This window comes from Scyliorhinus canicula, chromosome 11 (assembly GCF_902713615.1).
Source record: "Scyliorhinus canicula chromosome 11, sScyCan1.1, whole genome shotgun sequence".
Taxonomy (NCBI): Eukaryota; Metazoa; Chordata; class Chondrichthyes; order Carcharhiniformes; family Scyliorhinidae; genus Scyliorhinus; species Scyliorhinus canicula.
In genome coordinates this window covers 165995583-166139761 of record NC_052156.1, presented here as the reverse complement: position 1 = coordinate 166139761, position 144179 = coordinate 165995583, and the positions used below count along the sequence as shown (strand labels likewise).

Sequence of the window (144179 nt, the reverse complement as noted above, 5' to 3'; positions counted from 1 at the left end):
GATATTAAACAGCAGCGAGAGGCTGCTGCATTACTGAGACATTATACAGCAGCGAGAGGCTGCTGCATTACTGAGACATTAAACAGCAGCGAGAGGCTACTGCATTACTGAGATATTAAACAGCAGCGAGAGGCTACTGCATTACTGAGACATTATACAGCAGCGAGAGGCTGCTGCATTACTGAGATATTAAACAGCAGCGAGAGGCTGCTGCATTACTGAGACATTATACAGCAGCGAGAGGCTGCTGCATTACTGAGACATTAAACAGCAGCGAGAGGCTGCTGCATTACTGAGACATTAAACAGCAGCGAGAGGCTGCTGCATTACTGAGATATTAAACAGCAGCGAGAGGCTGCTGCATTACTGAGACATTAAACAGCAGCGAGAGGCTGCTGCATTACTGAGACATTATACAGCAGCGAGAGGCTGCTGCATTACTGAGACATTAAACAGCAGCGAGAGGCTGCTGCATTACTGAGATATTAAACAGCAGCGAGAGGCTGCTGCATTACTGAGACATTAAACAGCAGCGAGAGGCTGCTGCATTACTGAGACATTAAACAGGCAGAGTTGCTGTTTGACAGGGTAATGTGGAAGTGACATCTTCCAGAATGTATCCACCAGATTTGTGCCTCTGTAACTCCTGCCGCTGAACAGGAACTTACTCCCACTCTACCCACCAGCTCACACACTTTCTCCGTCCACTGACATCACCGCTGCCAGGGCACAAGGAAATGGGAGACCGAGGGCAGTAAATGAGAGGGACGGAGGCAGACAGCAGAGGACGTGTTCAATGAAGATGGGAGGCAACGACGAAGAGGGTGGAGGGGAACTAGGCCATGAGTGTGGCAGCTGTGTTCTCCTCGTTTAGCCTTTGCTTAGATGCTGCCTGGGAATCACTGAGTGGGAAATGCAACATGGGCAAAGACAACTTTCTCCACAGGGACTGAAGCAGCTCAGCACCACCTCCTCCAGGAGTGAGAGTGAGGGAGTGAGAGTGAGGAAGTGAGAGGGAGTGAGAGTGAGTGAGGGACAGTGACTGTGAGGGAGTGAGAGTGAGGGAGTGACAGTGACTGTGAGGGAGAGACAGGGAGTGACAGTAAGGGAGTGAGATTGAGGGAGTGAGAGTGAGGGAGTGAGAGTGACAGTGTGGGAGTGAGGGAGAGAGTGACAGTGAGGGAGTGAGAGTGAGGGAGTGACAGGGAGTGAGGGAGAGTGACAGTGAGGGAGTGGCAGTGAGAGTGACAGGGAGTGAGTGAGGGAGAGAGTGAGTGAGTGAGGGAGTGGCAGTGAGAGTGACAGGGAGTGAGAGGGAGGGAGTGAGAGGGAGGGAGTGAGAGTGACAGTGAGGGAGTGAGGGAGAGAGTGACAGTGAGAGTGACAGTGAGGGAGTGGCAGTGAGATTGACAGGGAGTGAGTGAGGGAGAGAGTGAGTGAGTGAGGGAGTGGCAGTGAGAGTGACAGGGAGTGAGAGGGAGGGAGTGAGAGGGAGGGAGTGAGAGTGACAGTGAGGGAGTGAGGGAGAGAGTGACAGTGAGAGTGACAGGGAGTGAGAGTGAGGGAGTGAGAGTGAGTGGCAGAGTGTGATGGAGGGAGTGAGAGTGAGGGAGTGAGAGTGAGTGAGTGGCAGTGAGTGTGAGGGAGGGAGTGAGAGAGAGGGAGTGAGAGTGAGTGAGTGGCAGAGTGTGAGGGAGAGTGAGAGTGACAGGGAGTGAGAGTGAGGGAGTGGCAGTGAGTGTGAGGGAGAGTGAGAGTGACAGGGAGTGAGAGTGAGGGAGTGGCAGTGAGTGTGAGTGAGAGTAGCTGCCCTCCTGCTCTGTAACAGCAATGCTCCTGTGCAGGCCGGCAGTTTGAAGGTTGAGTAGGTTTGGACCTGCCTCAAAGCCGCAGAGCAGGAGAGGGGACAGCACAGAGACAATGGGCCGACTGGTCTGTAAATCCCTCCCCTTTCCCAGGCCGGGTGCGCAGAGAGAGACAACACTGCCCCCGGGCCCGCTGCTCTGATTGGCCCTCCGGGGCAGGGCCCCGCCCCCGCACTGCTCTGATTGGCGGTACGGTCGGGCGGGCTCTGTTATTGGCCCGCTGAGGCAGGGCGGGCAGATTCTGATTGGTCAAACGGGGTGTCAGCCAGAGCCAGACCCGATCTTGGGGCGGGGCCGGCGCTGTGGGGGGGGGGAACAAAGCTGGGGGCGGGGCTCGGGTTTTCAATCAGTGCTGGGGGCGGGACCGGGACGGGGGGGGGGGAGCGACCGGGGAGCTTGGGGCGGGGTCATGACGCAAGGGGGCGTGGCTGGTGCGGAGCCGGGGGCGGAGTCGTGACGCATGGGGCGGGGCCGCGACGCAGGGGCGGAACTGGGGGCGGGGTCGTGACGCAGAGAGGCGGGGCCGCAACGCAGGGGGCGGGGCTGGGGGAGGAGCTGGGGTGGGGTCGTGACGCAGGGGGCGGGGCTGGGGGAGGAGCTGGGGTGGGGTCGTGACGCTGGGGGCGGGGCGTGACGCAGGTGGGCGGTGCTGGGGGCGGAGCGTGACGCGGGGGGCGGGGCGGGGCGGGGCTGGGGGGGGCGGAGCGTGACGCAGGGGGGCGGGCCCGTGGTTCTGGGCCGGGTGCCCACTCCAGCCCGGGCTGTGTCGGTGGCGGGCGGGCCGCGAGATGAGCTCATTCCAGGGGCAGATGCGGGAATATCCTGGCGCTTCCATCGACCGGTTTGACCGGGAGAACCTGCGGGCCCAGGCGCTCTTCCTGTCTCACTGCCACAAAGGTGGGAACCGGACACCCGATCCCCTCCGCCCCCCCCCCCCAAACCCGGGAGCCCCTGAGCCCCCGAACCCCCCCCCCCCCCCCGAACCCCCCCCCCCCCCCCGAGCCCCCCCCCCCCGAGCCCCCCCCCCCCCCCCCCCCCCCCCCCCCCGAGCACCCCCCCCAGCCCTCCCCCCACCCCCCCCAGCCCTCCCCCCACCCCCCCCAGCCCTCCCCCCCACCCCTCCCCCCAACCCTCCCCCCACCCCCCCAACCCTCCCCCCACCCCCCCCAGCCCTCCCCCCACCCCTCCCCCCACCCCCCCCAGCCCTCCCCCCACCCCCACCCCACCCCCACCCCCCAGCCCTCCCCCCACCCCCTTCGTGTTGGGTGGAGTTACTGGGTTATGGGGATAAGGGGCTGGTTTAGCTCACTGGGCTAAATCGCTGGCTTTGAAAGCAGACCAAGCAGGCCAGCAGCACGGTTTCAATTCCCGTACCAGCCTCCCCGAACAGGTGCCGGAATGTGGCGACTAGGGGCTTTTCACAGTAACTTCATTGAAGCCTAGTCGTGACAATAAGCGATTTTCATTTCATTTCATTTCAGGTGTGGGCTTGGGTAGGGTGCTCTTTCCAGGAGCTGGTGCAGAATGGGCAGAATGGCCTTCTGCACTGTAAATTCTATGATTCTATGACATGGTCTGATCATAACAAACGCCCTTTTTATCACAGACAAATTCACCCTTAATCCAAACATTGGCACCACCGTGATTATGTCATAGTCCGAACAAGACAGCACAGGGCAGCATTGCTGCCTCACAGCATCAGGGACCCGGCTTCAATTCCGACCTGGGGTCACTGTCTGTGCGGAGTCTGCACGTTCTCCCTGTGTCTCCGTGGGTTTTCTCTGGGTGCTCCGGTTTCCTCCCACATCCAAAAGATGTGCGGGGTCAGTCGACTGGCCCTGCTATATTGCCTCTGATGTCCCTCGCTTAGGCACGGCTGCGGGGAGAGAGCGGAGGAGTGGGCCTAGGGAGGGTGCTCTTTCAGAGAAGGACGGTGCAGATTCGATGGGCCCAACGGCCTCCTTCTGCACTTTAAAGATTCAATGTTCGCACCACCCGTGATACGACAGGAGCTGTCAACTGCTGGACCGATCTAATTGGGGCTAAAAACAGCAGCTACAGCAGGAACAGCAATGTCGCTGGACAGGAGGACTTTGTGAGGAAAGACCTACTCAGACAGTGTCTCACGAGCAACCTGGTGATGTTCAGCGAACAGGGACCACAGAATGTCCACGGTGTCTGGATTGCTCTTCAACCTAGCATAATCAGCACCTACAAGGATATACCATTTCTCCACCAGGAAATATCTTAGACTGGTTTGACAAGAATGAATAGGAGGTCCAGGGGTTACTGAATCACAAACACAAGGCCTTCCAGAACTGGTAGCACCACCGAAGTTCGAGGGACTGAAAAGCAGGTCTACAGACAAATGAAGGCCGAGGTCCACAACAAATCTGTGACCTAAAGAATAGATGGTGGGTGGAAAGAGCGCAGCAAATACAGCTACTCACCAGCAGCCACGACATGTGGATTCTTCAGCTCAATCAGGGCCATTAAACCCCCAAGGACCTACCCCACTGAGTGTGCAGCATAGAATGGGGCTTCTCAATGTCAGAGAGGCTGTCAGTGTTCATTGGAAGGAGCGTTTTGAGGATCTTATCGCAATGAGTGCCCTCAACCATGTTCCCCAACATGCTGCCTAATTCCACCTCGGCACAATCCTAGTCGACATGAGGTTGAAAAGGCTATTAGCGCTGAGGACCCAGGTTCGATACCGGCCCCAGGTCACTGTTAGCAATTCACCAGCCAGGGAAAATAATCTTTCACTATCAATCCACTGAAAATTCCATCTCCCTAACTAACACTCCGTCAACTGGAGCAATAAGACAACTGACAGTAAACACCTAAATCAGGGAGCCGGCACGGTGGCGCAGTGGTTAGCACTGCTGCCTCAGGTGCCGAGGACCCGGGTTTGATCCCATCCCTGGGTCACTGTCCGTGTGGAGTTTGCACATTCTCCCTGTGTCTGCATGGGTCTCACCTTCACAACCCAAAGATGTGCAGGGTAGGTAGATTGCCGGGCTAACTTGCCTATTGTGAAAGAATGAATTGGGTACTCTAAATTTATTTTAAAAAAACAAATGTTTATAGTTTTGTGTGTGTTCCAAAATACATTTCCAGCCTTTCTAACAAATCTATTAATGTGTTTCTTATTCTTTCATCACCTCACAATTAAAACTTAACAAATCTGTCTCATTTTGCCAGGGGCCTCACGGTAGCATGGTGGTTAGCATCAATGCTTCACAGCTCCAGGGTCCCAGGTTCGATTCCCGGCTGGGTCACTGTCTGTGTGGAGTCTGCACGTCCTCCCCCTGTGTGCGTGGGTTTCCTCCGGGTGCTCCGGTTTCCTCCCACAGTCCAAAAATGTGCGGGTTAGGTGGATTGGCCATGCTAAATTGCCCGTAGTGTAAGGTTAATGGGGGGATTGTTGGGTTACGGGTATACGGGTTACGTGGGTTTAGGTAGGGTGATCATTGCTCGGCACAACATCGAGGGCCGAAGGGCCTGTTCTGTGCTGTACTGTTTTATGTTATGTTTATGTTTGTTTAGTTTTTATAAAAATAGCTTCCATCAATTTTAGCAGAAAATGCTTAAGAACATATTAATCATAATGTAACATTTAAATGAGTGATTTTGAAACTACTAACACCAGCTTTGGGTAGTCTGGAGGTGAATGGCTCACCTGTATGAAATCCTACTGCGACTCACTCTTTAACACATCCGCAAATCACATGCAGAAACATTCATTCTGTGCAACACCAATGAATTGCAACCTGGAGGAAACATTTTAGAGGTCATCATTTTCAAAATATCTGATGGGTGGAACAGGGGAAACAATAAAGATAATTTACAAATTTATTTCACCACAAGGACTCCATTTTTACAGTAACTTCAGTGGGGTGTTAATATAAACCTACTTGGACAATAATAAAGATGATTATTATTATGTTATAATGCTTTCAGTTTGTCGAAGGGATTGCTGAATGGTTGGATTTGCAACTATTTTTCAGATCACATGAAAGGATTAAGAGGTCCCGCCTTGAAAAGACGACTGGAATGCAGGTACCGCTCCCACTTTGATTTTCCGTCATGGATCTTTTCAGTAATTCCCCTCTTATGTTTTGATCGATATATAATATATGTCTTGTGTATTTCAGTTACGTTCTGCTTGTACCTCCCTCTGAAGAATTGTATTATTTGTATTTAATTGTATTTACAGAGTTGAACAATCCACATGTTCCACCGCTGGGTCCCGTAGTAACATCACACACCTTGCCTCGAATTTGATGCAATGCGTCACTCACTCATCTCCCACACACTCGCGTAAAGAGAAGATAAAAATAATATACTGTTGTAGCTTAGAAATATCTTGCCTGCTTTTGGCCTGTAGTTTCTTGGATGAAGTTGATGCTTTAGTTGAAGTTGAAGGGTTGGTAAAGCAAAGGTTAGCACTGTTAGTTCACAGCGCCAGAGTCCCAGTGTGGTAGCGAGCAGGAATTACATAGAACGATACAGCGCAGTACAGGCCCTTCGGCCCTCAATGTTGCACCGACATGGAAAAAAACTAAAGGCCATCTAACCTACACTATGCCCTTATCATCCATATGCTTATCCAATAAACTTTTAAATGCCCTCAATGTTGGCGAGTTCACTACTGTTGCAGGTAGGGCATTCCACGGCCTCACCACTCTTTGCGTAAAAAACCCACCTCTGACCTCTGTCCTATATCTATTACCCCTCAATTTAAGGCTATGTCCCCTCGTGATAGCCACCTCCATCCGCGGCAGAAGGATCTTGCTGTCCACCATATCTAACCCTCTGATCATTTTGTATGCCTCTATTCGGTCACCTCTTAACCTTCTTCTCTGTAACGAAAACAACCTCAAGTCCATCAGCCTTTCATCATAAGATTTTCCCTCCATACCAGGCAACATCCTGGTAAATCTCCTCTGCACCCGTTCCAAAGCTTCCACGTCCTTCCTATAATGAGGCGACCAGAACTGTACGCAATACTCCAAATGCGGCCGTACTAGAGTTTTGTACAACTGCAACATGACCTCATGGCTCCGGAACTCAATCCCTCTACCAATAAAGGCCATCACACCATAGGCCTTCTTCACAACCCTATCAACCTGGGTGGCAACTTTCAGGGATCTATGTACATGGACACCGAGATCCCTCTGCTCATCCACACTACCAAGAATTTTACCATTAGCCAAATATTCCGCATTCCTGTTATTCTTTCCAAAGTGAATCACCTCACACTTCTCCACATTAAACTCCATTTGCCACCTCTCAGCCCAGCTCTGCAGCTTATCTATGTCCCTCTGTAACCTGCAACATCCTTCCGCACTGTCTACAACACCACCGACTTTAGTGTCGTCTGCAAATTTATTTACCCATCCTTCTGCTCCCTCCTCTAGGTCATTTATAAAAATGACAAACAGCAACGGCCCCAGAACAGATCCTTGTGGTACGCCACTCGTAACTGAACTCCATTCTGAACATTTCCCATCAACGACCACTCTCTGTCTTCTTTCAACTAGCCAATTTCTGATCCACATCTCTAAATCACCATCAATCCCCAGCCTCCGTATTTTCTGCAATAGCCGACCGTGGGGAACCTTATCAAACGCTTTACTGAAATCCATATACACCACATCAACTGCTTTACCCTCGTCCACCTGTTCAGTCACCTTCTCAAAGAACTCAATAAGGTTTGTGAGGCATGACCTACCCTTCACAAAACCATGCTGACTATCCCTAATCATATTATTCCTATCTAGATGATTATAAATCGTATCTTTTATAATCCTCTCCAAGACTTTTTTTTTTTTTATAAATGTTTTTATTCAGTTTTCATATTTTGTATTGAACAAATTACAAATTGTTAGGAGAGAAAAAAAAAACAAACACGCAAAAATTAACATACATATTTACAGGTAAGCATCTTCGTAGTAGTAACTGCGCCCCCCCCCCCCTCAACATGTTTATTTAGTTTGGTTTTGGGCCTTAGCTAGCCATCGAACCCCCGTAACGAACCTGTAGCCCCCCCCCCCCCCCCCCCCCCCCCCCCCCCCCCTCCCGCTACCTTCCCCCGACTATTCTTCCTCTTGTACATTGGCCACAAATAGGTCCCGGAACAGTTGCATGAATGGCTCCCACGTTCTGTGGAAGCCGTCGTCCGACCCTCGGATGGCAAATTTGATTTTCTCCATTTGGAGAGATTCCGAGAGGTCGGACAGCCAGTCCGCAGCTCTGGGCGGTGCTGCTGACCGCCAGCCAAACAGGATTCTACGGCGGGCGATCAGGGAGGCAAAGGCAAGGGCGTCCGCCCTCCTCCCCAGGAATAGATCTGGCTGTTCTGAAACCCCGAAGACCGCCACTATTGGGCATGGCTCCACCCTCACTCCCACCACTTTGGACATAACCTCGAAGAAGGCTGTCCAGTACTCCACGAGTCTGGGGCAAGACCAGAACATGTGGGCGTGGTTGGCCGGGCCTCTTTGGCACCGTTCACATCTGTCTTCCACCTCCGGGAAGAACCTACTCATACGGGTTCTTGTTAAGTGGGCTCTCTCCTCTCCAAGACTTTCCCCACCACAGATGTTAGGCTCACCGGCCTCTAGTTACCGGGGTTATCTCTACTCCCTTTCTTGAACAAAGGGACCACATTTGCTATCCTCCAGTCCTCTGGCACTATTCCTGTAGCCAATGATGACCTAAAAATCAAAGCCAAAGGCTCAGCAATCTCTTCCCTGGCTTCCCAGAGAATCCTAGGATAAATCCCATCAGGCCCCGGGGACTTATCTATTTTCACCTTGTCCAGAATTGCCAACACTTCTTCCCTACTCACCTCAATGCCATCTATTCTAATAGCCTGGGTCTCAGCATTCTCCTCCACAATATTATCTTTTTCCTGAGTGAATACTGACAAAAAGTATTCATTTAGTATCTCGCTTATCTCCTAAGCCTCCACACACAACTTCCCACCACTGTCCTTGACTGGCCCTACTCTTACCCTAGTCAATCTTTTATTCCTGACATACCTATAGAAAGCTTTTGGGTTTTCCTTGATTCTACCTGCCAAAGACTTCTCATGTCCCCTCCTTGCTCGTCTTAGCTCTCTCTTTAGATCCTTCCTCGCTTCCTTGTAACTATCAAGCGCTCCAACTGAAACTTCACGCCTCATCTTCACATAGGCCTCCTTTTTCCTCTTAACAATTGCTGCGGGTTTCCCAGTTTTCGGCCCAGCGAGGTTGGCAATGCTATTCAATGCTAATTGGTCCAGTTAACGAGGCCTCCCGGGCTCCTCGCCCCAAATGAAGGCTCGTCAGCTGATTTGCGGGGATCACGCTCGCCAGCTCCCCGCTAACGGGGTCGAGCAGCACTTAAGCTGCACTTGCTCAGCCAACCCCAGCCAGCTCACAGCAATGGTGCCAAGGAGACCGGCCCCTAGATTCTGGAGGCTGACCTGGGGAGGCTCCTGGATGTGGTAGAGGCCGGGGGGGGGGGTGTCCTGTTCCTCTGAGGGTCCCAGAGGGTGAGCCACAAGGCAGCCCTGCTGCCTGGAATGGGGTGTTGGCAGCAGTCAGTTCGAGGCGTGTGACCAGGCCTCCAGTGCTGAAAGAAGCTCAAAGACCTAGACCGGCAGCCCTAGTAAGTTGACAGCAACCCCCCAACCCCCCCCAGGCGACCCCCAACCCTCCTTCCACTCCCCTCTCCTCCTTCCACTCCCCTCCCCCTTCAACCCTCCCTCCACCCCAAACAACCCCCACAACTGTGAACCACGCATGTGGCTAACGATGCCCTCTCTGTCCCCTCAGGAAAAGCTCTTCCACAATCTGCGGGAGAGGGCCCAGACTGGCGGTGGGGTGCCGGACTTAAGAATCCTCAGCTCCTTCGAGAAGCGGGCTCTGGAGGTGACTGGTGTGGCCGAGGTGATGGGTGTAAGCAAGCACTCAGCAGACAAGCAGGGGTCAGACTATGGCATAGATTGAGGCGCACCAGCTTCTCTGTGGGCTACCATCACCCCTCTGCCCTCGACGTTGACCCGCTGACAGTGCCGACACCCTGGAGTGATGTGATACAGACCCTGGGAGGGTGGGAAATGGGAGTGGTGGGTGGTAAGGTTCCGATGACCGACCACGGCATGTCCTAGGTAAAACGGGCGAGTATGAGGGCCTCTCTGGCCCTCTTGGGCTTGCCAGACCCTCACCAGTGCCGCCTGTCCACCACCCTCACCTGGAGTGGCAAGTCCAGCGCCCTCCGGGCTCTTTGCCTGTGAGCAAAGAAGGCTACTCACCACCTCGGCTCCCCACATGATAATATTTATTATTGTCACAAGTAGGCTGACATTACCTCTGCAATGAATTTACTGTGAAAAGCCCCTAGTCACCATATTCCGGCGCCTGTTCGGATACACTGAGGGAGAAGTCAGACGGTCCAAATTACCGAACAGCACGTCTTTCGGGACTTGTGGGAGGAAACCGGTGGAAACCCACACAGACACGGGGAGAACGTGCAGACTCCGCAGTCAGTGTCCCAAGTCGGGAATCATACCTGGGACCCTGGCGCTGTGAAGCCACAGTGCTAACCACTGTGCTACCGTGTGGCCCACAGCAGACCTTCCGCCAGGTTGACGTTTTCAAAAGGAATATGAATCGGCGCCAGTGTGACTACTTGCTGGGGGGGCCACTGAATGACAGGAGGCCATTGGATCATGGGTGGCTCTCGTTAATTGTATGGAAATGGGGCTTAAGAATCATAGAATTTACAGTGCAGAAGGAGGCCATTCGGCCCATTGAGCCTGCACCGGCTCTTGGAAAGAGCACCCTACACAAGCCCACACCCCCGCCCTATCCCCATAACCCAGTAACCCCACCCAACACTGAGGGCAATTTTGGACATTAAGGGGCAATTTAGCATGGCCAATCTACCTAACCTGCACATCTTTGGACTGTGGGAGGAAACCGGAGCACCCGGAGGAAACCCACGCAGACACGGGAAGAACGTGCAGACTCCGCACAGACAGTGACCCAGCGGGGAATCGAACCTGGGAGCCTGGGCTTAAGTGGTGATAATTGGTTTCTCGCCACGTTACACCGAGATCACGATTTCGCCTAGAGGAGAAGGGTAGCTGCATCGCAAACTGTTTGGCGCCTGACGCAGTTACCGTTTTTGGCCTCTCCCGCTATTCACTGGCCTCGTTTGGCTTGAGTGACAGTGTAACGAGGCTGGATGATCACGCCCTCTGTCTCCAGGCAACTTCTTGCTGCTTTTAAAAGCTGACAACAAAAAAGATTTCCTCAAGTTAAAGCTCTGTATTGATTCCAATCATTCCGTGTTTTAGTTTGACACTTTGAGATTCACTCAGCCCAGTTTGGAAACCATCATAATACAATGGAAATAAAAGCAAATGACTGCGGATGCTGGAATCTGAAACAAAAGCAGAAAATACTGGACAATCTCAGCAGGTCTGACAGCAGCTGTGGAGAAAGAAAGGAGCTAACGTTTTGAGTTTGAGTTACTTTGACAAAGAGCCAGCTATTTACCATCTATATTCATGACTTAGATGAAGAGGCAGAGAGTAATGTATCTTTTCCTGATGCTACCAAACTAGGTGGAAAGGAAAGCTGTGGGGAGGACACACGGAGACCGCAGAGATTTGGACAGGTTAGGTGAGCGAGCAACAAGATTATAATGCAGGGAAATGTGAAGTTATTCATGTTGGTCATAAAAAATATTCTGCATTTATTATTCTTATAAGATGAGAAACCTAAGTGTTGATGTTCAAAGAAACTTGTGTGTGCTGCTATAAGGGATGTGAAGTTAGTATGTAGGTGCAACAATCAGGAAGGCAAATGGGGCGGTGATCTTTATTGCCAGGGGATTGGACTACAGGAATAAAGAGGTTTTGCTACAATTGTGCATGGTTTTGGTCAGATCACATCTGGAATACTGTGCGCAGTTTTGGTCTACACGTTTAAGAAAGGATATACTCATGTTGGAGATGGTACAGCCAAGGTTTACTAGATTGGTCCCAGGGATGAGGGTATGCTATGATGAGAGGCTGAGTAAATTGGGTTTATAGTTTCCGGAATTTAAAAGAATGAGGGGCGATCTCATTGAAACCTACCAGGTTCTGAACACATTTGATAGGATGGACACTGAGGAATCGTTTCCTCGCATCGGGAAATCTAAAACACGGGGCAACGGTTTCAGGAGAAGGAGGCCGATCATTTAGGACTGAGACGAGGAGAAATTTCTTCGCTTAAGGGTTGTGAATCTTTGGAATTCTTTACATTGTTGCGTCTATTTAAAGTTGGGGACAGACAGATTTTTTGGTGTCTCAGGTAATTGAGGGATATGGGAAAGGGCGGGCAGTGGTTAGCACTGCTGCCTCATGGCGCCGAGGTCCCAGGTTCGATCCCAGCCTGGGACACATATAGAATCATATAGAATTTACAGTGTAGAAGGAGGCCATTCGGCCCATCGAGTCTGCACCGGCTCTTGGAAAGAGCACCCTACCCAAGCCCACACCTCCACCCCATCCCCATTACCCAGCAACCCCACCCAACACTAAGGGCAATTTTGGACACTAAGGACAATTTAGCATGGCCAATCCACCTAACCCACACATCTTTGGACTGTGGGAAGAAACCGGAGCACCCGGAGGAAACCCACGCACACACGGGGAGAACATGCAGACTCCACACAGACAGTGACCCAGCCGGGAGTAGAACCTGGGACCCTGGAGCTGTGAAGCAATTGTGCTAACCACAATGCTACCGTGCTGCCCCGTCACTGTCCGTGTGGAGTTCGCACATTCTCCCCGTGTCTGCGTGGGTCTCGCCCTCACAACCCAAAGATGTGCAGGTTAGGTGGATTGGCCACGCTAAATTGCCTATTAAATGGAAAGAAAAAGAATTGGGTACTCTAAACTTATTTTTAAATTGAGGGATGTGGGAAGTGGGCAAGAAAATGGAGATGAAACCCAAAATCAGCTGTGATCATATTGAATGACGGACTCTGCTCGAAGGGCTCTCTTCAGATGTGAGGGAGGTACAATACTACTTCAAAATCAGTCAATGCTCGGCTGTAAAATTTCTTTTGAATTAGATAGTGGTTCTGGTCCGTGGAGCAAAGTGCTCACATGTGTCATTGAACTGTTGTGTTGAGTTATTAACTGGCATTTTGCAGGTGCAGTGCTGGTCTATTAATAGTCCGTGTGGTGTTTATGTTGGTTTTCAGAGCAGACTGCACGAACCGGTTCTAATGACCTATCTGCAATCATCTGCATTTAACAAAATGAAGATTCACCGCTGTTGATAATCCCTCTCCTAAAATGTAATTATAGTCGCTCTCCCTTCGGGCCCTGTGAATAGCTGAGTGCTGCAGATCAGGATTCATCCCTTACTGAATCACCTGCTGTCAGATTGGAAGAGAGAGATGGGGGTGCGATTGAACGCTGTACCCGTGGATTAGAAAGCGGAACGCTGGTCCACATTCCCCAGGCTATCCAGCACCTTCCAGCTGATAGTGAATCTTGGTGATTATTGGGGAAGGACATATTCAGGCTCTGATATGATGCTCTGTACCCGACATTACTGAGACTGAAGCCTTGTCGGTATTTGCTATTGCCCTGTTTTATAATGCTGAACTATTATTTTTCTTCATTACAGCTTGAAGCTGAAGCTTTATTGTTCCCCAGTCACAAAGGAGATTCTGCTAACAAGTAACAAATATAAATTCTGGGAGAATTATATTGTAAGTTCCTCATGTTTAAATTGTTTGTGTCTCCTGCTGAAAGTGCTGATTTAGGAGTATTGATCCCACTTAACAAACACATGTTCTTTGTATGATGTTAGACTGTAGTAGGCTATTTGATTGAAGTGTCCATCATCGTTAAGCCTGCTTCTGTCCTCGCAGCAGACACATGTCTAGGAAGAAACATTGGCTAGGGGTCATCGGAGAGAACTCTGGCTGTTTCTCCAAACTTTCCCTCCCTAACCTCAGATGTTCAGGCTAGTTGTTGTGCCCAGTTGTACATTTCAGCTGATATGAACTTGGCAGCAGCCTCCTAGTCAGGAGGAACCATTCTGAACAGGAGATGGAATTCTCCCAAGACACCACTGGTAGGATGCATAACTTGCAGCAAGATCTTCTGATGCTGTGTGTCATAGCGGATCGGGAATCTCACGGGAGGCCAGTGTCAAACTGATTTGCACCTCGCTAATGGGATGGTATCTTCAACCCGCCCCCACCCCGCACACCCGATTCTCTGCACCGCCAGCGGAAAAACAGTCCGGTTCAGAATCCATCTGGACCAACGTGGTGTGCAAAGTCAGGACTTGCCTGTACGGGGCCTTGGGCTGCCTGCTGAATTTGGGATGGAAACCGCCAGTGACCCTGGATCTGGAACACCACAGCAATGGGAGGAGGAGCAACTATCATGTGGATCTTCCAGCTTCATTGCCTTTGAGGAGGTCTATCTTCTTACTTAAACTTGAGGGGTCAGTGATTTCGGGCGCCTTTGAAATATGACATCTAGGTATGATGCGGGACACACGCCTTCAAGCACACCCCACCATCGCAGAAGGCACAAAATCCCCGGGTGCATAATTAATTGCGCCGAGGCCGGAAGTTATGGCATGGTTTCCCAGCACCCTCTGCAGCAGCAAACACTCCCCGTCCCCACCTCGCCACGTGACTTTGACCTTCGATGGAAGAATTCTGCGCTGGGTATGTCTTGTGCACTGTTGTGAATGTCTCGCAGATATATCTCCAACTGCTGTGAGTGATATTTGAGCAATAGAAGTGACTAATAGGTTTTTTTCTCACACTGAAGTGAGCAGACACTTTGTGCTGCTAAATAACATGCCCAAAACACCAAAAACAATTCCCTTCTGTGATTATTATGTTTCCCATTCCCTCTCTTCTCACCTCAATCTGAGAGATTCCCAATTGGTTCTGATTGAGGGTCAATGTTGTGCTTTGGGTACATGTCCATTCCAGGCTGAGTAAATGAGTGCCCATGGTTATTTTGCATTGCGCCCTTGTAGGTCTAAGGCAGAGAAAGAAAGGAGCTTTTCGTTCTGTTCTTGTGGGCTGTATTTGCACCTCGATCTCTGAGATGTAGAAGGGGAGTGTGACGCCTTTAACATTTGCATCGAGTGGCCCTGGAGTTTGGCGTATATTTAATATCGGGTAACCACTAATTTTAAAGAATGGCAGATACGTTTGTTTTTTATTGAGGTAGGATTTGGTTTGTGTTACTTCAGGAAAATAAGTACAGTCAATGTTTGTTTTGTACAGATTGCTATTGAAGTTGAAACTCCAACGCAGATTTCCTTGGTCGATGAGGCAACTGGTGAGGTAGATGCAAAAGTCCTCTCTCTAACTCTGTTAAGGGGAAGACTGGAAATGATGCTGCTAGTTGTGAATATGGGCCAAATGTCATTTTTAAAATGTTTATATGCAAATATATACATTTTAAGACATTGAAAAGTTAAAAATGTAGCATGTTTGACTCACTCCGCAAAGTCTAGTTATGAAAACTTTGCGAAGAAAATCTCATTTTGTTCTTCTAAATTTGGTAATCCCTTCCTGTGCAAAACTCTCCGTCCGAGAGGCTAAGTTTCACATCTGATTCTCCTCCACTGCCAGTGTTCCTCGATTGAGAGAGATCGTGTGAAAATAAAGTTTTCTTTTTGTTTGCCATGTATGGAAAGGATCTGGCTTCTGCTCAGTGACTTTGAACTCGCCACGTAAAGAATCCGAAACCACAGCCTGGCACAACCACAACCACATTAGGTGCCTGAGCAAAACAGCACTTAGATTTTGACCTGTATTCCAGTGTACAGAATCATAGAATCCCTACAGTGCAGAAGGAGGCCATTCGGCCCATTAAGTCTGCATCTATCCTCTGAAGGAGCACCCCACCTAGGCACAGTTTCCTAACCTAACCCCGCAACTCCATAACCCCATCTAATCTGCACATTTTTGGACTGCAGAAGGAAACCGGAGCACCGGGAGGAAACTCAGGCAGACCCGGGAAGAAAGTGCAAACTCCACACGGACAGTGACCCGAGGCCAGAATTGAACCCAGATCCCTGAGGCTGTGGGGCAGCAGTGCTAACCACTGTGCCTATATATTCAGTTTTTCATGACAATGTTTCCCCACTGGGCCCCCACTTTCTCCTGAAGGTGCTCACTCTCCCGCTTGAGTGTGAGTACGTGACCATTAGTTATGCATCGCCAAATAGCATTTTGTTATTGGTGTAGTATTCCACTGTGCAGAGATTATGACGGGAATTTGCCCACCCCCCCAACACAATTATTGGATTCTCCCTCCCTTCTCTCTCTGTCTCTCCCCCCCCCCCCCCCCCCCCCCCGGTGGGTGGGTAAGCCAGTAAGAGTGGAGAATCTAATGGGAGTTCCCAACAGGCAAGATCTCGCATTGACATTGTCCCAGCCTATGATGTAATGGGGCTCCCACTATGAAAGATTGCGAATCACATTACCATCCAAATTCTGGGCTACCTGTCTGTGTTATCCTCCCACGTTAGGATCTCCACCCCCATCGCGGTGAGGATTACAACAGGTCTGGACAAAGGGGTACCTGGTGAACGGTCCTCGCCAACAGGCACACGGGTATGTCCAGCGCCCGGGGAGGGGGGGTCAGGCCCCTGTACTGCCCGCTGGCGGGGAATGGGGGCGTGATATTGCTTCTGTCACGGGCCGAGGTTTTTGGCAGGGTGAGCTCATTCAGAGCCTGCCCCACCCGCATGATGCCCCTTCCATTTCTTTTTCCCCGAAGTGCTTGAAAGTTTGACGGGAAATGCCAATTGGCGAGCTGCCCTCCGCTTTTCCTTCCCAAGGCAACACTTTGGAAAAAATTGTTTATAAAATTCTGTCTGTAATGATGCACTTTCACGTGAAGCACAATGAAGCACAAGAGGATTTATTGATAAGAAATATACAGCAGCCGAAAGCTCAAAGGTCCCTACATGTCCCCTGGCTAAGAGGACTCCCTCACCATGGCGTAATTCCACACCTGGGTCCCGATTGGTCACAGAGGCCATGTGACCCTTAACTCTGCTGAACTGCCCTTAAAGGTACAGTCACCAGGCTGCCCTATAACTAACCGTGCTTGACCCTAAACCTGGGCAGTGCCGTTCACAAGTGGGTCACTGGATAATACTGTACTGATCAACAGAAGTTTAGGATTTTCCCTCCCTCTCTGTCTCTGTTCCCAACCCAGAGCCCAATTGCTTTTCAATGTAGCTGTGTTAAAGTGCTGTAATTCCATGTGGCTGATATGTGAGTAATAATATTGTAACTGTTGAGCTTTTAAGTCTTCCAGGGCCCAAAGTGTTAGCTAGAATATTTTGTTTTAAATTGTTTTCAATAACTTATCTTGAATGGAAATCTTAACCATGACATTAGGTGATTACAGCAGTGGCAGATGCAACCTTTCCCCCACCCCCTTCCTGCTATGCAAAAACAGCCATGGTGTGTGTTTCTGTAAGAAGTGGCTTTATTCTTTTACAGCAAACAAAAGTGGTGCAGCTGTGCGCTGTAACTGAAATTGTGATGAATTTGTGCTGAACTGTTCACAATGTACATTCAGCAGAAACCAAGCCTTTGAAGACACCTGTTGTAGATGTTATATTTCCCAGTTATGTGGAATCTTTGCTTCAATTCCCGGCTGGATCACTGTCTGTGCAGAGTCTGCACGTCCTCCCCGTGTGTGCGTGGGTTTCCTCCGGGTGCTCCGGTTTCCTCCCACAGTCCAAAGATGTGCAGGTTGGGTGGATTGGCCATGATAAACTGTCCCTTAGTGTCCAAGGGGGTGCAGGGTAGGTGGGGATAGGGTGGGGTGGGGTGGGCCGCGGTGCTGTTGCAGAGGGACGGTGCAGACCGGATGGAACGAATGGCCTCCTTCTGCACTCTAGGGATTCTATGGACCTTCAGTTCTCTGCCCAATGGTAGATCTGACCCACAGGGTAGCAATCTCTGCCGTATGTCGGGCAGGAAGGCAAGTTCCAGATTCACCCCGACCCAAATGGGCATTGGATGCATGGTGTTAGCACCACCCAAACCACGCCAGCTGTAAACCTAATCACAGAAATCTAATTGATCTCTTAGCTAAGTCACAACATAAACATACTAATTAGGTAATAATAATGTTTATTATTGTCACAAGTAGGCTTACATTAACACTGCAATGAAGTTGCTGTGAAAATCCCCTAGTCGCCACATTCTGGCGCCTGTTCGGGTACACAGAGGGAGAATTCAGAATGTCCAATTCATCTAACGGCACGTCTTTCGGGACTTGTGGGAGGAAACTGGAGCTCCCGGAGGAAACGCACACAGACACGGGGAGAACGTGCAGATTCCGCACAGTGACCCAGACCGGGAATCGAAGCCGGGTCCCTGGTGCTGCAAAGCAACAGTGCTAACCACTGTGCTACCATGCCATCCGCATGTTTTCTCACAGTGTGTGCTTCTATATAATGTCAAGTCTTTTTTTTCTTTAAAAATAGAAAGAAGATGTGCTCGTTACGCTTCTACCTGCCGGACATTGCCCTGGATCAGTTATGTATGTTTTCCTATCTAGTGGTTTAAGTTAGCACATGCTACAGGGAGTGCATATGTTAGAAAATAATTGTTTTTGTAAAGTTGTGTGTGTTTATGTGAATAGTGTTAGGGATTAAAAACTGTAATTCATAGCAGCCAGCTATCTGAAAATGAAAAATGGTTAACTGTTCAGAAAGAGTCTTTCCTGAAGGAAAGAGGTGGAGGAATTGTGTTGGAATAGATAGCTTGGATGTCAAAGGTTTGATGGGTCAAATTTGCTCCTTCCAAACTGAGCTACCTATGATTCAAAAGCATGTGCTGGGGCAGTAGTTGATGCTGCCAGCAAAGTCAATTAGATCAGCTTTGGTGACATGCTAATAGTAGGAACAGTTAGTAGTAATAGCTAATAGTTAATAGCTAATTAATAGTTAAGAATAGTTAACCATTAATGGTTAATAATTAATAGCTAATTAGTTAATAGTTAATTAGCTAATAGTAATAGTTAATAGGAACAGCTAACAGTAGGAACACGTTACTCTCCATTGAGCAGGCGTGTTGGATAGAGACTTTGCGAAAGTCAGATCTTTGTGACCTTCCAGTGTGCTGTTGAAAATGATTTGCTTTCGGCCGGGTTTTGAGAGAATGTGTGCATTTGTTGTGTTCTTCTGACCTGCTGCTGCACACGTGTTTGTGTCCTTGACAGGTGGGCTGCTCTGTGTTTGAATGCTGAATTCACTCTTGTGTGTCGAGATTGCGACTACATGCATCTCCCGTCCTTCCCCTGTGTTATTCAGTCCAGAGCGTTGAAAACAAGCTGATTTTATACGACCGTTCACAATGTAACCTCGCGTCGGTCTCTGTGCGGCGCCCCTCTGAAACAAAATGTTTCACTTAAACTTTATATTTCTGGTATTTCCAGCTTGCTTTTCTCAACTGTGTTTAAACTTTAAAAGTTTTGACTAGTGGGATGAGTTGAAAGTGATTTGTCCTTCCTTCCCTGCCCTTTTCCAGGTTCTTGTTTGAAGGTAGAGGTGGTATTGTGCTGTACACCGGAGATTTCAGACTAGCCAAAGGCGAAGCTGCTCGCATGGAACTGTTACACTCGGGTGGCAGGTACGATCTATTACCCCATTGACAAATCAAACTGTGACATCTTCAGGAGACCATGAGTTTAAAAAAATATCACCAGGAGAAACAATGTAACTGAGATCAGTATGTCAGCATTGAAACTTGTGGGCCCCCTGATACGAGTGGTCTGCTGCAGTTTTGCCTGAACCCATCAAGAGCTTGATCTAACTTTTTAAATCAAAAGACGGTTTTATTTTAAGGGCATGTTTACAGAGTATTTTTTCAGTGATTTGTAGTTAACTATCACCAGCAGTAGCTGCCTCAACATGAGATTTTGTTTATTAAATCTTTCACCAATAAGAGATTTTATTGACAATGTTAGCAACACTTAATGTTGTAAAAGTACGAATGACAGAATATTGAAGAAACCAACAGCTTAGCGATGAAGTTTCTCATTTTAATCGTTTTCCTTTATTCCTTTGTCAACTGTTGTTTACTGTGCGTTCAGTTGCCTTCACCTACTCTCTGCAATCCTTATGCTGAACTCTTCTACCTCCCGCTCTTCTTTCAAAACCCGACCACTTGACCAAACTTTTGATCAGCTCTCCTAGATTTTCCGCCTCTTGATTCAGATTTTTGGGCATTGTTTTCCACATTAAAGCTTCAATCTTGATGCATGATGCAGATGACTCTGCTGGGGAAGGCATCAAGTGTTGTCTTCCTGAGTTGAATGTTTGATGAGGGTGAATGTAATGTGTGGTCACCTGAACTATAACACGTGTTCCTTGTGTATAGTGTTTGCAAAGCAGCATTTGCAGCTCATGGTGACAGTATCTTGCTCTTTTCTTGCCTTCTGTGAATGGTGTGGGGCCTAATGGAGAATGTCTTGCATAATGTATGTATGAAAATATTTCTCAAATAATTAAACGGCACTCCATTATTCTATTGCAGGGTCAAAGACATTCAGAGTGTTTACTTAGACACAACCTTTTGTGATCCGCGATTTTACCAAATCCCTAGCAGGGTAAATATTTTAGACGCTTAATATTTTTACTGGAGTATGTCAAGAATTTTACACCATCCTAAATCTGATTACCCAGTGAGATATGAGTATACAATCTGTGTTGTAATGCAAGTTTTCTATAGAATCACAAAAAGAGACCATTCAACCTATTATGCCTGCACTAGCTTATTCAGACAATAGTTAAAAGACTTGCATTTCTGTCGTGCTTTTCATGACCAGCAGGTGTCTCAAATTGCTTTGCTGCCAATGGCAGACTTTTGGAAGTGTTGTAGTTACTGTTGTGATATAGGAAACATGACGGCCAATACGTGGACCCTCAGATGCTCAAAATGCATAACACTGACCAAATAACACGGTTTGTGTTGTGGATTGAGGCCACTCCCCTGCTGCTCGTGGCAATCGTGCCCTGGGACCGTTTTAATCCACCTGAGCAGACGGTGCGGGCTCGGTTTCATGAAAGGCAACACCTCCCAACGGTGCAGCACTCCCTCAGTGCCACACTGGAGTGTCGGCTTTGATTTTAGTGCTCAAGCCCTGGAGTGAAATCTGAACCCAGAACCTTGTGGTGTGGTACCAACTGAGCCACGACTGTCATTCCAATAAATACATCTCTGGCACCAGCTTGATGGGCCAAATGGCCTCCTGCCCTGTACTATTTTGTAATCTGATTCCACCAGAGTGACAAGCTGTCTAATCAAGGGGCATTCTGTAAGAGCGGAGTTCACTACCGAGTTTATCAGTGTTGAAACCCTTTTTAAACAGGATTCTTGCAGACAGTAGAGTGAAGATTATAGGTACTTCGACAAGTGAGGACCCTTAATGTCGGATGCACAATTCCGACATTATTAACAGTACGGCTATCTGGGGAAAGCCAGCTGTGTGGGTGGTGATGCAAGCAGCCATTGCTGTTCACGTGCTTATTAATATGTTCACTTTTAAAAAGTGGAATGCTGTCAGCACAGGAGAATGGCACGTGGTGGTTTGGGAGGGGTCACAGCCCTCTCCCAATGCTGCTGTCCCTGGTTTGCAGGTTTAAAGTGCCCCTCTGTCCTCTGGCTCTGTATCTGAGTTAAATCCTGCACCCACTGGTGACTGGTCACCACACTGTGCAATGTCACATCACTGTTTCCTGCAAGTTCAATCATTGAGCATGTTCAAGACTGAAATTAGATAGAGTTCTGGGTGCTAATGACATCACAGGATATGGGAATAGTGAGGGGAAATGGTGTAAGAGCTGGATGATCAGCCGTGATCTGTTAGAATGGTGGAGCAGTTTCGGCGGGCAGAATGGCCTACCCTTGCTCTGTTCCTATAATACTGAAACTGGTTCAATTTTCAGTTCAAAACTGGACTCTAAATTGGGAGAATGTCCTTTTAAGGCTTGTTTTTGCAGATTGCAGATGATTTGCATACTGTGAAATCAGCTAAGTTAGGGTTATGCGATTAATGACTAAGTAATTTGCCAAAAGCAAGTCTGGTTTTCATATTTTGTCTTGTACCTTGCTGTTCAAAGGAGGAGTGCCTAAATGGGATGCTGGAGTTGGTGAGAAGCTGGATCACGCTCAGTTCTTACCATGTAGTGTGGTTAAACTGCAAAGCAGCCTACGGATACGAGTATCTCTTCACTAACCTCAGCGAAGAATTCAACCGTCAGGTGGGTGGTAGAAGTTTGCTGCTCGTGGCGCGCGCTCAGACATCACAGTCGTTGATCACTGCGTTTTGGTGCTTTAGGGTTCGAGAGCAGATTTTGTTTTTGGAACAGAGTCAGCCGAGCTTCCCAAAAACTGAATGTCAAGAGGGCGGGAATACTTTCCCCTGCTAACTTCTCTCACTGAACATGATGGAAAAGCAAATGAATGAACTTGTCCTGCCTGACGCAAGGTGTCACATAGAGAAGATGCTCAGGAAATTGGGCTGTCAGCCTGTGTGGCCCATTCGCCTGGCAGCAGTCATGTACAATACGGCAATAGCAGAGTGTAAAAACACAGCACATCAGTGTCTACCATCTGCTGGAGATGATCTATGGCAGGATAAAGCAAAGAGGAGAATGAATTTAGTCATTTTTATCTTGCCTGCAATGCTTTGTACTCTGAATTTACTTCTTGCGAAACCAGGATCGCACCTTATTTTCTTGTGTGAATTTTTTCTGAACCTTCAGGTCCATCTTAACAAGCTGGATATGTTTAATAATATGCCAGAAATTCTGCATCATGTGACCACAGACAGAGCAACACAGATCCATGCATGCAGGCACCCCAGGGTATGGTTGTTCCCTTAGCTTTTATTTGTTAACACAATGCTGAAAATCAGAATAATTTCCTGATTTGGAAGTACATTTTGTAATGCGTGAAGTATTGCATCATCTTTTTCTGTGCCATCCTTGGTTTTTTCAATCTTAATTGTCAAAATTCTTTAAATGTAATGTTCCCTTTCTCTCTCTTTTCGTCACTTTTTCTTTCTTTCCCTCTCTCTCTCTCTCATCAAAATTTATATTTTAATTGGTGTTTTCACCAGGATGAGGATTTTATTCGTGGAAACAGACTCCCGTGCGGCATTACAGCGAAGAATGGCACCCCACTCCGCATCATCAGCATTAAACCTTCCACCATGTGGTTTTGCGAAAGGACAAAAAAGACGAGTGTAATTGTGAGGTATGAAAGCTTGTACAGCAGCATTACGTGATCAGAACAGCATGCATGTGCTAGACAGATGCATACAATTGGTAATGAAGCAATTTATCACCTCGCAATATCCTGCAGACTGACTGAAGGAAGAAGCTGAAGATTGTTGCTCGGTCTAACCCTCAATATTTTAAATTCAATATAGTATACACAATGGCCCAATTTTCTCCTATTAAATTATTCACATGTTACCATTTCAGTCCAATCCTGTTTCTCTTTTTTTTTTTGTTCAGCTCCATATCGTGATTAAGTTTAAATATTCAATTGAAACAACTTTTTACTAATTTGTTCCTGGGTTGTGGGCGTTGCTGCCTAGGACGGTATTTATAATCCTCCCTAGTTTCCCTTGAAAAGGTGGCGATGAGCTGCCTACTTGACCTGCTGCAGTCCATGTGGTGTACGTGCAGCACAGTGCTGTGAGGGAGGGTGTTCCAGGACTTTTACCCCGCGCCAGTGAAGGGACGGCGATATATTTCCAAGTCAGGATGGTGAGTGACTTGGAGAGAAACTTGCAGGTGGTGGTGTTCCCATGTGTCTGCTGTACTTGTCCATCTAGGTGGTGGAGGCCATGAGTTTGGAAGGTGCTGCATAAGTAATCTTGGTGAGTTGCTACAGTGCACCTTGTACATGGTGCACGCGGCTGCCACTGTGCACGGGTGGCGGAGGGAGTGAATGTTCACTTAGTATTTTTGAGCCGTTCTGTTGTGGGTTGAGTAATTTCCTCGCATGTGCGCATGACATAGAACCTCATAGAAATTAAATGCAGGTGACATCCTGACACCTGCTGGGTAGGTTAAAGGTGCCATAGCCAACCATGTAGAAAACCTATGATTCAACTTTCTGAGCTCAGCCAGATTTTTTAACTGAGGCCCCACATTTGTCTAAGATGCACTCGGATGTGGGGAGAAAAGTTCTTCTGATTCCTAACCAGTGACCTCTTGCAGCAGTGTATGGGAAATGTGGCTTCCACAATCGGTTACACTTGCTCTCAAAGCTGCCACGTGAAGAAAAGCCACTTGGGAGACTTGAAATAACTGATAACCAAATCTAAATTATATGCAGTCCCGTTAGTGAATAGCGATTATCAATGACTTGAGATCCTGTTTGTATCCTGCAGTACCCAGGTCTTCTCTTTCCCTTCCAATAAATCACTCCCCTTTGTGAGCGCTCATGAGTATCCTTTGCGGATATCTTAAAATGCTTCTTTGGTCAGACGAGATTGAATTGATATTTTTGAGGGCTGTGATGGAGCTTTGGAAGTGGTACAAAAAGAATAAACGTAGATTGCTGACTGTTGAAGTGCTGCAGGATCTTTAGAAGAATCAAGGATTGTGTGTCGTAAATTTTATTTAAATCGCTAGTGTTACTACCCTGTACTGAGTTTACAGATCTGCTTGTGAGTGAAGTAACCCTATCAAACTGTGCCCAATGCCTTATTTTGCAAAGAAGTTGGAGATGAACTTACGATATAACCCCAAATGGGCAAAAAATGCCTCCAAAATGACATTAACTTAAATTTGCTTTAAAAAGGGTGTTGTGCAAATTTTTGCCAGTTTGAGGCTGAAAACCTTTCAAATCTGCAGCTGGATTTTGCTGATGATAATGTGACCAGGAGAAGGGAGTGAAAGCAGTGTGTTAATGGCAACATGTTGGTATTCTGGGAATGAATTTTTAAATTCAAGAATCTGGAAATGGGGTAAATTCTGTTCTTGGGATGTGGCCGCTGCGGGCTGGGCCAGCATTTCTCATCCCAAACTGCTCTTGGGAAGGTGGTGGTGAGCTGCCTTCTTGAACTGCTGCAGTCCTGGGGTTGTAGGTGCACCCACAGTGCTGTTAGCAAGGTTTTGACCCAGTGACAGTGAAGTCAGGATGATGGGTGGCTTGGAGGGGAACTTGTGATATTCCTGTGCATCTGATGCTCTGCCCTTCTCGTGTTGACCTAATTTGGCAACATTTGGAACTTGCTGCTTAAGAAGTAGCATTCAAAAAAAAATGAGAGTACTTTTTAACACCAGTAAAAACTAAAATAACAAAAGAAACAGCTATTCACAGTGTCCTGGTATTAATTACACAGCCAATTTCAAACCATGTTCAACGCACTTGATAAAATCTTAGTTAACATAAAACAAATTATGCAGACTGTACTATTCCACAGTGTGGTTAAAGACGTGGGGCGGGATTCTCTGTTTGGGAGACTGTTCTCCTGTGGAGGTGAATTGCAACTAGTTTCCAATCCCCCTGGGAGCCCAAATCTGGAAGTAATTCCGTATCCCTCGCCATGCAAGTTTATGCATGCTGATGAATCCGAGCGATTCCCGCTATCAGGCGGTCATTTTGAGTGGGCAGCCAAATAGTGAGGTCCCATGACCAACCATCCCCAGCTCAGGAAAATCACTCCTAACCCCCTGCACCGCACAGCAGATCTTCACCGCCAGATTGCCTGGGTGCCCCCGCTACCCCCGAGTACGCAGGTGACCCCTCACAGGGACCACCTGCCTAAAGGGACCCCCCACACACACACACACATCCCTTCCCTCCCCCCAAAGAAAAGAGACCCCTGTCACTGCCTCTGGTTCCCATAGACCCATTAGCTGCAAGCCAATCATAGCTTTTTAGTGGTGGTCTGTGATTGACATCTACAAACCATCTGCACCCTTGATTCATTCATCTCCCTTCACGGTTCAGTGGTCGAAGTGGTAAAACGCCAATGTTTACAACTATTGACCACATCAAAGAGAGGTAAGTGCATTCCAATCACCCAAGCGTATGATTGGGCATGGTGATGAGAGGCCCTTGGTTGGGCTTGAATGGTCTCTACCATCATGGTCCTGGCGCAGTGGACCTCATGGTGGACCAAGGGGGTACCTCCTGGGGGGGGGGTTTGAAAGGTATGGAGAAAAGTTGGGAAAGTGAAGTCGAGGCAGATCAGCCATAATCTTCTTTTAAATAAATTTGCAGTACGCAATGTTTTTTTTTCCAATTAAGGGGCAATTTAGCGTGGCCAGTCGAACTACCCTGCACATCATTGGGTTGAGGGGGTGAGATACAGCAGACACGGGGAAAATGTGCAAACTCCACATGGACTGTGAGGGCAGGGATCGAACCCGGGTCCTCGGCACCATGAGGCAGCAGTGCTAACCACTGCACCACCGTGCCGCTCCTGAGATCAGCCATAATCAGATTGAATGGTCAAACAGGCTCGAATGGCCGTCACTATGTTGGACTATGAATAAAGATGTCTGTTGTGCTCTGTGCCCGTCAAAGAATCCATTAACCACAGTAAGCACTCTTATTGAAAGACTTGAGTACAGACAGCTCTGAGCTCAACCCACAGTAATGCAGGTGAGACAGCAGCAAAACAAAATTTGTTCAAAGTCATTGTGGTCTACGTCGAGTATATAGGTTTCAAGACAGGAGGAGAAAATTCATGCAGCAGCTGTAACAGCTGGAGAAAGAGACTTTAGAGAGGTACAGAAACATAAACCAAATGCTGAGGGCATTTGTTGAGATACGATGTTGTAGGTGTTTGTGTCACTTTAAAAAATATATATAATATAGGGGTAATTACATTTTAAACTAATAGTTTATTTTACCAACCACATAATTTTAATCAAAAATTGTTTGGAACATGTATTAAAATTTTGAATCACTGGAACATGGTGAATTTAAAGTTTGCTATCAATGACCAGTAACAAATGTGTTTTGGAAAAAAAAAATCATTTATGAAATGTTTGTATAACTGGCTCAGCCAGATTTCCTTGCCTGTCACGAATTGCCCTCAATAGTGGCGACGAGCTGCTGCTTTAATTCTCTGCGGTTCATGAGGGTAGGTACACTCACAGTGCTGTTAGTGAGAGAGTTCCGGGATTTTGATCCAACAAAGGTGAAGGGACTATCATTCCAAGTCAGGACAGTGTGCGGCTCAGAGGGTAATTTCCATGTGTATGATTTTCCATGCCCCGCTGCTCTTGATCTTGGTACAGTAAGAAGTCTTACAACGGGTTAAAGTCCAACAGGGTGGTTTCGAATGACTAGCTTTCCTGTGAGGAAGGAGCTATGCTCCGAAAGCTAGTCATTCGAAACAAACCCATTGGACTTTAACCTGGTGTTGTAAGACTTCTTACTGTGTCCACCCCAGTCCAACGTTGGCATCTCCACATCTTGATCGTGGTGATAGAGGTTGCTGATTTGGAAGATTCTAGGAAAGGAGGCTTGTCAAGTTGCTGCAGTGCATCTTCTAGGTGGCACAGACTGCTGCTACAGTGCGCCGCTGGTAGAGGGAGTGAATCTTATAAGTGGTAGATGGGGTGCCAATCGAGCGGGTGGTTTTGTCCTGGGTGGTGGCAGGGTGCTTGAGTTGTTGGAGCTGCACTCACCCAGGCAAGCGGAGAGTATTCCAGCACACTCCTGACTTGTGCCTTGTAGATGGTGGACAGTGACCCAGAGCCTGGATCAAACTTGGGACCCTGGTGCCGTGAGGTAGCAGTGCTAACCACTGCGCCACCATTCCACCCTCACACAGCAATTTGTAACCATAAAATAAATTTGCATTCCTGTACAAAGGGATTGGTAACTGATGTTTAAATGGGAAATGTCTTAAACTGCAGTTCAGTTGTCTCTTTTTTATTATTTATTTCAGAACTGGAGAGAGTTCGTACAGGGCTTGTTTCTCATTCCACTCGTCCTTCAGTGAGGTAAGGCTGGAACCTTCTGTTACCTATAGTAAATACTTTTCTTCAAATTCCGAGCTTTTATGAAGTGAACTTGCAATCTTAATTTCTGTCAATTCGCATTTTCCTTGCCTCATAAACTTGATATTAGTCTGGACGGTTGTCAGTGATCTGAATCCACTCTGTCACAGAATTAGCCAAAGCTTGCTGGACTGACAGGAGAATCTGTCAGAGTCCAATCAAGAATTGTTTTTTTTTAATTTTGTATTTTTAATTGACCTTTTTTTTTCCCAATTAAGGGGCAGTTTAGTGTGGCCAATCTACCTACCCTGCACATTCACTTGCATCTCTTCCAGTTTGGTCCACTGCATTCGCTGCTCTCAATGTGGTCTCCTCTATATCATAGAATTTACAGTGCAGAAGGAGGCCATTCGGCCCATCGAGTCTGCACCGGCTCTTGGAAAGAGCACCCTACCCAAGGTCAACACGTCCACCCTATCCCCATAACCCAGTAACCCCACCCAACACTAAGGGCAATTTTGGACACTAAGGGCAATTTATCATGGCCAATTAGCCTAACCTGCACATCTTTGGACTGTGGGAGGAAACCGGAGCACCCGGAGGAAACCCACGCACACACGGGGAGGATGTGCAGACTCCGCACAGACAGTGACCCAAGCCGGAATCGAACCTGGGACCCTGGAGCTGTGAAGCAATTGTGCTATCCACAATGCTACCGTGCTGCCATATCGGAGAGACCAAACGCAGACCGGGTGATCGCTTTGTTGAGCATCTTCGGTCTGTGCGCATTCAGGTCCCTGACCTTCCCGTTGCTTGCCATTTTAACAAAACACCCTGCTCCCATGCCCACATGTCTGTCCTTGGCCTGCTGCAATATTCCAGTGAAGCGCAACGCAAACTGGAGGAACAACATCTCATCTTCCGGTTAGGCACACTACAGCCTTCCGGCCTGAACATCGAATTCAACAACTTCAGATGGTCAGCCCCACCTCAACCCATTTGTTTTCATTTAATTTTAATTGTCTTTTACCATTTCTTTCTTTCTTAATATACATTTAATTTCCCCCCCCCCCCCCCCCCCAATCTTATCCACCATTCCTTACCCTTTCTCCTCTTTGCTTCCCATTCCTCTCCCCCCACATCTACAGTTCATCCTCTGATGTTAGTTTCCCTGCTGTTTGGCCTTTTACATCTTTTGTTCTCTCTGGGGACTGCCATTAGCACTCCTTCCCCTTGGTTTCTGTGGCTATTAGCAACACGTTTCCCAGGGTTTCTGTGGCTATGACTGTTCATCAGTATAAATATTTCAGTATAATACAGTATATAGTATACAGTATATAGTACAGTATATAGTATACAGTATATAGTACAGTATATAGTATACAGTATATAGTGAACAGTATATAGTATACAGTATATAGTATACAGTATATAGTACAGTATATAGTATACAGTATATAGTATACAGTATATAGTATACAGTATATAGTATACAGTATATAGTACAGTATATAGTATACAGTATAAATATATAACAGTATCTAGTCTATAACAGTATTTGGCAAATTGTGTGCTGCTTTTAGATTTTTTTTTCGGGCAGCACGGTAGCATGGTGGTTAGCACAAATGCTTCACAGCTCCAGGGTCCCAGGTTCGATTCCCGGCTGGGTCACTGTCTGTGTGGCGTCTGCACGTCCTCCCCGTGTGTGCGTGGGTTTCCTCCGGGTGCTCCGGGGTTTCCTCCCACAGTCCAAAGATGTGCGGGTTAGGTGGATTGGCCATGCTAAATTGCCCGTAGTGTCCTAAAAAGTAAGGTTACGGGGGGGGTTGTTGGGTTACGGGTATAGGGTGGACACGTGGGTTTGAGTAGGGTGATCATTGCTCGGCACAACATCGAGGGCCGAAGGGCCTGTTCTGTGCTGTACTGTTCTATGTTCTAGTACAGTATAAATAAATAAATAACAGTATAAATATTTCCCACTTTCTCTGTCTGTTAGCTTTGACAAAGAGTCAAAGGACTCGAAACGTTAGCTCTTTTCTCTCCCTACAGATGCTGCCAGACTTGCTGAGATTTTCCAGCATTTTCCCTTTCGTACCTGCACATCTTTGGGTTGTGGGGGTGAGTTCCATGCAGACACGGGGAGAATGTGCAAATTCGACACGGACAGTGACCCGGGGCCGGGATTGAACCTGGGACCTTGGCGCCGTGAGGCAGCAGTGCTAACCACTGCGTCACCGTGCTGCCCTGATTTTGAAGATACTTGTATATCATTCCTTAAGTAGACTGATTACGAAGCCTAAATGATGTAAAGAAATTTGGGGAGAGAAATTTCCATTTATTAAAATCTGTTTCTCTCTTTCTTCCACCACCACCTCCCTGCTGCAACCTGACTCATTCTCCATTTCCCTCATCCTTGTTCCTCTTCCCTCTTGCCCATGTTCATTTTGTTTCTCTTTTCTTGCTCACCATCTCTTGCTGTCTTCACACTCTTCTTTGCCCTTTGTTGTGTGCTTTCTCTTTTGTTCTCTTTCTGTCGCTTTCTTTCCTCCCTCAATCAGATAAAGGATTTTCTTTCGTACATACAGCCTGTGAATATTCACCCAAATGTTGTGCCAATGGGCCGAAATTTTGAAGACATCAAAGAGATGTAAGTTCAACATATTCAGCATAAACGGCTGACCAACTAAGTACATACTTTGGTTCTGACTTCGCAAAGGGGGCACAAATAACGCACCAGAAATGTTGGGGAACACCGGGTTTAATGAGACGGAGGAACTGTCCGACACCCCAAAACGGCCACCAGCAGACTTGGCTCTAGATCAACATTAAGTATCCCCGACATTGTGTTGAAGAAAGAGAACCAAAAGCTTATTAATTTGGGACAGGACCAGAACATATAAGTGTGGCTAACCAGTCCCCAAGAACAACTCTCACAACTGTCCCCCACACAAGAGAGAAAAAAATCACTCCTCCTCGCCTTGGTCAGATGTGTCCTGGGCACCTTGAACTGGATCAAACGAAGCAGAGCACAAGAGGACGTGGGATTTGACCCTGTGAAGAACCTCACTCCACACCATCCAGAATAGGACCCAATTCACCTTCCCATTTCGCCTTCACCTCATCCAACGGAGCCTGACTCCGCTGTCAGGATCTGTCCATAACTACACAAAATAATCCCCCCACCAGACACAGCCATGGACAAAATCCTCTTCAACGGGGAGGAGGGTGGTGCCAGGGAAAAAGCTTTATGCAAAAGAATTGTGAATCTAAAAATATCTAAACCGATTGAACCCAGGGAGTTGGAATTTATCCGATAGCTCCTCAAAACTGGTAAACCTTCCGTCCATGAACATGTCCCCACACCTCTCCATGCTATTCTGTCAAATTGGGTGAAGCTAGACCAGCTGACTGCTATCTCTCTGGAGGAACGCCCTATGGATTCCTTGGGATCTTGCCCGTCCAAATAAAAGAGAACATTAATTTGTTAACCCCGCCAAAGAAAGATTTGAGGAGAAAACCACTGAAAAAGAAATAAAACCTCGGGAGGACATTCATTTTAACAATCTGAGCCCTGCCCGCCCAGGATGTTATCCCACTTCTGTAAGTGAGATTGGACCTCATTCACCAGCCTAGCATAATTTAATTTATGGAACAAGAACCAATTGTGGGCCACCAAGATTCCTAGATAACGAAAGCTGGATCTGGCAAGGTAAAAGGTCACATCCCCAGATAGGCTCCCCTCCCGGGGGTAAACCGGGACATATTCCCTCTTATCCAAATTCAACTTGTACCCAGAGAAGGAGCCAAAACTCCCAAGCAGCTTCATTATCTCATCCATAGTGGATCTGGGTACCTAATATAAATCATAGAATCTACAGTGCAGAAGGAGGCCATTCGACCCATCGAGTCTGCACCGGCCCCTTGGAAGGAACACCCTACCTAAGCCCAGACCTCCACCCTATCCCCGTAACCCCATCTAACCTTTTTTAGGACACTTAGGGCAATTTAGCACAACCAATCCACCTAACTTGCACGTCTTTGGACTGTGGGAGGAAACCCACGCAGACACGGGGAGAACGTGCAGACTCCATACAGATAGTGACCCAAGCCGGGAATCGAACCTGGGACACTGGCCGCGAAGCAACTGTGCTAACCACTGTGCTACCATGTTGCCCAAATCAGATTATCTGCGTACAAGGACACCCTGTGCTCCCTCCCTCTGCAATTTATCCTCTTCTATTAACTGGAAGATTTTAATGCTACGGCCAGCAGTTCAATTGCTAAAGCAAATAGAGGTGGAGACAATGGATACCACTGTCTCGGACCCCTATTCTGAGGAAAATACCCAAGTTCAAGGCATTTGAGATTTAGTCATTGAATTTAAATTCACCTGCTAGATTTGAACCCATGTCCCCAGAACCTTTAGCTTGGGCACCAGGATTACTAGTCTAGTGACACTATTACAATGTCACTGTTTGTTCCCATCTGGAAGTTTCTAATTGTGAGTTGCAAATCGCGCAATCTCTGGAGTATAATTGTAACAATTCTCAGTTAGAGCTGATTGGATTTTTAAAAAATGTTTGTTTTCACTTATGTTTTTAATCTGATTTTCATTGATGAATAATCCTGTTTTTTTTGTCTTGATTGAGTTTGAAGCCATTGTGCAGGAAGTGTTCAGGAGATGGTGAACCCACCTACAAACCACTGGGGAAACTGAAAAGATCAAGGAGCTGCTTTATCAATGAGGAAGGTATGCGTGTTGTAGTACGGAGCAGGAAATAGGAAATATTAACTTCTTACACAACTCAAACTGAAAGAACAAACCATCACCCCCAAGTTAAAACTGATTCTGGGGAGAACCAAAATGTGTCTATTACCATATTGTATAATGACAGCTCATAACAAATGATTCCTCCTCAAATAACTGGGGGAGGAGAAGAATCACTGATTAAGACCTGACCTAGATAATAACTCTTGTTGCACTTCTTTATACTTCTGCAGTTTACTTAGAGTTACTACTAATAAGAACAATTTATTTGTATTGTTTTATAGTAACTAATGGCTGCTTGGAGTTGCTGAACTTTCGTATTGCTAGTTGATGAGATGTTTTCTTCTGATTTTTCATCTATTGCTTTGTAAATATCTCACGCTTTATGTGGAAAATGAGGTTTATTTCACTATGTCGCTGGCTTCTATATGCTGTTCCCTATTAAAATGTAAGTGCTTTCTTTAGTGAGAACAAGGCAATGGGAAAATCAAATCTCTCAAGCACCCAAAACCCGTCAATTCTAAAACATGATCATTTTCAGTCTATTTCGTTAGAACGGAACACCTTCCAGCAAATAAGATGAACCAGGCGTCAGAATTAAACCTTCCCCAGCAAACTAGAGGGAATAAATACCGCATTCTCTCACCACGCCCAACAAGAGAAATATGATTTATGGTGTGGCTGAATTCTAGACACCGCAACAACTTGGCTCATTCAAACTAGGACAGAGGCTTTGAAATTTAACTTGGTCAAGTTTATCATATTTAGTTATATAATCAAAGCATGTAAAGTTAGCACCGGATTTCTTTACATCCCTATGGGCAATTTTATAGTTCAATGGTTAAACAAACCAAAATACCTTGCGCTTAACGGCAACGTATTTTTCTGTTTATAGCTGAGGACGCAAGCTCTTTATTGTATTCAGGATTTAACTCCATGGGAGTTCTGCATGCCTTTTGTTAACTTTGTAGTTTTGTCACTGTCTTGGAGACGTGGGTTAAAATTGAAGTGTAGATTATCTGACAAGTATAAGGAAGTGGAATTGTGAAAATATGAATCGAGTTACTATGGAAAGGTGTGTTTAAAGATAATTTAGTTGTCCACAGGGAATATAGGAATTGCTCATTGATGATCTAGTTTGCTTTTTATTGTCCTATCATTAACTAGTGTAGACTGACTGGCCTGTAAAGCATGAGCCAGTGATGAATTAAGTGGTAGTACATATGTAGGATTTCAAACATGTTTACGTTAACAATTTGCACTAATATTCTTGGTGTTTAGATGTATGGTATGATTTTTCACGAAATTGCTTATGTGAATTTAAGAATTGCTTTTAAACAGATGGGGACTGCGATGACCTCTTCGATGACTCTCATCTGCTTCCACTGAAGCAGAGGTTGAAAGGTTCCCAGCATTTACAGATTAACAATGAAACCAGGGCTTTGCTGCAGCAGAGCGATCAGAATGTCAATATGGAGAGCTCAAGGGAACCTCCCGTCTGCTTAAATACTCAATTCCTTGAGTGCGAGGAGTCAAATGATGATGAAGAGGAGGAGGAGGAAGAAGCTGGTACAATTTGCACAAAAAGTGAGTTGAACTCCGTGCAAAAGGGAGTATTTGCTAATCGCTCTTCACTGTTGTCCACGGAGGAAAAGGTGTGCGCCGCAGAGACTCCGCGCTGGGATATGTTTTTCAAAGCGGAGCCAGTTGTGATATCGGAAGCTGACGAGGATTCAGAGATTGCCAGGGAGCAAGGGCTTGGCTCGGAATCGCCGAAACTCTTCAGTGATTCTGAAGATGGAGACTCCACTTACCTTCCCTCTCAACCTTCATCCCAATCAACTCACGTATCGGAACAGGGAAGTCAAGGCAGCTTGCTTGACACGGAACCGAGTCACCTTTCCCAAAATAAAATGGGTTCTGTGAAATTCGTGAGCATGAAGGAGAAATCCTCATCAAACATAAATCATGATTCAGAGATAATCAAAAACTGGAATCTTCAACAAGGGGATGGAATTCATCCAGATTATGTTTCAAATTTGAAGGATAATTCCACTGGCTCATTGTTAAGCATCAATATTAAGGAAATATGTTCAAGTCATTTGAGTAAAAATGCGGATTGTCAGCAGGGAGAAAGAGAACAAAATGCATTGCCTGACTCTCCGACTACCTCGGACTTTGAAATACCATCAACCCCAGATTCTGAATTGCCACAGCCAGAGGAGTTAAACATCCTCTACAATAAATTAGCTGCTGGAAAAACAGTGAAAATCGAGGCATGTAAACCGTTAAGTGGTGGTAAATCCAAATGATATAAATGTGGGCTTGGAACTACAGAAATAAAATACTTGAGGGCCATTTGATATCCTTCCTCCCACCACTGCTGACCAAATCAAAGGGGGGGGAAAAAACGGAATTATAACAGAGCTCTTTAAGTTGTATATACTTTCTCTACAATGGTTTAATTTAACACAAATATTTTGTATTTGTTTATTAAAAACATGAGACAAATATTGTCCCTCCCATCATTGGGACAATATTCTGGAACTTTCTATCGAGCTGCATCATAGGTTCAAGGAGAAAGTCAAACCGACTTTCTCTGGACAATTAGGGATGGACAATGCTCCACGTATCCAAATCAATTAACCCTCAAATCATAGAATCGTCACAGCACAGAAGACCCAAGGAGCATTTCACGTACTTCCATCTTCCTGCCCAATTCCCGTCCAGCTCGTTCCTCCCTTTCAGATTAGAATTAGAACAGTACAGCACAGAACAGGCCCTTCGGCCCTCGATGTTGTGCCGAGCAATGATCACCCTACTCAAGCCGACATATACCTATACCAGTAACCCAACAACCCCCATTAACATTTTTTAGGACACTAAGGGCAATTTAGCATGGCCAATCCACCTAACCCGCACATCTTTGGACTGTGGGAGGAAACCGGAGCACCCGGAGGAAACCCACGCACACACGGGGAGGATGTGCAGACTCCGCACAGACAGTGACCCAGCCGGGAATCGAACCTGGGACCCTGGAGCTGTGAAGCATTTATGCTAACCACCATGCTACCCTTAATATTTAGATATTAGATATTTAGAAAATGTGGGCAAAAGTATTGTACAGGAGCCCAGAAACCCCATTATCTCTGCACTGGTCGGGAATCAAGCCCTCCCCCAGACGAATCCCACCTTCCAGCACTTGGCCCATAGCCCTGAAGGTTACGGCAGTTCAGGTAAATATCCAGACACCTTTTAAATGGCTTGAAGGTTTCTGCTTCGACCACCCATTCACACAGCAAGCTCCAGATCCCCACGACCCTCTGAGTGATAATGTTTTCCTCACCTCCCCTCCCCTCCCTACCAATTTTAAATCTGCCACTGGGCTCTCAGGTGAGGGAACCAGGTCTTTCCCATCCACTCTAACTAGGCCCCTCACAGTTTTGAGCATCTTCATCTAATCTCCCCTCAGTGTCGAGGCCTATCCAATCTTTCAATCCCCAGCCTATCCAATCTTTCTTCATTGCTACTATTTTCCAATCCTGTCAACGTCCTCGTCAATCCCCTCTGTACCCTCTCTAATGCAATGACATCCTTTCTGTAATGAGGTGACCAGAACAGCCCGCAGCACTCAAATGGCGGCCTAATTAATATTTAATATAGTTTCAGCATAACCACCTTGTTCTTATATTCTATACCTCGGCTAATGAAGGAAAAGTGTTCCAAAAGCCTCCTTAACCACTTTATTAACCTGTCCTATTTCAGCAACAATTCCGATCCGTATTTCATATATTATTGTGATCTGTCCACAGAATTTTACTATGCTAGATTAAAAAGGGAAGTTAATATTCAAAAAAGGGCAGTTAATATTCAAACAAGGGCAAAATAATTATAAATCATTAGTCGCAGAACATCAAGGACCGTAAGAGCTGAGGAAGAACAGGTTCAAATAAACCAATGGTAATTTCCCTCATTTGATGGTATTGAAGCTGTAGGTTTAATAAAAACACTTAACTTTATTACTAAAGTACAACATGCATTAAAATTGTCAATAAAGACATAAAATATCTTAAAACCTGTTCAAATGTAAAGTAAAAAGTGAGATTAACCATCCATAAAATATGGTAAGACTCTGATAGTCTGAAGCAGTCTTTTTCAAACTTATTTTCCTGGGACATACTTTTGCCAACCGGCTGGCCTCTCTACCCATGCCAGCCAACCTCTGTGGACAACGCCATGTTCGCTTAAATCTTTAATGTGAAAGCTTGCTGGGTCCTCACAATCTCACTCCAATCAGGTTCACGGGAGGAGAGGGTAATGCGCACAACAGGTGCAGAGTTCAGACGGTTCCTTTGCCGTCTTCATCTTTGTGAGGATGGAAAATCCAACCTCTCGTATGTAGGTTGTCGTGAAGAACAATAGCAACAAAATGCTTGTTTTACTCAGCAGATGCTCCTCATAGATGCTACTCCAGAATGCTGACAGCCTCATTGACTTGTGGCATTTTTTTTAAGGTGATTTCACAGGTGAGGCACAGAGGTTCTGGCTCCTCATTTGGAGTCAGATGTAAATAAATAATTGACTCTGGATCACAAACTCAAGAGATTTTTCAGCCACCTGTTTTTCGAAATCTGAAACTTCTCTGGAAAGAAGTGACAACTTTTGATCAGCGCAGCCAGATGTGACTGAATAAGGCTTGCTGGACTTGCTAGTTCCTTACTAACATTAGGCAGGATTCTCAGTTTGGGAGACTATGTTCTCCCACCGGAGCTGTATTACATCTGATTTGCACACTCAGTTCCTTAGCCATGCAAATTTTTGCGAGGGATTCCCGAGGGAATCGCACAATCGGGCCGCCTGATAATGAGGTCCTGAGGCTGGGTTTCCTAAGTAAGGAGACCCCCCCCCCCCCCAAAGAGCCTAAATAAAGAGACCCCCCTCTGCTGACTCCACAGAAGAGAGATCCCTATCTGGAAGCGAGAGAGCAGTCCAGACAGAGGCAGTGCAAAAATCACTGCTTTAACACTCAACTGGGCAATCTACCTGCTGGCACAGGCAGAGGAAGCAGCACCTGTCAATTTCTGGAAAGAAAAGCTTTTTACATCCCCTCACCAGTTTGATCTACAAGCCTTTCATTCACTTATGTTTGATGTTGATTTTACTGGCTGTGATTGGCACCCAGCTCTCAGCATTGCTCCTTTCATCTCCCTTCACGTTGAGTAACTTAAGTGGTCAGCTGTGAAACTAACCACGAACATCAAGCTTTTATCGACAGCTCCTGGACCATTGTGTATTATGTATTTTCTTTTCATGTACGGAATGATCTGTTTGAGCTGCACGCAGAAAAATACTTTTCACTGTACCTTTGTACACGTGACAATAAACAAATCCAATCCAGAGTTAAGTGCTGTTAGTTTCTAGCTGACTACTTCAAAGTCACTCAACCGTGAATGGAGATGATTGGAAAGCAGTTTGTTCTGTTTGAAGTGATCCGAGGCGGGGAATTCAGGCCACTGTTTTCTTCGATGTGTCGGAGCAGCGTGGGGGAATGTGTAGTAGTTTTAGCTTTGTACTCGCACTTGCCAAACGTTCAATTACTTTTGGAAAGCATCTATTCCTTCACTATGCCGAAAGCAATCATCATCCTTTCCTTGCAATTGGAGGGTCAGTTCATTTAGAATTGAAAATATGTCGGCAAGGTAAGACGTGGTTAGCATCCAGGTTTCATTAGCAAATGAATCAGCCAGAGGGGACCATTTCTCAAGCACCAGACCCCTTGACAGCCAACGTACCTCTGTGTGGAACAATAAATCTGTGCTCGTCCCCATATTGGAACACAGAGCCTCAAAGGTTGGTATTGATTGTGCTGCATCTAATGAAATTCACAACTTTCACAATTCCTTTGAGCATCACTTCAAGATCGGATGTAATTCCTTTCGATGCCAGTGCCTCTCAGTGAATAAAACAATGATTCTAAACAATGTTGGGGCTGGTTTAGCTCACTCAGCTAAATCGCTGGCTTTTAAAGCAGGCCAGCAGCACGGTTCGATTCCCGTACCAGCCTCCCCGGACAGGCGCCGGAATGTGGCGACTAGGGGCTTTTCACAGTAACTTAATTGAAGCCTACTCGTGACAATAAGCGATTTTCTTTTCATTTTCATGTCCTGACCAGCTGCCTCCTTAATCCTTATCATAACTCTGCTGTTTTTCCCAATGTTGTTGGATTCCTCTGTAATGAACCCAGCTGAGCCCGCACTTTCCAACCATGTAACTATTCAATGCTGCATATATCTATGCGACAGTCGTGCTGGTTGGTCGTGTCAAGAAAGCTCAACAAATTCATTTCTCGAGTGTAACAACCCATCAGCAATCTCTTTTTCTGGGAGATGAAGGATGTTCTAATTGCTTTTCTAACCATATTGTCAAGGGTTATTACTATGCTCAGATGATTCAACTAAGTTTGGCTGACTGTTAAAACGGGGAATAAATTAGGTCATAAAAATATATATTTTTTCAAATTTAGCGTGGCCAATCCACTTAACCTGCACGTCTTTGGGTTGTGGGGGCAAAACCCACGCAAACACGGGAGAATGTGTAAACTCCACACGGACAGTGACCCAGAGCCGGGATCGAACCCGGGACCGAACCCGGGACCTCGGCGCCGTGAGGTAGCAGTGCTAACCACAGTGACACTATGCTGCCCAGGTCATAAAAATATTTAAATATTGGGATGGCATTAAGTTATTTACCCATAATTGTAATTTATCTGTTGGTGTGCTGGTACTTTGGAGGGGGGAGGGGGGGGGGGGTGTGTCTCAGGTGATCGGGGGCTCCTGTGTGGTTGGGCTCTGCGTTGGGGGGTACCTGGCTATCAAATGCCACCCAAACACTGGCACTGCAAGCCTGACGCCACACAGTGCCAGGGTGGCCAGTTGACATGCCTGTGCAGGGATCGGGCCTGGGATGCTCTGGCCTTATGAGGTGGGATACAGAGGGCGGGGGCTCGATTACCCCCTTATTTGGGGGGGGGGGGGGTCTGGCTTGATCTCTTCCTGCACTGGCAACTGGAGCTCGTTTGTGCAGGAAACAGGACTAAGTACAGCCCCGGTGGGCTGTTCCTCAGAGGCCCAAAAGTGAAGCAGAATCCCGTTTAATAGCAGGATTGTTTCCGATGCTGCCAGCACCGGGAAATACGCGGCTAAACACACTTGACACAGGATTCTGTTTAGTTTCCACAAAATTGTGGCCCATAGCTTCCATATTATCAGATAAAGTTCAAGAATGTTCGCGAATGTGGTGCAGTGGTTAGCACTGTTGCCTTACGCGCCAAGGATCCAGGTTCGATCCTGGGTCGGTGTCCGTGTGGAGTTTGCACATTCTCCCCATGTCTGCGTAGGTCTCACCCTCTCAACCCAAAGATGTGCAGGGTAGGTGGATTGGCTCGGCTAAATTGCCACTTAGAACATAGTACAGCACAGAACAGGCCCTTCGGCCCTCGATGTTGTGCCGAGCAATGATCACCCTACTCAAACCCACATAACCACCCTATACCCGTAACCCAACAACCCCCCCCTTTAACCTTACTTTTTAGGACACTACGGGCAATTTAGCATGGCCAATCCACCTAACCCGCACATCTTTGGACTGTAGGAGGAAACCGGAGCACCCGGAGGAAACCCACGCACACACGGGGAGGACGTGCAGACTCCGCACAGACAGTGACCCAGCCGGGAATCGAACCTGGGACCCTGGAGCTGTGAAGCATTTATGCTAACCACCATGTTACCCTGCTGCCCATTATTAGGAAAAAAAAAAGAATTGGCTAAATTATAAAAAGAAAATAAATGATTAGAGATAAATCTCTTTCCATTCCCATTTTCGAGGCGATTGTGCACCTCGTGCTGATTATGGTACCTTTCGATTTTAAATTCCTCTCCAATAGGGGTTCGGAAGCCACAGCTTCACTTTGGGCTCCTTTCCAGCTGGGATAGTGACAAGCAAGAGGGTGATGATGTTCACCACTCTTACCCCATTTCTCACATTTGACTACAGGTTTACTGTCCTTATGTGATTGTCTAAAATTAGCTGGAATTAGAGACAATCGAACACAAAGGGCATCTCAAATCACTACATGGATGAATTAAACAAATAATAATACTGGGCTTATTTATGTTACACTCATTGCTTAATAATAGAGCACCTATGGGGATTTCCTCATCCTGTCGATCCTGTACATTATTATTAAAACCCATGCAATTAAAATCGATGCTCTTATTATTATAAAATGTCAAGTTAGTAAAACCAATAAAATGTTTATTATGTATGTTAAGCTCTTCATTATTTTCCTCGAATAATAATAATCGCTTATTGCCACAAGTAGGCTTCAATGAAGTTATTGTGAAAAGTCCCTAGTCGCCACATTCCGGCGCCTGTTCGGGAGGCCAGTACGGGAACCCCCGCTGCTGGCCTTGTTCTGCATTACAAGCTAGCTGTTTAGCCCACTGTGCTAAACCAGCACCTGGTATCATTAGATCCAAAGCCACACCTGGTAATACTGACCTTGCCTTGAAGGGACTTTGCAAATTCAAGCACAAATGGAAATTTTATCTGTAAGCAGCACCTTCCTGGTAAGAGGAACCATCCACATTTGCCTTGCATACTGAAGGGTGAATGGAGAAGGCTCATTGTTCTACACGGGTGCAGTTATTGAAGCAGACAGGTGTATTTATTTCAGTTCATTTAAAGGATGCTTTCTCACTGGCAAAACATATCCCTAATTGTTGCTTTTGAGAAGTTTGTGGTTTGTGTGGCCATTTTCAAAGGATAGTTAAGAATAAAACCACATTAGGGTCAGACAAAGGCCAGACCAGGTAAGGGCAATGGATCTCCTTCTCTGAAGAGCATTAGGGAACCTGATGAGTTTTTAAATGATAATCGTTCATAGTTGTGCATTCACCATTACCGATACTAACTTTTTGCTCCTTGACTGTTCTACTGGAATCTGAACTCCCGTCTGTGGATTACTCACCCAGTAACACTGCTGTTTCAAGAATTAGAAAGTCAGCAGCAGGAATAGACCAACTTTAAACATTGACATTTATTAATTCCTTTGAGCAAACAAATTCTACAGCACCAGTTTTCAATTCACAGCTCAGTATAAAGGAGGTATACAAGACTTGAAACAATTCTACAAAAAGTAAGAAAAATATAAGTCAATATTCAACTTTATTTTCTTGATATTTAATTCAGGCTATGGCATTCCTAGACTGTAGAATTCCCAAGACCAGTTTACCCGTTGTCAGATAGACATCTCCACAGGTCAAAGACCTTTGCAGGTTGTCTGAAGATTAATTTCAAAATTCTCTATCTACACGCCAAGACACTGCCATTCAAGTAGCTTCCAGTTCAAAGGTTAAAGGTGAAGGCAAACATTCATTTTGGGTGAAGTACAGTATATCCTCTCCGTCCAATATGAAGGACTCCGGTTAAAGGGCTGCTCATTATCACCTCAAAACTCCATTCAGCTCATTTCTGGTGGTCTGGCTATCTGCAGGAGTCCTCAGCACGTACGCAGGGCTGAATGGGAATCTGGGTAACGGCTTCAACTGTCCCGTTAAGCCAGGTGACCGATAAAAACTGTCTGACGGCACAATTTTTAAAAAGTCAGGTAAACAAATGAACTGCATAATTGAAGCCACCTTTAAAAACTTGCATTATCTCATGTCACACGCCTTCCTGAAATGGCAGCACCGTCACTTTGTACAGAAGGATAGACAACTTATCACATTCCATCTGATGCCGAGCTCAGATCAGGAACAGGAAAGTTTTAATTTCCCCCCGACAGATTCTCTGGCTGGAATTGTAACAATCATCACTTGGGCTGTTCATCAATGTTCCACGTTTTATTCAAACTCAAGCTGCAAATTCAATCTTGCTACTGTTTTAAGGAGAGCACTCCGCTAAGCGCAATAGTTATGACTTTAAAAAAAAAAGCGGGTTAAAAAAAAACAGGTATAAAAACATCCTCTTAACAATAATACCACTCAAAAATCTTTGGAGAAAAGCTCAATTAAACATTACCTTTTGTGATTTTGTCTAAACTGTATTTAAACCCCTAAACTTTCTGGGCAAGAGCATTGGGTTGGGGGGGGGGGGGGGGGGGGGGAAAGAGAGAATCACCCAAGTTGTGATTGCCCCTCGTTGTTGCTTCAAATGTTCCCAACTCCTGTTATAATAGTTACAAAACAAATAAACTAGAATTGTCTTTCTGTTGCACAGTCTGTAACGGAAGGCCAAAGATGTGCTAACCTCAAAACAAATTTACTGAAAGATTACATAGGACACTGTCTTGCTTGTTTTGGGCTCCAGACTAGAAGATTAACAATTTGCTAAATGCCCCGTAATTATTATGGGCTTTCTCCATCTGGGGCATGCGCACACTCTTTTGCTTATTTTTTTGAGCCTTGATATTGGAGCGAAAAAATTACTTGGGGACAAACGGTGCCCAAAAACTTTGATGTTGGTAATATTTGTCATTTATATAGTAGCACGGATAGTACAGGGAAGCAACTTCTCGGAGGTGTGGTGTCCATCATATAGGAGCAGGGAAACACACCGAGTCTTTGCAATATAGAACGTTAGCAGTCTGTGCGAGATATTTGTTCAGTTTAGCAAATTTGGCTAGAAACCCAAAAGGCATACTACATCCACTAGAGAAACGTGGGAGACTTTCCTGAATCAAAACTGTCATTTAAAAAATGTTTTAAAGTGTAGAGAGAGAGAGAGAGAGAGAGTGCTCTGCTAAAACAGGGCGTGCCGTACGAAGAACATTGTCACAATGTTGGTTAGTGGGCACTTGTGCACGGGTTACAAATAATATCAATGGTTTGATGCAAGAGGGGACAATTATCTCTCCTATAAAAACCATCTCACAGATCTGCTTTCCAACAAGTGTAACTATTAACAAATTCACCGCATGGCTGCATATTTCAACTTTTCCCAAATATCAATACCCGAGTGTTCTGATAAAAAAAGGGTCAACACATTCCTATCTAAAAATACAAATACATTTTTCTCCTTTGCGGAAGGTCAGTTCATGTATCCTCTACAGGATATAGATCCGCACTTGCATTCAATCCTGCGCTGTCTCTTGGGTGAGCTGTTGATTTCAGAGGTTTCTGTAATGGAGACATCACCTGAACCTGTCAAAAGCAACAATATGATTACACTAAATTGATGAGCAAGAACATTTAATTATAACACGATTATATCATGAAGTTGGGTTCACACCTTTAAAAAAAAGGTCCCTCTTGAAATGTATTGCGGTCTTAGTCCATTCCTACTGGGATCAATTTATGGGATGTGGGTGTCGCTGGCTCGACCGGGATTTAATGTCCATCCTCAATTGCACTCGAGTTGGAAGAAATGTTCAGAAGGAACAAGACGCTTACTTTTGATGGAACTTTCAGCAGTAGGTCTTGTCCTTTAGCTGTTGCATTCCATTCCGTGCCTGTCATTCACACTGTAGTCTACTCTTTAACCAGGCTAGAGATATCACTAATGTCTTGGGAGCGACAAGCAGCAAAGGTCGCAAATTCAAAAATCCCACCATTAAATTGTGGGGCTGAATTCATCTGGCAATTTGAGTCGTCACAAGAAAGCGACCGTGTTTATGGCCATATAGACGTAAAGATGAACAACTGGCTGACTGACAAAAAGGAGAAAATCGGTCATCCCCTTTTGTTTGCAGCCTGTGCGTAATGTGGTTACCAACGCTCTTCTGTAACAAACACTCAGCAGTAGGAATGAATTGTCACTCAAGGTGGGCTCACTGACTCCTCAAGGCAATGGACAGTACATGTGGGCAGATCAGTATCAAACATCGGATAACTTTGAAGATGCTAAATCACAGCCATGGTGAGGCAGGAAACTGCAACACCCGTTCAGGCAGCTTGGCTGCCTGCTGTACAAAGAGGGGGAGAAGAAATTAGGGGAGTATTTTCTGCAATCAATAAAGATGATCATGATTCAAAATAGAGGTCTATGTTTACAAACTTGGAAGAATGTTTTGCAGGTGGACACAAGACCTGGTCATGTTTACTGAAAAATCAGGATGGCACAGTGGTTAGCACTGCTGCCTCTTCCTGTGTCTGCGTGGGTCTCACCCCCACAACCCAAAGATATGCAGGGTAGGTGGGTTGGCCACGCTGAATTGCCCCTTAATTGGAAAAAAAAAAGAATTGGATACTCTAATTTTTATTAAAAAGCCCTGCTGCCTCACGGTGCAGAGGTACCAGGTTCGATCCCGGCCCCGGGTCACTGTCTGTGTGGAGTTCGAACATTCTCCCCATGTCTGCGTAGGTCTCACCCCCACAACCCAAAAGACGTACAGGCTAGCTGAACTGGCCACGCTAAATCGCCCCTTAACTGGAAAAACAATTGGATACCCCAAATTCTTTTTCAAAAAATGTTTACTGAAAAATCTAAAAAGGTTTGCGTAATTTACAAAAATGTATAAAATGAAGAATGACCTTCTTAATTGATCAAAATCTCACCCCACTCAAAAACTTCTTGGGGTAAAAAAAGGCTGGAATTTTATAGGCAATGGTTGCCCCAGTTACTGACCAGAAAGGAGAGTGCAATCCCTCCTCAAAGCTTGCTCCATTGTGTTTCAAGTAAATATAATATTGGAAAATATGAGACGCACCTTTCATTTGATAGTCAAAGGTAAGCTCCTCCCCAGGTTTTATAGAACGCGTTGAGAATAGTGCAATCCTGGGAAAACGGGTATCCAAACTATCGATGAAAACATTATAAACTTGCAGATTGGGATCACACTGTGGAAAAGGTCAGATTTGAATACAATCCATTAAAACCAAATTCGCAAACAGGGAAAATGCCCCCAAATCAAAACTCAATATCAGTTACATAATAATCCAATCCAAAAAAAAAGTATTTGGATTGTTACAGAACAGGGACAGGTGATCTGATCCGTAAACTCAGTGCCACTGTTTCTCTTCACATGATACTGAATCCAAACTCCTCACATGCTTCCAATATTCCTTTTACTCAAAACAACTTCTATCCTTCTTAAAAATACCTGTGGACTCTATTCCAACAATGGTTTGTGGTAATACAAATTCCACATTCCAATTAATGTCCTGCACAAAAGAAGTATTCTGACAATGTGTTTGCTCATGACTGTGGAAATAAACAGAAGTACGAGTGAAATTATATCACAAAGCAGGTCTCGGGTTTCCCCATACACTAAGAGCCCCTCATCCCTGGTCACATTCCAGTCAAGCTAAGCTGCATTGTTTGCACTGCGTTTATACCTCTCCAATAATGGGAGGCAAATCCCGTCACGGTCTTAGGTTTCATTTTGATGACTAGGAAGCCTTTAATTAATTATGTTACCGTCCCATTCCTCCCCGCCCCCCACCCCATCCATAGAATCCAGACAGTGCTGGAGGAGGGCATTCAGCCCAGTCCACACATTTGTTCCATCCATAAGGCCTTTGACAAGGTCCCTCATGGTAGAATGTTACAAAAGGTGAAGTCACACAGGATTAGGGGTGAGCTGGCAAGATGGATACAGAACTGGCTAGGTCATGGAAGGCAGAGAGTAGCAATGGAAGGGTGCTTTCCTAATTGGACGGCTGTGACTAGTGGTGTTCCGCAGGGATCAGTGCTGGGATCTTTGCTGTTCGTAGTATATATAAATGATATGGAGGAAAATGTAACTGGTCTGATTAGTAAGTTTGCAGACGACACAAAGGTTGGTGGAATTGCGGATAGTGATGAGGACTGTCAGAGGATACAGCAGGATTTAGATCGTTTGGAGACTTAGGCAGAGAGATGGCAAATGGAGTTTAATCCGGACAAATGTGAGGTGATGCATTTTGGAAGGTCTAATGCAGGTAGGGAATATACAGTGAATGGTAGAACCTCAAGAGTAATGAAAGTCAGGGAGATCTAGATGTACAGGTCCACAGGTCACTGAAAGTGGCAACACAGGTGGAGAAGGTAGTCAAGAAGGCATATGGCATGCTTGCCTTCATTGGCCAGGGCATTGAGTATAAGAATTGACAATTCATGTTGCAGCTATATAGAATCTTTGTTAGGCCACACTTGGGAGTATAGTGTTCAATTCTGGTCGCCACACTACCAGAAGGATGTGGAGGCTTTAGAGAGAATGCAGAAGAGATTTACCAGGATGTTGCCTGGTATGGAGGGCATTAGCGGTTGAATAAACTCGGTTTGTTCTCACTGGAACGACGGAGGTTGAGGGGTGACCTGATAGAAGTCTACAAAATTATATGGGGCATAGACAGAGTGGATAGAGGCTTTTACCGAGGATAGAGGGGTCAATTACTAGGGGGCATAGGTTTAAGGTGCGAGGGGCAAAGCTTAGAGGTGATGTACGAGGCAAGTTTTTTTTTTTTATACACAGAGGGTAGTGGGTGCCTGCCAGAGGAGGTGGTGGAAGCAGGGACGATAGTGACATTTAAGGGGCATCTTGAAAATAGATGAATAGGATGGGAATAGAGGGATATGGACCCAGGAAGTGCAGAAAATTTTAGTTTAGACGGGCAGCATGGTCAGCACGAGCTTGGAGGGCCGAAGGGCCTGTTCCTGTGCTGTACTTTTCTTTGTTCTTTGTATCTCTTAATCACACTTAACCAGTCAACTCCAATTTGGTTCAGGAGACATTTAGAAAAGTTAAGCTTCAAATTGAACCTTGAATACATACCTCGTGCCTTATCCTGCACGAGCGCTGGCGGCGGTATAGAGGTTGCTGGCAAAAGTCTGCATCAAGAATGTGAGTTTTATAGATTTTCATCGAATGCACAGTGCAAAAGGAGGCCATTCGGCCTATCGAGTCTGCACTGGCTCTTGGAAAGAGCACCCTACCCAAGCTCACACCCCCACCCTATCCCCATAACCCAGTAACCCCACCCAACATCAAGGACAATTTTGGACACTAAGGGCAATTTAGCATGGCCAATCCACCTAACCTGCACGTCTTTGGACTGTGGGAGGAAACCGGAGCACCCGGAGGAAACCCATGCAGACATGGGAGAATGTGCAGACTCCGCACAGACAGTGACCCAAGCCGGGAATCGAACCTGGGACCCTGGAGCTGTGATGCCACAGTGCTATCCACTGTGCTACCGTGCTACCCTAAACTCAAAAGTTTAGGTTCACTTGTTACTTCAAATTTCTGCAATCTCCCTCTTACTAATCCAAGTTACCATAATCGCTTATGTTGCCAAAGCTGATTGCTAGATATAATTAATTTAGAATTTCAGATTTAACTATTTCCACAAATCTGTTAAAATCCGATCATTTGCCTGGACAGCTGGCACATGATGCGGAGCAACGGCAACAAGGTTCAATCCCAGTTTCCCTCCGTAAACGCTCGTGCTACTTCAACTCCTTCTGGGCTCCCCTTAAACCACTTCTTTAGCCAAGTTTTTCCTCCCTTGGTTCAGTTCCATTCCCACCTCACAAGGTTTTTCTATGTTGAAAACTGTAAATTGTTGTTCGCTAACTGGTTTATTTAATGTGCCAATCATCACGCGGTTAAATTTCCCCAATCTGTGCTTCTAGTGAATTTATTGATGCAGACTTTGGCGGAAGTGGGTGACTTGGGGACCAAGGAAGAGCTTGCTCATTGCTGACAATACAAAGGTTACATCATATCATAAGGAGTGGGGAGGGGAAAGAGGATAAACGGACCCCGACTTCTTTACAACAAGCAAAATACTTACACTGTGATTCACAAAGTGTGAAATATTTCCAAATCTTGCGGCATCTACAGTGTACTCATCCTCCACATAATCTAGATCAAATAAGTAGGTGATTCCTTTACTGTCGTAAAATTTCCCTCTTCTTTCTGCTTCTTCACTCGTGATTACCTTCCAACAGAGAAAAGTGTTAAGTGGACAGATGTGGATCAGCGGAGCAGACGAGTCAGATCTGATCAAGGCTGAATTCATGGCAACTTGAAATCAGTCACTGCTCGTATTCAGCACAGTCAGATTACAGATTGTATTCAATTTGCAGTAAATGATCATTTTATTGCTGGTATCACAGTAAAAGTGCCGGCCGATGTGTGAATGACCTTCCATCCATTTGAACTGGAAACCACAAACAGATTCAGCCCTCTTTTCTGGAGAGAATCCAGTGCGAGGGCAATAAATTGATTTGATACAGATGGTGGTCAGCAGGGAGAGCAACTCGAGGGGATCACTAAACATGGAAACAGAGGGGCTGAGGCAGGATGGAAACAGAGGGGCTGAGGCAGGATTTTGCCTAAATATGCCTCATGACAATGCTGTACATTGGCACCATTGATAACGCAACAAGGAATAAAACAACTTGTAGATTAATACACTGTTCAAACTCGCTATCACGAGACACATACAAAACGACGGATTATTCGTTTCCTTCTGCTTCGCCCCCTTTTCAGATTCTCTCACCTCACTTCCCTTGCTCTCTCGCTCTGCCCTCTTCACTCCCAAGATACACTCAGAGGAGTGAGAGACGTGAAATTCATGGCGTTATAGTCTCTCCCACTCCACTGATTGGAGCGTTTGGAAGGTTTTATAGGTTGACACACACAACCTGTTTGACCGTATTGTGAACGCACCTTTCTTGGCTATCGAGTCCTGGGGTGGATCCTGAACTCAGAGCTCCTGGCTCAGGGGCAGGACGCTACCCACCTGGGCCACTGAGGGAAAGAAAGATCTCTTTTATTGGGACATTTGCAGTGGTAGCGGAACAGGAAGGGGCTCTTGGCCTCCGGTGGGACCAGCATCCAAATGCGAAAGGCAAAGAGGGTGGCAAACACGTCAGTTAGTAAGACGAGGGGATCACAAGAACTAAAAGGTGAAATATGAATTCATCGGGAGTGGATCATCATTGAATGGACTAAAACAAGGAAGGAACATAAATGGTCAGGAAATAGAGTTACAGAACAAGAGTGTAAAAGGATGGTTAAAAATGAGAAGAGTTTAACCAGCGTTTAAAGTAAATCCCCTGTCTCTGTCTTTGCTTGAAACCTGTTATTCTCATACTTTTCCCAGTGAAACCTTGATGTGATGTGTACACTCACTCTCTCTGCAGGTGGCAGCAGACCCAAGATTAGAGACTAACTTCGATTGCATTAGATATTTAGGGGTAGGATTGAAGTGCAGCCTGAATGGAGAGCTCTTGGAGGATGGGGAGGGTGATGCGGTTTTTCTTTTTCTACCTTTTTTACTCTGTCGAAACTGGTTCTTGCTCTACTACAGGGAGAAGGCTGCTGTTTGGCAAGTAGTAAGTATCTGGTGAGTAGTTAAGGCCCATTCTATTCTTAAGATTTAAATTAACAGAGGAATGTGTGGCAAGATTCACAAATAAAATAAATAATTGAATTAAATAATTTAGCTAATTAAACTCATGGATGCAGGACAGGTGATGTGGCACGGCTACAACACGTGGGAGATCCCGGACTCCAGTGTTATCCACAGCAAACACGTCTGCAATGCCCAGGTCCTGAGGAGCTTCGCTCGGAGTCACTGAGCTGGAGGCCGAGGTGCTGACACTGCGACACATCAGGGATGGAAAACGTTACCTGGACGCTTTGTACCAGGAGGCAATCACACCCCGGAGGACTGCAGCTGAGGCAGGGAAGGCCTCCAGAGGGGGAGGCTACTACAGTGTCAACCTCTGCAATGGGTTTGAGATTCTTTCAGCTTGTTTGGATGAGAGTGGGGGCTGCAGGGTGGATGCACTGATTGACCATGGCACCATAGTACAGGAAGTCATTCAAGTGGAGGGAGCAAAAGGGCAGTGGTAGTAAGGGACAGTATAGTGAGGGGGATCGACACCGTTCTCTGTAGCAAAGAGATAGTCCACGCGGCTGTGTTGCCTGCCCAGTGTCAGGGCTTGGGACATCTACTCGGGCTGGGGAAGAACCTGCAGTGGGAGGGGGAGGATCCTGTTGCCGTGGTTCAGGTAGGTAACAATGACATCGGCAGAGGAAGGTTCTGCAGAGTCAGTATGAGCTAGGCTCCAAATTAAGCAGCAACACCTCCAAAAGGCAATAATTTCTGGATTATCACCCGAGCCATGTGCACCGGACACATCAGATTAGAGAAATGAGTGCATGGCTCAAAGAACGGTGTGGGGGAAATGGGTTACGGTTTGTGGGACATCGGCATCAGTACTGGGAAAAGTGGGGGCCGTATGGTTGGGATGGTCTACACTGGAACTGTGCTGGGATCAGTGTTATAGGAGCTGTATAAGTAAGGAAATAAAGAGAGGGCTTCAAACTAAGCAAAGTGGGCGGGGGTCAAGCTTCGATTACCAGAAGACATTTGATAAGGTGCCACATGAAAGGTTATTGTGGAAAATGAAAACTTATACCACAGGGATTAACATATTCGCATGGACGGAAGATTAGTTTGCTGGTAGAAAAGAGATTATGCATAAATGAGCCTTTTTCTAATTGGCAGGATGTGACATGCAGGGACTCAACATTTTATAATTTACATCAATGGCTTTAAAGAGGGGAGCGATGGGATGGTAGCTAAATATACAGATGACAAAGATAGGTAGGAAAGTATGTTGTGAAGAGGACACAAGGAGGTTGCATCAGATAAAGATCGAGTGGGCAAACATCTGGCAGGTGAAGTTTGTGGGAAATGTAGTTGTTCACTTTGGCAGGTAGGATAGAAAAAGCAGAGCATTACTTAAAAGGGAAACGGTTGCGGAATTCCGAGGTACAGAGAAACAGATATTCTAGTGCACGGGTTACAAAACATTAGTCTGCAGGTACAGCAAGTAATTAAGGTGGTGAATGGAATGCTATCCTTTGTTACGAGGAATTGAACATAAAAGTAAGAATGTCACGCTTCAGTTACACGGGGTATTGGGCGAGACCACATCTCAAATATTGCGTGCAGTTTAGATCTCCTTATTTAAGGAAGAATGGGTTGGAGGCGTTTCAGAGGAGCTTTACTTGATTGATGCCTGGAATGAGCGGGTTGTCTAATGCGGAAAGGTTGGATAAATTGGGCTCGTTTCCCCTGGAGTTTCAAAGAGCGAGGGGGTGACTCGATTGAAGTAAATAAAGATCCTGAACGGTACTGACAAGGCGGACTTGGAAAAGATGTTTCCTCGTGTGGGCTAGGGGCACGGTTTAGGAGTAGCCCTTTTATGGGTTGTGCAACTTTGGAACGCTGCCTCAGACGGTGGTGGAAGTGGGTCATTTAAGGTGAAGGTAGATTCTCGTTAGACAAGGGAATCAAAGGTTATTGGGGGTAGATGGGAATGTGGAATTCGAAACACAAACAGATCAGCCATGATTTTATTGAATGGCGGAGCAGGTTCGTGGGGCCGAATGGCCTCCTCCTGCTGCACATTCATGGGTTTGTAATTTGGTGGAGTTGGTATCACTTTGTAGCAAAGGAGTGGAAACCACAAAGGTAAGGTTGTGGGCGGGGGAGTGGAGCACAGTGAATATACCAGCCAGAATAACCAATTAGCCCTCAGCAGTAACCTAACAAGATTTTTCTTAAACTCTTAAAAGATTTGCACAAAAAAAATGCAATTTCTACACAGACCTGAGACACCCAACAAAGATCTCGCTCAGTTTCAAAAATCAGGTTTCAGGCCTTCACAGAGATTAAAGTCTTTCAGTCTACATGGGACCAAGTTAACCACAAACAATACTTATTAAAAAATCAGAAATAAAAGCCTTCAATACACTTCAGCATTCCAAAACAGTATTTACCATTCCTTGGAGCACAGGAGACTGAGGGGGGGGGCGGGGGAAGAGACATGATTGTGATGTATAAAATTATGAGGGGCGTAGTCAGGAACAAACTTTTCCCCTTGGTGGAGGGATCAATGACCAGGGGGAATAGATAATAATAATAATCTTTATTGTTACATTAACACTGCAATGAAGTTACTGTGAAAATCCCCTAGTCACCACATTCCGGCGCCTGTTCGGGTACACAGAGGAAGATTTCAGAATGTCCAGTTCACCTAACAGCACGTCTTTCGAGACTTGGGGGAGGAAACCGGAGCACCCGGAGGAAACCCACGCAGACACGGGGAGAACGTGCAGACTCCGCACAGACAGTGACCCAGCGGGGAATCGAACCTGGGACCCTGAACCTCTAAAGCAACAGTGCTATCTACCGTGCCAAACATAAGGTATGGGGCAGGCGGTTTAGAGGGGATGTGAGGGGAAACCTTTTCACCCAGAGGGTGGTGGGAGTTTGGAACTCGCTGCCTGAAAGGGTGGTGGAGACAGAGACCCTCAGAACATTTCAGGAGTATTTAGATGTGCTCTTGTAATCCCAGGGCAGACATGGCTATGGGCCAAGTGCTGGGAAACGGGATTAGAATAGTTAGGTGGTTGATTTTGACTGGTACAGATGCGATGGGCCGAAGGGCCTTTCCACGCTGTATGATTCTCTGACTCTATGACAAGCAACATTTGGGTCAACCAAGCAAATAAAGCCAGCATTCAACAGAGTATTAAAAAGCCCAATATGCAATGGTGTTGCCAATTACTGCCATGGTCACACTGATAACCCCTTCGATCTACAAACTATCCTTTGGTAAGATAACCCCTACAAACTATCCTTTGGTAAGATAACCCCTACAAACTATCCTTTGGTAAAATAACCCCTACAAACTATCCTTTGGTAAGATTGTCCACAGTCGTGGATTTAGCTTCAATACGTGAAAACAAAACTTGCATTTCTATAATGGCTTTTGTGACCACAGGATATCCTAAGCACTTTACAGCCTATGAAACACTGTCACTGCCGTAATGTAACAAACGCAGTCAGATCCCACTAATAATAATAAATGATAAACAATAAAGACCAGATTATCTGTTTGTGATGCTGATTGAGGGATAAATATTGGCCGGGACACTAGCCCTTGCTGCTTTTAGAAATAACCAAATTGGATCTCCCCCCCCCCCCCCCCCCCCCCACCCCACACCAGAAGACAAGGATTTGGTTCAATATCAGAAAGACAGCCCCTCTGGCAGGGCAGCACTCCCTCCGCACGGCACTCGAGTGTCAGTCTAGATTTCTGTGCTCAAGGCTCTGGATTGGAAGTTGAACCCTCAGCTTCCTGAGGTGAGGGCTTGCTACCCACTGAACCAACCTGACAATACCCAACTCCAGTCAACGTAGTGCCACAGGACAAAATAAGGGGTTTGCAGGCAGGCTCATACCCTCCTGACCAGCACAGCCAGTGTTGCCCCTCAGCAGGAACTCCGAATTGGGGACCGAGTCCTAGTTTACAGGCCTCGCTTGGGATCTCGGAATCCTCAGGCCTGAACTCTGACCTTAAAATCAAAGAATTTAGCCATGTCTTCAATTTCATTTTCAGTTAAAACCTGTATTAAATATAACACCTTAATGTGGAGTCACAGCGGCACCAAACCACATGGAGATATTAGGACAGGTGATCAAAAGATAAAACCAAAGCAGTATAAAAAAAATTGGAGAGTTTAGTGAGGAAATCCCAGAATTAGGACCAAAAGGTGGATGTTGTGCACGAGGTCAAATTGGATGAATGCCCACAGGGACCCCGCTCCCACAGGGACCCCGCGCCCACAGGGACCCCGCGCCCACAGGGAGGTGACACGATAGGTGGGAAAGTAAGCTGTGAAGAGGACATAAGGAGGTTACAAAGGGACAGAGATAGGTTAAGTGAGTGAGCAAAGAGTTGGCAAGTGGAGTATAATGTGGGGGAAAACAAAGTGTGAAATTGTCCATATTGGCAGGAAGGCTGAAAGAGCAGCAAATTACTTAAAGGGCGAGAGATTGCCGAGCTCGAGATGCAGGGGGATCCAGGGTTTTAGTTCATGAACTGCAAAAGGTTAGTACACAGGTGTAGCAAGTAATTAGGAAAGCTAATAGAATGCCATTGCTTATTGCGAGGGGAATTGAATACAAAAAGGTAGAGATTATGCTTCAGTTCTTCAGGACACTGGTGAGAGAGCACATTGTGTACCCTAGTGGTCACTTTATTTATTTATTTAAATTTAGAGTACCCAATTTTTTTTCCCAATTAAGGGGCAATTCAGCGTGGCCAAGCCACCTAACCTGCACATCTTTGGGTTGTGGGGGCAAAACCCACGCAGACACGGGGAGAATGTGCAAACTCCACACGGACAGTGACCCAGAGCCGGGATCAAACCTGGGACCTCAGCGCCGTGAGGCAGCAGTGCTAACCACTGCGTCACCGTGCTGCCCTATTGGTCACCTGATTGAAGGGAAAATGTAATTGCGTTGGAAGCAGTCGAGAATACCAGGAATGGGCCGGTTATCTTTTGAGGAAAGGTTGGACAGGCTGGGTTTGTACCAATTGGAGATTGGAAGAGTAAGAGGCGAATTGATTGAAACATACAAGATTCAGAGGGTGGGTGTGGAGAGGATGTTTTCTCTTGTTGGAGAATCTGGAACTGGGGGAGGGTCACAATCTGGGGTCGCTCATTTAAAACAGAGATGAGGAGAATTTCTCTCTCTGAGGGTCAAGGGTCTTTGGAACTGGATTCCTTTGCCTTTTCAGGAAGAGGAGTCTTTGATATTTTCAAGGTAGAGATGGATAGAGTTTTGGTGAGCAAGGGGGTGATAGGTTATCAGGGGTAGGGGCAGATACAGACAACGTTACTATCAGATCAGTCATGACCTTACTGTTTAGCTCACTGGGCTAAATCGCTGGCTTTGAAAGCAGACCAAGACAAGCCAGCAGCACGGTTCGATTCCCGTAACAGCCTCCCCGAACAGCCTCCGGAAAGTGGAGACTAGGGGCTTTTCACAGTAACTTCATTTGAAGCCTACCCGTGACAATAAGCAATTTTCATTTTTCATTCAAATGGCAGAGCAGGTTCAGGGGCTGAATGGCCTTGTCGTGCTCTGTTCATCTGCTCATGTGCCGAGATCTCGGAAGGTTGTGGGGGAATCTTATCATTTAATTTCACCGAGATCATCTTCTCGATCGTTCATCACGTTTCGCCTCTTTGAGAGGGTTTCAAGCCATTTAACTTGTACTTCAGCCACTGTCTATTTTCATCCCGTTCCCTTCCCTCACCTTACAACAAGCATTGCTCATTTCCCCGTTCACATTTTAATCCTGTTCAATGGCCAAAAGTAAAATAAACTAAACTAACCAGTGATTCAAACTAACCAGGAATTAACATCTGTGCTGCTGATGCTGACTAAACATCAGTGCCTGAGCTAAAAGTGAACAAAAAGAGAGAAAAGATGATAATGAGAAGCTGATAAGTCACTCTTTGTTAACACAGTTTGTAAACTGCTCGATCGCTTCGAGGAAAACAGAAACTCAGGCAAAATAAAAACACACTTGTGCACAAGTGGAAAAGCGACGTCACCTAAAACAGGTACTGCCAAATTCAATTTAAGGAGTTCAAGTCGCAATGATCCCAATAAAGCACCTGTATTAGTGGATTGATGTGTTGCAGGAGAGATTTGAGGTTTTAGTTCCCAAAATAGCAAAAAAAAACAAGCTTTGCCGGTTAAATCCAGGTGAGGTGCTTTCTAACAAAGATGGGTTTGGGGTAAAGGACGGAGTAATGATAGTCAATCTGGTCCCACCTTTCACCATTATGGGAGGAGAGAGCGTTCAAAAAGGAAGCAATATTTCTAATGGGGCTTCAAACAGAGGGTGCTACCCTGGCCGGGCACTCACTCGGTCTTTACAAATAAACGCAGGAGGGCAAGAGGATTCATTGAGCTGCAATCTACTAGCACAATTATCCCCAATAACAGATCATTTCATTTGGCCAGAGAGAGCCAGTGATTTAATTGTACCGCAACACGTTATTCAAAGGAAAAGCCACCATAAAATAAAACCTACCTCTCCAACATATTCCATTACAAAACAATTCTTCTTGATTTTTTGGAGGGTTTTTATGCCCCAACCTCTTCCGTTTGAAGTTCTGAAGATGCAGAGGTCATACTGCGTCCCTTTCTGGACCACTCTGTTTGGACACTGTGGACCACAACTGCAGCAAGAATTGCATTCAAAAATGGGTTTGCCTGGGGCAATCCGAAGCTGCCTTTGTGCATTATAAGCAAACTGTGCCCCAGCTTCCTCCGGACAACATTTCCCCTCCAGACAGTTCAAACACTCACAGCCCACCAAAGCGTCACTGTTCAAATTGATTCCGAGAGAAGGTTTGTACTGATTAATGTAATGGAAGTCCATGGGGGGAGGTTCAAAGTCTACTTCATTTTCCACCAGAATTTTACCTTGGTGATTCTTCTTCCTGTTCAGTTCCTCTTCCCATCTTTTGAGCGCTAATCTTTGTTTAGATTTCATTACAATATACTCTGCAACTGTGGATTTGTAATCTGCACAGTTGTTCAATTTTAATCTTTTCGCTGCCTTCACCTTTTCCAAGAATTTGCTATGATCATCTCGAAACTGCTTTACAAGTCCAATACATCGAAGATTTCTCCTCGGCTCCCAGGTATTTGTCGATTCAGGCCACCCTTTCCACTTTACCAGGTAATACTCTTGACCCTTCAGAAAGGATGAAAAGAAATTTAGAGATATTAACAAAGCATTATTTTGTTATTTTCTGCACTTTTAGAAGACCCATGAATAAGTGGCGAGTGAGATCACAGTTTCAAACTTTTGCAAGCTTCCTCCACTGAGCAGCGAGACTGTTCACCTCCTCATTTGAGATAGCAAAAGTGACTTCTATTTATAGAGCACCTTTATGGGGCTAGTTCAACACAGGGCTAAATCGCTGGCTTTGAAAGCAGACCAAGCAGGCCAGCAGCACGGTTCGATTCCCGTTACAGCCTCCCCGAACAGGTGCCGGAATGTGGCGACTAGGGGCTTTTCACAGTAACTTCATTTGAAGCCTACTCGTGGCACTAAGCGATTTTCATTTCATTTCATTTTCATGCTGCAACACCTCCCAAGCGCTTATCCGCAAACACAATTTGACACTAAGCCACATATAGTGTCACTAGGCCAGACAACCAAAAAGGTAGGTTTTATGAAGCCTCTTAAAAGAGAAAGAGAAGGGTGGAGGGGTTTAGGGAAGGAATTCCAGAGCTTAGGGCCCAGACAGCTGGAGACACAGCCGCCAATAGTGGAATGATGAAAATCCAGGGATGCTCAAGAAGTCAGAATTGGAAGAGCGCAGACGTGAGGGACTGCAGAACTAGAAAAGATTACAGGAAAGAGAGGGGGTGAGGATCAGGAGGGATCAGAAAACTAGAACGACAATATTAAAATTGATGCACTGCTCAGAGGAGCCAATGCAGGCCAGTGAACACGGAATTAGGGGACACATGTTTATGAAGGGTCGAATGTGGGAGGGAAGCCAGGAATGCTTTGGAATTTGGGCAGCACGTTGGCACAGTGGGTTAGCCCTGCTGCCTCACGGCGCTGCGGTCCCAGGTTCGATTCCCGCTCTGGGTCACTGTCCGTGCGGAGTTTGCACATTCGCCTCGTGTTTGCGTAGGTTTCAAATGAATTGGGTAATCTAAATTTTTGGGGGGGGAAAAGGGAATGCTTTGGAATTTGTCAGAGGTAACAAAGACAAGATTGAGGGGTTCAGCAGCAGGTGAGTGGTAACAGAGTGAAGCCGAGTGATATGGAGGTAGCAACAGGCAATCCTAGTGATGGTCCGGCTGAGCTCAGAAGCTCATGTTGGGTGAAATTTGACATCGAGTTTGTCAACTACATCGTGCTTCTGATTTGTGCAAGGATTATATATTACTTGTGAATTTCCTGCGACCTAGATGATGGTTTAGTCAGGCACAGCTAGTTCTGTTAGACAGGCTGAAAAGCCAACTTTACAGCAAGAATAGATATTCTCGACATTTTTCTGGAGGCTTTCCTTCTGTCGGGAGACTGGACACATGGAGCTGTCAGAAACTGAGCAGAAGTTGGAAATTTAGAGAGCGGGTGGAATTCAATGCAGAAGGGAAAGGAGGTTCTACTTTTTCAATATTTGTGGCTATGTTACAGAAAAATACTTAATTCAATCTGCCTATAAACTTAAACTAGATCAATAATGTTAAATGATTGAAAGTTAAGTTGATTAAATACAGAGGAAAGTCAAGGTTATAAAGGAACAGCAGAGCAAGTGCTGGGACTGTGGCAATGAGGACAGTAGTGAGGAAGGATCTCGGCTCAGAAGAGCAGGAAGCAGAATGGTTGGAAATAAGAAATAACGCTGGTCAGAGTAATTAATAGATCCCTTATCCGTAACAACACTGTTGCACAAAGCATTGAATTAAGAAATAATCAAAACATCTGACAAAGCTAAGCAGTAATCGTGAGGTTGACCTTCACATACACTGGCCAACTGAAACCCCAAACTAGCAAAAGTAGTTTAGAGGACAGATTCAACAACTTATTCAAGACAGTCTCCCAGAACAAGTGATCAGGGAAGTGGCTATTTCAGATTTTGTTGTGTGCAATGAGAAAGAGTGATCATAATATGTATCGAATGACACATACGATCTTAAGCTTTAAAGCCAATTAACATTTCTACGAGGGGCGAATTGGTAAAGCAGATTTGGAAATTAGTTCACAAAGGGTTTACAGTAGATAAGCAATGGCAAACACTTAAAGATATGTTTCATAATTCTCAACGGATACACATTCTACCAAAAAATAAAAACTCTGGAGGAATAATGATGTATCTAAATCTAAAGAACAAAGAACAAAGAAAAGTAGAGCACAGGAACAGGCCCTTCGGCCCTCCAAGCCTGCGCCGACCATGCTGCCCGTCTAAACTAAAATCTTCTACACTTCCGAAGTCCGTATCCCTCTATTCCCATCCTATTCATGTATTTGTCAAGATGCCCCTTAAATGTCACTATCATCCCTGCTTCCACCACCTCCTCCGACAGCGAGTTCCAGGCACCCACTAACCTCTGTGTAAAAAACTTGCCTCGTACATCTCCTCTAAACATTGCCCCTCGCACCTTAAATCTATGCCCCTAGTAATTAACCCCTCTACCCTGGGAAAAAGTCTCTGACTATCCACTCTGTCTATGCCTCTCATAATTCTGTAGACCTCTATCAGGTCGCCCCTCAACCTCCTTCATTTCAGTGAGAACAAACCAAGTTTATTCAACCAAATATAGAGGATAAGGAGGCTTATCATATTACCAATTGCAGGAAGCCCGTGAACCGAGGGAGTTTTTGGTACCATAAAGGATGACAAAAGAATTATACAGTGGGTGAAAATACAAAGAGAGTAAACTAGCCAGGAATATAAAACCAGATAAGACGTTTCACAAGTTTATACAAAGAAAGAGAGAGAGAGGAAAACAAAAAATGGTCCCTCAGAGGCTTGTGCAGGTGGGAGAAACTACAATGCAGAATAAGTACAAAATATTAGTCTGAATGTTTCTTAGGGCGGGATTCGCCAGTGTCATCCGTAGCGGGACCTTTTGCGAACGAGAACGGAAAATTTGGCTTTCCAGCCAAAACTCCCTTCACTCTGAGCGGCACTGAAAAATCCCAGCTGCGGAGGAAGGAATTTCACAGCAGAAGACACAACAAAACTATCAGAAATAGTGGAAAACCAAGGGTCTAATGAGATAGAGGAACTTCAAGTCATTATTGCAAAGTATTGGAGAAACTCAAGGGATTAGAAGCTGACAAATCTCCTAATGGCTATATTCTAGAGTTCTAAAATAATAATCTTTATTGTCACAAGTAAGCTTACATTAACACTGCAATGAAGTTACTGTGAAAAGCCCCTAGTCGCAACATTCCGACGCCGAGAGGTGCCTACAAAGGTGGCGGCTGCAATTCACCACATTTCCATAGATTCCACAGCCATTTCAGTGGATTGGAAGGTAGAATATTACATCACTATTTTGGGAATGGGTGAAGAGTTTGTACGCACCACTCCAGGATTAGATGGTGACGGAGGGGGTGGTTATAACGCGGTCAAGCAGGTTGAATATCAACTTGTAAAGCTTTCCAAAGCACCTATGGCAGGCGATAAGAGTGTCTCCCGGTCAGCCATAGTTGATGTCAAGTGAGGCCCAGCGAGCTACAAGTAGTCTCTAGCAACAGGCCAGTTCCAGGAAAAGTAGCTACAGAAACAGACTGGAAGAATGCTCATCATCTGCCTCATGCGCCACTAGGAGATGGGAACAGGAAAAATAAAAGAGAAAACAGCAAACAGGGCCAGTTAGCTTGGCATTGGATCAATCATTAGGAAAAATCTTGGAATCGATATAACTTGGAAAATTATAATATGATTAAGCAGAGTCAACGTGGCTTTGAGAGAGGGAAAGGGGGAAACAATTTTTGACAAATCTGTTATGTTGTTGGGGAGTTAACCAGTGGGGAGTACAAAACGGGACTGTGGATGGAGTAGATTTGGATTTTTAAAGAGGCATTCGAAAGTACCAAGGATGAGAGAATTCAGATATGTGCAGACACTCAAAGAGGTCAGGTCATTCTCATTAAGAGTAGAGAAGGTTAAAATCATGCAAGGTTTTGACGAGAGAGTTTCTATTAGCAGAAGGGTCAGTAACCAGTGGACACAAAGATAATTGACAAAGTATCGGAGATGGGATGATTTTCTTTCTGAAATGCAGCCAAGTTGTGGCGATCTCGAACATGCTGTCTGAAAGGACGGTGGAAGCTGATTCAATGGTAACAATTGGATAAACACTTGAAAAGGGGAACAATTTTGCAGGACTACGGGGATAAAGGAGGAGAACGGGAATAACCGGATAGGCCTTTCAAAGAGTCAACAGAGAGGAAAATCAAAGCTGGGGGGTTATGGCAGGAAGCAGATAAACTAAGGGTGTGCAAGCAAACAAGATGTTGAAACATTTAGTGGCATGAATATTTCAACAAGTCAGAAAACATTTGGTCACATTTTTGAAAATTAACCCACAACTAATGAGGAGTGAATTTTTATATTTCTAAAATTAAATATACTGGAAAGGCAGAAAAAAATTAAAATTCTAAAAGGATAATCCAGTTTACTATTTTCTCAGACGCAGAAGCAACTGGTTGCTCTTCATCAGTCACTGTAAATTAAAAATATGAGGCTTAAACTTCAGTTCACGTTATCCCATGACAACGGTGTTTAAGACATTTTTCAAGTGAGTTACACCAGGTGACAAAGTCCAAAATTCCAAACGTTAGCTTCAGCTGGAACAAGTCCCGGATAAACGAATTGAGTGACAGAACAGAACCTGTCATTTTAGAGAAATGATTGTGCGTACCTTTTCTTTCTTGTACCCACAGAGGTACTCCACTTCATATTCTTGCAGATTTCTTTTGTCAATTCCAAGCACAGAACAGGTAAGTTTTTCTTCCCGACACAGTTCCTGGAGAATTTCGAGCGATGCTAAACACGGCACACACCATCCTGATACAACACAAAGAGGACGGGACGTTACGTTGGGTGGGTGAGTGAGAGCGGGGTGGCCAGAGGAAGAGTTACAGAAATTGAAGATCTGGAAATGATGTAATTACTTGTAAAAGAAAAGAAATCAAGTACAGCTATAATCCACACCCTAGAATGATGGCCAACACGTGAGAGCAGGTACATTCTCTGCATGCTGTTCAAAATTCTTCCTGGAGATACAATCTAATCCCGCTTGGAAAACAAATCTCTGACTGTGTCACTGGTGCCTTTTCAGGATAACTGATTCCATGCATTGGCGTTGTTTTACTGGCTTTTGAATTTACTTATTCCTGCTGAAGCACCAAAGATTCTGCTCCAGTACATCGAAGAATTCTATAAACTCATTACAGCCTTCAGGAAGCAGAGTTGCTTATTCAATTGCTCATGCTGTTACCTCGACTGTTGAACTAGCTTTTACACTTAAAAACCACAGGTTCTGCAAGGGCCTTGATAAAAGGCTCTGTATTATCTTCCCTCCCCCCCTACCAAATGCAGCGCTAATACAGAACACATGTTGAAATTTGCTAGCTGATCAAATACACTCTTTATCTTTAAAATCCAGCATGGTATTTAAGATGCAAATTTCAACCACAACACTCCTGGTAGTTGTAACAGACGAGCATTTGTGTGGCCGCCACCCTCTCAGACAGTGCAAGATGGTGAAAGCATGGTTCAAAACTTCTAAAAATTGCGCAGTAGATTGCAGATTATTTCAGGCACGTGTTTCATCTTGCACTTTCTGGGGATTGCAGCAGGGAAAAGGAAGGAGAGTCATTGTGGTAACCAGCTTTTTAAATAGTTTTGAATTTCAAATCAACTTTATGGTTAGATCATGTGACAGCTTTCATTTTTACAGGAGCGCTAATGTGGACGTGTGCGCACCCCACCCCACCCCAAGGAGTTTCACAGAAGCACAAAGGAGGTTTCAGGAAGGGTAACAAAGAACCTGTTTGAAGAGGTAAATTTAAGGAAGGTCATAAAGGAAGTTGGGGGGGAGGGGCGGGGGGGGGGGGGGGGGGGGGGGGGGGAGAATTCCAGATCCAATAGTCCAAGGTGGCACTTACTGCGTCAACGTGATTTAGCAAGAAATCAGAGTGGGGGGGACAAAATTTAGGCTGGATATGAATAAGCAAGGCCATGATTGCAATTTTGACAAAGTGTTTCGGGGGAGGGGGGGGTGGGTGTAAAAGGCAACAGCTCAGGAGTGCAAGCACAAAGCTAAAGGGAATACAGGATAGTCCACGGACAGTTTTGGATAGAATTGATGGCAAGGCTCCAGGGGAGGCAATTAGAGCGGTCAACAGAATAGGAGGCAGTGGAGGTGACGAGAGAGGTGGCGACAGAGGTGGCAAATACATTGAGCTGAATGGATCTGTGGAACATGAACCTTCATTTTCAGGACATGTTGCAGCTGGTCAGCATGTAGATAATGGCACAGTAATGGGAGAACACACAAGTAAAGAAACAAGTTTTGTTTCCCTTGGCAATTCATTTGTACCATTTTTCTAGTCTTACAGCCAGTAAAATAAAATGAAAACAGGACAATGTTATCCTCACTTTTGATGCTCCCCCTCCAAAGAAAAGCATATTCTTTAATGTGAGGAGTATTACTGACAAGACCGGCATTTGCTGCCCACCCCTAATTGCACTTGGGAAGGTGGTGAGCACCACCTTGAACTGAAGTCCATGTGGTGTAGGTACACCCACAGCGCTGTTAGGGAGGGAGTTCCAGCGACAGTGAAGGAACGGCCGCTACATTTCCAAGTCAGGGCGGTGGGTGATTTGGAGGGGAAGCTCCAGGTGGTGGTAGTGGCCGTGGGTTTGGAAGGTGCTGCCTAAGGAGACTTGATGGGTTGCTGCAGTGCATCTTGTAGATGGTACACACGTCTGCCACACTTCAGTGATGGAGGGAGCGAACATTTAAGTGGTGGATGGGATACCAATCAAGCAGGCTGCTACATACAGTAACTCGCTGGAAAGAGTTGTCGGTGCAAATTCAAGTTGTGCCACAGTGTAGCAACAGCATGAACAATACAACTACTAAACCCAAATTTCAAAATGTATCACAGCAGTATACAGTCATCAGGACATCATTCAATCTTTGATTTAAGTAGGTCAAAGATTAACAGCAAAGGGGTATAATATTCTCAGAATATTTCATTTTAAAAAAAGATACTTGTAATTTTCTGTTTCACATTTACTTGAGGCAGCATTCACCTCTCTTCAGTCAACCTGCACAAAATACATTTGTCTGTGTGGGTTTCCTCCGGGTGCTCCGGTTTCCTCCCACAAATCCTGAAAGACGTGCTGTTAGGTGAATTGGACATTCTGAATTCTCCCTCTGTGTACCCGAACAGGTGCCGGAATGTGGCGACTAGGGGATTTTCACAGTAACTTCATTGCGGTGTTAATGTAAGCCTACTTGTGACAATAAATATTATTATTGGGTAGAATTCTCCCACTTTGAGACCAATTTGGTGCTGACAGAATGGTGAACGACACATCAGGAGCAATGAAGCACCCAGCCACAAACTTGTTCTGCTCACTCAGAAGTGTCTGGCAAACCGTGTGGCCTTTGCAGGCCACTCTCTATCAATCAGGTTGGAGACCGATGTAATTACCCGCTGGTGGGACGTAAGATTGGTACGCCTGAGGCATGCCAGTGGGCAGCTGTTTCAATCATAGAATAGAATCCCTACAGTGCAGAAGCAGGCCTTTCAGCCCATCGTGTCTGCACCGACCCATCGGAATATCCATCATGTCTACTCTGCCCTATCACCATAACCTACCTGGACACTAAGGGGCAATTTATCATGGCCAATCCATGTAACCTGCACATCTTTGGACTGTGGGAGGATTCCAGAGCACCCGGAGGAAACCCACGCAGACATGGGGAGAACGTGCAGACTCCGCACAGACCGTCACCCGAGGCCGGAATTGAACCCGGGTCCCTGGCGCTTTGATGCAGCAGTGCTAAACACTATGCCACCCTAAATTGGCATTCATGGCATGGAAATGAATGCAGATGCCATTTGCGCCAACTGCCAGTAGGAATAGTGACCCCGCCATTGGGGGAACTGCAAAGGAATTTTATGTTGGTGGGTGTCTGACGTTTTGCCTCTCGCCAGATCCTCTGTGGCCGTCCACCAGCAAATCAGCCATGGGTAGGTTGGGAGAATTCCACCCGTTCCTGCTGTTGTCAGTACCAGGTTAGACTGCAACAGGAGCATCTTGTAATTCAAACAGGTAGCAAGGCCACACTCAATTCAAGCATTTTAAGTCCTAATTTCACTTTTGTTTTAAAAGTATCTAGATCAAATATACAACAATCAGATACACATTTCATATTGTATTACCCAGAACTCATGGAGGGCACTTCTTAGGAGTGTGCTGGAGAGAACAGTGTACATTAAATAATAAAAGTGAAACCTTTACTGAACTGATTCTACGATCAGTGTTGAAGGTCCCACCTCAGCACTTGATGATTAAGGGAGGTGCATTCATTACGTAACCAAACAGGTTTTAGCTTCCAAGATAAATGGAAATTACTGCGGATGCTGGAATCTGAAATGAAAACAGTAAATGCTGGACATGTGGAGAGAACGAAGCTAATGTTTCGAGTCTGGATGACTCTTTGTCAAAGGCTTTGTCAAAGAGTCATCGGACTCGAAACGTTAGCTCTTTTCTCTCCCCACAGATGCTGCCAGACCTGCTGAGATTTTCCAGCATTTTCCCAAAGCAAGATGTGCAGGGTAGGTGGATTGGCCACGCTAAATTTTCCCTTTGGAAAAAAAGAAAATTGGATACACTAAAAAAAATTTTAAATGACTGAAGCCATGTACATATTGAAAAAGATAATCAATGCTTCTAGAGTCTTGGGTATTCTCAGCAAATTGCTGGGACCGCGTTTGGGTGCAGAGGAGCAGGCAATGACAGCCAGAATAAATTTAGCGTAGAAGGAAACCATCCAGTCAAAGCTGCCTGCACAGTATTTGCCATTACATCCGTACAATCATCTTTTAAAAAATCATGTCTTAAAAATATCAGGAACGATTCAGTTACATCCTTTAGAAAGGGTACAGGAGAGGTCAACTAGAATGGTTTCCAGGGCGAGGACTATCAGCTACATGGAGAAACTGTGATTGTTCTCTCTTTTTAATTTATAGGATGTAGGACGCCCACATTAGGGTTAGGCCAGCATTTATTGCCCAACCCTAATTGCCCTGGAGAAGGTGGTGGTGAGCTGCCTTCTTGAACTGCTGCAGTCCTGAAGGTGTAGGTACACAGTGCTGTTAGGGAGGGGCGTTGACCCAGCGATAGTGAAGGAACAGAGATATATTTCCAAGTCAGGGAGGTAAGTAACTTGAAGGGGAACCTCCAGGTGGTGGGGTTCCCAGGTATCTGCTGTCCTTGCCCTTCCCAATGTCAGTCATCTTGGGTTTGGAAGGTGCTACCCAAGGAGCCTTGGTGAGTTACTGCAGTACATCGTGTAAATGGTACCCACGGCTGCCACTGTGCGTCGGTGGCGGAGGGAGTGACTGTTTGTCAATGAGGTGCCAATCAAGTGGGCTGGTTTTTCCTGAATGGTGTTGAGCTTCTTGAGTGTTGTTGGAGCTGCACTCATCCAGGAAAGTAGAGTGTATTAGCACAGTGGGCTAAACAGCTGGCTTATAATGCAGAACAATGCCAGCAGCGCGGGTTCAATTCCCGTACCGGCCTCCCCGAACAGGCGCTGGAATATGGCGACTAGGGGCTTTTCACAGTAACTTCATTGAAGCATACCTGTGGCAATAAGCGATTATTATTAACTCCTGACTTCTGCCTTGCAGAGGGAGACAGACTTTTGGGGGGGGGGGGGGGGGGGGGGGGGGGAGTTGGGGATGTCAAAGGGCATTGGTTACATCCACTCTTGTCGACATTCGCACCACACAAGTGCCAGGCAATGTTACTTGCACAATAAAAGCCTGGATATTGTCCAGGCCTTGCTGCATTTGGAAAAAAACTGCTTCATTATCGGAAGAGGAGTCACGAATAGTGCTGAATATTAGGCAATCATCGACGAATATCTCCTCTTCTGACCTTATGATGGAAGGCAGATCATCGATGAAGCAGCTGACGATAGTTGGGCCTGGGACACTAACTCGGAGAGCAGAGTTAAGGCAAATCTTCATAAACATGTTCAAAGTTATGAGTGAGTTTTGTAGTCAGGGAAAAAAACCTTTCCATTGACAAGCCAGCCAGGAACCAGAGTATGCAATTAGCAAAAACAACTTGGGAAAGATGAAATGTTTCCAGACAGTGGCTGATAGGGAATTCACTGCCTGTAAAGGTAATAAATAGTAAGAGATTCAATAGCAACTTTTAAATGTTAATTCAATATATAGTTGAAAAGGAAAAATCTACAGGGAGAGAGAAAGGCCATAGGAGTGGGATTCATTTGTGAGTTCTTTCAGAAAGGATGATGGACCAAATGTCCTGCAAGACTCCAACCAGTTCTGGCAATATATTCTACATTTTAAAGCTATTTTAAGACAAAATACATCGAGCCTTCCTTTTCATGCTCCCAGTATGAAGCCTAAAATTTAATTTCCTGGTTAGCAATTCACCAGCCAGGGAAAATAATCTTTCGCTATCAATCCACTGAAAATTCCATCTCCCTCTCTAACACTCTGTCAACTGGAGCAATAAGACAACAACTGAAAGTAAACACCTAACTGAGGGGGGGGGGGGGGGGCGGCACGGTGGCACAGTGGTTAGCACTGCTGCCAAAGGCACCGAGGATCTGGGTTTGATCCCAGCCCTGGGTCACTGTTTACATATTCTCCCTGTGTCTGCGTGCGTCTCACCCCCACAACCCAAAGAGGTGCAGGGTAGGTGGATTGGCCACACTAAATTGCCCCTTAATTGGGAAAAAAAAGAATTGGCCACTTTAAATTTCTAACAATATATAAATAAATATCTAAATCCGGAGGGTCCATTGGTGGATGCTGATGGGCAGCAAAAGAACATTAAACTCATGTTCCCACGTCTTTGTCCATATTGTTGCTGATGCAAACACCAATCGACGCAGAAGACAATGGCACAAAAAACACATCTTTCAAAAACTCCAGGTGCATAAAATTCAAACAAATCTCATATTCAATTAGTAGAGCCATCAGGCTTTAAGAGAAAAGCAAATTACTGCAGATGCTGGAATTCTGAAACGAAAGGGAAAATGGTGGAAAATCTCAGCAAGTCTGGCAGCATCTGTCGGGAGAGAAAAGAGCGAACGTTTCCAGTCCGATGATTCTTTGTCAAAGCTTTGACAAACAGTCATCGGACTCGAAACGTTAGATCTTCTCTCTCCCTACAGATGCTGCCAGACTTGCTGAGATTTTCCACCATTTTCCCTTTCGCATCAGGCTTCAATGGCTGGATTTCCAGGGCTCCTAGATCCTCCAACAGGAAGATGGACATTCAATACCATCCTGTATTCTCACCCAGCCACACAACTCTCCGAGAGCTCTGCACTCAGCAAAGTGCATCCCCACGTGTTTTAAAAATGGAAAGTGATCAAACTTGAGTAAACATGAACCTTTTCTCTGCTCGAGGTAACAAATAGAAAATAAACTATTTGAAAGCTCAAGGTAACCTGCACTGTGCCCTGTAATTTAACAGTGGAAACACCCTTTTTGGATAAGATATTAAACCACCATCCTATTTAACAGTTCAGGTCAATGTTAAAGATTAAAGATCAATGTTAAAGGAAGTATAGGCAGTTTACTGTTGTTTAGGCATTATTTATTGTAGCTGGCTACTTGTATATTATATCCTGAAACATGCCTCTTTGACCCAACTTTTGACCATCTGACCTCATAATTCCTTATGTGGCTCAGTGTCAAATCTTGTTTCATGATGTTCCTGCAAATGTTACGACATGAAAGGCGCTAGATAAATGCACATTCTTGGGGTACGAGGGATGTTAACCTTTCACTGTGTGGGAGGCCGCCTCCATTACTGAGTTAACAATCTCTCCTCTTGTAAACAGAATGAAAATGAGAAGCTACTTCTCATTCCCTTCGCGCAAATATTTTGTTAAAATGCTGACGCTGTTCTAAGCTCCAACGGTTACTGAAGATGACAGTTAGGCACCCAAAACGTCATCAGCAGCAGTCATAAATCTAGAGATGAATCAGCATGAACTGTAGCGGCTAAAATTAGTGTCAGGGGCAATCATCTCTGAAATGATGCAGGAGGTGGTGATCTATAATCCAAAATGGTTTCAAACTCCCCACCTTCATTCAGCTTTGCAGAGACTAACGTAAACAGCATAAAGTCTCTCCAATAAAAGTGATCACAGAATCATAGAACTGTGCAGAAGGAGGCCTGTCGGCTCATCAAGCTAGCAGGGACACTACAAAGCGCACCCTACCTAGGCAGACTTCCCCACCCAGACAGACTTCCCCACCCCATCCCATCCCCATAACTCCACCTAACCGTTGGAACACTCGGGGGCAATTTAGCACGGCCAATCCACTTAATCTGCACATTTCTGGACTGTGGGAGGAAATCGGTGCACCTGGAGGAAACCCACATAGACATGGGGAGAAAGTACAAACTCCATAGTCACCCAAGGGAACCTGGATCCCTGGTACTGTGAGACAACAGTGCTAACCACTGTACAAACCTTAAAATAAAATATCTATAATACACAAGTAGCCCGCTACAATAAATAATGGTCTGGCCAACAGTAAACTGCCGACACTTCATCAAATAATGCCATGGAATCTTTAACATTGACCTGAACTAATATCTTATCCACAAAGGGTGTTTCCACTGACAAATTACAGACCACAGCAGATTTTAAAAAATATTTCTTTCTCTTCTTTTCACTCGATCAGAGAAAAGCTACGTGTTTACTCACGTTTTATCACTTTCCATTTCTAAAGTTCCAGGTTCCAAGGCTCCTCCACTGGGGAGATTCAATCCACCGTGATCACAAACTCCATTAACTGAACACTGACACAATCTCCCTCCCCAAACAGTGGCTCAGGCTGAAGCAGACTATTCACAACTCTAGAGTTTCCATTCATCCTGCACCTCCAAATCCACATCCCATCTGTCAAGATTTTTTATACAGCACCTTCCAAACCCATGACCTCTGCACTCTGGAATGACAAGGGCAGCAGGTACCTGGGAACACCCCCACCTGGAGGATCTCCTCCGAGCCACTCACCACCCTGACTTGGAAATATGTCACCGTTCCATTCCTGTCACTGGGTTAAATCCTGGAATCCCCTCCCTAACAGCACAGTGGATGTACCTACACCTCAGGGACTGCAGCGGTTCAAGGCGGTGGTCACCACCAGCACCTTCTCAAGGAGAATTAGGGATGGACAATTAACACTAGCCCAGCCAGCAAAACCCACAGCCCATGACAGAATAAATAAAAGTTCCCCCAGCATTCCACCACATGTGCCACCTGGAGGCACAGCTGGAATTCTCTCCTCGGCACTTGCTTCCTTTTCTGAGACCTACAACTTTGGCCAAGTCCCTCCCAGTATCTCCTCTGACCTGACAGCCACTTTCCTGTAAAGCACCCTTTCATCATTACAAATGTGCAGTGTGTGTGTGTGTGTGATAGCCTTTGAAAGGTACAAACACAGGCAGGCACACACACACACACACACTTCGGAGGCCTACTGAAAACCTAACCACATTAAAACCGAATCATTAAAGTGTGAATTTAAACTCTCCTTTTGGAGTACACGAGTTTGCATGATCATTCTTGTCCACAAGGCCCTCCCTCCCACTCCTTCCCCAGAGGGCAACATTCACCAGAAATTTACGATTGAGGCTGGGCCTCGGAGAGCCAAAGCTGCTTCTGCAACGGGCACTTCCTCTGCAAAGCAGCTCTCCCAACTCGGAGCAATGCGACCAGAGGAAGAATCTGCCAGTGGCTCAGCAGCGAAAGTATAAAAGTTAGTTCTCGTCCTGCAAAACCCAAGTCTGTACGAAAGGAGGATTAGCAGAGAGGTCTCAATTCCTGAAAGGCTTGATTTCTGGTCACTTTTTAAAAGGGAGGGAATGCAGCAGATGGAGAGGGCAGGTTGAAAGAGGAACCAGCCTCAGCCCAGCTCAGCTCCCAGCTCTACCCCAGCCCAGCCCCCAGCCCCAGCTCAGCCCCCAGCCCCCAAGCTCCCAGCCCCCCAGCTCAGCTCCCAGCTCTACCCCAGCCCCCCAGCTCAGCCCCCAAGCTCCCAGCCCTACCCCAGCCCCAGCTCAGCCCCCAGCCCAGCTCTAGTTCAGCCCCCAGCCCAGCTCAGCCCCCAGCCCAGCTCTAGCTCAGCCCCCAGCCCAGCTCTAGCTCAGCCCCCAGCCCAAGCTCAGCCCCCAGCCCAGCTCTAGCTCAGCCCCCAGCCCAGCTCTAGCTCAGCCCCCAGCCCAAGCTCAGCCCCCAGCCCAGCTCTAGTTCAGCCCCCAGCCCAGCTCAAGCCCCAACCCCCAGCCCAGCTCTAGCCCCAACCCCCAGCCCAGCTCTAGCCCCAACCCCCAGCCCAGCTCTAGCCCCAACCCCCCGCCCAGCTCTAGCCCCAACCCCCAGCCCAGCTCTAGCCCCAACCCCCAGCCCAGCTCTAGCCCCAACCCCCAGCTCTAGCTCCAGCCCAGCTCCGCTCTAGCCCCAACCCCCAGCTCTCCAGCCCCAGCCCCAGCCTCCAGCCCAGCTCCCAGGTTGATACATTGCTGCGAATGTATCAATTGCCGCTCAGGCAGTTTTTTTGTGAATGAGATCGCGGAGCCCGGGCGGGGGCTTCCTACAGCTACACACGCTGCAAACCACACAAACCCCCTCCCTCAACTCGTCCCAAAATAGCACCAAAACTGAGCAGATACTCACTGCCTCGGGGTTCAGCCATCTTGCAGTTTCCATTCAAACATGGTGACGCGTAAAGAACGTTGCATTAAAACGCTCGACAACTCCTCCCCTTCTTAAAGAGGCTCTGAAATCTTGACAGAGAGACTGAGCGAGGCAGAGAGAGAGAGAGAGAGACAGTGAGAAAGGCAAAGACTGAAAGACAAAGAGAGACTGAGAGAGACAGAGAGACAGTGAGAAAGGCAAAGAGACAGAGAGTGAGAAAAGCAGAGACAGTGAAAGACAGAGACTGAAAGAGGCAGGAGAGACAGAAACACTGAGAAAGGCAAAGAGACAGAGAGTGAGAAAAGCAGAGACAGTGAAAGACAGAGACTGAAAGAGGCAGGAGAGACAGAAACACTGAGAAAGGCAGAGACAGAGACAGTGAAAGACAGAGAGAGACTGAAAGAGGCAGGAGAGACAGAAACAGAAAGGCAGAGACAGTGAAAGACAGAGAGAGACTGAAAGGCAGAGAGAGAAACACTGAGAAAGGCAAAGAGACAGAGAGAGTGAGAAAGGCAGAGACAGTGAAAGAGAGAGACTGAAAGAGGCAGGAGAGGCAGAAACAGAAAGGCAGAGACAGTGAAAGACAGAGAGAGACTGAAAGGCAGAGAGAGAAACACTGAGAAAGGCAAAGAGACAGAGAGTGAGAAAGGCAGAGACAGTGAAAGACAGAGACTGAAAGAGGCAGGAGAGACAGAAACACTGAGAAAGGCAAAGAGACAGTGAAAGACAGAGAGAGACTGAAAGAGACAGGAGAGACAGAAACAGAAAGGCAGAGACAGAGACAGTGAAAGACAGAGAGAGACTGAAAGGCAGAGAGAGAAACACTGAGAAAGGCAAAGAGACAGAGAGAGTGAGAAAGGCAGAGACAGTGAAAGAGAGAGACTGAAAGGCAGAGAGAGACAAAATCAGAGAGACAATGAGAAAAAGAAAGACGGAAAGAGACTGAGAGAGAATAAGAAACCGACAGACATAGAGAGAGAAAAAGACTGAGACAGAGAGAGACAAAGGGAGAGAGCCAGAGAGTGAGAGAAACAGGTAATGCTACCCAGAGTGTGACAGGGAGGGATAGTGCATGCAAGCATTAAACACGTAGCAAATAGGATCAAGGGAAGATGGTGGGGGGAAGAATGATAAAAAGGCAAATTAATGTCTCTTCACTTAAATGCACATGGCATTCAGCACAAAATAAATGAATTAACAACACAAATTGAGGCGAATGGGTATGACCATTTCATGGTTACAAGGAGACTGTAGGAGACAAAGTGGGAACTAAGTATTCAGGGGTATGTGACTTTTCATAAGGACAGGCAGCAGGGAGAGGGTGGTGGGGTAGCTTCGTTAGTCAGATAGAATAAGTAAGGCAAGAAATAATCTTGGATCGGAAGATGTAGAATCCATATGGGTGGAGATAATAATTAACACAGGAAAGAAGACACCGGTGGGAGTAATTTATAGGCCTCCTGACAGTAGCTGTACTGTAGGACAGAGAATAAAACAGGAGATAATAGGTATGGTAAAGTCACCATAGCCCCAGATTCTGCTTTCCCCTTTGAAGGGGAGAGCTGACTGGTGGTGATTTAACCTGAGGATCACCACACCTCAGGTGAGGGGCAAGGTTAAGCCTTTATGGGTAATCTTAGTGTGGTGAATTATACTGTATTGTAATTCACACTGTATTGCATTGCATTGTATTATGTCCTTGTGGGCTCTATATGTGAGCCGTTGCGCGGCTCTGCCCATAGGGGGAGATGAGGAGCTTGTACAGGGCTCCACCCTTGGCTCCGTCCACTACCAGAAGTATAAAGTACTGCAGCCGTAAGCCTGCTCTCAGTTCTTCTGGTCGCAGGCAGGCTCAGTTGTAAGACTATTAAAACCACAGTTTACTTCCAACCTTGTCTTTAGTGAATTGATGGTCACATCACTCAGCTAGTACAGGAATTGAACCCACACTCTTGCCTTGCTCTGCATCACAAACCAGCTGTCTAGTCAAGTGAGCTAAACCAGTTCAGTTTGCGAGTGAGAAACTTGGGTCAGAAACAACTGTGCTAAACGTAAATTAGGGTAATTCTATAGGAACGAGGGCAGAGTTGGCTGGAGTGGACTGGGAACGGAGTTTAACAGAAAAACCTGCTGATCAGCAATGGCAGGCATTTCTGAAAATAGTTCACGTCTCACAACAAAGATATATCCCAGTGAGGAAGTAGGACTCTAGGAAGGGGTAAAAAAGAAAACGTGGTTAATCAAGGAAGTTAAGGAGAGTACGAAAGAAACAAACATACAATGTGGCAAAGATTAATGGTAAGGCAGAGGATTGGACAAGTTTTAAACATCAACAAGCGATGACCAAAAAAAAGAGGGAGACTATGAGGTGGGATCTTACTGAAACTTACAGGATACTGCGAGGCCTGGATAGAGTGGACGTGGAAAGGATGTTTCCACTTGTAGGAAAAACTAAAACCAGAGGACACAATCTCGGACTAAAGGGACGATCCTTTAAAACAGAGATGAGGAGGAATTTCTTCAGCCAGAGAGTGGTGAATCTGTGGAACTCTTTGCCGCAGAAGGCTGTGGAGACCAATTCACTGTGTGTCTTTAAGACAGAGATAGATAGGTTCTTGATTAATAAGGGGATCAGGGGTTATAGGGAGAAGGCAGGAGAATGGGGATGAGAAAAATATCAGCCATGATTGAATGGTGGAGCAGACTCGATGGGCCGAGTAGCCTAATTCTGCTCCTATGTCTTATGATCTTATGGTAAACTAGCAAGTAATATTAAAACGGCCAGTAAAAGCTTCTTTAAACATATAAACCAGGGAGAGAGAGACCAAAGTGAACATTGGCTCCTTAGAGAATGAGACTGGGGAATTAATAATGGCATGGAGGAGTTGAATAGATATTTTGCATCAGTCTTCATGGTGGAAGACACTAATTACATTCCAAAAATGGTGGCCGTGTATTAGAACGGATAGAAGATTGGCTAACTAACAGAAGACAGCGAATTGGGAAAAGAGGGGAATTTTCAGGATGGTAATCTGTAACTAATGGAGTACTACAGGGATCCGTGCTGGGGCCACAATTATTCACAATATATATGATTGTCTTGGACGAGGGAAGTGAATGCACTATTGACAAGTTTGCGGATGAAACAGAAATAGGTGGGCAGGTGGTGAGGATGACACAGAGTCTGCAGAGGGATGTAGACAGGTTAGGGGAGTGGGCAAAAACTTGGCAGGTGGAATATAATGTGGGAAAATGGGAAGTTCTGCACTTTGGTAGGAAGAATAAAGGAGCTGAGTATTATTTAAATGGAGAAAGACTGCAGAAAGCTGCAGCTCAGAGGGATCTGGGGGGTCCTCATGCATAAATCACAAAAAGCTAACATGCAAGTTCAGCAGGTCATTGGGAAGGTCAATGGAATGTTGGCCTTTGTTTCAAAGGGAATAGGGTATAAAAATAGGGAAGTCTTGCTAAAACTACACTAGGCACCGGTTAGACCACACCTGGAATACTGTGAACAGTTTCGGTCCCCGTATCCAAGGAAAGATATACTGGCATTGGAGGCAGACCAGAGAAGGTTCACTCGGTTGATCCCGGGTATGGAGGGATTTTCTCATGAGGAGAGGTTGAGTAGGTTGGGCCTGTACTCATTAGAGTTTAGAAGAATGAGAGGCGACGTTATTGAGGCATATAATTTCTCAGGGGGATTGACAGCAGACTCGCTTCATTCTGGCTCAGCTCAGAATCTTCTCCCTGTCCACAAACTTGTGCAACCGCACAACCACCACCCGCGGCGGCTCCCCCTGCTCCCAGCTTCTGCCTCAAGGACCTGTGGGCTCAGTGGCTGTTTCCCCTTGTGGGAGAGTCCAGGACCAGAGGACATAATCTCAGAGTAAGGGGTCACCCTTTTAAGACAGAGATGAGGAGGAATTTCCTCTCTCAGAAGGTAGTGAATGTGTACAATTCTTGCTGTAGAGGCTGGGATGTTACGTTTGCTCAAAGCTGAGATTGACAGATTTTTAGTAAGTCAGGGAATCGAGGGTTATGGGAATAAGGTGGGAAAGTGGAGTTGAGAATTATCACATCAGATCAGCCATGATCCTACTGAATGGCGGGGCAGACTCGATGGGCCAAATGGCCTACTTCTGCTCCTGTGTCTTATGGACAGACAGACAGAGAAAGAAAGAGACAGAGCGAGAGGGAAAACCATCCCACTCCCTTGGTCACAGGTTGTTTACAGTCTAACTTCTTTCAGTGGGAACTGCTGTATTGGGAGTCGACTGCAGATTCCTGAAATGTCATTGGGGGTTTATGCTAAGCTTGTACTATTTTCCTCAATAAATTTCAATTTGCAAACATTTGTAAAATGTGAAACAAAAAGCAGAAAATGCTGTAGATGTCCAGGATTTGTGACAAGAAAAACAGGTTAAAGTTTCAGGTGTCAATTATACTTGGGCATCCTCCAGTCCACTTTGGAGGTGGTCAACTTTGTGTTAACTATTAGAAAATGGTGCCGGCTGCACATTCTCCCCTGACTGCGTGGGTTTCGCCCCCACAACCCAAAGATGTGCAGGGTAGGTGGATTGGCCACGCTAAATTGTCCCTTAATTGGAAAAAATGAATTGGGTACTCTAAATTTTTTTAAAAAACAGTGCCGGATCTGGCTAAGGGGTTGGAGTAGACCCCCTGGCGCAGCACCAATTTCGGGAACCCTAAGGAAATGGTAAAGGCGGCCGTCTGCTTCAAACGCAGTGTATGGGGATGGGGGGTCCGCATTGCGAATGGGGAGCTGGTGGTCGGCAGATTTCAGGTCCACTGTTGCGAAGACCCGGTATTGTGCAATCTGATTGACCATATCAGATATGCGTGGGAGGGGGTACGCGTCGAGCTGCGTGTACCGATTGATGGTCTGACTGTAGTCAACGACCATCCTATTTTTCTCCCCAGTTTTCACCACTACCACTTGGGCTCTCCAGGGGCTGTTGCTGGCCTCGATGATACCTTCCTGTAGCAGCCACTGGACCTCAGACCTGATGAAGGTCCTGTCCTGGGCGCTGTACCGTCTGCTCCTGGTGGCAACGGGTTTGCAATCCGGGGTTAGGTTTGCAAAAAGGGAAGGCGGGTCGACCTTAAGGGTCGCGAGACCGCAAACAGTAAGGGGTGGTAAGGGCCCGCCAAATCTCAGGGTTAGGCTCTGGAGGGTGCACTGGAAGTCCAGGCCGAGTAGCAGGGCAGCGCAGAGGTTGGGGAGGACGTAGAGCCGGAAGCCGCTGAACTCCACGCCCTGGATGGTGAGGGTGGCGATGCAGTACCCCGGATCACCACGGAGTGGGATCCGGAGGCCAGGGGGATTCTTTGGTTAGTGGGGTGTACCGCAAGGGAGCAGCGCCTTACCGTATCGGGGTGGATGACGCTCTCAGTGCTCCCGGAGTCCAGAAGGCAGGATATCTCATGCCCGTCGACCTTCACATTTGTCAACGCAGTTGCGAGGTTGTGCGGTCGAGACTGGTCGATCGTGATGGAGACGAGACGCGGCTGGTCATCAGTGGTTGCAGGAGATGAGCGGCCCAATGAGGTGGTCAACGGGCAGGGGTCCTGAGGCGGATAAGATGGTGTGGTGGTAAGGATATGCACACTGCCATTGGTGCAGAGCACTGGCTTCCCATTGGCTCTGGCTGGTCATGTGCCTCTCGTCCGATTGGTTGGGACTAGTCATGTGACTGCTCTCCAATTGGTCGAGAGTCAAGTAGGCCCCGCCTCCGAGGCGGGGTATAAGTACCCAGAGTTCTCGGCGGTCGGCCTTTCTCTGTAGTCGACCACCGGGCTAACAACTAGCTGATTAAAGCCACAGTTCGGATCTTAATTGTGTCTCGCGTCCAATTGATGGTACATCAATTTAATCAGCTGGAATTTTGGAATGGAGCTTCGCATCAAGCCTGACTGTCTCCGTACCAGCCAGCATGCTGCAAATGCGTCTGCAATCTTTAAACACTGGCAGGCGTGTTTTAATAGCTACCTGACAACTGCAGCCAGCCAGCCCACCAAGGAGCAGAAACTCCACATCCTCCACTCGTGCGTGGGCACAGCGATCTACTCAATGATTGAGGACGAAAGTGATTATGATGCGGATATGGAGATTCTCAAAGGACACTTTCTCCGGCCGGTCAATGAAGTTTACGCACGGCATCTCCTGACGACTAGACAACAGTTCCCTGGTGAGTCACTCGACGAGTTTTACCAGGCCCTCGCAGCTCTAGGGAGAACGTGCGCATGTCTCCAAGTTTCGGCGACGGAGCACATGGAACTTTTAATCAGAGACGCTTATGTTGCTGGCATGCAGTCCCCTTCTATCCGCCAACGATTGCTGGAGAAGAACACACGGATTCTTGCAACCTCCCTGGAAGCTGACCTGAACGCCCGCGCATACGCCCCCGGCCGCGCAGCAACCCCCTGGACTTCATGGCACGCGTCACCCCCCATCCTCCGTGGACCCCGACCCCCCCCCCAAGCCTGCGCCGCGGGTCGTTCCAAGCACCCCCACCCGCGCTGCCCGGCCCGCTCCGCTCTGTGTAAGAGCTGCGGGAAGAAGGGACACTACGCGGTGGTCTGCCTGACCAAGTCGGTCGCTGCTGTTCCGCGCAGTGACCGCGGATCCCCCCCCCCCCCCCATGGCCCCACGCCGCGCACCAACCTCTCCGGCCCGCCTCCCGAGTCCCGCAACGGCCCCACGGTCCTCCAGACCCTCGCTCCCAGCTGCCCCGACCAGCCCGCAGACGCCGCTGACACTGCCCCCAGCTGCCACGAGGCTCCCACAGGCGCCGCCATTTTGGGCCCCGGACGCCTATTCCCCGGGGGGAGCTCAAACTTCTCCTCCAATTCACCAAGGCTCGCAAACCTCCCGTCAATGAACAGGTCTCCCAACTTCCTAATGCCCGCCCTGTGCCACCCCAGGAACCCGCCATCCATGTTCCCTGGGACAAACCGGTGGTTCCCCCGCAGCGGGGCCTCCACCAAGCCCCCCACTTCCCCCCTGTGTCGCCTCCACTGCCCCCAAATTTTGAGGGTAGCCGCCACCACCGGGCTCGTAGTGTACCTCGTTGGAGGGAGCGGCAGCGGCGCCGTTACCAGTGCCTTCAGGCTCATGCCTCCACAGGACGCCATCTCCATCCGTTTCCATGCTGCCTCCTCCCCATCCATTACCCACTTACGTACCATCAAGACGTTAGCCGCCCATTAGTACCCAGAGAGGTTGGGCAGCGCCAGCCCCCCTCTATCCTTGCCCCGCTCCAAAAAGACCCTCCTTACCCTCGGAGTCCCGTGCGCCCAAACAAATCCCAGAATGCTGCTGTTCACCCTCCTAAAAAAGGCCCTCGGAATGAAAATAGGGAGGCACTGAAACAAAAACAAGAACCTCGGGAGCACCGTCATTTTAACGGACTGTACTCTACCCGCCAACGACAACGGCAGCATGTCCCACCGTTTAAATTCCTCCTCCATCTGCTCCACCAACCTAGTAAAATTGAGCTTGTGCAGAGTCCCCCAGCTCCTAGCCACCTGAACCCCCAGGTACCTAAAACTCCTCACTGCCCTCTTTAGCGGGAGCCTACCAATCCCCTCCTCCTGATCTCCCGGGTGTACAACAAACAGCTCACTCTTGCCCAGGTTCAATTTATATCCCGAGAAACTCCCGAACTCAGCAAGAATCTCCATCACCTCCGGCATTCCCCCCACCGGGTCTGCTACATACAGCAGCAAGTCGTCCGCATACAGCGACACTCGGTGCTCCTCCCCACCTCGCACCAAACCCCTCCACCTCCCCGACTCCCTGAGCACCATGGCAAGAGGCTCAATTGCCAACGCAAAAAGCAAGGGGGACAGGGGGCACCCCTGCCTCGTCCCACGGTGGAGCCTGAAGTACTCGGACCTCCTCCTATTTGTTGCTACACTCGCCATCGGGGTCTCGTACAGCAACCTCACCCATTTAATATACCCCACCCCAAACCCAAACCTCTCCAACACCTCCCACAAGTACCCCCACTCAACCCTGTCAAAGGCCTTCTCCGCATCCAATGCCACCACAGTCTCCGCCTCTCCTTCTGCTGCCGGCATCATTATCACATTTAGCAGCCTTCGCACGTTAGTGTTCAGCTGCCTCCCCTTCACAAAACCCGTCTGATCTTCATGTACCACCCCCGGCACCCAGTCCTCTATTCTAGTGGCCAAGATCTTCGGCAACTTGGCGTCTACATTCAGCAGTGAAATTGGCCTATATGATCCGCACTGCAAGGGGTCCTTATCACGCTTCAGGATCAGGGAAATCAGCGCCCGAGACATCGTCGGGGGCAGAACACCCCCTCCCATGCCTTGTTGAAGGTCCGAACCAACAGGGGGCCCAGCAGGTCCGCGTATTTCTTATAAAATTCAACCGGGAACCCATCCGGTCCCGGCGCCTTCCCCGACTGCATGTGGCCAATCCCACTGACCAGCTCCTCCAACTCGATCGGTGCCCCCAGTCCCTCCACCTGCTCCTCCTGCACCCTTGGAAATCGCAGCCTGTCCAAAAAGCTCTCCATTCCCCCTCCCACCGCTGGCGGCTCCGACCGGTACAGTTCCCTGTAAAAGTCCCTAAAGACCTCATTGACCTCTGCCCCCTGCCACACCATATTCCCATCTCTATCCTTCAATCTCCCTAGCCACGTCCCGCTTACGAAGCTGATGCACCAGCATCCTGCTCGCCTTCTCTCCATACTCATAGACCGCTCCCTGCGCCTTCCTCCACTGTGTCTCCGCCTTTCTGGTGGTCAATAAATCAAACTTGGCCTGCAAGCTATGCCGTTCCCCCAGCAATACCTCCTCCGGGGCCTCCGCGTACCTCCTATCCACTCTCAGCAGCTCCCCACCAGTCTCTCCCTCTCCCTCCTCTCCCCCCTCTCCCTATGGGCTCGGATGGAGATCAGCTCCCCCCTAATCACTGCCTTCAGAGCCTCCCACACCATCCCCACCTGTACCTCCCCAGTATCATTGACCTCGAGGTACCTTTCGATACATCCCCGGACCCTCCTACACACCTGCTCATCAGCCAACAACCCCACGTCCAGAAGCCAAAGCGGGCGCTGGTCCCGCACCTCCGCGTGAGGTGACTGTAAGCGAGAGCGCTAGTTTCTTGGTTGCCGCGAGGTCAAGCATGGCCCCTTCTAAGAGGTGCTGGCAGATGTAGTCAGACCCTATGCCCGTAACAAACACGTCTCTCATCAGCAGGTTCGAGTGTTCTGTGGCCGAAACGGCCTGGCAGTCACAGTCTCTCACTAGGGCGAGCAGGGCACACCAGAAATCTTCCACAGACTCACCGGGAAGTTGGTGCCGTGTGGACAGGAGGTGCCTGGCGTGGATCTTGTTGGTCCGCTGAGCGTAGTTCTCCTTTAGTAGCGCCATGGCTTCTGCGTAGGTCGGCACGTCCTGGACGAGGGGAAAGACGTTGGAACTCAGCCGCGTGTACAGAATCTGGAGCTTCTGTGCTTCTGGGATTGGGTCTGTCGCAGACCCGATTTACGCTTCAAAACAGGCCAGCCAATGTTCAAAGTCCTTTTTGGCGTTGTCTGCTTGAGGATGTAGCTGCAGGCGATCTGGCTTGATGCGGAGGTCCATCTTTGAAAAATCTCTGTGTAATAAATTGATGCACTATAAATTACAACGAGATGAGAGTAGAGAGTAATCGAGGCTTTATTACACAGAGATGTGTGGCCTCCTACAGCAGCTGGCAAAATGGCTGCTGTACGAAGAGCACACACATTTATACTCTGCCTACTGGGTGGAGCCAGCAGGCAGGGATCTATCCCCGTACCTGTAGTACATGGGCCTTACCGAAATACCAGCATATACAACATAATACAACAGTGGTGACTACCACACTTTGATCCAGTGGAGTGGAGGGATTTGTTTGAAATTCTGGGAAGGTTTGGGTTTGGGCCGAAGTTTGTGGCTTGGATGTGTCTGTTGTACTTGTCCCGGGTGGCAAGTGTGCGCACAATCGAGCTGAGTTCACCAGGTTTTTGATTGCAGAGAGGAATGAGGCAGGGGGTGTCCGCTGTTATTTGTATTGGCGATTGAAACCTTGGCGATGGTCCTTCAGGGGTCTGCTGACTGGCGAGGGATGGTGAGGGGCCAGGGACAATCGGGTGTCGCGGATGACCTGTTGTTGTTTGTGTCGGAACCGCTGGAGAGTATGGGCGGGATCATGGAAATATTGGGGAGGTTTGGGGCCTTCTCCGGGTATAAGCAGAATGTTGGGAAGAGCGAAGTGTTTCCGGTGAATGTGGCGAGGGGGGGGGGGGCTAATTTGGGGCACTGTTGTTTCAGGTAGTTAGACAGAGGTTTAGGTATTTGGGGATTCCGGTGACGTGAGGGTCACGATGGACAGGTGTAATTTGACAGTTAGTGGAGGAGGTTAAAGAGGATTTTAAGAGGTGGGACAGCTAGCGCTTGACGCTGGCAGGGAGGGTGCAGGTGGGGAAGATGAATGTGCTGCCTAGGTTCCTGTTTGTCTTTCAGACCCTCCCAATCTTTCACCCTCCGGCCTTCTTCCGGAGGCACCAATCTCGGAGTTCATATGGGCGGGGTAGGTGGTGAGGGTAAAGAAGGCTCTGTGACAGAGGCAGCGACAGAAAGGAGGAATTGATGTTCCCGAACCTGCTGCATTATTATTGGGAGGAAAATGTGGAGAAGGTGAGGCGATGGTGGCGGTGGTGGGTGGGGGGTGGGGGGTGGGAGGGGGGAGGGGGAGGGGAGGGAGGGGTGGGGGGGAGTCGGTCAGGTTGGAAAGGACTCCTGCAGGGGATCTGAGGGCTGTGATGATGGCTCCACTGCCGTTAGCTCCGGGGGAGTATATGGGGGGCTCGGTGGTGCGGTCGATGGTCAGGGTGTGGAAACAGCGGAGACATTTTAAGTTGGAAAGAATGTCAGTGTGAACGCCACTGTGTGGGACCCACAGGTTCAAGCTGGAGGAGATGGATGGGATATATGGGAAATGGAGGGAGGTGGGGCTGGAGCGGGTGAGGGACAATTTTGCGGAGGGAAGTTTGGAGGACTGGACGAGCTGCGGAAGAGGTTTGAACCGCCGAGAGGCAGCAAGTTTAGATTTATGCCAGTGAGGGACTTTGTGCGAAAGGAGTGGAGAGTGTTTCCCAAGCTACCAGAGTACACACTGTTGGAGCAGCTGCTGCTCCCGCTGAGTTGGGGGAGGGCAGGATTGGAGAGCAAAGTACTGTACACACCCCTGTCAGCATCAACGGAGCCGAGGTGGAGATGGTTAGCAGTTTCAAATTCCTAGGGGTGCACATCTCCAAAAATCTGTCCTGGTCCATCCACGTCGACGCTATCGCCGAGAAAGCACAACATCTCCTATACTTCCTCAGGGAACTAAGGAAATTCAGCATGTCCACATTACCCTTACCAACTTTTACAGACGCACCATAGAAAGAATCCTATCTGGCTGCATCACAGCCTGGTATGGCAACTGCTCGGCCCAGGACCGCAAGGAACTTCAGTTGTGAATATCGCCCAGTCCATCAGACAAACCTGCCTCCCATCCATGGACTCCATCTACACCTCCCGCTGCCTGGGGAAAGTGGGCAGCATAATCAAAGACCCCTCCCACCCGGCTTACTCACTCTTCCAAATTCTTCCATCGGGCAGGAGATACAGAAGTCTGAGAACATGCACAAACAGACTCAAAAACAGCTTCTTCCCCACTGTCACCAGACTCCTAAATGACCCTCTTATTGACTGACCTCATTAACACAACACCCTGTATGCTTCATCCGATGCCAGTGCTTATGTAGTTACATTGTATATCTTGTGTAACCCTATTATGTATTTTCTTTTATTCCCTTTTCTTCCCATGTACTTAATGATCTGTTGAGCTGCTCACAGAAAAATACTTTTCACTGTACCTCGGTACACGTGACAATAAAAAATCCAATCTAATCCAATCCAATCCAAGATGTATACGGGCGGTTGGGGGAGCACAGGGTACACGTGACCCGTGGGAGGATGAGTGGGTTCTTCTCGGGGGTGGCCGATGTGTGCGAGACGTGTGGGCGGGGCCGGCGAGTCATGCGCACTTATTGCGAGAAGCTGGAGGGATACTGGGAGGCGGGGTTTGTGACGCTATCTAAAATATGGGGAGTGGAGGTCAAGCTGGAAGTGCCAGAGCTGCTGGAGGGGAAAAGGGGCCAATGCTGTGGCCTTTGCCTCTCTAATTGCCCGGCATTGGATCCTGGTAAATTGGAGGTCGGATACGCCACTGACAGCCTCTCTGGAGGATTTGTATAACTTTCTCTGGTTGGATAAGATTTAGTTCGAGTTGAGGGGTCAGAGAAGGGCTTTGAGATCGAAGGGGGCTGTTCATGACGTTATTTGAGGAGTTGTTCGTCGTGGGGGTGGGGATACAAAGGGGAAACATTGTACAAAGTGTGGCCTGTGATTTTATGCACTGTATATTTTGTATTTTGCTGTCGCTACATGTGTTTGGAATAAAGTAGCTTTTTAAAAAAACGTTGTCAATTTTTGCGTGATGTGTCTCAGCAGCCCCAGGCTGGCGTGGGAGTCCCCGCCGCATTTGCTACAGTGAAAGGCAGTCACTGGAGATGGTGCATGGTTCTCTGGCCTCTGTTTTCTCTGGGCCTTCTTTTTGCCCAGCTGAGGTCATGGCCGTCAGTGACTGTCTCCCGATTAGTCAGTGCCAATGTCCGCCAACTTCATATTTTGCTCGCAAGTGATCTTGTGGCGGAGGTGTGAATGGCCGGGAGGTCATGAACCTGTGGCCAGTTCAATTTACAGTCATGATCCATTTGATGTATGTGACCGAGTCAACGTGGGCATCGTTGGCTTAGCAGTGAGTGTATGCTGATGGAATTTGCACGCTCCAGGACCTCTGAGTTGGTGACCTTGTTGAGATGCCGAGGACATGTCTGAGACAGCGAAAGTAGAAATGGTTCAGCCCTTTCTGCTGCCTGTCATGTTGTCCGAGTGTAAACTCAGTGGAGGAGTGAACTGAGGGCTGGAGGTTCACAGTTTGGTTTTCTCAGTCAGGTCGCTGTTGTTCTGCACACTCTTACTCAGCTTGGACATAACAGCTGCAGTTTTGTGATGCGTGTTTATTTCAGCATCAAATGACAGATTGCTGGTGATTGTGAAGCCTAGATATGCGAAGCTATCAGCAACCTGCAGCATCACATTGCCAATGCTGATAGATGGCGGTACGGCAACAGTCTGGACCACAACATTTGTCTTACTGATGCTGAAGATCAAAACAAACTCTTTATGGGTGTGAATCATTATTTATAGAGTTGAAAAATAACATTCATATGTGTTTGTTTTTATTTCTCCAAATACTTTGTTTCAAGCAGTGTCACAGTCCCATGCACATTGGCACGTTTGAGATACCCATTTTGTTCTTCACCCGTGAGTCTCGATGATGTGCGCTCACAGAATGTTTGACTGTGGGGGCATCACAGGTTAACACATTTTGGATTCTGCCGCATTTCCGCATGGGTGTACAACAACAGGTCAGCCTCAGGTCTGATCTCAGAGCGAGATTGTGGTGTTGTGGCAATGTCACTGAATTGGTCGTCCAGACTTATGAAGCTGGTAGAATTTGAATCCAGCTAATAAAATATGGAATTGGGGGAAAAAAATGCTAGTCTCGGTGATGGAGACCATGAAGCTATTGTTCGCTAATACCCCTGTAGGGAAGGAAATCTGTCATCCTCCATGTGACTCCAGATCCACAGTAGTGTGGTTTAGCAAACTCCAAAGTATATTATGGAGTTCACCTGACTTGTACCTGTTTGTTGAATTTGGCTAGGATGAGCAGAAGAGTCTGCCTTTCAGGGGTTATTCAACAGACATCTTAGGCAATTTCAATAAAGAAAACAAGCTTTGTTTGAAAAATTTAGTTAACATTCGTATAAACACACACAGCAAGAACTTTTATCAATTACAAACACAAAGACCCCAAACAGCTACAGTAATCTATGTATAACCCTTAATGAATTCCCCCTTAACTGTTCTAATTCAATAACAAAATCCAAGTAAAACCAGAAACCCCGTTTGAATGATTTGGCTCAGAACACGGCATCCTCACTGGTATAAGAGTTGTTAGTGATACTCTGTACCCCTTTTCACACAGCAGATTTGAATTCCTTCCAGAAAGCAATTATCTCTTTTAAATTACCAAGTGGTCTGGAAACAGCTTTTAGAATGAAGATAGAGAGACGCTTCTTTCAACCTGAGCAGTTCAAACCAGTGCAAACTCAAAGCGAAAGTAAAAACTCATAGAGCCACAGCCCAGCTCCACCCACACAAATGACATCACTGAAGCCATGTGATAAGACAAAAACCTTTCTTAAAAGGACACTCCCATGATAGCAAGGACAGAAACCTTACAGTGCAGAAGGACGCCATTCTGCCCACCGAGTCTGCGCCAACCCTTTGATAGAGCACCCTACCTTATCCCATTCCCCCACCCTATCCCCATAACCCCATCTAACCTGCACATCCCTGGACACAAAGGGGAAATTTGGGATGGCCAATCCTGCACTTCTTTGGACTGTGGGAGGAAACCGGAGCACCCGGAGGAAATGTTTTCCGACATGGGGAGAACAAGCAAACTCCACACAGTCAGTCACCCAAGACTGGAATTGAACCCAGGACTTTGGCGCTGTGAGGCAGCAGTGCTAACCACTGTGCCGCCATGAGTCGTAACTGCTTCTGAAATGGCTGAGATGCAGTTGAAGGGCGATTGGAGATGGGCACAAATACTGACTCAGCCAGTGTCACCCATATCTCATGAAACAATCAAATCAACTTGAGCCTTTATCATAAAGACACTCCGTATGAGTGTGGAAAACCAACACCTGGCACTGAGCCACACATTAGGGCAAATAACCAAAAGCTTAGTCCAAGAGGTAGGTTTCAGGGAGTAATAATGAGCAATGTAAATTAAAACAGAACTTTCTCAGTCAAATAATTATTCTATCTGTCTATTCGAATAGATTTTATATCAGAAGCCTCATGGAACCTACTCATCTGTTTGTTATTTACAGAGACTGATTAATCCATTGTTACCACCAGCCCCAGGTGAGGTTCCCCAACAGTTGTTGATCCGGGCGAGACCCCTCAATTTGACAGCCTGTCTGGGATACCCCCAAATTGCTACAAACCTGGGCGAGGAGGGGTGACTGGCTCCGTATCTTTATTCAACCCACCCTCTGCTGGTAACAACAAGGTTTAATCTAAAGGTTCCCCTTCCCTTGCACACCTTTTCCAGACACAATAGTTATTTTTAAGAAGGAGCTAATTTAACCAGGCTTTCTTGACTTAAGATAGAGTAAGTTTATTCATTAGTAAAAAGGGCAGGATAAGGTGACGCAGTGGTTAGCACTGCTGCCTCATTGCACCGAGGACACGGGTTCGATCCTGGCCCCGGGTCACTGTCCGGGTGGAGATGGCACATTCTTCCCGTGTCTGTGTGGGTCTCACCCCCACAACTCAAATAGTAGGTGGATTGGCCATGCTAAATTGGCCCTTAATTGGAAAAAAATAATTGGGCACTCTACATTTAAAAAAAGGCTCGGATAAATGATAAATCACATGCCTCTACATTCATACAGGTTAGACATAATAATTATGTCCAATAGTAAGCAAATATGAATTTTAAAAATACACAGAACAGTCCTTGAGTTGCCAGTAGATGATCAGCATTGCTTCCATCACTGATTGATTCCAGTATTGTTACCGTCTGCTGGTGAATAGTTCATTCTTTAGTTTAGGTCTTCTGTGGTTTGGTTCTTTCTACCAAATATTTTTTTCCCCCTGGATGGTTGACTTCCACAGTCAGAGAGAGAGAGAGAGAGTTATAGATTTTTCTGCAAAAGTTGGCTATTTATTTTTTGCAGAGGAACTGCTTCTGGTGCTGCATCACACACCATAGGTGGTTATGCCACAGCTGGGGTGCTGTGCGCAGTTCTGGTCACCACACCATAGAAAGAAAGTTATTGCACTGGAGATGGTGCAGTGGAGATTCACCAGGATGTAACCTGGGATGGAGCGTTTCGGTTATCAAGAGAGACTGGTTAGGCTGGGGTTGTTTTCCCTGGACAGAGAAGGCTGAGGGGGAACTTGATTGAGGTGTATAAAACTATGAGAGTCATAGATGGGGTTGAAAGGAAGGTACCTTCCCCAATTAATGGAATGGTTAATAACCAGGGGGCATAGATTTCGAGGAGATGTGAGGAAAAATGATTTCACCCAGAGGGTAGTTAGAATCTGGAACTCACTGGCTGAATGGGTGGCAGAGACAGGAATCCTCACTATCCATAATAAGTATTCAGATGAGGGTTTGAAATGCCATTGCGTACAAGGCTATGGACCAAGTACTGGAAAATGGGATTAGAATAGTTAGGTGTTCGATGGTCGACATGGTTGCGAAGGGCTGAAGGGCCTCGTTCTGTGCTATAAAACTCTATAACTTTCTGTTTGGGAACGCTGGGCGGAGGTCCAGTTGGTCCACAGGAAAGCTATATTCTGTAAAGTAAGAGGGGATGGAGGCTAAGGCAGTTGCATGCTCCTCCTGTAGGATGTGGGTGGTGAGGGATACCACCGGAAGTGCACCCAACTCCAGCTCCTCAGAGACCGTTAGGGAACTGGAGCTGGAGCTGGATGAACTTCGGATCATCTGGTAGGCAGAGGGGGTTATCGAGAAGAGTTACAGGGATGTAGCCACACCCAAGGTACTGGACAAGAGTTGGTGGGTTACAGTCAGGGGAAAGAAAATGAACGGGCAGACAGTGCAGGGATCCCTTGTGGCCATTCCCCTTCAAAACAAGTATACCTTCTGGATGTTGTTGGGGGGGATGACCTACCGGGGGAAGTCCCTAGCGGCCAGATCTCTGGCACTGAGTCTGGCTCTAGGGCTCAGAAGGGAAGGGGGGAGAATAGAAAAGCAATAGTAATAGGAGATTCAATTGTTAGGGGAATAGATAGGAGATTCTGTGGTCGCGAGCGAGACTCCCGGAAGGTATGTTGCCTCCCGGGTGCCAGGGCCAGGGATGTCTCGGATCGTGTCTTCAGGATCCTGAAGGGGGAGGGTGAGCAGCCAGACGTCATGGTGCACATTGGTACCAAAGACGTAGGTAGGAAAAGGGGTGTGGGGGTAATAAACAAGTTTAGGGAATTAGGCTGGAAGTTAAAGGCCAGGACAGACAGAGTTGTCATCTCTGGTTTGTTGCCGGTGCCATGTGATAGCGAGGCTAGGAATAGGGAGAGAGTGCAGTTGAACATGTGGCTGCAGGAATGGCGTAGGAGGGAGGGCTTCAGGTATTTGGATAATTGGAGTGCATTCTGGGGACGGTGGGACCTGTACAAGCAGGACGGGTTGCATCTGAACCAGAGGGGCACCAATATCCTGGGAGGGAGGTTTTCTTCGGGAGGGTTTAAACTAATTTGGCAGGGGAATGGGAACCGGATTTGTAGTCCAGCAACTAAGGAAGCCGATATTCAGGACGCCAAAGCGTGTAGTGACGCAGTGGGGAAGGTAACACTGACAAAGGAGAGTACTTTCAGGCAAGGAGATGGGTTGAAGTGTGTATACTTCAATGCAAGAAGCATCAGGAATAAGGTGGGTGAACTTAAGGCATGGATCTGTACTTAGGACTAAGGTGTGGTGGCCATCACGGAAACTTGGATAGAAGAGGGGCAGAAATGGTTGTTGGAGGTCCCTGGTTATAGATGTTTCAACAAGATTAGGGAGGATGGTAAAAGAGGTGGTGGGGGGGGGGGGGGGGGGGGGGCGGCATTGTTGATTAGAGATAGTATAACAGCTGCAGAAAGGCAGTTCGAGGGGGATCTGCCTACTGAGGTAATATGGGTTGAAGTCAGAAATAGGAAAGGAGCAGTCACCTTGTTGGGAGTTTTCTATAGGCCCCCCAATAGCAGCAGAGATGTGGAGGAACAGATTGGCAAACAGATTTAGGAAAGGTGCAGAAGTCACAGGGTAGTAGTCATGGGTGACTTCAACTTCCCAAACATTGAGTGGAAACTCTTTAGATCAAATAGTTTGGATGGGGTGGTGTTTGTGCAGTGTGTCCAGGAAGCTTTTCTAACACAGTATGTAGATTGTTCGACCAGAGCGGAGGCCATATTGCATTTGGTACTTGGTAATGAACCAGGGCAGGTGATAGATTTGTTAGTGGGGGAGCATTTTGGAGGTAGTGACCACAATTCTGTGACTTTCACTTAGTAATGGAGAGGGATAGGGCAACAGGGCCATGTTTACAATTGGGGGAAGGGTAAATACAATGCTGTCAGACAGGAATTGAAGTGCATAAATTGGGAACATAGGCTGTCAGGGAAGGACACAAGTGAAATGTGGAACTTGTTCAAGGAACAGATACTGCGTGTCTTTGATATGTATGTCCCTGTCAGGCAGGGAAGAGATGGCCAAGTGAGGGAACCATGGTTGACAAGAGAGGTTGCCCTATCCCTCTTGTTAAGAGGAAGAAGGAGACTTCTGTAAGGCTGAGGGAACAAGGTTCAGACAGGGTGCTGGAGGGATACAAGATAGCCAGGAGGGAACTGAAGAAAGGGATTAGGTGAGCTGAGAGAGGGCATGAAAAATCTTTGGCGGGTAGGATCAAGGAAAACCCCAAGGCCTTTTACACATATGTGAGAATATGAGAATGACTAGAGCGAGGGTAGGTCCGATCAAGGACAGTAGCGGGAGATTGTGTATTGAGTCTGAAGAGATAGGAGAGGTCTTGAACGAGTACTTTTCTTCAGTATTTACAAACAAGAGGTGCCATATTGTTGGAGAGGACAGTGTGAAACAGACTGGTAAGCTCGAGGAGATACTTGTTAGGAAGGAAGAAGTGTTGGGCGTTTTGAAAAAGTTGAGGATAGACAAGTCCCCCGGGCCTGACAGGATATATCCAAGGATTCTATGGGAAGCAAGAGATGAAATTGCAGAGCCTTTGGCAATGATCTTTTCGTGCTCACTGTCAACAGGGGTGGTACCAGGATTGGAGAGTGGCGAATGTCGTGCCCCTGTTCAAAAAAGGGAATAGGGATAACCCTGGGAATTACAGGCTAGTTAGCCTTACTTCGGTGGTCGGCAAAGTAATGGAAAGGGTACTGAGGGATAGGATTTCTGAGCATCTGGAAAGACACTGCTTGATTAGGGATAGTCAGCACGGATTTGTGAGGGGTAGGGAAATTGCAGATGCACTAATGATGATTTACCAAAATTCACTAGACTCTTGGGTGGTCCCAGTGGATTGGAAATTAGCAAACGTGACACCACTGTTTAAAAAAGGAGGTAGGCAGAGAGCAGGAAATTATAGGCTAGTGAGCTTAACTTCGGTAGTAGGGAAGATGCTGGAATCTATCTTCAAGGAAGAAATAGCGAGGCATCTGGATAGAAATTGTCCCATTGGGCAGACACAGCATGGGTTCATAAAGGGCAGGTCGTGCCTAACTAATTTAGTGGAATTTTTTGAGGACATTACCAGTGCAGGAGGTAACGGGGAGCCAATGGATGTGGTATATCTGGATTTCCAGAAAGCCTTTGACAAGGTGCCACACAAAAGGTTGCTGCATAAGATAAAGATGCATGGCATTAAGGGTAAAGTAGTAGCATGGACAAAGGATTGGTTAATTAATAGAAAGCAAAGAGTGGGGATTAATGGGTGTTTCTCTGGTTGGCAATCAGTAGCTAGTGGTGTCCCTCAGGGATCTGTGTTGGGCCACAATTGTTCACAATTTACATAGATGATTTGGAGTTGGGGACCAAGGGCAATGTGTCCAAGTTTGCAGATGACACTAAGATGAGTGGTAAAGCGAAAAGTGCAGAGGATACTGGAAGTCTGCAGAGGGATTTCAATAGGTTAAGTGAATGGGCTAGGGTCTGGCAGATGGAATACAATGTTGACAAATGTAAGGTTATCCATTTTGGTAGGAATAACAGCAAACGGGATTCTTATTTGAATGATAAATTATTAAAGCATGCCGCTGTGCAGAGAGATCTGGTTGTGCTAGTGCATGAGTCACAAAAAATTGGTTTAGAGGTGCTTAAGAAGGCAAATGGAGTTTTGTCCTTCGTTGCTAGAGTGATGGAGTTTAAGAGTAGGGAGGTTATGCTGCAATTGTATAAGGTGTTAGTGAGACCACACCTGGACTATTGTGTTCAGTTTTGGTCTCCTTACTTGAGAAAGGACATACTGGCACTGGAGGGTGTTCAGAGGAGATTCACTAGGTTAATCCCAGAGCTGAAGGTGTTGGATTATGAGGAGAGGTTGAGTAGACTGGTACTGTACTCGTTGAAATTTAGAAGGATGAGGGGGGATCTTATAGAAACATTTAAAATTATGAAGGGAATAGATAGGATAGATGCGGGCAGGTTGCTTCCACTGGCGGGTGACAGCAGAACTAGGGGGCATAGCCTCAAAATAAGGGGAAGTAGATTTAGGACTGAGTTTAGGAAGAACTTCTTCACCCAAAGGGTTGTGAATCTATGGAATTCCTTGCCCAGTGAAGCAGTTGAGGCTCATTCATTAAATGTTTTTAAGGTAAAGATAGATAGTTTTTTTGAAGAATAAAGGGATTAAGCGTTATGGTGTTCAGGCCGGAAAGTGGAGCTGAGTCCAAAAAAGATCAGCCATGAACTCATTGAATGACGGAGCAGGCTCGAGGGGCCAGATGGCCTACTCCTGCTCCTAGTTCTTATGTTCTTACAAGTCTTATTGACTTCTTTGAGGAGGTGACCAAGCATGTGGATGAAGGTAAAGCAGTGGATGTAGTGTACATGGATTTTAGTAAGGCATTTGATAAGGTTCCCCATGGTAGGCTTATGCAGAAAGTAAGGAGGCATGGGATAGTGGGAAATTTGGCTAGTTGGATAATGAACTGGCTAACCAATAGAAGTCAGAGAGTGGTGATGGATGGCAAATATTCAGCCTGGAGCCCAGCTACCAGTGGCGTACCGCAGGAATCAGTTCTGGGTCCTCTGCTGTTTGTGATTTTCATTAATGACTTGGATGAGGGAGTTGAAGGGTGGGTCAGTAAATTTGCAGATGATACGAAGATTGGTGGAGTTGTGGATGGTGAGGAGGGCTGTTGTCGGCTGCAGAGACATAGATAGGATGCAGAGCTGGGCTGAGAAGTGGCAGATGGAGTTTAACCCTGACAAGTGTGAGGTTGTCCATTTTGGAAGGACAAATATGAATGCGGAATACAGGGTTAACGGTAGGGTTCTTGGCAATGTAGAGGAGCAGAGAGATCTTGGGGTCTATGTTCATAGATCTTTGAAAGTTGCCACTCGAGCTGTGAAGAACGCCTATGGTGTGCTAGCATTCATTAGCAGAGGGATTGAATTTAAGAGCCGTGAGGTGATGATGCAGCTGTGCACAACCTTGGTAAGGCCACATTTGGAGTACTGTGTGCAGTTCTGGTCACATCATTTTAGGAAGAACATAGAACATAGAACATAGCACAGAACAGGCCCTTCAGCCCTCGATGTTGTGCCGAGCAATGATCATCCTACTCAAACCCACGTATTCACCCTATACCCGTAACCCAACAACCCCCCCCCTAACCTTACTTTTTTAGGACACTACGGGCAATTTAGCATGGCCAATCCACCTAACCCGCACATCTTTGGACTGTGGAAGGAAACCGGAGCACCCGGAGGAAACCCACGCACACACGGGGAGGACGTGCAGACTCCGCACAGACAGTGACCCAGCTGGGAATCGAACCTGGGACCCTGGAGCTGTGAAGCATTTATGCTAACCACCATGCTACCGTGCTGCCCCAAAGGATGTGGAAGCTTTGGAAAAGGTGCAAAGGAGATTTACCAGTATATTGCCTGGAATGGAGAGTAGGTCTTACGAGGAAAGGTTGAGGGTGCTAGGCCTTTTCTTATTAGAATGGAGAAGGTGAGGGGCGACTTGATCGAGGTTTATAAGATGATTAGGGGAATAGATAGAGTAGACAGTCAGAGACTTTTTCCCCGGGTGGAACAAACCATTACAAGGGGACATAAATTTAAGGTGAATGGTGGAAGATATAGGAGGGGTGTCAGAGGTAGGTTCTTTACCCAGAGAGTAGTGGGGGCATGGAATGCACTGCCTGTGGAAGTAGTTGAGTCAGAAACATTAGGGACCTTCAAGCGGCTATTGGATAGGTACATGGCTTATGGTAGAATAATGGAGTGTAGATTAATTTGTTCTTAAGGGCAGCACGGTAGCATTGTGGATAGCACAATTGCTTCACAGCTCCAGGGTCCCAGGTTCGATTCCGGCTTGGGTCACTGTCTGTGTGGAGTCTGCACATCCTCCCCATGTGTGCATTGGTTTCCTCCGGGTGCTCCGGTTTCCTCCCACAGTCCAAAGATGTACAGGTTGGGTGGATTGGCCATGATAAATTGCCCTTAGTGTCCAAAATTCTATGATAATCTATGATTAACCGAGGACGAAAGTTCGGCACAACATTGTGGGCCAAAGGGCCTGTTCTGTGCTGTATTTCTCTAAAAAAAACACCTCCAGCTGCTGTTCCTCATGCAGACTGAAAGATAGGCAGGCCCTGGGCAGTTCTCTCAGCTAGCTTTTAACCCCCATCCTTGCATATTCCAGGAGGAAATTCCACCCTATTACAGACCTTCCCTTTTATTATTCCCCTCCTCTCTTTCTCCATCTCTGTACTTGCTTAAGGCTGCATTTATTTATGTGACACACCACCGGGGAGAGAGAACGTGCTGCACATGCACAGTGGCAGGGTCAGTGTCGGTTACTGTTAAAGTCAAGTGGATCTCTGCTTTCTGCCCCTGAATTATGCATTTGTATTTTCAAGCTGACATCCAATAACTGTCTCCTTTGCAACAAAATCAGTTCGTGGAAAAAAATTGCAACTACAATGAGGGAAAATTTCAATGTCCGTTAAATTGTTCTATGTTCTTAGTGACGACAGGCTGCCTGGGAGCCCCATTCAGCGCCCAAAGATGGGCTCCAAACCATGATCCAAGGATTAATTTTCTACCAACTTAGTTAGCTAGGCTGTGCAGGATCTCCCTGCACACAGCCTTTCCAACTTGATCACCTGCCCAAATGTATTTATTTATTTATAAAAATATAATTTAATTGTTAACGTTGCAGTTAAGTTGGCCGGGGAACAAACAATCCCCATCTTGGTGGGAGGACCTGTGCATGTTCTGGTCGCCACACTGTGGACCATGTGTGCATGTTCTGGTCGCTGATAGGCCTCAGTGTGACTTAAAACCGGCTTCTTCTCTAACCTTTTCCAGTTCTGATGAAAGATCATTGGCCTGAAACATGAACTCCCTGCTTCTCTTTCCACAGACGCTGCCAGACCTGCTGAGTATTTCCAGCATTTTTTCTGTTTTTAAATTCAGATTTCAGTCAGCTGCAATATTTTGCTTTTGTGTCTGTCTTTAGATGTCAGCTGAGGGTCAGGACACTGGGAGATCTCCACTATTCTTTTTTTTAATACAAAGGATATGCCCTTTTATATACACTTTGGAGGTCAAACATCTCATCTGCAGGAGCAGCCTCTGATGGTGCAGCATGTTATATTTTAAATAATGGCTTATCCAAAATATATACATTACTCTTGAATCCACCAGGATGATACAATGACCAATAGTCTTCTTGTTGAAAGATGAAATATTTAATGAGTAATAAAATAATAAACTGTGAGTCCTTTTATTCAATACTAAACTAACAATAAAGAAATAAAGTACAATACAGATAACCATATAACTATACACTATTATAACAAATTAGTTTGAACAGGCGTCGGAATGTGGCAACTAGGGGCTTTTCACAGTAACTTCATTTGAAGCCTACTTGTGACAATAAGCGATTTTCATTTCATAGTTAGAACTCTCTCACTCCAGCTGTTCTAGGTCTTGCTTGTTCACTGTTCTGAATCACATCATGATCATCACCTGATTTAAAAAAAGGCAGGAATCCAGTTCTTATAGTATCTGACTTTGAGAAGTCTAGTATTGAAATGGAAACGACTATACTACATTTAGATACATTGATCATGTATATTGATATCTGAATATCACTACACAGCACCCCCCCCCCCCCCCCCCCCCCATCACTGGACTGAAGTGCCAGCCAACATCTTGTGCCAAAGCCTAGTTTCCTCCCACAGTCCAAAGATGTGCAGGTTAGGTGGATTGGCCATGCTAAAGTGCCCCTTAATGTCCAAAAAGGTTAGGTTGTGTTACTGGGTTATGGGGATAGGGCGGAAGCCTGGGCTCAAGTAGAGTGCCCTTTCCAAGGGTCGGTGCAGACTCGATATGCCGATTGGCCTCCTTCTGCACTGGAAATTCTATGAAACCTCTGGGGTGAGACTTTAATCCAGAACCTTCTGACAAGAGGTGCGAGAATGTGCTTTGAGAGCCAAGCCTGACACCAATGCCACCCCCCCCCCCCCCCCCCCCCCCCCCCCCGGTGTCTGCGTGGATTCCTCCAGGTGCTCTAGTTTCTATATTTTGGAAAAGTTGAGTTCAAAGAATTGCTGAGACCAGAAACTGATGAAAGGGAAAAAAGTATTTTAGAGTTATTGAGGAGAGCTGTGGGGTTGGCTGTGTGAGGAAGACCTGTTGAAAATAGTTGTGGACTGGGAGAGAAGATGCAGTTTCAATCAATCATCCAGGCAAGCCAGAAAAAGCTTGAATCCAGAAATGTTATGGCATAGAAAGAGGTCCTTTGGTCCATTGTATCAGCCCCAGCTCTCCAAATGAGCACTGTGACTAAGTGTCATTCCCTGCTCTCTTAAATGCTTTGTTTGCACCTGCCTCCACCACACTTCCAGGCAGTGAATTCCAGACCCGAATCAATCAGTGTGTGAAAAAGTTTCCCCTCACATCACATTTGTATCTTTTGCAAATCACCTAAAACTGTGTCCTCTCATTCCTGATCCTTTTACAAGTGGGAACAGTTTCTCCCCATCTACTCTGTCCAGGCTCCTCCTGAACATCTCCATCAAGTCTCCTCTTAGCCCTCTTCTCTCCAAGGAAAACAGTCCCAACCTCTCCAATTTGTCCTCAATAGGAGTGGGCAATTCAGCCCCTGGAGCCCGCTCTGCCATTCAATACGATCATGGCTGATCTTCTCAAGTCTGGTTTTGGGCGCATTTGGTGGGGTGTTTCTCGATGACTGCAGTACCGGGATTGACATCGCTATTCAATGGCACGTAGCCATTGTTTTGACCCGGGAATATTATCCCCATCAAGGCCACACTTAGGAATTTTCCTACCCTGGGGGAGCTGAGCTCGCCAGCAGGACAGGCCACTCAGATTGAGACACCAATTTGAAAGGCTGCCTCGATCTCTGCACCCCCACTTTCAGGACCCCCTCCCCCCCCCCCTTTTTATGAGCACGGCCCTTCAAGGCCTCAAGTGGAAACCTGTGCCAAACAGCGTCTAGTCGAGGCCTCGCAGCCGCTGACTCCTGGGCGGTTGGTGAATGCCGGATATTTAAATCTGCCCATTGGTGCTGGGCAGCAGGTCACGAGCACGAGAGTTGCTCCCAGTCGAGTCCAATTTGGGGCTCTCCAGCGATTCACCCAGCACAGAGCCAGATGTGACGTGGTGGGAAAATCATGCCCATTGTCTTTTGGTAATGTCTTGTAATTACATATGGCATATGTAACTGTGGAGTAAGAAAACTGTACTTATATGATGTAATAAGTTATGCAGTTAGATAATTATCATGTTAAGTTTGTGTAAAGTGGATGTAAGATCAGTGTAAAGAAATCTTTGTAAAGAATCTCGACAGTTCAGGCCATTCAGCCCATCGAGGCTGCACTGGCCCTCTGAAAGAGTACCCTACCTGAACCCACTCCCCCGCCCTATCCCCACCTAAAAGATGGACACTAAGGAGCAATTTACCATGGCCAATCCACATAACCTGTTCCAGGTTGGCACAAAAATTGAGGCCAACTACAAGAGCAGCTGCAGTAGGTCAGGGCTGAAAAGGTCAACGTAATTGCCAAATATTTGCAAAAGATGTGATTTTTGGGACCAGAAATATGGGACTGTCTTGTACGCTGTGATTAACAGAATATATCAAGATACACATCATGATTGTGTGGGACAAATTGGATGGGCTCGAGGGACTTTTCCTGTCGGTTGTTGTTTGTAATATCCTACGAAACATACAAATCCAAATGTATCGGAGGCTTTCCGGAATATTACACAATACAGTTTAATAGTGATAATGGAAACAAAAATATACAGTCCAGGCAGCATTGGGTTAGAAACTCATATTCCATATCCTAAACTCGTCTTTTTCAAATATCTTGACATATTTCCAACCGGGGCAGGAGATGAAGAAAAACTGTTTCTCCGAGAGTCCTGATTCTTTGGAACTCTCTTCCTCAGAAGATGGTGGATCGTTGATAAGCAAGGGGGTGAAAGGTTATCGGTGGGGGGGGGGGGGGGGGGGGGGGGGGGGCAGGGGGGTAGTTGGGTTGAGGTTACAATCAGATCCACCATGATCTTATTGAATAGTAGAACAGGTTTGAGGGGCCGAGTGGCCCACTCTTGCTCCTAATTGACCGGATGTAACAAAGTGAAGGAACATTTGTCTGAACACTCCACATAATCACAGTCCTTGGACACATGCCTGGAATAATAGGTTTTCGGTTGCCAAAGCAGGGCAGACACGGAACTCGAGGCGGATTTTATATTTAAGCCAATAAACAGCTATGATAAGCTGGTTAACAATATTAAGATGAAAGTCAACGAGCTGAAATGTTAACTCTGCTTTTCCCCCCATGGATGCTGCCAGGCTATTTCCAACATTTTCTCTTTTTATTCGATTTCCAGCAGCTGCAGTATTCTGCTTTAATTTTGTCACAATATCAAACTCGCATCAGTGTTTTTAAAGTAGGGTCAATATTCACTCCTTTGTTTTTTTGCTTTGATGAAATAAACACAAACCGATGAACATTTATTCGGGCCCAAGAGGAACATTTGGTGCAACTCCCTTATTACGCAAGGAAAACGAGTGCTTGTCTGGAGGAGTGGTTTTATTGAGGCGCACCGTCCCACAATATAGGTCTTCAGCTTACAAAAACTCTCTCATCAATTATCTATAACGCAACATCTATAGTGACTGCCTCCAAAATTCCTGTTCCTTGCTCTGTACAAGTGACGTGCAGCGATCCATCCCTTCAAAGAAGAAAAGTTATTGAATGAGTGTCAAATTCTGAGTATTGAAAGACAGACAGTTTCCCACCTGAACCAGTCACTGTACAAAACCACAGTTACGATGATATGATGATGGTCACAGATGGAGGGTAACTGGTCATATCAGGCAAAGGGGTTTCTGACTATTTACTAATTTCATTAACTGATTCCTGGTTAATTTCAAGTCATCGTCCCTGTAGAAATTAAGCTCTTTTCTAAAAGCTATAGAATCATAAGAGGGCATACAGTAGATAGAGGGGACATGGCCCCATTATCGCTGCACTGTCTGAAAAACAAGCCACCCAGCCTAATTACAGCAGCACTTGGTCCACAGCCCTGGGGGTTACGGCACTTGAGATGCACATCGACAGCTTTTAAATGAGAGGGTTTCTGCCTCTGCTACCCTTTCATACAGCGAGTTCCAGACCCACAACTCTCAGTGAATAACAGGCTTCTTCACCCCCCCACCCCCCAATCCTTCAACCAATTGCTTTGTCTCCATTCGCCTTAGTCACTGACCTCTCTGCCAAGGTAAATAGGCCCTTCCCATCCACGCTATGATGCAAAAATGAGTGTGACCTACTTCCATAAAAAGATGCAATCAACCTATTCATGGGGCCAAACATAGAATTTGCTTTCTTGCCTCATTATTGTAGTTCAGTGAAGCAACAAATGTGGTAAATATGCAAAGAGTACTTAATGTCTTCTGATATACCACAGACATAACAATCATACACAGCGGGGGATTAGTTCAATTCAATGCTAGGTCACTTACTGTGTACTGGAATAGTCATTTAACTCTTTCAAGTCACAAGCACAGTAAGATTAAAGAGAAAGCATGATGAACGCCTTAGTGCTGCCCAAATAACACCTGTCTTTTTATGTAGAGCATACAGCAAGCTGACAGGGGCACAGAACCACCTTTTGCCCTGATCGTGAATCCCCCCACACGAGTTGAACTGATTAATGACCAGCTAGAAACTGAACTGCAGGACTTCCGGTGGTGGCTATGAATGAGTAAGTCGCACATTTGGTGGCTCCCACTCGGGTCGGACTTTTGGACCTCCCCCCCACCTCGATTTTCCACCGGACTTGAACTGTAAAACTGAAGACAGAGGCAATTGTGTACTGAATTCCCACATCGGTGCACGGAGAGAAGGACTAGAAGTGCTGGTAAAGGCAGAAACAGAAAGACAGAGAAGGCTTGGGCTGAAGCTGCAGCGGGGGACAGCATGGCGGGGGACCTCTGGTTTGTCGACCCAGCGGTCAACGGAGCAGCTGATGCAAGTTATTCAGGAGGGCTTTGCTAAGCAGAAACAGGACTGCTTGGACCCGATAAAAGAGTCGATTGAGCGGCTGGAGCTTAGATTGGACGCCCAAGGGCGGGTGATCCAGAAGGTGGAGAAGGCGCTGGCTGAGCAGGAAGAACATCAAACAGCGGTGGAGTTGGAGGTGGGGATGCTGAGAGACCAGCAGAAAAGGCACCTGGAGAAGGTGGAGGACCTGGAGAATAGGTCCCGCCGGCAGAACTTGAGAATCGTTGGGCTCCTGGAGGGGTCCGAAGGAGCGGACGCTGGGGCATACAAAGCGGATATGTTTGAGAAGCTGCTGGGGGATGGGCATTCTCCCGACCCTTGGAGGTGGACAGGGCTCACAGAGCACTCGCGAGGAAGCCACGAATGGGAGACCCCCTGAGGGCAATGGTGGTGAGATTCCACAGGTACTTGGATAAGGAGCGCATTCTACAGTGGGCCAAGCAGACACGGAGCTGTAAGTGGGACAACAGTATCCTGTGGGTCTACCAAGACCCGAGTGTGGAGTTGGCCAGGAGAAGAGCAGGCTTCAACCAGATTAGGTCGATCCTTTTGAAGAAAAAGGTGAAGTTGTATCCGGCCCGTCTCTGGGTCACGTACAAGGAACAGCACTTTTATTTCGAGTCGCCTGAGGACACGCCTGACTTCGTGAAAAGGAAAGGACTGTGGTGGACTGAGAACTTTTCTGCAGCGTTCATGTTTTTTTTTCTTTTAGTTTCTCCGTTCTTTTAAAAAAAGTTTCTCGTTTTTCGTTTTGTGGAAGCTGTTTGTAATGCCTCCTGTATTGATTTGGGACAGTGGCAGAGCTGAGTGGGTTAAGGTTTTCATTTGCAGTGTTGGGGGATGGAGGGAGGGAGGAAGACGACAATAGGTGGGAGTTTGAGGGTTAAATGGGCCAGTCAAGAGGGCACGCGTGTTCGCACAACTTAGGGGACTGAAGGCGGACGTGGTAATGTTGCAGGAGACGCACCTTAGAGTAACTGACCAGATTAGATTGAGGAAAGGCTGGGTCAGTCAGGTCTTTCACTCGGGACTGGATTCAAAGACTAGAGGGGTCGCGATCCTGATCAATAAGCGGGTGGTGTTTGAGGCGGGTAGAATAGTTTTGGATGTGGGAGGTCGGTACATTATGGTCAGTGGGAAACTGGGGGGGGGGGGGGGGGGGGGGGGGGGGGGGGGGGTTGCAGGTGGTGTTAGTAAATGTGTATGTGCCAAATTGGGATGATGTGGAGTTTATAAAGGAGATGCTGGGTAAGATACCGAACCTGGACTCGCACAGGTTGGTCATGGGAGGGGACTTTAACACAGTTATTGACCCTGGCTTGGACCGGTCAAGCTCAAAAACGGGCAGGGTGCCAGCGAGGGAACTAAAAGGGTTCATGGAGCAGATGGGGGGGGGATCCATTGAGATTTGGGCAGCTGAGGGTGAAGGAGTTCTCCTTCTACTCACACGTGCATAAAGTGTACTCCTGGATTGATTTCTTCATTTTGAGCAGGGCTTTACTGGCAGGGGTGATCGACATGGGGTACTCGGCGATCATAATCTCACACCATGCTCCGCACTGGGTTGACCTGCAGGTTATTAAGGACAGTAACCAGCGCCCGCACTGGAGGTTGGATGTGGGACTTTTGGGTGACGAAGGGGTGTGCGAGCGGCTGAGGAAATGTATTCAGAACTACCTGCTGGTCAACGACACAGGGGAAATTTCAGCAGCGATGGTCTGGGAAGCACTGAAGGCGGTGTTCAGAGGGAAGCTGGTCTCGATACGAGCCCTCAGGGAGAAGGTGGACAGGGCAGAGACAGACTGACTGGTTAAGGAGATGCTACAGATCGATAGGAGGTATGCGGACCCCAGAGGCAGGGTTTTTAAGGGAATGGCGGAGACTATAGGCGGAGTTCGGCTTGTTAACCATAGGGAGGGCAGTGGAGCAGCTGAGAAAGGCGAGGGGGGCGATCTATGAGCATGGAGAGAAGGCCAGCAGAATGATTGCACAGCAGCTTAGAAAGAGGGAGGCAGCCAGGGAGATAGGGAAAGTAAATGACAGAGATGGGAACCTGGTTAGAGATTCAGCAGGGGTGAATAAGGCGTTTAGGATTTCTACAGTAGGCTGTACAGGTCGGAACCCCCTATGGGGCTGGAGGGGATGAGACCCAAAGGTGGACGGGGAGCTGGTAGAAGGGCTGGGGGCACCGATCGGGTTGGAAGAGATAGTGGAGGGTCTGAAGGCCATGCAGGCGGGTAAAGCCCTGGGGCCGGAAGTGTATCCAGTGGAGTTTTATAAAAAGTTCTCTGGGATATTGGGGCCGGTGTTGATGAGGATGTTCAATGAGGCAAGGGGGAGAGGGGTGCTGCCCCCGACGATGTCACAGGCCACGATTTTGCTGATTCTGAAGCAGGACAAGAACCTGGAGCTGTGTGGGTCCTACAGGCCGATATCCCTGTTGAATGTGGATGCCAAACCGCTGGCCAAAATTTTGTCCTCCAGGATTGAGGGTTGTGTTCCGGACGTTATTGGGGAGGACCAGACGGGGTTTGTTAAGGGTAGGTAGTTGGTGGCCAATGTAAGAAGGCTGTTAAATGTGATCATGATGTCCCTGTAAGGAAGGGAGGTGGAGACAGTGATCACAATGGATGCAGAAAAGGCTTTTGATGGGGTAGAATGGGATTATCTGTGGGAGGTAATGGGATGGTTCGGATTTGGGTGGGGCTTTATTGACTGGGTCAGGTTGCTGTATCAGCTCCTGTGGCAAGTATACGGACGAATAGGACAACATTGGACTATTCTAGACTGCACCGGGGGACGAGACAGGGATGCCCCCTCGCCCCACTGTTGTTCGCGCTAGCTATAGAGCTGTTTGCAATTGCTCCGAGAGACTCAAGGGGCTGGGGGGTGGAGCACAGAGTCTCGCTCTATGCAGACGACCTACTTCTGTATGTATCGGACCCATTAGAGGGGATTGAAGAAATCATGAGGATTCTTAGGGAATTTGGCCAGTTTTCGGGGTATAAGCTAAATGTGGGGAAAGTGAGATGTTTGCGATCCAGGCGAGGCGATTGGGGGAGCTCCCGTTTAGATTAGTGGGGGGAAGCTTTAGGTACCGAGGCATTCAAGTGGCGCGGGAATGGAACCGGCTGCATAAATATAGGGCAGCACGGTAGCAAGCATAAATGCTTCACAGCTCCAGGGTCCCAGGTTCGATTCCCGGCTGGGTCACTGTCTGTGCGGAGTCTGCACGTCCTCCCCGTGTGTGCGTGGGTTTCCTCCGGGTGCTCTGGTTTCCTCCCACAGTCCAAAGATGTGCGGGTTAGGTGGATGGCCATGCTAAATTGCCCGTAGTGTCCTAAAAAGTAAGGTTGGGGGGGGGGGGGGTTGTTGGGTTACGGGTATAGGGTGGATACGTGGGTTTGAGTAGGGTGATCATTGCTCGGCACAACATCGAGGGCCGAAGGGCCTGTTCTGTGCTGTACTGTTAAAAAAAAAAATTAAATCTGGCCCGGCCCGTAGACCAAATGAAGGACGATTTTCGGAGATGGGACGTGCTTCCGTTGTCATCAGCTGGGAGGGTGCAGACGGTGACGGTCCTCCCGAGATTCCTGTTCGTGTTTCAATGTCTCCCCATTTTTATTCCGCGGTCCTTTTTTAAAAGGGTCAACAAAGTGATCACTGGTTTTGTTTGGGCGGGCAAGACCCCTCGGGTAAGGAAGGTAATGCTTGTGCAGAGTCGGGGAGAGGGTGGGCTGGCGCTGCCAAATTTTAGTAACTATTATTGGGCGGCGAATATAGCCATGATCAGGAAGTGGGTGGTGGGGGAGAGGTCGGCATGGGAGCGTATGGAGGCGGCTTCATGCAAGGGCACCAGTTTGGGGGCATTGGTAACTGCACCTCTGCCGTTCCCGCCGGCACGGTACTCCACCAGCCCCGTGGTGGTTGCGGCTCTGAGAGTCTGGGGGCAATGGGGGAGACATGTGGGAGCAGAGGGAGCATTGGTCTGGTCCCCAATCTGTAATAATCGCCGGTTTGCCCCGGGGAGTATGGATGGGGGGTTCCGGATATGGCGGAGAGCAGGGATTGAGAGAATGGGGGATATGTTTATAGAGGGGAGCTTTCCGAGTTTGAGGGCACTGGAGGAGAAGTTTGGGTTGGCGAGGGGAAACAAATTCAGGTATCTGCAGGTGCGGGACTTCCTACGAAAACAGGTGTCAACCTTCCTGCTCCTACCGCTAAGGGGGATTCAGGACAGGGTAGTTTCCAGAGGCCACATGACAGTGGCCCGGATGAGCAGATTCTTTGGGGTGGAAGACAGGTGCGCAAAATGTGCGGGAGGACCAGCGAACCATGTCCACATGTTCTGGGCATGTCCGAAGCTTCGGGGGTTTTGGTAGGGGTTTGCAGATGTCATGTCCACGGTGTTAAAAACAAGGGTGGCGCTGAGTCCAGAGGTGGCGATTTTCGGGGTGTCGGAAGACCCAGGAATCCAGGAGGAGAAAGAGGCAGATGTTCTGGCCTTTGCCTCCCTGGTAGCCCGGAGACGGATACTATTAGTTTGGAGGGACTCAAAGCCCCCGAAGTCGGGAGACCTGGCTATCGGACATGGCTAGCTTTCTCTGTTTGGAGAAAATCAAGTTCGCCTTGAGAGGGTCACTGTTAGGGTTCGCCCGGAGGTGGCAACCGTTCGTCGACTTCTTTGCGGGAAATTAATCGTCAGCAGAAGGGGGGGGGGGGGGGGTTAGTTTAGCTTAGAGTCGGGGGTTAATAAAGGTGGGACCTGTAAGGGAGGGAAACGGTTTCATGTACATTGTTTATGGTGTTGTTGTTACAATACCAAAAATACCTCAATAAAATGTTTATTAAAAAAAAAAGAAATTGAACTGCAGCATGGAAAGGGGAAAGAGTAGCTCCTCCTAGCATCTGGGCAAAGAAATTCACCATTATTGTGACTTCCATAACGGAGGGGACGGCAGTTAAATGGTTTTCACTGACCAACGGTGTCTTGATAAGAGTTTGACAAACTCGGGATCAGTTCTGCTTCAAACCAGAAGCAAATCCAACAACACAGAGATAGGTTTCTTGGATTATTTCGAATCTGTCTTCAACAAAAACTGCCTCCAATTAAATTTTTATTCTACCCTTAAATCGGCCACTTTTATTGTTCGGTTAGAGTTATTTAACAAGCTTTTCTCTCCCAGGTACCCCAATTTAGTGGTAGTTTACGTGTCAAGTGTTGCAAGGAAATGGCCTCAGGTTTGCTCGTGCATTTTAAACACTCAGGTGGATGAATTACATCAGTTCATAGCTCTGTCACATTAAAGTCATTTCCAAATTGATCAATCCAAATTGCAGGGAAACTGACAAGACAGCATTGCAGACCGAGACACTTGTGAACTTTATGATCCACCATCAAATCAAGTGACCCTCCTGTTCCAGCCTCCACTGGTAGTAAATAGGCTCACAGACTCCAATCCTGGCACCAACAATAGCTTACTCCAATCCTGGGTAATGGAGTTAATATAATTCTCATCTTTTGTCATTTAGTATTGATGGCAGAGGTAACTGTGCCATATCTGATTTGGTATTATTGCATTAAAACCTGGTGCATTGGCTCAATTTAAACTCACTTCAAATTTCCCTCTCAAAGCAACTCGACTTTTCATTTACTTTTAACCATCGGTTGTACATCATAGGAACATCGGAAATAGGAGCAGGAGGCGGCCTTTTGGCCCCTCAAGCCTACTCCGCAATTCAACTAGTTCATGGCTGAAAAACGACCTCAATGCCACCTTCCCACACTATCCCCATAACCCATAACATTACTATCTAGAAATCTATTGGTCTATATCTTGAATTTACTCAATTATGGAGGCCCCCTGGGGGAGAGAACCCAAAGATCCATCACCCTCTGAGTGAAGAAATTCCTCCTCACCTCATTCCTAAATGGTCTGCCTCTTTTTCTGAGACTGTCTTTCTTGGTTCTAGAACCCCCCCACCACACAACCAGGGGAAACATCCTTCCTGGACTCCCCTGTTTAAAGAAGTTTGCATGAATATTTCTCCCAGGTCAATGTGCTCCTGGATGGAAAGGTGGCTAAGGGTTGGTGCAAATTTAAATAATTGTAAGCAGGAAAACCCAGGTTTGCAGTCTGATCTGTATTGAGTCAGTGATTCTTAGCCCAGGCTGCAATGGAACACGGCACCCTAGACAGGAGGAGGCGAAAAAAAAGAAGCAATGATTCCCTCTCCTAAATTGCAAAAAACAGGGAATCTTGCTGTTAAGAGTCAGCCACGGTTAGAGAAAGAACAATATCAGGCTCAGACTTCATACTTTGTCACTCGTCTTGAGAAACACCCCTGGGAGCTGGGAGGAAAAAGAAAATATATCAAAAGACAGCCGATGGCTGTGGACCCAGACACCTGTTAAACATCAAAACACACTTTCGGGACAGAAATCAGAAAACCAGATTCGCATACATGGCTCCCAAATTGCCCCAAAATGTACTTTGAAACATATACCTTTTCATGGTGAGAACGGATAGAATGTCATGGTTGCTGCCTTCTTTCAGTTGTAAATCTCGGAGTACAATCTAGCCAGTAAGATAAAATGAAGCAGTAGCAATGAAGTGGGTAGAATGGGGCGTTCTAATCATTCAGCTTATCAAAATAAAACAATTATTTATACATTTAAAAAAATTTAAGAGTACCCAATTAATTTTTTCCAATTAAGGGGCAATTTTAGAGTGGCCAATCCACCTACCCTGCACATCTTTGGGTTGTGGGGATGAGACCCATTCTGAACCGGGGAGAACGTGCAAACTCCACACGGACAGTAACCCGGGGCCAGGAGCGAACCCCATGTCTGCGTGGATTTACCACGCTAAATTGCCCTTAATTGGAAACAATATAAAAAACACGCATAGAATATAAAACCCACAGGCAGCACTGCATCACATCTACGAGGTAAAATACTTTCCAGTCTCTCTATTTGCTTTTTTGGACTTTTTAAAAACATCAATACATTTTTTCCGATGATACGTTGATTAGATTTTTATCCAGCTTGGATTTTAAATTGTGAAGCAATTATTTGTTTTCTGACGTTCGGCTGACGACGAGTGGACCTGTACTAAAAACCTTTCCAGTTGTGGTTTAAAAAGTTTTCCTCTATTGTGTATCATTACAGGACAATAAGTAAAAGCAGGAGACCCGTACACAGGGTGTGTATTTCACTGAACATGCGGATTCAACTTAATCTCAGCCTCGTTCTGGAGCTGCCTCGGCCGGTCCAGTTGAGAATAAGAACTCACCACTACATTGCAAATCGCAGCAAACAAAGACGAGTAAACTATGTATGAGAACACAATGTTTTGTGTCACAGATCCCAAACACTGGATTCAACTGAATGACAGAAATAAAATGATCAAATCTAAACAACATCCCAAAACTGTATGAGCATCACCTAGTGGCACAAAACCATACATCTGAGAGGTTATTAATGTGAGTTTTAGCTACAACAGTCACACCAAAATCCACTCAGCTGCAGTGCTAACCTTGTACTTTGAGAACAGTAAAAGCTTTTCTCTCTGCACTGTGTAGCAAAATCATAAACCCATTTACAATAAATAAAATCACCATTAGACAACGCTGAGCAATTCATCAATTGTGCAAATTATTGTATAATTATAATAATTTTATTTATTTTTTGCATGCAGTCTAATTAGGATGGTTGCTGGCAGTTATCTGCACAGGGTAATAACAGTGTCCTTGGGCAGGCACCCTAACCTATGGGGATGGGATGGGAGGAGCAATTGCAAGGAGCAGAAACTTCCCAAAGCCCCTTGACAAAAGCACCTCACCAATATTTGCTGGTTAAGACCACCTATCCAGCCGTGGCATAGACTAGAAAAGTCCCATGTTTTGACTTAGCTTAACATTTGGGGATTCCAATTGGTCCGATAGGTTACTGAGATGGAGGGGAAATGTTTAAAAAAACAGCCAGACAGTGCTTCCATTCACTATCCAATGGCTCCTGTCGGACATAACATTATTGTTGTAAGGACAAGATGAGGCTTGGTTATAATGCCACCCAAAATCAAACAGTTTGCCAACACTAGTTACCTAGGGTCATACAAGGAGGAAGGAGACTTATTGGCACGTGTGGATATATATTCACACAAATCGGAGGTTTTTTTAAAAAACAGTGTTTTGAGAACATTCCACACCTCCTCGCTCCCATCCAAAGTCCAGCTTCCATAAATGTGGAAGTGAACAGGTTTACAGGTTAGCCTGAGAAACCGGAGTCAGCCATACACCCCACATCAGACCACAGCTAATCTTCAACCTTAAACCCACTTCCTTGCTGAAACCCATATTCCTAGATTCCGTTACAAGGATCTTCTCAAACCTAGCCTCGAGCATATTCAATGCCTGAGCTTTTACAGCCCTCTGTGGCAGAGTTCTCGCAGTCAAGACTGAAAAACACAAACAGACCTGCGCCAATTTGTTTCTTTCTTGTTCACATCCTTTTTCACCAGATTCGTACAGCTCGAGGCAGACAGAGGAGGCATTTCCTGGCGCCTGAAATGCATGATGCTTTCTTGCTGGTAGCGGAGTACCTGATGGAAACACTACCTTGTAGGTGTCAGATCCAGACTCGTTACTCTCCTGCAGAAAAACATAGGATAAAATAATATGGAAGGAACTGCCTATAACGTGTCCATGGAGATGCTGAAGATGCTGTAGTAGAAAAGGTAAATTATCTCAACATTTTTATCAACAGATAGAAAGAACAATTTTCAATTTCCCCACCAAAGCAATAGAGGATTCTTCATAAAAGCATTGAGAACAACGTTATTTGACTTTGACAAGCCAGAACGTTAGTCATTTGGAACTGAGACTTGTGCATAGCATTAAGCTCCATGGATCTTATTATGGTAAATGAAGCATGAAAGGTAGCACAGTTAACAAATCAAAGGGCAGAACTAAAGGCAAGTGACAAATAAATACAGCCCATGATGCACTGGTTTTAATAAAATACTATTGGTCAATCATTGATTGCACAAATGTGTGATTTAGATAATAAAATACAGAAATGAAAACAATATCAAGATGTTCTAATAGGTTTTTTTTGGGGGTTTTCTGGGATCAGAGATTTTAATACCTTAGCCACAATGTTTCGTGCGGAGCACTCCACAATGACAGAAGCTTCCTCTAATGAATTGTTCTCCTTTCCCAACAGCAGTGCAGCCTCGATAGCTGCACCAACAGCTATCACCTCATCGGCGGGGATGGAGTTCAACAAATCAACATCTGGGAACAGATCTCGAATCATTTGCTGCAATTTTGGAATACGAGCAGAGCCCCCACAAAGTACAACCTAAAAGCAACGAATGAAAGAAAATAGATCTTAAAACACTTGAAGAATTAGGAGAGACTAAACCAGTCTAATAGATAAAGTTTCTGGTTTTCAGGGTTAGACAACGACTTATAAGACAGAAGTAAAGGAGGATAGGCAGTCATTTAATAGATCATGAATTTTTGAAACAAATATTCTGTCTCCGATTCTGTCCCGTCTCTCTCCCGCCAAAAAATTGGTAAAATTAATCCCAGCTAAATGTGCACTTTTGGGTCAAAATAAAATTGAGTATTTGTAATCCGAAAATCAGCTTTAATCTAATTTGTTCAGCAAAATATTTGAATAAATATAATTCTAAAACAAATACTAAACTGAGGTGGGTGTGTACTCCCCCAGAATCCTCAGCAATCTGCCATAAATGCATAAAATACTGCAATGCTGCCTGTTAATGCAACAAAAAGGTCAAACCTCCACACCAGAACTGCAGCATGCAAACACTGGCATGTATGTTTTAAACAATGTTTAAATTTAACTTTGAGTCGGGAGGGGCCATTATTAAGTCCAGGTTCCCCCCCCCCCCCCCCCCCCCCCCCCCCCCCCACCACCACCACCACCTCTCCCAAGGAGCCTTGGTGAGTTGCTGCAGTGCATCTTGTAGATGGTACACACGGCTGTCACTGTGTGTTGGTGGTGGAGGAATGAACATTCATGATAATGAATGGGATGCCAATCAAACAGGCTACTTGGTCCTGGATGGCGTTGAGCTTCTTGCGTGTTGTTGGAGCTGCACTCATCCAAACAAGTGGAGAGTATTCCATCCCATTCACATTCTTTGACACCACAGGGTACGGGGAGCGTATGGCAAAACAACTTTTTGAGATAGAGGATCGGCCACGATCATAGTGAATGATGGAGCAGGTTCTAAGGGCCAAGTAAACTACTCCCAGTTCTATTTTCTAGTTTTTTCTGAAGAATATCAATAGTGCTTAAACCAACATCAGAAAGAGGATTGCTTGCACCAGTATATGATCTGTTAATCAGATATCCCACCTGTTGACAGGGTACAGGTTAAACTCTATCTTTACAATTATATCACAAATTGACTATAGTTCAAATCTTTTTACCGCTTGGACCTGGATTATTTTCATCTCAGGATGTTGTGCTGAAAAGCTTTCTTTGTTGGCCGTTACTGTCTTTTCCCCCACCCTCAGTCTCGCAATTTGTTTTCGGAGGAGAGGGGAAGAGAGGCCTTGTCATTTTTATACTGCCATCAACACAGTCAGAGAGTGCCACATAAGCAGGGGCCCAATTGTCTAATTTCCTCCCATTTTCCATTGAAAGTGTGTCGCCAGTCTTTACTGATGAGGTTGGTGCTAACAGCCAGGGAAGCACACTGGAACAGCTCGGATGTGACGCTTCCTGCAGTCAAATATCCTGCTGACAGTGTCACGGTTTGCATTTAGACAAAAACCACTCCGAATGCCAATCACACACTGCGCCCACAAGAATCATAAAATTTACAGTGCAGAAAGAGGCCATTGGGCCCATCGAGTCTGCACCAGAGCTTACAAAGAGCACCCTACTGAAGCCCACGTATCTACCCTACCCCCGTAACCCAGTAACCCCCACTTAACATTTTTTGGACACTAAGGGCAATTTAGCATGGCCAATCCACCCAACCTGCACATCTTCGGACTGTGGGAGGAAACCGCAGCACCCGGACGAAACCCACGCACACACGGGGAGGACGTGCAGACTCCGCACAGACAGTGACCCAAGCTGGGAATCGAACCTGGGACCCTGGAGCTGTGAAGCAACTGTGCTAACCACTATGCTAGCTGTCAAAGACATTGAAAAATACGGTACTGGGGCAATTGGGGTGGCTCTTCTGTCACTTGCTGGAGCAAAGTAAATAACAGTTACTCTGAATTGGCCCTATGGCTATATTGTGAGTGCTTTATGTTGTCCAAGGAAATGTGCACCATTTCTCAGCATTAACATCCATCGCAATGTCAAACAACATCGGTTCTCCCATACACACAGCACGAACCGTCACAAGTGCAGAAAACATCAACATAGATCTATATGCAAGATGTTATTGTTTCTCAGATGACGATTTTATAACATATTAGAATTCTTCAAATAAACTGCTTCTCTTGCAATCTTAATGTGGATTTGAAAATGTCCATCAGTTCTGACATAATTTACTTATGATATTTAATAAAAATTAAATCACCTTCAGTAGCAAAAAAGCAACAAAATATCTATCACTTCCATAAGCTCTCATTATTTGTGTGCTGGCAAGTGAAGGACCAGTCAGTGGTCCATCAGGTTTTTTGCCCTGCTTAAGTGGCCCACAGACAAAAAAAAAGTTTGATGATCACAGGTTCAGGTCAACGTTATGTTTCAACATCTCTGCACAAACCTTTGAGATGTCGCTGCTGGAAAGTCCAGCTTCTTCCACAAGCTTCCGAATAGGTTGGACACTTTGATTGAACAACGCAGAGCATACCGATTCGAATCTTGCTCTAAAATCAAGATACACATGTCTACTTTTCACAAAAGATTTCAATTTCTAATGCTGTAGAGGTTAGATAGCTTCTAGATCTGTTGTACATGAACGGAATAGTCAGTATAACACATTTCATCCAGGTCGTTAACTGTGTTTCTATTTTAAGGTCGCAATTTCTTAATGTTAACTACGAAGACAGTTCCAAAATGACTTCATGGTACAGGATGAGGAAATATCGAATTGTTGCAATCAGAAAATCCAGAACAGAACATTAGTGCCAAAATTAACAGTAGAAACACCATGGTCTTTCATTGGCCTATTAGGATGGGGGATATGGAGGGAAGATTTATCGAGGGCCGACCTGGAGTGGACAGGAAGGACCTATTTTCCATAGCAGTGTTGTCACCAACCATGGGGAATTATTAGGATTGGGAGGTTACAAAAGATTGTTGTTTTGAACAATCTGTTTATGGTATAATGCAACAGTGAGGGGGGAGGGGTTATGATACATGCTTAGAATTCTGCCCAACAAGAAGCCTGGGCATTCGATTGCTACAGGGACCAAGAGGGTCCCCCAAGTCAAAAGACTCGCTGAGCAAGGTTCAAAATTCTCACACCTGGAAAAAAAGGCAAGGGCAGTTATGCTGACAACAAATAGACTTTTATGGCAGCAGAGAGAGGGAGAGAGAGAGAGAGAGAGAGAGATTGAGAGAGAGGGGAAAATATTGCAGTTAGTTTGGTCAGCAGGGAGAAGCTGCAAGCTCTCTGCAAGCTTCCGAAGCACAATGTGGGAGAGAAGACAGACTCTGGTTGAAGAGACACATCCTTTAGCCAACTAGGGAATCCAGGAGATTCGTCCTGGCATGGTTGGGGGGGAGAAGACTTTTGCGCTTTACCGTCGATAGTGGATTTGGTAACGGGGGCACAGACTACTCCAACTAACTCAACATCGTCCCATGATCAATGGTGGAAAGTGGGAGTCCCTCTTCCTCACCACCTCAAAATGGAGGCAAACCTAGGAAATACATAACTAGCAAAATGCAGGCACCAAGGAAAGTCAAATGTGGATATAGAATCATGATGTAAGAAGAGGTCATTCACTCCTTTTGTCTTTGGGCCTGATGCCATAAGGCTAGAAAGCAGCCTTTAGGGAGGCCTAAACTATAGTCAGAGCCAACATTCAACACCAACATATCTCTTGGCCTAATACAACTAACTATATACATACCTGGAGACACTGCAATCAAAGTCTAAGCCTTCATGAAGTGAATCTACAAAACAGTTTGAACTTTCCAGAGTTGACAATGTATGTTTTGCAACGTCAGCACTATTAACAAGCTTCATCATGGCTCTCGTGTTGTTCTTTATATCGTGCCTCAACAACCTATTAAAAAAAGTTTACAGTTTTAATCTTGCAGGAATATCGAAAGTGTTGAAAGTGATCCATCGTGTTCTGTATTCCTGCTATGCAAACTCTTACCTCTGAAATTCCGAAGCTAAATACTGTGCCAAGGCGTCTGTGAAACACTCTCCTCCTATGTTGTCATTGGTATGAGAGGCAAGGACTCTGTACATGCCACTATTTACCTCTGCTATTGTAACAGACAGTGATGATCCACCAAGTTTATAAACCAGTGCATTACTATAAATGGATAGAAAAAAATATATCATACAAAATAGTCAGGTTTTCCAGCTTAGCTTGCTCAAAACACACTTACATAACTGAAAACCACATTAAGTTGGGATAATCAGCAATATTAAGTGCAAATAATATTGCTTTGAAGTATGCAAATGAATAAAGCTAAACAGACTGTAATAGATTTGATTTGTACATGAATCATCTCGTAAGACAGTCAATTTCTAAAAATAATAAAGTCCCATCTCAATTCACAAGACTGGAAGTAACAAAATTATATGCAAATATTTATATAACTACAACTAAATATAAAGATTCCATGACGTTCTACTTAAGTGTTTTGAATATTGATCATAAAGGGACAGCTTAGAGACAAGCAAATGTCAAAATTCTTCTCTTGTTTGGACTGTTACAATAAACTACCTTTTCTCAGCAGGTGACTCCTGTCCAACTCCAAATGCAAGAAGAGCTGCTGCAGGTTCGTGAATCAACCGCAAAACATTGAAACCAGCCGCCTGGGCTGCCTGTCTACACAAACAGAGCATATCACATTAAACTGGTCAACGTTAGCCAACTATTCACTGCAGTACACAGGGAGAAAATAAAAAACACTCATTTAACCTGGGAGAATGTCACATAAAAGAAATCAGAAATGAATGAAATGTAAAGATGTGAACCAACAAAAAGGTGGCAAGTGTTTAAACGCACTGACTAATGGAAAGTAGGTCGATCAGTTTGAACCTTTTGCGGCTGGACAGATGAAGGTCTACCTCATTTACCTCAGAACATTTTTCTGGTTCTTTCCAAAGTCCAGTGGGACGGTTATGACAACATCATTTACAGCAGAGCCCAATGCGGATTGTGCTGTTTCTGTTAACATAAAAATAAATTCAATTTAGCAACAGAAATATAAACTTGAAAATGCTGAAAACCAAGTTATTGAATCTCAAAATATATCCCTTATTAACCCTGCATCCCACAACGACTGTCATGCTGGCTACCATAGGTTCCATCCTTTGTTTATTTACTTTAACTTCAGCCTTGAATACGAATATCTGTCGTGACTCAGTCTCACCCAAGACAGAAGGTTATGGGTTCAAGCCCCACAGTAGGACAAAGATCTGGGCTATTGCTCTAGCGAAGTAGTGAGGGAGTGCTACACTGTTGGAGGTCCTGTCATTTGAATGAGGAGTTAAACTGAGTTGCTGTCTGAAATCTCAGGTGAACGTAAAAGATCCCTTGGCACTAATTCAAAAGAACAAGGGAGTTATCCCTGGCGTCCCATCAATGTTTGTCCCTTAATCTATATCACAGAAACAAGAATCTGGTGAATATCACATTGCTGTCTGTGGCAGCTGCTTGTGTGCAAATTGGCTGATGCATTTCCTACTCTACAACAATGACAACATTTCAAAAGTATTTCATTGGCTGTAAAGTCCCATGGTTATGATACACAAGAAGTCGCTCTTTTTTCTCCTGCCAGACTAGAATACAGACATCACAGGATCAAAACCTTTTAGAATGCCCATTGCAGTGCGATCATCACTGTTCCACTTCACAACAGTTCAGGTTCCTGAATTTTGGGGGTTTAATTTATATTTGTTCTCCAGATGTGGGCAGTGCTTGCAAAGGCTGACTTATTGTGCAGAGTCTCTTCCTCAGGAGCCATTGTTGTGATGATGGCTCCCTCTGCAGTGTTCTGATCGGGAACTCCAGAATTCTGTCCCAGACATGGTGACGGAAGAACAATAGATGCTCAAGTCAGGATGGCGAGTGGTTTCTGACAACTGGGATAATCTTCCTTTACGTCAGTTATGATTTTAGCTAGTAGATAGGCTTTGATATGACACCCAGGAACTTGAATTTTATTGGGGCTCTTTGGTGCCATATTCTGTTGAATACCGTCTTGATGCTGTAGGCAACAGGTCTCCTAATTCTCAGATTAAAATCACAATGCTCATTATACGGATGCCACTTTATGTTCCTAGCAACGTTGCAAGTTAGTTCCTAAAAACATTTCAGCTGTTCCTAAGCGTTTGTCTACTTCCTAGTGAAGTAGCTTGAACTCACACAAACACAATTTACATAACACACCCATTGCCATGGTATAGGCCTCCTTTACTACTCAATGCTGTATGGCCAAGACAGACCCTTCCCTCGAGCCACGATTAAGTCTCTGTTGAAGCCTGGTCATTTTTGAATGTAAGCAAAATTTAAGACACATTTCCCCTCTGAAAGCAGAATCATACTCGCCTTTCGTTTTTTCAAAAATCAACTTCATTACTTCTTCTGGAGGGACAATCTTGAGCTCTTCCCCAGTATCAATCTCGTAAGTGGGTTTGCCATCCTTATCAATAACCTGTTTAAACATTGAAAAAGACAACGCAGCCAGGGTCCAATTACAACATCATTAATTCTGAGCAACAGAACGATTGCAACAGCTGCAAGCTGTAAACATTTTTGATGTTCCATGACAAATCCTGTATGTTTAGCAGACTAATTTTTCAATAGTAATCTTCATTATTGTCACAAGCAGGCTTACATTAACACTGCGATGAAGCTACTGTGAAAACCCCCTAGTCACTACATTCCAGTCCCTGTTCGGGTACAGAGAGGAAGAATTCAGAATGTCCAATTCATCTAACAGCACGTCTTTCAGGACTTGAGAGAGGAAACCGGAGCACCCGGAGGAAACCCACGCAGACACAGGGAGAACGCGCAGACTCCACACAGACAGTGACCCAAGCCAGGAATCGAACCTGGGACACTGGCGCTGTGAAGCAACAGTGCTAATCACTGTGCTACCATGCTGCCCACTACAGTACAAGCATGACTTCCCTGGTCACTCTTGTAATGTTAAGTTGAAAGTCTAGTCTTTTACTCCTCCCTTTGGCTAAGGTACTGGTATGAAAAATAATATTTTAGTAAAGTCATCACCAGCAGGTACTTCCTGTATATGCAAGTATCACAGTCAGTGCAATTATTATTGTTTCCATTTGAGCATAAATGCTCTAAAGCCATTGTATGGTGCTGCAAAGGGGAGGGACATATCCCCTGCAATGTGACCCCACCAACACTTTAGCTAGGTTGTGTTCTGAACAGTTATCTATTAACAGGGCTGGTTTAGCACAGTGGGCTAAACAGCTGACTTGTAATGCAGAACAAGGCTAGCAGCGCAGGTTCAATTCCCGTACCAACCTCCCCGAACAGGCGCCGGAATGTGGCGACTAGGGGCTTTTCACAGTAACTTCATTGAAGCCTACTTGTGACAATAAGCGATTATTATTATTTACAGTGAATACTCTCAATGTTTTCTTTTTACCATTGCTCGGTTTGTCCTCCCGAATACAAAATGCTGATTTGTTCTGGTGAAACGGTCACACACCTGAAATGTTAATTCTCTCCATGGATGCTGCCTGACCCGATGAGTACGCCCAGCATTTTGGTTTTATAAAACAATGTGGCATGCTTTTTCATTTACGGCATCGTCAAGGCCATCTTTTAGTGATCAAAATATATTTGCTATGAGCCACTGAATAAAGTCGTAACAGCTTTCCAGCAGAAAAATTATAGGACCTCACTTCTGTCCTGGAACTTTGCTGCCTTACTATTTCACCTGAAGAAGGAGCCGTGCTCCGAAAGCTCGTGTTTGAAACAAACCTGTTGGACTTTAACCTGGTGTTGTAAGACTTCTTACTGTTACTATTTCAAAGCCTTGATATTAGATGTCATAAAGGCAAAGTGTTCATGGAGCAGATTAATTTCAGAAGTGTATTTTGCGCTCACATTAATGCTCTCTCATCAGTATTCAAGGTGACTGACAAGAATGAAGAACAATTAGCTAGTAGTATAATATCAGCATACAATTATTTTCAGGTTTTGTTTTTAAGAAAGCGGGCTTTAGAGCATGAAAAGAACTTTTTAAAGTAGGCCATCTCCAACTTTATGTCAATACTTACAGAACATTTACTTTCAGCCACATGCTTCTGAACTTGAGGATCATCAAAACTAGGAAAAAGTTAGGAACAATTTTGGAAATGGAAGGACACAATTTAATTGAAGGATTGTCAATGCATAAAATTGCAAAATACTTTCAAAAAATGCCATTATGTGCCCCCTGATTATAACATTTATATAAAACATCTACTAGAGAGACAAATAATTTATTTTTAATTAAGATTTCAGTCCATTTGTGTGGCAGCATGGCGGCAGTGGTTAGCACTGCTGCTTCACAACACCAGGAACCTAGGTTCAATTCTGGCCTTGGGTGACTGTTAATGTGGAGTTCTCCCTGTGTCTGCATGGGTTGATCCGGGTGCTCCGGTTTCCTCCCAGTCAAAAGATGTTCAGGTTAGGTAGGGCTGCCGGGAAGCTCGCAGGTGGGGGTGCGCTACCAGCGGGAAACGAGGATCCCAACGGCCGGAGAGTTCCAGCTAATGTGCAGCCGTTGCATTTTACTATAAAGTGTGTATAAAATCATCAAATAATTCATCTTCTCCCAGTACAATCTGAACTGCAATTGCCACCGAGGCAGCAAAGATATATTTACATAGTTCTAGTTACAAAGATTTCAGTTCTTACCGTCTGCCAAGAATCTGCTTCACTTTCAGGATAGTGTTTGAAGCATTTCTGATTCTACCATGTTTTGCTGCCAAGCCAACAATCTAATAAATAAAGCAAATAATGACACTCAAAATTCAACCATGTGTACAATGTCAAAGATATAAAATGGTTTCAATTACCTTCTCATTTTCTCTGTAAGCAACAACTGCTGGGGTAACACGGTCACCTGCATCATTTGCCACAACATCTGCTCGACCATCCTAGGAGGAAGCAAATCCAAGTTTTATATCACAGGAGAAATACATTAGAAATGTTTTGTTACTGCTTGCCAGAAACCATGAACAAAACTGCATTCAAAGAATATGAAAGTAATGGGATGGTGCAGTGGATCATCAAACCAACTTTCAGCCTTTGTATGAGAACCGTGGCTCAGTCAGTAGCACTCTTGCCTTGGTCAGATAGTTGTAAAAGATAGAACAGAGAGGGGGAGAGATGTGCAGGGTAGGTGGATTGGCTATGCTAAATTGCCGCTTGATTGGAAAAATAAAAAACTTTTGGTTTTCTTATACAGATGCTGCCAGACTGGAATATTTCTGGCATTTTCTGTTTCTATTTCAAATTTCCAGCATCAGCAGTATTTTGCTTTTATTATCCTATTCCTCTGGGCAAGGCCGCACAGGTCACAGCTCAAGTATCCCTACCAAATCGACCTCCTGGTCCCAGTACGTGTGTCACTAACTCACACACCAAAACCCTTGCTATTTATTTCTTGCTGAACTTCTCTCTTTACCGGTTTACTTGGTCCTACCCGATTCTCCAGAATGCCCCCTTTTCCTTTCTAACATACAGAACTGAGGTCTCTAGTTAAGCACGGCAGACTGGACCTTCGCAGCCTTCAGGTCAGCTTCCCTTACACTTCATTTTTCTCAACAAAACTCACTAGTATCTCTCGTCAACATACCCCCCAGTGCCCAGATACACCCCACCCACCAGCACCCCCACAGTGCCCACATACAGCCCCACATCCCAGTGCCCAACCCCCACTGCCCACACCCACCCAGTACAAACACCCCCCAGTGCCCACATACAGCCCCACATCCCAGTGCCCAACCCCCACACCCACCCAGTACCCACACCCCCCAGTGCCCACATACAGCCCCACATCCCAGTGCCCAACCCCCACCCAGTGCCCCCACAGCCCAGTGCCCAACCCCCACTGCCCACACCCCAGTGCCCAACCCCCCACTGCCCACACCCCCCAGTGCCCACATACAGCCCCACCCCCCAGTGCCCAACCCCCACCCCCCAGTGGCCCCACAGCCCAGTGCCCAACCCCCACTGCCCACACCCACCCCGTACCCACACCCCAGTGCCCACACCCACCCAGTGCCCACATACAGCCCCCAGGAAGCAGGGCCGGACTGAACCGGGCTGGACTCCCCCCCGGATGGAACGGGCCCGGCTCCCACCTTGTAGACGGCCACACAGCTGCACGTGCCGCCGAGATGGACTCCAATCGCCGCCATTGTTGTTACTATACAACCGCCCAGAGATACTGCAACTGACCAATGGGAGTGTCTGGCAGTGTCTGCCCAATGGGATTGCGGGATGGGCGAGCAGCGCGCTGATTGGAGCAGCGTCTGCCCAATGGGAATGTGGTATGGGAAAATAACACGCTGATTGGAGAATCTCTGCCCAATGGGATTGTGGGTAGGACTAGAGCACGCTGATTGGAGTAGTGCCTGCCCAATGGGATTGTGGGATGGGAGAGCCGCGCGCTGATTGGCGAGGTTCTACCCAATGGAATTGCGGGATGGGAGAGCGGCGCGCTGACTGGAGATGCTCTGCCCAATGGGATTGCGGGACGGGACAGCGGCGCGCTGATTGGAGCAGCGCCTGCCCAATGCGATTGCGGGATGGGAGAGCCGTGCGCTGATTGGCGAGGTTCTGCCCAATGCGATTGCGGGATGGGAGAGCCGTGCGCTGATTGGAGAGACACTGCCCAATGGGATTGCGGGACGGGAGAGCGGCGCGCTGATTGGAGCAGCGCCTGCCCAATGGAGTCCGCAATGGCGGCCGCTGTTTACTTTCGGTTGTGAGGCAGTTTGCAGGCCCGACATGAAGCGGCTGCTCCCGGTGCCGCTGCTGCTGCTGTGGCTGGCCCAGGGCGGGCAGCCCCTCCAGCCCGGGGAATGTGAAGGTGAGCGGCCTGACCCGGGGTAGAGTCAGTGGGACCCAGCCTGGTCCCGGGAACCCACAGCCCCGGGGGACCCAGCCCGGCCTCGGGTAGCCGGGGACCCAGCCCGGCCCTGGGGACCCACAGCCCCGGGGGACCCAGCCCGGCCCCCGGGGGACCCAGCCCGGCCCGGCCCCCGGGGGACCCAGCCCGGCCCGGCCCCCGGGGGACCCAGCCCGGCCCCCGGGGGACCCAGCCCGGCCCGGCCCCCGGGGGACCCAGCCCGGCCCGGCCCCCGGGGGACCCAGCCCGGCCCGGCCCCCGGGGGACCCAGCCCGGCCCGGCCCCCGGGGGACCCAGCCCGGCCCGGCCCCCCGGGGACCCAGCCCGGCCCGGCCCCCCGGGGACCCAGCCCGGCCCGGCCCCCCGGGGACCCAGCCCGGCCCCCCGGGGACCCAGCCCGGCCCCGGGGACCCACAGCCCTGGGGACCCAGCCCGGCCTCGGGTAGCCGGGGACCCAGCCCGGCCCCGGGGACCCACAGCCCCGGGGGACCCAGCCCGGCCCCCGGGGACCCTCAGCCCTGGGGACCCAGCCCGGCCATACAGCCCGGCCACCCAGTCTGGCCCCGGGGACCCACAGCCCCGGGGGACCAGCCCGGCCTCGGGTACCCAGAGCCCAGGGGACCCAGCCCGGCCCTGGGGACCCGGGGACCCAGCCTGGCCCTGGGGACCCCCAGCCCCGGGGACCCAGCCCGGACCGACCGGCCCCGGGTACCCAGCCCGGACCCGGGGACCCACAGCCCCGGGGGACCCAGCCCCGGGGACCCAGCCCGGACCGACCGGCCCCGGGGACCCAGCCCAGACCCGGGGACCCAGAGCCACTGGGTACCAGCCCGGCCCCGGGGACCCAGCCCAGACCCGGGGACCCACAGCCACGGGGTACCAGCCCGGCCCCGGGGACCCACAGCCCCGGGGGACCCAGCCCGCTTAGACTTCAGTGTGGGTGGCATGATTGGGAAATTTGCAGATGACACCAAAGTCTGACCAGGTGATAGTGAAGAGAACACTTCTGGACTACAGAATGAGATCAATAGTTTGGTGTGGGCAGAGAAATGGAATTCCGTCCAGAAAAATGTGAGGTAATGTATTTGGCGAGGGCAGAAAAGGGAATACTTAATAAATGGGAAAATATTAAAAGGGGTTGAGGAATAATAATCATTTTATTGTCACAAGTAGGTTTACATTAACACTGCAATGAAGTTACTGTAAGTGAGAGCTTGATGTGCATCTCCACAGGTTTTTGAGGGTGGTAGGACAGCTGGATAAGGCGATAATGCACATGTAATGCCTTTTATTGGGTGAGGTATTGAATACAAAAGCAGGGGTGTAACGCTGGAACTGGATAGAAACGTTGCTTAGGCCACATCTGGAGTTCTGTGTACAGTTCTAGTCACCACATCACAAGAAGGACATCACTTCTCAGGAGAGAGTACAGAGATTACAATAACTTTGCCAGGGCTTAGAAAAGTGGGGCCAAGAGAAGAGATTGGTTAGGCTGGGGTTGTTTTCGGAGGCTGAGTGGTGATCTATTTTTAAAAAAATTTAGAGTACCCAATTCATGTTTTCCAATTAAGGGGCAATTTAGCGTGGCCAATCCACCTACCCTGCACATCTTTGGGTTGAGGGGGTGAAACCCACGCACACACGGGGAGAATGTGCAAACTCCACACTGACCCAGAGCCGGAATCGAACCTGGGACCTCGGTGCCGTGAGGCAGCAGTGCTAGCCACAGCACCACTGTGCTACCCGAGTGGTGACCTAATTGAGGTGTACAAAATTATCAGAGACCGAGATAGGAAAGACTTGCTTCCCCTAGCTGAGGACTCAATTACCAGGGGGCAGAGATTTAAGGTGATTGGTAGAAGGATTAGAGTGGACATGAGGAAAAACCTTTTCACTCAAAGGGTGGTGAGCGTCTGGAATTCACTGCCTAAGTCAGTGGTTGAGGCTGAAACACTCAACACATGTAAAAGCTGGGGATTGAGTACTGAGCCCTACGGAACCCCACTGAAAACAGCCTACCAGCCACAAAAACCTCCATCAATAATGATCATTTTGTTTCCTGCCACTGAACCAGTTTTGTATCCAACTTGCTACATTCCCCTGGATCCCAAAGGATTCTATTTTTTTGAGCCAGTCTGCCTTGTGGGACCTTGTCAAAAGTCTTGCTAAAATCCAGGTAGACTACATCAACTGCATTACCTTCATCAATCCTCCCTTTTACCAGTTCAAAGAATTCACTCACGTTAGTCAGACACAACCTTTCCTTAACAAATCCATGCTAACTAACCTTGATTAATCCATGAGAGGGAGAGGTAGAGACATGTGGGAGACGGTGTGGGTGAAAGTGCGTGGAGAGGGGAGGGAGTGGTGACAAGGAGTGTCTAGAAAGGGAGGCAGGGTGGAGAGATGGGTGTTAGGATATGGTGAGGGGGGGGGAGAGGAGTGGAGTGAATAGTGCAGATGGGGGGGAGATGGGATTGGTGGTGGGGGGGGGGGGTGGAGGGATAGAAGTGGACGGTTCTTGGCATTGTGAGGGGGCAGTTTGGGAAGACCGTAAGACATAAGAGCAGAATTAGGCCACTCGGTACATCGAGTCTGCTCCGCCATTCAACCATGGCTGATATTTTTCTCATTCCCATTCTCCTGCCTTCTCCCCATAAACCCTGATCCACTTATTAATCGAGAACCTATCTTTCTCTATCTTAAAGACATTCAGTGATTTGCCCTCCACAACCTTCACAACTCTCCAAAGAGTTCCACAGATTCACCACCCTCCGGTTGAAGAAATTCCTTCTCATCTCTGCTTTAAAGGATCGTACCTTTAGTCTGAGATTGTGTCCTCTGCCTCTAGATTTTCCTACAAGTGGAAACATCCTCTCCATGTCTACTCTACCAGGCCACGCAGTATCCTGTAAGTTTCAATAAAATTCCCCCCTCATCCTTCTAAAAGGGAAGGGAGTGGTTTTCTCACTCCTGCTCCCCCCCCCCCCCCCCCCCCCCCCTTTGCTGTTTCAATTCAGCAAATCCAGTATTAGGCTGTCATGTGAGAGTGCCTTTAAGAATTGGATGTTTAAGAAATGATGTATCTTTAAGAAATGAAGCGGATCATATTACTGAAGTGATGTCACGGGGGGCGGAGCTGAGCTCACTTCTGCTTTTTGGGAGATTTAGTTTCAGTTTGAAGAAAGCTTGGGTGTGGCTGTGAGCTGCATTGCTGGTGATCTCTGCCATGAAGGACTATCTCTTAATCCTTTGGTGAAATCGGAATTGTAAAAAGGTCTCAGTATTGAATATAAATCTAATGTCTTTCTGTTTGAAGGATTTGTTAAGTCTTTTGGATGTGTAAAGGAACAGTTTGCAGGATTGGGTAGTGTTGTATTATTTTCGGGGTTATCTTTGAAGTAAGGGGTGTTAAGAGATCCAATGTTTATTTAAAAGGTTAATTTGAGTTCATGGAATAAACATTGTTTTGTTTTAAAAACCACGTGTCCATAATTATAATCCTACACCTGGGGAACAAGCCGTGTGCTTCAAAAGCAACAATCCATTAAAGGTGAGGGTTGGTTGAACTCTATGATACATTTTGGGGTTCTGAAAACACCTCTCCCATAACAGCTGCCACCCAGAAAGAAGGTGGCCAATTAGCGGTGCGTCTATTTGGAGTCTAGGCCGTGTCTTGGGTGGGGGGCAGATGGGGAGGTTTTGCCATAAACAGGAAGTCAGTTATGACTATTTCAAAGGTTTCTTTCCCTCTCAAGCTCCCTGTACCTTTATGACGGGCTTAAAACAGTCAGTTAAACAAAGTCAGAAATCATGCAGATGCTGCCACCTTCACCAGCTGTCTCTGTAGCAGACACGGTGCCAGTATCAAGCTTTACCCTCCGCCATCAGAAGTACCTGGAGAGAAGTATTTCCAAACGTCTTCCCAACCAACAGGTGTAAACATGGAGTGGTGAGTGAAACGTGTGTAAGCATCTCTTTCACAAGGTCAATAGCTGCTTCTTTGTTTATTGCAAAATGGTGGGAACGCTTCAGATTTCCATCGTTGCTCCCCTTGCGTGGTTTTCAAGGTTGGCATGGTGACATGGCATTGCCAACATGACATAATTGTACCATATTTCCTGTATGTGCGGCTGCAAAATCCAACCCAGAGAGCGAGAAAGGGAACGGGCAAGGGCGAGTGAGACTAAGAAGGGGGGGGGGGTCAAGGAGGGAGAGACATGGGGTGGGGGAGGAGAGGGTTACAGGTTGGCAACAGAGGAGGAGAGGACAAGGGGGGGGGGGGGAAGGGGGGGCGAGTGGGAGGTGGGGAGAGGGAGGTAGTGGATGGGGAGGACGGGTCGAGGGAAGAGGGGAACAGGAAGGGGGAGAGAGATAGAGGGATTGGGGAAGGAACAGGTGTATGTTGTGGACGGAGAGAGAGGAGGGGAAAGAGAAAGTGAGGTGTAGAGGTGAGAATAAAAAGCAAAACATTGGATGCTGGAAATTTGAAACGAAAAGCAAATTCTTGAAGTACTCGGCAGATCAGGCAGCCTGCATGGTGTGAGAAGAAAGGTTTATGTTTCAGGTCAATGACCTTTCCTCAGGCCTTCCCTTTGTTCTTTCCCCACTCGCTTAACTTGCACAGTAAAAACATTTTGAAAATTCATTCATGGAGGTGAGCATTTCTGGCTAAACCAACATATATTACCCCTCTCTAATTGCCCCTGAGTAGGTGGAGCTGAGCCACCTTCTTGAATACAACTGAGTGAGTTGCTCGGCCGTTTCAAAAGACGGGTATGACACAAACACATTGGAGTCACGTATAGACCAGACCAACATTGGCAGACTTTCCTTCCCTGAAGACCATTAGTGAACCAGATGGATTTTGGTGACAATCCAGTAGTATCAGCTTTACAATTACTGATACTAACTTTTTATTCCAGATTTATTCAACTAACTGAATTTAAGTTCCCTGCTGCTGTTGTGGAATTTGGGCTCCTCTTTCCAGATCAGAAGTCCAGTCACATGGCCGCGAGAATATCGTGCTCCACACATATCTCAACCCCACCTTTTCCCGGTTCTAGTGAAATGTCATCGACCTTGAACATTAACTCTGTTTCTCTCTCTACAGATGCTGCCAGAGCTGCTGAAGATAAAACTACTTGCTTCTGATTATGCACAGCGATTTATTTCTTTTGACACATCTTTTGTTTTGCCTTGCACCATCAATCCTTTTGTCATTCGTAAACTCTTCCAACATAATTTGTTTTATTCTTCCCTCCCTCCTTGACACCTCTAACCTTTCCTATTTGGATGCACAACGACTGGAAACATTAACTGTTTTTCTCCACAGGGACTGCCTGACCTGCTGAATATTCCCATAATGTTCTGTTTTTATTTCGCACTTCGGCGCGTGCTTCTGAACAAATTTATTTCTCCCTCTTGACCCCTTCATTCCTCCCCATAGTTTCCCAACCAAAGAATGGGATGGGTTTAGAGAGGGTGCAGAAGAGAATTACGAGAATGGTTCCAGGAATGAGGAACTTCAGGCACTTGGATTGGAGGAGCTGGGTTGTTCTCCTTGGGCGGGAAGGTTGAGAGGAAATTTGACAACGGTGTTCAAAATCATGAGGGGTCTGGTCAAAGTCGATGAGGACATATTGTTCCCATAGGTGGAAGGGTTGAGAAGCAGAGGATGCTAATTTAAGGTATTGGCAAAAGATCTAAAAGCAATGTGAGGATCAGCTGTTTCACACATGATGGTGGAGCAAGCTGGAAGGGCCAAATGGCCTCCTCCTGCTCCTACATTCCTTGTAGTTATAATCTAGGGTGTGTTGGGGACAGATTTAATCATGGCCTTCAAAAGAGAATTAAATAAGTACCTGTTACAATCCCAGTTGATGTTATAACTGGATGGGAAAATGCCAGAATGGAACCATGGCTCAAAATATCACACCTTTGCCTTTTTAAAATCAAATGTGGAGGAAGAGAGTCGCAGGACCGTTAATTAGTTCTAACAACAAGAAAAAAAACATTTATTAAATATGGAAAATTTGGATTGCAATACAATATTCCTTTACTCACCCCTTAGTTTAACAAATGCACACCAGTTTTAAGATTAACACATTACAATGTACATCTTAAACTGTAACGGCCTCATTTAATATACAAAGTCCCTTTGACGCACAATAGTTGCCTGTGGTCAAGTACACTTTGAAACCCCACACACTGATATCCAACCAATACTGTCTTCTCAATTGCTTTAAAATTTATTTCGTAGACTGTAGTAAAAACTTTAGGATTACTTAGGGAAACTTTAAGCTTACTTTAGAAACCCAACTTCTCACCAGCCGATTCCTTCTCAACTTTGCCTGGGGCACACGTGGACAGTATCCTGTTCTACTTCCCAGTTACTAGAACCAACTGTCCTTCAGTTCCTCTGGAGCTTGCTTTGTTACACATTACTCCATTGCACAGCTTATCTTGCCTCGGGCAGGGCTGAGAGATGTTTCTTCTCCAGTTGTCTATCTGCAACTGCTCTGGTTTTCATTTAATAAAAATGAAGAACAAAGGAATTTTTTTTGTTTTAGCTTACAAGGGCTTCTAGTTGTTAAGCAACGTCTACGTATCTCTGCTGGCCTATTGATTTTTCAAGCCGTAACGCTCTCTATCACAATAGAATCCCAGTTGGAATTGAAACCAACCCCACACACACGAACACCGTTGTCCAGCATGAATCTAACTACAAGTTTTACCATTCCAAGCACAGAAACGTCAAATATCCCACAGAAACCAAACCTCAGTTCTAATGTTTACTAATGCAAATATACATGGTAGCACAGTGGTTAGCACCATGGCTTCACCGCCAGGATCCCAGATTCCATTTCTGGCATGTGTCACTGTCTGTGCGGAGTCTGCACATTCTCCCCGTGTCTGCGTGGGTTTCCTCCGGGTGCACCAGTTTCCTCCGAGAAGTCCGGAAAGACGTGCTGTTAGGTAATTTGGACATTCTGAATTCTTCCTCTGTGTACCCGACTAGGGGCTTTTCACAGTAACTTCATTGCAGTGTTAATGTAAGCCTCCTTGTGACAATAAAGATTATAAATATAAATCCCTGAAAACAACATTTGTTTTCCTAACACACCTGTAAGGGGGGGGGGGACAAAATTGCAGGGGTTCAGGAAAAGGGTTGGGAGTGGGAGCAGCTAAAGGCCAAGAAACCGGATGGGCTCGATGGGCCAAATGGCCTCCTCCTATCTGTAACCATTCTATGATCCTCAAAAGTTTTGATGTGGAAAATTGTAACTTTAATTCTTTTTTTTTTACACTGATGGGGAAACAAAAATTGCTAACGCTGCAGTTATGTTTCTCCTGGAATGGTCTATGCTGCGAACTGATCATTCAACAATGTTGATGCTACTCATCGACTTTTGCAGTCAGCCTGGTATCTGAACAGTGGAAATCAGTTGGCATCCAGAAAATAGAACTTTAGAAATAGTATTCATGATTTTACTAATTATAAAATGTCATATTGTCATTATACCTTTTTGGTAAGGTTTAATAGCAGTGATAGAAAGTTTCTGTACAGTCTGTTTATCAACTGAAAATGTTTAGTCACACAATTATAGAGTGTTGTCCTTCCAAAGTTGGGTCGTGTTTAAAAAATGCTCGATATCAAAAAAAACCCCACACCAGTTGTTATAGGCCTCCCCAGTGGTTGGAATAATTTGAAATGACAAATGAACGTGCACTGCACAGCATTAAATTGTACCGATCAGATAAAGCTAGTGCTAACCCTATGTGTGTGCTAACTTCTTGCGGTACCGTGCAAATAACTGTTCTAAACTTGTTTGACTTTATGTAAGCATGTTTAGCACACAGGCAATGAAATTCATGATGGAAGACTGGCATGCAGCAAGTGGTGCATTGTAACATTTTTTGTACATGGTGAGTGTGCACTTCTGAAGTCTTGACTTTTTTTTAAACCGGAAAGTAGATCCTTGCTCTATAGTGTGTGATTCCACGTTCTGTTTGGAACTGAATGCAGTCCTAATTAGGTAGCAGTGTGCCTCTTAGTACCACAGTTTTCCTCGCTATCAAAGCATGTTCTTTTGCAGCATCATGCTACAGCCCCTGCTTCTCTATCTGATCGTGGTTTTTGTTGGTCTTGTTATGCCTGTTCAACCACTGAGTGTTCTTAGTGGCTTTCTGCCACGCACATTGCCAATGCCACCAAAATAGTTTGGGTTCATAACTTAATAGTAAGAAAAGAATTGGAGGTCAAATTTTGAATGACTATGGTCAGAAAGTACGGCATAATTACTTTTGTGTTAAAGTTTACAGACGGATTTAAAGTCTGTACCTCAATTTACATAAACTGTTGTAACATATTATTTGTGCTTGCCAAAATAAGGCACATGCATGCTGGTGATTTGAAGCGCTTCTATTTCAACATCCACTTTCTGGATAGAGCAATGGGTGAATGTGTAGTGAAGTTCCTGTTACTCTGTGCTCACAATGTACTTTCACTATCAAGCTCAAATGAGTGCTCCCTTCTGAATCCCTGTGCCCCCCACTGTCCCCATTTCCTCTATGACCATTTAGTAATGTTACCTGATTTAGTCTGAAGGATGGCCAGTTTTGTGTGCCATTCCCAGTAGGAAATATCTGAAAAATGCCATTTATCAGGTATTACCACAAAATGGCAGTTCTCCAGTTCAGTCTTCACCTTTATTGACTTATTCCTAAAATGCCATCTTTCTATAACATTCACTGTATTCTGGAAAGGCTGAATACAATGTGTGTGGAATGACCATAATCGCTGCCACATTAGCTGAAACATTACATTGAAGGAACAGTTATTTGATTTAGCCAATACCTGTGTTGATAAATGACTCCTACAAATATAAAGAATTTGCAATACAGTAACAGGCCATTTGGCCCAGCCAGCCTCTGTCGCTGTTTAGCTTCCATGTAAGGAAAGATTTTTAAATCACATTTAGCCTCCTGGTCTGATATTCTTTTATCTCCAGTCTCTTCTGGAGGTAATGTTACAACACCCGGGCTTAGTGCGCGGTCAATTCCAGCCCTACTTGACCCTGCATGGCAACGCAGGTGAAATAAGATTTTATAGCGATACCCGTGGCTTTGGTTGAGTTAAATTGACCACAGTTACGGGGTTTGTAAACATAAATAACGTTTTATTATTAACAGTAAGTATAATTAAACAGGCAAAAAAATACAGCTGGCTATCCACTATCATTCCCAACCCCCCCCCCCCCCCCCCCCCCCCAAACTCTCCTAACTTTTATATATATATATATATATATATATATATATACATATATATATATATACATATATATATATATTACATATACACACATACTGACAAACAACACTGAGGGAAAGGGGTAGTTGAGAGGTAACGATAATAGAAAAGAATAAGGATATTTGACTCTGGTGAATATCTTCCAGTTAGTTTCTGTTTGAAGGTTAGGCCTTCAGTTGGGTTCTTTCGCTCCCTTCAGCTTAGAATAGAGAACGTACAGTGCAGAAGGAGGCCGTTCGGCCCATCAACTCTGCACCGACCCACTTGAGCCCTCACTTCCACCGTAACCCAATAACCCCTCCTAACCTTTTTGGACACTAAGGGCAATTTAGCACGGCTAATCCACCTAACCTGCATGTCTTTGGACTGTGGGAGGAAACCGGAGCACCCGGAGGAAACCCACACAGACACGGAGAGAACATGCAGACTCCACACAGGCAATGACCCAGCGGGGAATCGAACCTGGGACCCTGGCCTGTGATGATCTTCACTGCAGACTCACACAGACAGCAGACAATCAGCAGCCGAGAGAGGGAGAAACACGGCTCCTCTTCCTTAGAGGGTCTAAAGACTTCAGGCGGGTTCTCTGGCAAGATTGCCTACTTTTTCGGTAAATTCAGGATCATTTCAAGTTTACAGGAAAGATGTGCCAGGCGTTCACTGGTTTTAGAACAATAAAACAGTTATTTCAGTGAGAGAGAGAAACTGTTTCTTCTCCTTCCAAGATCTAATCACTTCTGATCAGCTCTCAGAAGCATCATGCAGGAACCAATTGCTGACTGTTGTCAGACAGAACATTGTCCCTGGCCAACCCACTGCCTGCCTTCCCAACCAATCAAACTGCCTTCCTCCAAAGCTGGTTCTTAAGATTCACCAGGAGCTAGCGAGTCTGTTTCTCCTCCTCAAAATACAAAACCTGGTGCACACTGTCCTGACAAGCAGGCTGCTTCAGCTTGGGTCCTCTGCTCAAAAGGCACATTCCGTATGTGGGTCCATGGACCAAAAATAATTAAATTAAATATATGGGAACAACCGAAATAAACAAGAACGAGTCTTACAAATAATGTTGACTTAGTTTCTACTTGAAATATTAATCATGGAACTGGATTCCACGGCCTGATTACTCTGTAAAGAAGTTTTCCTTACTCTCTTTCCACCTCTTGCATTTATTTTGTATTTGTGGCTCCTCTTTCTGGATCGTCAACTACTGGTCTGCTTCTATCGACCAGGTCCCATTTTCTCATCTCCTTTAAATACTTCAAGCATGTTGCCCCCTAAACATTGTTGTTCAAGCAATTTAATCTCCTGTGAATGTGTACTTCCAAATCCCTCTTCAATTCCGCACCAGTTGAGTGTACTTCCATTCAGAGCGTAATTCTTGTTTTTTTAACAATGCATAATCTCGTTTGCTGCTGTTAAAAATCCGCTGTTTCTTAACCTATTTCCCCACCTTATCAGTATCCGTTGAACTTGCTTTGATGTTGCAAAGAATAACGACAATATAAATGTGAATACATTTCTAAATGGGTTTGGGGGGCTCATATTTTCTAGGGAGAGAGGGCATTGTCTCTCTCAAAGATGCAGGGAGGTGGTTGAAAACACACCTACACAGTCCCATTTTTCTAAGGCAAACCAGAGCCTGGTGATAAAAGCCCTGTTATTACCTGGTGTTATTTCAATCCGGAATAATCTGGCGTGTTTCTTAATCATGACGAAATAACCGAGATTTGGAAGGCGAAATTCCTACTTGACCAAACTCCTGAACATTTCTGGGGATGTGGCATCTCAGTGATTTGTTGAAAATTCTATGGTGTGGTACCTTAACTCCACAAAATATTCGACAGTTGTCAGTGAAGAACAAATTGCATGATGCTCGAGGTATAAAAGTGGCTGAATGCTGAAAATTACCAGCTCCTGTAAGAGGAGTTAGGAGGGTGTAGGAAGCAGGGGATCAAGGGTCACAAAAATTGATATTGGGGCTCTTCATGTGTATAATATTTTTATTAAGCCTAAAGCAAAAAAAACAGATTTGTCTTTCTCAAAGCCATACAATAAAAGTATTAATTGTGGAATTTTGAAATCTCCCAAGGCTTCATATAAAGATTACAGAATTGGCCCTTCCAATCCATTTGTGTTCAATACTTGTAGGAACATAGGAATTAGGAGCAGAAGTGGGCAATTCAGCCCTTCGAGCCTGCTCCGCCATTCTATCAGATCATGGCTGATCTCTTCCTGCTCTCAAATCCACCTCCCCACCTGTTGCTCATTTCCTTTTAACCGATTTTTAAATCAAATATATCTATCGCCTTGAAACCGTTTAATGACTCCGATTCCACCGCACTATGGGGCAGTGAGTTCCACAAATTCACTGCCCTCTGCGAGAAGTAGTTCCTCCTCATCTCAGTTTTAAAGCTACCGCCTCTCAACCTATATCTGTGACGTCCTGTTCTAGATTTCCCCACAAGGCGGAACATTTGGTCTACGTTTACTTTATCAATCCCTTTTAGTATTTAATACATCTCGATTAGATCCCCTCTCATCATTCTAAACTCCAGCGAGTATAAGCCTAAACTGTTTAATCTCTCCTCGTACATCAACCCTTGCATCCCCGGAATCAATCTGGTGAACCTCCCCTGAACTGCCCCCAATGCCACCACATCCTTCCTCAAATAAGGAGCTCAAATCTGGACACACTGCTCCAGATGTGGTCTCACCAACACCCTATACAATTGCAACAACACTTCTCTACTTTTATACTCCAGTCCTTTTTTTAATAAACACTAACATTCCATTTGCCTTTTTAGTTACATGCTGTAGCTGCATACAGACTTTCTGCGATTCGTGAACAAAGACACCCAGATTCCTCTGCCCAGGCGCATCTTGAGTTTGCTTTCCATTTAAATAATACTTTGCCTTTATTCTTTTGGCCAAAATGGATAATCTCACTTCATCTGCCATACTTTGACCCATTCTCTTAGCCTATTTATGTCTGTCTGTAAAATCTTTATCTCTTCTTCACTGCCTGCTTTCTCACCTATTTTATCATGCGCATATTTTGCTATGTTACACTCTTGTTTCTACTTGCAGATTATTTATATAAATTATAAACTGTTGAGGTCCGAGGACTGACCTCTGCGACAGCTCGCTGGTTACAGTTCGCCAGCCTATCCCGACCCTCTGCTTTCTGTCAGTCAGCCAATCCTCAATCCAATCTAGTACTCTATGCCCAATCCCCTGCGATCTCACCTTCTGGATCAGTCTTTTATGCGGCACCTTATCAAGCGCCTTCTGGAAGTCTAGATATACCACATCCACAGGTTCCCCATTATCCACCTTGCTGGTTACATCCTCAAAGAATTTATAACCCCAAAGATACTTTGGAATCATTCCAGATACCTCTTCAAATGTTGATCCAATATTACAGTTCAAAATTTCACAAAGTGAAACTTGAGCTTCATAAACAAATAGTTGAGTTTTAATGATCAGGTTTTATGTTGTAAGATTTTGCACATGGGCAAAAAAAATGAGCATTGCTACTTGAGTTGCTAATCTAAAACGCTGTCCAAGAAGTGTGTTTTCTTCTGTTAATCTAAATTGTGCGGTTCACTGTTGTTGAAAACAGAGCAGAAACCTCACAGCTGATATCTTTCTGTGGTAAAGTGTAAAGAGGATAACATCATTGAAGATTAAGATATATAAACGTTATTTAAAAGTAATTAGTTTTAAAAACTTCCATTAATTATGTTTTCAATTTGGATGTTTCTTTTTGAGATTTTTTTTTCCCCCACTTTTTTAAAAACCATTTAGTATGCATTGGATTTCTGGAGAGATTTTACAAATATTTGAAAGCGCAGGATGTGGAGCTGACACTTGAAATGGTAGTAAATGAACTGATGCTAATGTGTGAACATACCAAAGGAAAGGAGCACCGCCTGGTAAGTATGTTGTCGTGTTAAGATTTAAGTGCGATTGCTAATTTGGCTGCAGTGATAAAGGATGGGGGCTAGGTAGGTTCATTAAAATAACAGAAGGAACTTGTCAATAATGGAAACTCTTTAAGCACTAAGATTTCATTCAGCAGAGGAGGTTATGGGAAAACCTATTATAGACTCCTGACCGTGACAAAGGAGGCTATTCAGCCCATCGAGCCGGCTCTGACCCTCTGAAAGAGCACACTACCTAGCCCACTCCCCTGCCCTATTGCAGGTACCCCATCTAACCTTCTGAGAACCTCAGAAGTTTCAAAGAAAGTAAAGAATGAAAGATTGTTCTCACTGATGAATTGGTAATGAAAGTGCCAAAGCATCCGCTTTTCAAACTGAAAGACCAGGTTAGAAGTTCAAATGGATTAGAAATAGATTACGTTATCACAATTGAAATAGTCAATTTAGCATTTTGGAGGAATAGACCTGGATTAGGAATTACATTGGAGTAGAGGGACCGAGCATGAAAATGGGATTAATACTAATACTCTTTATTATTGTCACAAGTAGACTTATATTAACACTGCTATGTAGTTACGTGAAAAGCCCCTAGTCGCCACACTCCAGCGCCTGTTCGGGTACACTAAGTGAGTATTCAGAATGTCCAATTCGCCTAACAGCACGTCTTTGGGATTTGTGGGAGGAAAGCGGAGCACCCGGAGGAAACCCACACCGATATGGGGAGAACGTGCAGACTCCACACAGATAGTGACCCAAGCAGTGTTTGGAGGGGATAGTTCTGATGTGGACCTGGCACAGTGGCTGATTGGCCGCCTCCTGTAGTGTAATTTGTATGATTGCATAATATCTTTGTAATGTATATAGTGTGGCTGTATATTGAACCTTCATTGGACAATGTCACGCAGTGGGAAGCTGCCTGATTGTCCCACTTGTTTACCAGTGCTGCACAGGATTTGTCATGTGGAGGCGAGGTACCTATATACAGGGGGTTAGTTCTTGCCAATGCTCTAAGCTACTGACGCACACAATCTGACAGTAGCTTTTTTTGATGGTTGTATTGTATTGAAGCAAAGGAATATCGTACTAACGTGTATTTGTCTTTTAAAAGGCTTTTTATGGTTATATATTCTTACTTTTATTACCACTACCACATCCATCTTGTGCTTAAATTTATGTTTGGTTTATTTTCTTTTGCTGCTTCTCTTTTGTAGAAAGTGATTGATGAATTTCCCATATATTAGGACAAGCTCTACTCCTTCACACAAACCATTGACTGGTTTCTATAGCAATTGCAATTATATTAAGTATTCAGCTAAGTGAAAGAAGACGAAAGCACTAATTAATCAGTGAGATTAAGTGTGTAAATGATTACTATATGTCCATGTATTGATAATGTCTGCATGACACAAATAAATGAAATTGGAAAAATACTTTGGTAAATTCAGTAAATTGGAGAAAATCACCCTAGGGTTGAAATACCCTCTCTCACCAGTTTAAAATATTGTTTAAACTGAAGAAACATCGGCGGCACGGCAACACAGTGGTTAGCACTACTGCTTCACAGCGCCAGGGACCTGGGTCCGATTCCCAGCTTGGGTCACTGTCTGTGCAGAGTCTGCACGTTCTCCCCGTGTCTGCGTGGGTTTCCTCCGGGTGCTCCGGTTTCCTCCCATAGGTCCTGAAATGAGGGACTGTTTAGCACAGGGCTAAATCACTGGCTTTGAAAGCAGACTAGGGCAGGCCAGCAGCATGGTTCAAATCCCGTAACAGACTCCCCGAACAGGTGCTGGAATGTGGCGATTCGCGGCTTTTCACAGTAGCTTCATTTGAAGCCTACTTGTGACAATAAGCGATTTTCACTTGGGCAGCACGGTAGCATTGTGGATAGCACAGTCGCTTTACAGCTCCAGGATCCCAGGTTCGATTCCGTCTTGGGTCACTGTCTGTGCGGAGTCTGCACATCCTCCCCGTGTGTGCGTGGGTTTCCTCCGGGTGCTCCGGTTTCCTCCCACAGTCCAAAGATGGCAAGGTAGGTGGGTTGGACATGATAAATTGCCCTTAGTGTCCAAAATTGCCCTTGGTGTTGGGTGGGGTTACTGGGTTATGGGGATAGGGTGGAGGTGTTAACCTTGGGTAGGGTGCTCTTTCCAGGAGCCGGTGCCGACTCGATGGGCCGAATGGCCTCCTTCTGCACTGTAAATTCTATGAATTCAAAATGTACTTCAACATACCCAAGCTTGAGGTAGGATTATGTTGGTGTTGAATAAATTAGATTTTTTTTAAATTACAGACACGGAATCAGGAAAAGATTTGGAAAATTCCCTTCTCTGATTCATTGTTAAAATACAAATTAAAAAATTTTTAAATTCATTAAAAAAAATGTAAAATTCAAATATCAACAACTTGCCCCTAAAATATGTACTCTGTTAATTACAATTTGCCCTTTGTGAATCAGTACTCTTCATAGAAGTAAGTTTGTAAGCAGCAGGTTGTAATTGTTTGTGAAAGGTTTTTCTGGCTTGCTGTATTTATAAGATTATGGGTGTGATACACAATGTAATTTAACTTTTCTTTCACATAGTGCTACTATGTTGGAGCAACAAGTGATGCCGCAACTAAAATTGTGAATGAAATAGCCCGTCCTATGAGTGCACATGTACCGGTCCTGAAGATTTGTGAAAAACTGAAACGGAAAGACATGCAGATCTGTGAGCTGAAATATGGTACGTATAACCTCACTTTCTCTTTTTTAAAATAAATTTAGAGTACCCAATTCATTTTTTCCAATTAAGGGGCAATTTAGCCTGGCCAATCTACCTGCACCTGCACATCTTTGGGTTGTGGGGGTGAAACCCACGCAAACACGGGGAGAACGTGCAAACTCCACACGGACAGAATGTGCAAACTCCACACGGACAGTGACCCGGGGCCGGGATCGAACCTTGGAGCCGTGAAGAAACAGGGCTAACCCACTGCACCACCATGCTGCCCTAACCTCGCTTTCTCTACCCTGTGCATCATCCTGTGTAATTTGTCTGAACTGTCTGCTTCTCCAAATATACACCTTGTGTCAAGTGTGTCTGTATCCATCACCCCTCGGCAGTATACTCGTTACAAAGTGTGCGTCATTTGCATGTGATTGGTTCAGAATTCATGTTTATAAGAACCAACAAATTGTAATTGAACAACTAATGAATGCACCAATCAAAAGAACAATACAGCACAGGAACAGGCCCTTCGGCCCTCTCAAGCCTGTACGGGTCATGATACTAACTTTGGCCAAAACCCTCAGCACTTCCTTATGCCGTATCCCTCTATACCCATCCTATCCATGTATTAGTCGAGATGCCATTTGAACGGCGCCGTTAATGTATAAAAGTAAGCGAAGTAGGCATATTTCAATTTTGAAAAAGTATGAGGTCAGTAAAGTCTAGTAATTGTTTTAGAAAGAAAGCCATAAGGTTGCACAAATATTTTTGGCTGCCATCTTGAGCGGTTAGCTAATTGAACCTCGAACTACATACTTAACATTTAGGACGTAATAGGCGAAGACTTGCAAGACTTTATACCGACATAAAGGAAGGACGGTAGAAAGAGGGTAAATCTATCTAAGGAAATAAGGGAGAGTATCAAATTGAAGGAAAAAGCATACAAAGTGGCAAAGATTAGTGGGAGACTAGAGGACTGGGAAATCTTTAGGGGGCAACAGAAAGCTACTAAAAAAGCTATAAAGAAGAGTAAGATAGATTATGAGAGTAAACTTGCTCAGAATATAAAAACAGTAAAATTTTCTACAAATATATAAAACAAAAAAGAGTGGCTAAGGTAAATATTGGTCCTTTAGAGGATGAGAAGGGAGATTTAACAATGGGAGATGAGGAAATGGCTGAGGAACTGAACAGGTTTTTTGGGTCGGTCTTCACAGTGAAGACACATAACATGACAGTGACTGATGGAAATGAGGCTATGACAGCTGAAGACCTTGAGATGATTGTTATCACTAAGGAAGTAGTGATGGGCAAGCTAATGGGGCTAAAGGTAGACAAGTCTCCTGGCCCTGATGGAATGCATCCCAGAGTGATAAGAGAGATGGCTAGGGAAATTGCAAATGCACTAGTGATAATTTACCAAAATTCACTAGACTCTGGGGTGGTCCCGGCAGATTGGAAATTAGCAAACGTGACACCACTGTTTAAAAAAGGAGGTAGACAGAAAGCGGGTAATTATAGGCCAGTTAGCTTAACTTCAATAGTAGGGAAGATGCTGGAATCTATCATCAAGGAAGAAATAACGAGGCATCTGGATGGAAATTGTCCCATTGGGCAGTCGCAGCATGGGTTCATAAAGGGCAGGTCGTGCCTAACTAATTTAGTGGAATTTTTTGAGGGCATTACCAGTGCAGTAGATAATGGGGAGCCAATGGATGTGGTATATCTGGATTTCCAGAAAGCCTTTGACAAGGTGCCACACAAAAGGTTGCTGCATAAGATAAAGATGCATGGCATTAAGGGTAAAGTAGTAGCACGGATAGAGGATTGGTTAATTAATAGAAAGCAAATAGTGGGGATTAATGGGTGTTTCTCTGGTTGGCAATCAGTAGCTAGTGGTGTCCCTCAGGGATCAGTGTTGGGCCCACAATTGTTCACAATTTACATAGATGATTTGGAGTTGGGGACCAAGTGCAATGTGTCCAAGTTTGCAGATGACTCTAAGATTGGTAAACCAAAAAGTGCAGAGGATACTGGAAGTCTGCAGAGGGATTTGGATAGGTTAAGTGAATGGGCTAGGGTCTGGCAGATGGAATACAATGTTGACAAATGTGAGGTTATCCATTTTTGTACGAATAATAGCAAAAGGGATTATTATTTAAATGATTAAATATTAAAACATGCTGCTGTGCAGTGCTGGGTGTGCTCGTGCATGAGTCACAAAAAATTGGTTTAGAGGTGCTTAAGAAGGCTAATGGAGTTTTGTCCTTCGTTGCTAGAGTGATGGAGTTTAAGAGTAGGGAGGTTATGCTGCAATTGTAAAGGTGTTAGTGAGGCCACACCTGGAGTATTGTGTTCAGTTTTGGTCTCCTTACCTGAGAAAGGACGTACTGGCACTGGAGGGTGTCCAGAGGAGATTCACTAGGTTAATCCCAGAGCTGAAGGGGGTGGATTACGAGGAGAGGTTGAGTAGACTGGGACTGTACTCGTTGGAATTTAGAAGAATGCGGGGGGATCTTATAGAAATGTATAAAATTCTGAAGGGAGTAGATAGGATAGATGCGGGCAGGTTGTTTCCACTGGCGGGTGAAAGCAGAACTAGGGGGCATAGCCTCAAAATAAGGGGAAGTAGATTTAGGACTGGGTTTAGAGGAACTTCTTCACCCAAAGGGTTGTGAATCTGTAATTCCTTGCCCAGTGAAGCAGTTGAGGCTCCTTCATTAAATGTTTTTAAGGTAAAGATAGATTGTTTTTTGAAGAATAAAGGGATTAAGGGTTATGGTGTTCGGGTCGGAAGGTGGGGACTGATTGAGGACGTGCAAGGTGCAAATTACATTTTTTATCTGTCTTGGGGTTCCATGGCTGCAGAAAGTGCTCCCCTGCTTCATATCTTCTTATTGTGTTTATTTTCTATGTCCCGAATATAACTGCATTCCTGTTGTTCTGATATGATGCCAGGTGTGAATTCTCATTTACAAACACCACTTCAATACTCCTCAATTTCAAAGCCTGTACAGCTCGTTGCATGTGTGCAAACTGTGATGGAACAGGCTGCAAACTAGAAAGATTGGAACATGGTAGCTGCGACCACTTTGTACTTAGGAAATCAGAAACTGCTGGAATTGTGCCTAACAGTCAGTAGCTATGCAGAGAACAGATAGTTACCATTAAGCTGTGGACTTGTCAGATGGAAAAGGTTGCAGATGGACGGCATTTAAAAAGGAGCAACATTGTGAGGGTGGGGGGGGGGGGAAGAAAGTGCAACTGCCCACAGGAAAATAAATGGGCCTGAAAAAAATAACATTGGCTGACAGGAAGCAGAACATTGTGTATTTCACTAAAATTGACGGATTAAAAAATGCATTTGGCCAATTTTGCCTCCGATCCTGAATCCCCCCAAAACAGAAGCAGGAAGAACAGTTTGCGCAACGTACCCAAGACATCTAAAAGCAGGTGAAGCATTTTAGCAAGGGACAGTATGAATTTGGCCTTTTAAGCAAAATGCACAAATGTTTAACAAGTCACTTAGTCACGCCAAGGTGCAGCACAGAGGGTACAGAAGAACACTAAGTTCAGGAGTAGTTAGAGTTGTTATCCAATAGTTCCGAATTGCAGACTGTGTCCTCCATCTGTGAGGATCTGCAGCGTCTAATGCTCCATTTAGTGTGTAGATGCAGGTATGGTGTGTGTGTGTTGCCTGAGATTGAGAAGGTAGCGCCTTCATGAATGAACCCAGCTGGTTCAGGAATTGAACCCGTGCTGCTGGCCTTGCTCTTCATCACGAAGTGAGCGAAACCACCCCCCAAACCCATCTTGAGGTACAATATACACAGTGAATATTGGTGCTGCTGCCATGCACTTCATATATAAGTGGCTCCTTACCATCTCTGCTAAAGGCATTGGTGGGTGCCAAGGATATGGCTGACATCCCATAATTATGGATGCTCTATGTTAAGATAATAGTGTAATCCAAATGTACGCAGCATCCAACTCGTGACTTTTTTCTTCCTTATTGAAAGACAGGCCTGTATTTGAACAAAGAACAATACAGCACAGTAACAGGCCCTTCGGCCCTCCAAGCCTGTACTGGTCATGATACCACCCTTGGCCCAAAACCCTCAGCACTTCCTTGTGCCGTATCCCTCTATACCCATCCTATCCATGTATTTGTCGAGACGCCTTTTGAACGGCGAAACATAGTGCATTTGCATAGTGCCTTACATGACCCAGGGATGTCGCAAAGAACCTCACGGCCAATTTAGTTGTTGAAGTGTAGTCACTGTTATAATAAAAGAAACATGACATAGAATTTACTCAGCGATGATCTGTTTCCGTGATCTTGATTTGAGGGCTAAATATTCAGTGGGAGCCTCCCTCCTCTTCACAATTAGTGTCAAGAAAGCTCATGTCCACCTGGGAGGGCAGACAGGGCGGAATGGAACTTGAACCTACAACATCTGACCCAGAAACAAGAATGCTTCACTCAGCCATGCCTGACACTGAAGTTGCAGTTAACTTTAAGAATATGGTGGGAGAATAGGCTGCTTAGTAATTTTTGATGTGGAGATGCCGGCGTTGGACTGGGGTGAGCACAGTAAGAAGTCTTACAACAGCAGGTTAAAGTCCAACAGGTTTGTTTCAAACACGAGCTTTCGGAGCTGGTGTTGTAAGACTTCTTACTGTAGTAATTTTTGAGATACAAAAAACTTGTAAACCTTGGTCAAAATTTCCCTGTGAAAATAATAAGTTTTGTAGTTGAACAGAAGATAATTTGTCAATGATGGAATTTCTGGAATGTTTTGCATGTGTCACCCATTGGTGGGGTGTCATTAGACACTTGAATATTTAGCAAAAGTAAATATTTAGCAAAAGTAATAGTGTATTAGACTGCCTGACATTTCATTAACAACATTGTGGCGTAACTATTAAAATAGATTTTCTCTGTGTTCCTATAGCTAAGAAATTGAAATTGAATAAAGTTGAACTGAGCAGACTGCGAGTGGCAGAGCTGAAGAGGATTCTCGATGACTGGGGAGAGAAATGCATAGCGTGTGTGGAGAAAGTGGAGTTAATCAATTTAATCTTGGAATTAGCGCGGAAAGATCACATTGATGAACTAGATGTCAATTGTGAACCATAAAGAATTACCTACATTTTTAAAAGGAAAACTGGACCTCAGCGATGTTATGCAGTATATGTATGGTGCATGCCATGGATATGGTATACCATAAAGATAAATTTACCACTTCAAATGGTCTTCTCAGTTCTTTGTGTTCTTTCAGTGTTTTTGAACATTTAGAAGATTGACTGGCCACTAGAGGGGGCTCCTGGGCAACTTATTAAACAAGACTGGTTGCAGTGCAGGAAGAGCCCATGTCTGTTCTACAATAATAATTATCTTTCTTAGTGTCGCAAGTAGGTTTAAATTAACACTGCAAGGAAGTTAATGTGAAAATCCCCTTGTCGCCACACTCCGTCGCCTGTTCGGGTACATAGATCATCCAACTCAATATGGGCAGCACGGTAGCATGGTGGTTAGCATAAATGCTTCACAGCTCCAGGGTCCCAGGTTCGGTTCCCGGCTGGGTCACTGCCTGTGCGGAGTCTGCACGTCCTCCCCGTGTGTGCGTGGGTTTCCTCCGGGTGCTCCGGTTTCCTCCCACAGTCCAAAGATGTGCGGATTAGGTGGATTGGCCATGCTAAATTGCCCGTAGTGTCCTCAAAGTAAGGTTTTGGGGGGGGGGGGGGTTGTTGGGTATAGGGTGGATACGTGGGTTTGAGTGGGGTGATCATTGCTCGGCACAACATCGAGGGCCGAAGGGCCTGTTCTGTGCTGTACTGTTCTATGTTCTAATAGCCTAATCCTGCTTTCTCCCCATAACCTTTGATCCCATTCACCCCAAGTGCTATATCCAGCCGCCTCTTGAATATATTCAATGTTTTAGCATCAACTACTTCCTGTGGTAATGAATTCCACAGGCCACAGGCTCTTTGGGTGAAGAAATGACCAGGAACTGATCTTTGCGGTAGCTGATTAGTAACAACCTGCCACCTGAGAATGGCCCACTTATTTCTGTCTGTTAACCAATTCTCAATCCACATCAGCACATTAACCCAATTCCTAATTTTGTTTACTCACATCCTCTGTGGAACCTTATCAAAGCCTTCTGAAAATCCCAATACACCATTCTCTTAGAAACCGTTGCGGTAACTTATTGAACAAATTCACAGGTGAACTTTTAACACAAATAAAATATTAAACAAGAAAAATAAGTTGTATTAGACCAGACAAAAAGGTTCGAAAGATCTCTTTTTTTAAAAAATAATTTTTATTGAAAAATTTTGAATTTACGCAACAACATCAAACCATACTAAAATACCAACGATAACAGTAATGACAACAATCATAAACCTTTGCCCCTCCTCAATGAACAACCCAACATATTAACAACAACTTAAGTTAACCCAGTGTTAAGTTACATAACCGTAGCGAAAAAAAATATAGAAACTATAGTTAGGAACCCCCCCCCCCCCGCCCACCCCACCTCCCCCCCCCACCCCGGGTTGCTGCTGCTATTGACCAAGATGCCTATCTTTGAGCCAGGAAGTCCAGAAAAGGCTGCCACCGTTTATAGAACCCTTGTATTGATCCTCTCAGGGCAAATTTAACCCTTTCCAACTTTATAAATCCCGCCATGTCATTGACCCAGGTCTCCACATTTGGGGGCTTCGCATCCTTCCACTGCAGCAAGATCCTCCGCCGGGCTACTAGGGACGCAAAGGCCAGGACACCGGCCTCTTTCACCTCCTGCACTCCCAGCTCCACCGCAACTCCAAAAATCGCGAGTCCCCACCCTGGTTTGACCCTGGATCCAACCACCCTCGACACCGTCCCCGCCACCCCCTTCCAGAATTTTTCCAGTGCCGGGCATGCCCAGAACATATGGGCATGATTCGCTGGACTCCCTGAACACCTGGTGCACCTGTCCTCACCCCCATAGAACCTACTCATCCTAGTCCCGGACATGTGGGCCCGGTGCAGCACCTTAAATTGGATGAGGCTAAGCCTCACACATGAAGAGGAAGAGTTGACTCTCTCCAAGGCATCCGCCCAAGTCCTGTCCTCTATCTGCTCCCCAAGTTCACCCTCCCATTTAGCCTTCAGCTCCTCCACTGACGACGACTCCACCTCCTGCATTACCTTATAGATGTCTTGACACCTTCCCCTCTCCGATTCACACCCCCGAAAGCACTCTGTCCATCGTCCCCCTTTGCCACCCCCTAAATCCCCCAT

The 144179-nt window shown here is 46.2% G+C and overlaps 4 protein-coding genes across 13 annotated transcripts; 2 read left to right on the top strand and 2 right to left on the bottom strand.

Annotated features, from left to right (window-relative positions):
- The first annotated feature begins 2590 nt into the window (after positions 1-2590).
- Positions 2591-35039, top strand: dclre1c (DNA cross-link repair 1C, PSO2 homolog (S. cerevisiae)). Of its 8 annotated transcripts, none has more exons than XM_038811961.1 (14): positions 2591-2762; positions 5876-5927; positions 13550-13634; positions 15183-15242; positions 18416-18471; positions 19461-19562; positions 20469-20541; positions 22055-22195; positions 22700-22801; positions 23056-23192; positions 27862-27916; positions 30472-30560; positions 32563-32663; positions 34023-35039. In XM_038811961.1, the coding sequence occupies exons 1-14, from the start codon at positions 2654-2656 to the stop codon at positions 34991-34993; spliced, it is 2133 nt and encodes a 710-aa protein (XP_038667889.1). In that variant the 5' UTR covers positions 2591-2653; the 3' UTR covers positions 34994-35039. The 8 variants fall into 8 exon arrangements, with proteins under 8 accessions (XP_038667889.1, XP_038667893.1, XP_038667891.1 ...); XM_038811963.1 differs by having other exon boundaries at positions 2625-2706; XM_038811962.1 differs by lacking the exon at positions 2591-2762 and adding an exon at positions 3381-4279.
- A 6715-nt stretch (positions 35040-41754) lies between these two features.
- LOC119973593 (histone-lysine N-methyltransferase SUV39H2-like) lies at positions 41755-72130 on the bottom strand. The gene is made up of 6 exons (XM_038811960.1): positions 72017-72130; positions 61955-62100; positions 56583-57251; positions 48455-48601; positions 45388-45517; positions 41755-43882 (listed from the first exon to the last, which is right to left on the bottom strand). The coding sequence occupies exons 1-6, from the start codon at positions 72033-72035 to the stop codon at positions 43770-43772; spliced, it is 1224 nt and encodes a 407-aa protein (XP_038667888.1). The 5' UTR covers positions 72036-72130; the 3' UTR covers positions 41755-43769.
- A 27003-nt stretch (positions 72131-99133) lies between these two features.
- Positions 99134-120268, bottom strand: hspa14 (heat shock protein 14). The gene is made up of 14 exons (XM_038811959.1): positions 120151-120268; positions 118861-118941; positions 118700-118782; positions 118078-118126; positions 116372-116477; positions 114898-114988; positions 114542-114646; positions 113963-114124; positions 113711-113866; positions 112396-112498; positions 109776-109991; positions 109106-109279; positions 107135-107205; positions 99134-99293 (listed from the first exon to the last, which is right to left on the bottom strand). The coding sequence occupies exons 1-14, from the start codon at positions 120205-120207 to the stop codon at positions 99215-99217; spliced, it is 1533 nt and encodes a 510-aa protein (XP_038667887.1). The 5' UTR covers positions 120208-120268; the 3' UTR covers positions 99134-99214.
- Positions 120269-120729: 461 nt separating this feature from the next.
- Positions 120730-142137, top strand: cdnf (cerebral dopamine neurotrophic factor). Of its 3 annotated transcripts, XM_038811955.1 has the most exons (5): positions 121736-121996; positions 128777-128849; positions 134041-134168; positions 136759-136900; positions 141841-142137. In XM_038811955.1, exons 1-5 carry the CDS (start codon positions 121970-121972, stop codon positions 142023-142025), a joined length of 555 nt encoding a protein of 184 aa, XP_038667883.1. In that variant the 5' UTR covers positions 121736-121969; the 3' UTR covers positions 142026-142137. The 3 variants fall into 3 exon arrangements, with proteins under 3 accessions (XP_038667885.1, XP_038667883.1, XP_038667884.1); XM_038811957.1 differs by lacking the exons at positions 121736-121996; positions 128777-128849 and adding an exon at positions 120730-120881; XM_038811956.1 differs by lacking the exons at positions 121736-121996; positions 128777-128849 and adding an exon at positions 130609-130810.
- Positions 142138-144179: the final 2042 nt, after the last annotated feature.

Coding starts and splice junctions, on each gene's coding strand:
- dclre1c (XM_038811961.1), top strand. CDS start 2,654: ATGAGCTCATTCCAGGGGCAGATGCGGGAATATCCTGGCGCTTCCATC. Junction 19,563..20,468: donor CTGTTACACTCGGGTGGCAG/GTACGATCTATT, acceptor ATTCTATTGCAG/GGTCAAAGACATTCAGAGTG. Junction 30,561..32,562: donor TTTGAAGACATCAAAGAGAT/GTAAGTTCAACA, acceptor GTCTTGATTGAG/TTTGAAGCCATTGTGCAGGA.
- cdnf (XM_038811955.1), top strand. CDS start 121,970: ATGGAATTCCGTCCAGAAAAATGTGAG. Junction 128,850..134,040: donor TGTAACATTTTTTGTACATG/GTGAGTGTGCAC, acceptor AAAACCATTTAG/TATGCATTGGATTTCTGGAG. Junction 136,901..141,840: donor GATCTGTGAGCTGAAATATG/GTACGTATAACC, acceptor GTGTTCCTATAG/CTAAGAAATTGAAATTGAAT.
- hspa14 (XM_038811959.1), bottom strand. CDS start 120,207: ATGGCGGCGATTGGAGTCCATCTCGGCGGCACGTGCAGCTGTGTGGCC. Junction 116,478..118,077: donor TGGCTGAAAGTAAATGTTCT/GTAAGTATTGAC, acceptor ATGTTTAAACAG/GTTATTGATAAGGATGGCAA. Junction 114,125..114,541: donor GAGTCACCTGCTGAGAAAAG/GTAGTTTATTGT, acceptor ATCCATTTATAG/TAATGCACTGGTTTATAAAC.
- LOC119973593 (XM_038811960.1), bottom strand. Junction 45,518..48,454: donor CACACTTTGTGAATCACAGT/GTAAGTATTTTG, acceptor CCTTTTCCACAG/TGTGATCCCAATCTGCAAGT. Junction 43,883..45,387: donor CTTTGACTATCAAATGAAAG/GTGCGTCTCATA, acceptor TGCTTTTGACAG/GTTCAGGTGATGTCTCCATT.